The following is a 144179-nucleotide window of genomic DNA, read 5'->3' as shown; positions in this document are numbered from 1 at the left end:
CTTTGTAGATCCTGGCCAGCAGTTGGAACTAATATATGTGGTGTGTTGATGTTGTTTGTTCAGACATTAGCAGTACAAGCAAACTCAGCAGGTGGCCTCTCATCTGCGTTGGTTCTTCAAGTCTGTTTGATGTGTAAAAGCCTGTATCCTGTACCGCAGCTTCCTCATTGTATGACATCTTCTCAGAAATGTAACCAAACATTGTGACAAACAACACAGATGCAGCACTTTACTCTATGTAAATGTTATCAGGGCATCACTATATCTGTGTTTAGATGTTTACCATAGACTGTATATAAAAGATGGACAGAGCCTCTGTGACGTCACCTGTAGGTTTCTGAAGAACTGAACTGAAACTCATTGGGCGTTCCCACCGCCGCCATCTTGGCAGCATCATGCTTGTCGTCATTCATGGAAAATCCAAAAATGGGCAAAGAGGTGAAGCTGAGAGGGGGGACTGTGAAGGTGACACCCATCAAATTCCGAGCTGCCTGTAGCTAAGAGCTAAGGCGTGCTGTTAGCACTAAAAACCACGTTTGTACTATACTCTCCCTTGTTGATACGCATATTGGATGCATGTCAGTCAAAAGGACACGCCCCTAATTATGCCGAATTTCAAGATTAAGGCTATGTCCACATGGCACCAAAGCCAGTTCAGGTGTGAAAACGGTGGCAAAAACTACTAGAAAGGCTTCAACATCCCCACCACACCGCTGTAGTACATACTACAGGCTGTGGGGGGTGCTAAAGAGTAACACTCCGAAGCTGGAACAAAACAGCGCATACACAGATAAAGGCTCATTGCATGTTGCAGGAAGTTCACATCGGAAGCAGAGAAGAAAAGATAGCTGAGGATTCACTGCGAAGCAAAAGAGAAACATTCCTTTGGACTAATAAAGAAGTTGAGCTCCTTCGTCTTCAAAAAATGCTTGACTATAAAGCATAAAAAAATTGAGGAAGGATGGATTGGGTATCGGCGTGTTTGTCACATTGACGTCATATCCTCGAGTTGTGTGGCTTCGATGTCTGCACAGTACCGCAGACTGTAGAGGACTCACACCTATCCACTTTGGTACCTGGCTTCAGAAATGGGCGGTTTCATGGAGATTAATCCCTGGCGTCGTGGGGATGAAAAGGTGGTTTGCTAAACTACTTTTGCAGTTTTGCTGCAATCCAGCGTCGTGGGGACGGCCCCTAAATAGCATCTACATGGGTGAGTCAGAAAAAATTCACCCCCCTCACAAGTTGTCATGAAGGTAAGCTTGACCTATTAATCCTAAAATGTTTTTTGTACCATTCTTTAAACATGTTTATTTCTGCTGTGAAGTTGGTCTTTTTAACATGGGAGTCTATGGGGATTTGCTCTGTTTTGGAGACAGCCCCTAGTGGATGAGGGGTGAACTGCAATTTTTTGCACTTCCACACAGGCTTTACATTTTACCGGCAGAGGTTGCCGCATCCAAAGAAGTCAGTGTAGATTGTACAAGCATCTGTTTAGGATGCCTCCAGGACATCTCACAGGTGAGATGTCTTGGTTCTGTCCAACCACCAGAGGCACACCTGAGAGATCAACAATATGGTAGGGAAGCGGAAGAGGGAGGAAGCTCTGCTCAGGACCAGATTTAGGCAAGCGGACAATGGATAGATGCATGATTGGGCGATTTTCACTGTGTATAAATTCATTATTATTATATAAATAACAGCTAAATGAAGGCAGAAAAGAGGAAAGAAAGGTTTCAAAAGCAGTAAAGAGAAAACCAACACAACACCATTTTAGTTATTAAAGACTTTAAATGTCATTTCTTTTCTCTTTTTTTTACAGGACGATGTTGAACAGATGTTGGGACAAACTGTACATACACATCTTCACACACCCCACTGATCAGAAAACATGACACATTTTTCAGCCACAGGGAATAAAAGCTAGACAGAAAGAGGGAGAGGAGAGAGAGGAGCAAACATCCTTTAACAGTTGACATTAGCTATACAGACGCCGGAGAGCAAAGTGCTGGCAATTAAACCAATCAATCTTTCTGTTGCTCTGGAGCCAACATCTGGTCCAGTGGTCCTTGTAGACCACTATCTAAGGTGGGATGTGAAAGGGGGGTTATGGTGGACAGACACTTTGAGCTGTCCTTCACTGATCTCCTTCCCTCACACACTCACAAATATTGGACTGAGTAGAAAACAATGCTCAGGTACACACAGGTCCACACGGGCCTGATGTCAGCCAGTTCTGCTGTGTTGTTTCTTTTGTTATAAATAACAACAGGCCACCTGCACTCCTTCAGCATGATACCACAGCTCAGGCATACATGTCTGTGTGTGAGTGCACGTGTGCGTGCAGGATAGGGTCTTAATGATCCCCCAGGCTAGCCAGGCTGAGCTCCGGCTCAAAGCAGAGCGGAGCACCTTATCCCGGGCTAATGGGACAACGGAGGATTGCCCCTGTATCTGCAAGTGTGTGTGTTTCTGTGTGGGTGTGTGTTGTGTGTGCGCATATGAGCATGTGTGCTGTACATGTAAGAATGCGCATGTCTGTGCACGTCTGTGTGTTTGTGTTAATGGGACGGCAGAGGATTGGTTGGAGGACTGACTGGTGGCAGAGACGGATGGCCTGGGACAGAGACTGTGCTGACAACCAGTGAATACGGGGCAACGTTGCAGAAAGGTCAACGCCGTTCACGCACACACATAATAATGTCAGGAGAGGAAAAATAGGGGAGGTATGTGTGCCTCTTCCTCGTGTATGTGACTTTCAAAGTTTTGCTGGTGCGTGTTTAAGGAAAGAGTTTGAGCAAAAAAGAAAAGTCCCATCTGCATGCAGACCTTTATAATCTATCACACAAACTGATTAACACACTTTAGATATTTCACAATTCATTTTAAAACAAAAATATCAAATGCAGTTACACATAAATAAGGAAAGAGATGAGTTAGGAGTTGAAAAAATTATAAATCTATACATTTTAAATGTGTAGAGAAATGAATCCTAGTCAAGAAGGGTTCAAGTTCAACATGTTTTTTTTTTTAAAACAGAGTTGCAACAATTCCATAATAACAGCAGGTAGCGATGGACAATACCAGGATTTTTCCTGTTGACATGATATTAGCTTATGGTACCTTCTCAACTATATCGATACAAACAATTTTTGCATTATAAAGAAAACCACAAGACTGAACAGTGTGCATTAATATTATATAGAAAGGGAAATACGAAATATGACTTTAATACTTGACATAAAATAAAATAAAATAAAAATATGATTAAAAGTAAATATTTTAAAATAATAAAATTACAGTTCAGATTAAAATTATTTCAATTTCCTAAACTAAGTATAATAAAATATAATATATTATAATATAGTAAAAATAATTAAACATAATGTGGAAGAACCTGCATTACACTAGTAAAAGATTAAAACACAACATCCTCATCAGTAACATTAGCAGCAGCATCATGACATCGTGAGATCTGATAGGCAGCTATAATCATGTGACATGAAAAGAAAACACATGTCTGCTTTTAGTTCATGACTTTGTTAACTAAAATTCTCAGAAATGGAAACAAATATCATGTTTTGTATCAGCAGTGGGATTAGGATATTTAAAAAGAGCAGTAAATGCGATATTTTAAATGACAGATGTCAAAGTATCAACTACAAAGTATTGATACGCCCATCCCTGACAGCGGGGAAATTTGCCTTAAAAAAGTAGTTCCAAGAAAAAGAAAAAAAAATCTTATTTCTTTGAGCTCAGTAATTCATATATCCATCTTACATCCACCAAATACTCAAAAAAAAAACAAAAAAAAAAAAAAACAAAAGCAGTGTTGGACAATAATTAAATGTTATAATTGTGATTAATCACATTATAATTGTTATAATTGTGATTATAATCACAATTATAATAACATTATTATGTGCAACATTAAATAATAATTTCAAAAGTAGTGTATTGCATACATTTATTTTGAAAGTGCTGCCATATAAACATTTATGTCGCTACATGACGTTCAGTAACTTTTGGTTTACAAACACTTTAAACAAGTCGTTTTTCCCTTTACCCAGCAGCAGTTAAAATATGTCTGGTAAACTTAAAAATTAATGTAATAATATAAAATATTTAGGACAGAAAAAGATGGAAATTTCATGAATTTTTACTGAAAAGGTAACAAGTCAGCAGGATGAATTTTCTCTGAACCCAGAGAGAGGTATATCTGTTAGTGAATTTCAACTATTAGGTGTGTTTCCTGCCTGGAATAGACAAAAAAAAGGATTAAAATCTCAGCCCTTTTAGATTGGAATGTCTGTTCTTTCAGGTCTTTTTTAAAGCTGAAAACCTTCGGATAAACTGAAATTCTGTTGAAATAAAACTGGAGAGGAGATGCAGGAACTGGAGGGGAATACACTTTACACAGCGCTTTGTGTGAGTGGCCATAATTATTAATGTGTTTATGCGATAATACACATTAACTTGTCCAGCCCTAATAAAATAAGGAAATAAACACCTTTCTGCAACATAATGCTCCCACCACCACGTTTAGTTTCCTGTATTGTTTTTCTCCACACATGCACATATACTTTATAATTAATATCTCATTAGATTAGAGGAATATTGTTGTCATGGTTACACCATTGTTTAGGTAATTTCACAGCCGTCTGTCATTTTAAACTTGGAAACAGTGATAGTTAAGTCTTGCTTCCTGTTACACTAGGGATCTGTGGATCTGGCTCGCAGTTCTCTCCTGGCTAAGCTCTGCTCTGATTTCTCTACTTTTTCATTTGATTATTTTATTTCATTTTAACATCTTATTTTACCTTTAAATAGCTGCTTTAGATCCCGTGCTATGCTTCTTGATGAAGCAACAGAAATGAAGCAACACCTGCAAGCTAGTTCTGGAAGGCATCTTGAGCTACTTTGCTGCTTCCCATGTGATCTGCCTCATATCTATGTGCCACAGTTGTAGTTGCTGCTGCTGCCTCTTAACACAATATGCTGCATTTTGCTTTTTTTCCACCTCCACCCCAAAATGTTAAATTAGGAAAACATATGAGTGAGCAGGGATGTGATCATATTCCTTTTTTAAACATTCACAAGCTTTTCTTTCTGGCTAGATACTGTTACATTATTCAGTATGATTTACAAACAAAATTTCCCAGTTTCTACCACGCTGAACATGGTGTCATTGATTGCACATTAGACCAAATGGGAGGATTGTTGAGGGAGGGCTGCTCCTCATGGTGTGTACGCTAGAGTGTGTGCATGTATTTGCAGTTGGTGCATCCCTGTGGTCTGAAGCATATGTCTGGCCGAGCTAAAGTCACGGGGTTAAATAGGACTCAGACCAGGGAATATACTCCTGCAGACCTGGCTCCAATACAGCGGCAACACATGCATGAGTGCACGGATACATCACATACTGCTTAGGCCATAAATTAATCATTTTTCTCACATTCTGGAGACAACAATCCACCACATAGTGGAAAGGCATGTGTCACATAAAGAAAGTAATTTTTTGATTAACTTTTAACTCTTAATCAGCTTAATTTTGAAAACAAACCCTGTATATGTTGGTTAGTAATGTATAATGGAAATAATGTCTCTTATGTTTAGAAAAAGATCTTTATATATTTTTTGTGAAATAATATCAAGCAGCATTATTTTACATTCCTATCTTATTTAACAAGCTATGAGGAAATAATATTAAATATTAGAATATACCTTGACCTGAAAACATGAACCACTTTGGAAAGGAATAAATAAATAAATACATTTAATATGTTGATTACACATAACTTGATAGCAGTAAAGCGAAATATTAACTAAAAACAGGAGTTTGCATTAAACACTAGATGATAAAATAACACACCACTCATTTTTTTAAGCACTTTAAAGCAACTACAGCTGAAATAAAGTGTAGCACAAAACCCGATACTAAAAACTATAAGAAATAAAAAGTAGTAAATGGATAAAAACATCATACATATGTGTAAACATGATATAAGAACAACTAAAATCCAACACAATAAGCCCAGTTAAAACAAATAAGATTAAATGAAAATGTTAAGTCTCGCTGGATGTTGAAAGCCAAAGGATAAAAATGTACAAATAATAGTGTTTAGTGCAGTACTCATATCTCAGTTTTATTTAGAGCAGGGGTGTCAAACATGCGGCCTGGGGCCAAAACAGGACGACCAGAGGGTCCAATCTGGCCCCCGGGAGGAATTTGTGAAATGTGAAAATTGCATAGAAGATATTAAGAGCAGTTTTGTCAAATAATAAATAACTGCAATTCTTAATTTGTCCAGGTGAGGTTGTATTTTTTTATTGTTTGAATACATAAACAAGGCAGGGGGCTAATCTGAGTCAGTTCATGTGGTCACCATAGACCACGTTGATCTTGTGCAGTTCCTCTAATAATAATGTAAAACTGAGAGTTTTTATTTTACTGGTGAAAAGACCTGAACTAAAGAGTTTGTCATCCCTGATTTAGATCCTAAGCAGCCACACCGGTAGATGAGAGACAGAGTTTACACACATACGCAAATTAACATTTGTGTGATTACCTGTCCAGCTTTACGATGAGTCATAGCAAGGAAAGAAAAGTCCAGTGTGTGCAGGTGTGAGTTAGGATATACCCCTGCCTTAACATCTGGTCCAGCTGGGTCACTGTCCACACTCCTGCTCCAGCCCCCAGGCACTGACATCCAGACCCTTGATCTCCATTTCTTTTGGCCATACAAACACATTTTCTGCAACCTGCAATAGATGATGATTGTAATCTAAAATAAATGAAAGGGAAAACACAGGGAAGGGGGAGGGTGTAGAGAAGAGGAACCAGAAAGGATGGAGACAGAGAGCATTATCACCTTGGCCGAGCATCTGAAGTTAGAAAAAAACAACAGTGTAAGAGAGAAAAGAAGGTCCACGGGCAAATTCATCTTCCCCTGCTACAATCAATCTCTGGCCAAAAGAAATACACAATAACTAGGCAGGAAGAGGCCAAGATTAATGGGCCACCGACATCTCCACTGACCAGCATCCACCTCCACCCGATACCACCTCACTCTCTTCCTCTCTCTGCCTCTCCCTCTCTTTCACATGCCCTCCTTCTATCTTTCGCCTGTGTCTCTCACCCCATCCCTCTTTTTCCCTTACACGTTTCCCTCCTGTCTCCCAGAACTACCCCCACCTTTTGCACACCTCCTCCCCCCACACACACCTTGTTTCTGCCACATGCAGTGATCTATGGTTTCTGCTGACTGTTTTACAAGTGCATTAGCAAGCTTTAATGAGAGCAACCCGTCACTGAACAAATGCATGCAAGGGCAAACTGGGCTGAGGCATGCCCACCAGCTCTCAGCTGTTCAAAACACAGCAAACAGGACAACAGATTTGTTTCAATATTCAGGATAATCTGTTAGATACAATTTCATTTAATTTTTTTTTATTTTATACATGTTATGGATCAATTAAACATTAATATTAAAAAATGTCAAAACAAAAAGGTTACAGGAAGAAATTATCAAGTGATTAACTGTTTCAGTCTTCTGGGGACATAAAGACAAATTTAGCGTAAGGGTTTAGATTGTCTTAATTTATTTTGTTTACAAAGTTAAAGGCAATATCTACCAGAAGTCTGGGCTTTTAACATTTTTATATCATTGATATGATTATGATTATAAACTGAAGCAAGCTATGGGAGCCTACCAGCTTATAATGACAGCATTCATGACTAAACTAGAGGTGTTCTTGTTCAATAGGGAAATTATTGCAGCACAGAGATCTGACATGAAAAATGTGGATCTCCTATGTTATGCAGGAATCAAGAAGAAAAACGCCTTAATGTTGTGCTCTGGCTTGTTTATGCTTTTAACTTTTACATGAGACACAACACACCAAGGGAATCATTTCTGTGATATTAAGCACTGTAGTAATACATTTCTAGTTTATGCTAGCAGCCACAACAGTCAAGTCAACAGTAGGTGGCACAATTTAAGACAAAACAAAAAAAGAAGAAAAGCTAATCCAAAGGAAAGTGGTCCAACTTAGCACATAGTCCAGTTAACTTTGTACTTAGAGCTCCAGACTAAGTTTGATGCAGCTAACATTAAAAAAAAAAAAAACTGAGAGTGCATTCACATTTACTCATTTACTCCGAAAGTCTGAACAATAGCTTACAAACGTTGGTCTCAGTTCATTTCAAGTGAACCAAATAGACAAAGTGGATTACAAAACAAAGAGCATTGTGGGTTCTACGCCAGGCATCGTGGATAAATAAAAACATACGCACATGTAGAACAATCTGGCCGGAAGAAAGGGCTTATTGTCAGATAAGAACTTGGTCAAAGTTCTGATAGAAATGATCAACCCAAGACCACTAGGATCTGGTGCAACTCCATGTTTTGCTCTGATGTGGTGGAAACATTAACCACTAGATGAGAGTGTTTTCTTCTTTGGTAGTCAATCATCTCAATCATCTTCCTTTATTTTGGTTAGGTATACACAGTCAAATGTTACCACATCAATTTCATACCATTCAAAAACCAAAAAAGGACTTGACTGAAGCTCATAGCTTATGTCTGCCTATCCTAGTATCTTCCCCCGATGAATTAAATGTTAATCAGCATGGCCCTGCAACATACAACTTATAAACTCAAACTATTTCTTTAAATAAACACAGTTTATAGTCATCCACAACTCATTTTTGTCACACAATCATCATGTAATCATTGATTATTTTAATTTTTAAGCTCTTTCTAAACAAAATCAGAGAGCTAGTCAATTTCAGCTCAGGACTAAGTCCGTTCCATAACTTGACCCCCAAAAATGAGACACATCTTTTTTTCACATTTGTCCTTACATTACAAATCTTAAACATATGTAGTTCTCTCAAATTAATATTTCCTTCTCTCAACGTAAAAAAAGATTTAATGCTTCTTGGGACTCTAATATTTAGTACTCGAAAGACAATTTCCATCATTTTTGAAAATTCAAGTTGTCTCATCTTCTCCTTCAATAATTCTTGATGCAGCGCCGCCTCTGGTGAGGACATGAATATGTTTTCTAAAGGTCCAGTTCGCTGGAGAAAGTGCAGTGTGAAAGCAAAATCTGGCTGAATGCTGCACCCCCAATCATAAAGCTGTGCGGCTTTAGGCAAATTTCCCTGTTAAATCCATTCTTAATCATGAAATTTTGTGAAAGAGAGCCCCTTTTTGGCTAAATTATACACCATGTTGAATTTTATTATTATTTCTAATACCTCAGAGCTTATCTGACTACTGCTGGAGTGCTGCAGGAAGGGGGGCACTTTGGTCCCATACTTATCATTGCATGCAGTGTGTTTTTGAGATGTTTTGCTTCTTGAAAGTGTCAATGCAGAATGCTGTAGATAGCTGATGAAGGCACTGTTGCCGGTCATACATACAGTAGCTTATATGCAGTCCATCACGTTATCTGTTTTTTTTTTTTTTTTTACCTGTGCCAAGGAAACTGGCAACAAGGAAACAAGGAAATGTTCAAAATTCTGCCACTCATCTCCAACATGGGTTGACTTGGGTACATTATTATTGTGGACTGGCTCATTGTTATTACTAAAAGAAGTTCTGTCACTTTCACAGTCACTAGATGAGCAATTCTTCAGAAGGGAAATATTTCTTGCCAGAATCAGAGTTGCTCAATAGCTGAGAAAGAACTTCATTAACAGTGAAAAAGCGTTTTGACATGTTGCGTGCTTGCTCTGTAATCCGCTCTGTTACTATGAACTCTTCCTCATTAGATCAGTATGAGGCCATTCAAACTTGATTTTCTCAAAAACTTTGAGAAGGCAAAACCCCCAAATTGTGTTTAGATTGAAGATACACCTGCCTGTCATCTAGCAGTAGAAAACTGTAATCACATTTCTCTTTCTGGAGACATAGGATGTTTCATTTAGTTAGGTGCTTGCTTGCTGCTAATTTAGCGAGTTTGGTGCTTGGAGGATTCATGTTCACCATTGTAACTTCTTTTTGTGACATGATGCCACAGATCCAGGTCACGATGATTTATGTCAACCCAAAAAAGGTTGGTAAACCTCTTTCTGAAAAAAAAAAAAATGTAATAGGAACACTTAATTTTACAAGTTGTAGCCCCACATATCTTCAACAGGAATGAAAGTATAGTGAGGAAGATAACAATGATAATAAATGAATCTATTTGAAATCTAACCATTCCTTATCAGTATCATGGGAAAGCGCTACATTAGACATCCAATGAGGGGGGCTGTGGGCTTAGAAAATGGGCTGCAATGGGTGTCATTATATAAATATATATATCCATGAAATATCAGCGTAAACATATGTGCCTCATTGTTTTGCAGTGTATGTAGCCAGCTCTCATATAAGTAACTGGTCATGCCCAGGTGATAGCAGCAAACACAGCCCCAGTTGCCCTGGGGAGAAATAAGTGTGCACATGGTGAGTGTGTTCATGGCTACATTTGTTATCTCTGTTTTTGGATTTTATATGTGTGTGTGTGTGCACATGTGTGTGTTAGCATGAGCTGTAGCAATTTGTTTGTGTGTTTTTACACAGGCCCAAGAGAACAGAGGCAAAGCTAGGACTGAGAGAGTGAGTCCCCGGCCCACAAAGGTAAAAATTCATTTCTTGAGGGCTATATATCAACGGGCATTTGTTTAATGAGCGGCAGAGTGGAAAGATGTATAGAACATGTCAGGCGTCCACTTGCAATGCGTTGTGGATAGCAGATAACATCACATAGTGTGACCGCTCACTCTGTCTCCCTGTTCGCCTCTTTTATCTCCAGCCTCCCTCTCCCCATTATAAATGAGAGACAGAAGGAAACAAGAGGTAAAAATAATGGAAAAGAAAGGGGAAACAACAAGAAAACACACACAAAGACAAAATCTCTTGGCAGCAGTGCTTAAATGTCAACACGTATTTGCAAAAACACACACAGACGTACATACAGTTCACTCTGATATTGTTGAGGAAATTACGCTGAAAAGAAAGTTAAGTTTTGAAGGGAACTCTTTTTTCCATCTGTCTTAGCTGGATATCAGCACCTGATCTGCATTAATTTGTTTTCTTTATCAGTCACATCTCAACATGAGTCTTACACACAGAAGCTCAGGCTTACAGTCGTACACACACATCCCTGCCTAACTAACCTGTGTTTCCCCTCCTGCAGAACCCCTGCCTTTGTTAAGATATGTAAATGGGATGCATAGGGAGGACGTGTGGGTAATTAATTGTAACTGGGGGGATAATGTTGCGCTGTCAGAGATGTCTCTGGTTTGTGTATATTTTTAAGAGTAATGTGGTTAAACTGGGAGTGTCTGTTACCACTCAGTCTTAATTGTGCTGGTGCTGGGAATACTAAGGCTTAGCTTGCCTGCTTCCCTGCCTTCTTATTTTCTCGCTCTGTGTGTATATGCATGTGTGTGTGTGTGTGTGTGTGTGTGTGTGTGTTTCCTTTTTTAGTTTGTTTGGTTTTTTTTTTGTGTGTGTGTGTGTTTGTTTAAAGGGTTTTTTGTCACAGTTGGGATCAAACCTGACTGGACACCAGCTCATGAGGACTATGGGGACAAGAGTTTGATGCCACGGACAGAGTTCTTAACAGAAATAAAAGGTTAGTTGCAATTAAATAAGTTTAAGTGAAACCTAATTAAAACATAAATAACAAAAAAATAACAAAATGAAGTACCTGACTTTATATAATTCAATTTAGTTTAACTTTATTTATTTAGAATCAATTCAAGACCATGGGATTTGAAGGTAACCGATAGAGATCCAGTTAAAATCAGTTCAATCTAATTCATTGTCATATTTGTTATAACTCCATATAAAGCCACTTAAAACAAATAAATAGATAAGCTGCCTCACTAAAGGAATTATGGGACTGCAACAAATCTTATCTTGAACTCAGTCCTCCACCTTGAGAGTGCACATGGCAGGCTACAGTGGAGAAGAAAACGCCATCTTAACTGGAAGGAAAACCTCCAGCAGAACCAGGAAGGATAGTCATCTGCTTTGATCAGTTTGGAGTGGACAGCACATAAAGAAGGGTCAACATGCACCCTTACTTTAAGCCAGGGATCGCCACCTCGGGACCTCTAGGGTCAGTGTCCTGTTTCCCTGCTGCAGCACACCTGACTCAAATTAATAGGTCATTAAGAAGCTTGTGCAGAACTTGACAACAAGCCTTGGAGAACCATTTGATTTCATTCAGGTGTGTTACAGCAGGAAAATCACTAAAATCTGCAGGACACTGGCCCAAGTGGTCCAATCCCTGTTCTAAGCCATTGATACCTGCCAGTACATTAATTCACATTGGCACTGTTTGTTCCACTTTAAATTAACCCTGATCCCACTTTCATGGAGAGTGTGTTTCATTTGGTAATGTTAACACAAATTTATACTCTGGTGTGGACAAAAGAAGCAAACTCTAGTCCATTTGAAAACAGAGGGTCTCAGTCTTGGGTTCACCAGGAAAGTTAATCCTTACGTTCTTTTCTTACAGTGTGAAAGCTAATGGACCATCCAGTGAACCAAAGAGAGGAAGTGATTAAATTAAGTTATTGATGCTCCGTTGATTACTTGAGGTGAACAAGCCGGCTGAAGGGTAAGGATTTTTGTTTTCGGGTTTGGCCAATCAGCAAGCTGGATTTTGAGAGATTCAAAGATTAAAATATTTTTCTTGTCAATTCAAGATATGTCAAAAACACACGGGAATTAAGATGCGTGGGAGGGTGGATTATATTTTACCGAAATGCTCTAGTGCAGGGGTGGCCAACGTTGGTCCTCAAGAGCCACAATCCTGCAGGTTTTCCATGCATCTAGTGTATAAGAGCGTTTCAGTATTGTATATAAGAGGCAGTTTCAGTGTAGTATGTGAGAGCATTTCAGTATAGTATATGAGAGGAAATTTCAGTGTAATATATAAGAGGCAGTTTCAGTATAGCGTATGAGAGGTTTTACTATAATTCCACCATAGTGTATGAATGATTTCAGTATAATATATGAGAGGTTTCAGTATAATGTGTGAATGACTTAAATTTCACATGTGTCTGTGAGAGTGTAATTCTGAATAATGTCTCAAACGGCCCCTCATAAGACCAACGCCTCGGCCGCACGCACAGGGCAGGCAGATGTAAACAAACCCCAGCAGAGCCAGTTTGTTGAGAGAGGCAATGTTATTTCACTACTACCAAGTTTCAGTCAGGCACAAGAAGTCTATCTTTTGATCCACAAGAACATATCGGATTAGATGCCCTTTGCTGCTGAGAGAGCGGATGTTAAGGAGGCCGAAGCTGACAATGGTGGAATTACTCTTGGCCACAAAGTTAGACTACCTAGGCAAGCTGGCCAGGAGGCTGTGATTAACACCCCGGCCAGCATGGTGGCGTGTAGTGGACCAAGTCGATTTTATGGAGTAAGAGTCATTGTATTGGAACTTGCGCGATCCACGGATGTATCTCCAACGGGTTTGAAAAGCAATGGTGGTGGCTGTGGAGTGCAGATGTGGCGCAGAAGTTTTAAAAGTTCAGCAGGAGAATACAAGAGGAGTGCATCTGCTTGCAGGTGGACAAGGGACACAAGGAGCCAGCTGACTTCAAACTATCATATTGTCCACATCGCATCTTAGGTAGGAAAAACAAGCGAGCCAAGAGGTCCTAGGTAAGAATCTGTCCAAAATTAGCCACAGGTAGAACTGCCTACAGAAGGCCAGCATCAGTGTCACATGTAGACCAATAGTTTCATAGTCACAGGTCAATAACTCCATCCAATGCTGTACAAACAATGTTTTGTTTTATTAAATTTACCGGTGAGCAGGGGGGACAGATATGCCAGCGTTCACTCAGGGACAACTGCTTGGCTCTTGCTTGACAACATGTTGACCGGTCCTGTTGCCTTGCATGGGTTGACCTTAGAAATGGTCTTCTATACGCTGACTGGGGACAGACACAGAACCTGCTTGTCTGGGGGACATGATGTCCTCTGTGCTGCTGTATTGTTTAGTATCTCACAGCGCCCAAAGAAATCATTTAGTTTGTTTAACAGTGAGATTTCTCTGCCGAGGGTTTGTGGAGCAGTCTTGTAGTCAGTGAGGGTTCGGATGCCCCTCCACAGACTCTGTGTGTCTCTGGTGCTGCTGAGACGACATAATATTTTCTTGCTGTATTGTTGTTTTGCTTCCCTGATTCCACGGGACAGGTCGGCCCTGGTTGTTGCTATACCTGCAGTGTCACCACTCCTAAAGGATACGTCCCAAGCCCACAAGAGCTTGCAGACTTCACCTGTCAGCTATAGTTTCTGGTTGGCTCGAATAGTGAAGGTTTTGGTGTGACATCATCATTGCACTTAGTGATGTATGCAGTGACCGTCTCCGTATTTTCCTGAATGTCTATGTGACACACGTACCCAGGGCTGGCCCTAGGCCAGCAGGTGCCCTAGGCAAAACGGGAGTTTTGCGCCCCACCCTACATGGCAAAATGCTTCCTGAAACTGAAGCTACATCACTCAGTCTCTCACATTTTGTAACTAATGTACAAATTCTTGTCTCTTTATTAACAAACAAAACAAAGTCACACCGAAACACTCTAAACTAAACTGCTACAAAAATGATGAATAGCACAAAATAAATAACATTAAATTAAAAATAAATAATATTTAGTGCAGAAGTCCAGGGCAAGAAAAGGCACAAGTGCAAATCCTAAAACAATGTAAAACAGTGCAAACTATAAAAACTGCTACAATAATGATAAACAAAACAAAATAATGCCACTGTTTAAAACAAAAAATCAAGCAATCAAATTAAATTTTTGTTGCGTCCGTATGCGATGCCATCATGACCATATAAGTTTTTCTTCCACCTGTTTTTTTTTTTTTTTCTTGGTCAGTGGTCATTTGGGGAAAAACCACCCCAAACAAGCAGCTACTGTAGCTGTGTGATGTTGTCCTGGCATTTTGGTCCACTTGAGTAAATTGCAGTGTGAACGAAAGGATGGTGGCACATTTTTGCAGCATTCCCCACTCTAGCAAACTATCTAGCAGCTTAAACCTAGAGCAGCATAACCAAAAAGATGGTTAAAGGTCACCAAACCATCCCTTACTGTAAGATTTATCAAAAAGGAAACTTTTTAGTCTAATATTAAAGGTAGTGAGAATGTTTGCTTCCTGAATCCAAACTGGGAGCGGGTCCCACAAAGAAGGACCTTTGAAAAAGAATTTTTCCATTTAGATGGCAAACACAATATCTATTGGTCAAGCATTTTAAAAGTATGCCATTCCTCCTTGGCATTGTGTTACCACACATCTGATTGCTACCGACCAGCAATAAAGAAAAACGTCTGTTGTAGAGGTCCTCAGACTTGCTTTATAACAGCTAAGTGATTAACAGCACTTAGCTGTTATATACCTTCATTTCTATTGAATAGAAGTCACCAGGTAAATAATGTAAATAATGTTAGGTATTAAAAGTCAAACCAAACCAAAACCCTAACAAAACAAAACAAAACAAAACAAAACAAAAGGTGTAAGCCTTACTTCAATAAATAGGTCACAAATGTCACTAAATCTTCAAAAAAAGACTACTGAAAGAGCAGCTCTGATAAGACATATGCCTTAGTTATTTGAACCATCAATTGCTACTGCATTATGTAACGGACGGATGGACTGACGGACAGACAGAGACAGACAGATAGATAAGTTATTCATCCCTATATGCTGATAGAAACTAGGATGATGCTTCTGCTCTGTGGCAAAACAATGAAAATATCCTTTTTAAAGCAAAGCTGTGTAACAGCGACTACTTTAAAAATCGGACACAGCTTAATCATCTATAATCTTTTAAATCTTAAATCTGATCCATCCTTCAGTTCAGTGTATGAAGTCATGTAGCCCATATGAAGATGGGTCATCTCACACACTTGTCTGTCAAAAACAGCCAAATTAAATGACCCCTCACAACTCATTCCTGTCATCACTGTTGCACTTTTTTGCCTTCTCATTTTCCTGTTTTGATGTGTCCAGTCTGAACCTTTTACTCTATGTCAGCGTATTAAGGCTTGTCATGTCAAGTTCATGTCAGACTCTTGTGCCCACAGCTTCCTTGATGTTCTTCTCTATCAACCCTCTCCTCCCTCTGCTGCCAGTTTGACTTATTTAACATCCCCTGGAGATGATGGCATTGAAGGGTGATGGAACAAAAGGTGACAGAGAAGTGTGTGTAGGTGTGTGTGTGTGTGTGTGTTCAGTGCAAACTTACTAAGTAGTGGCCAGTAAGCCAGTGTGTGTGGTGGCCTTAGCGCAGCAGGAGCTGACTTGTCTTCTTTCATCTGCAAGCGTCCTTCACCTCGGGGGACAGCTGGGAAAAAGATGAAAGAGACAGGCTGGAAAGAGGCTGAAAAGATGGGTGTTTGGTGGGGGCAGGAGATTTTATAGAGTAAAGTAAGTGAAATGACAGGAGAGCTCAGATCGGTAGATTGGGGTGTGCATTTAGTTCAGTTATGTAATTATACGGTTGCTCTTGTGAGATGTCAGTGAATATTTAGCATATTTTATAATAACTCTTGTTGCAAAAAAGTTGATCTGGATTAATGGATGTCTAAAAGATTATTACTTTTAACTTAAAAGGCAATTAAACAAAACAATCAATGGCTAATAATGAAAACAACTCTAATTCTGTTCAGTCTCCTGAGAAGACCGAAGTTTCTTCACCATGACCTGCACCATGCTTTGTTGCTAATTCTTTTTCTGGGTTTTCCCCTTCTGTTTCAACTGAACACCTGTTTCCTGTGCTCTGATTGGTTGTACTGTCTCTGCCTATCAATAATTCACAAAACCAACCTTCCTCCACATATCCAAGTTCCATTTACTCATAGCGATTTATGACTGCCAATCCAGCTGCAGTCACTGTGGCTGGTTTAGTAAATACATCCTATCCCTCTGAATCAATGAACACATTCACTTGCACACCAAAAATCTGATTATTATTTGATTTGGAGTTATCAGATAATAAATGTGGTCATGTAAACAGCAAAACCCAATATCCTCTATTAAATTAATCTCATTATCATATAATGAGAAATCTGTGTTTGCTGTCGGGCAAAAACCTCCTATGTCCAAAATTTGTGATTTTCTTTTTTTCACAAGTCAGTACTATTGTTCACCCTTTATGTCTGACTGTAGTTTTACAAATATTTAACCAAAGATGCATGATGTAAAACACAATACCAAGTTTGATGACATTGTGTCCATTATTACAAAAACCATACAGTTTTGTTCATTTTTTGAAAAATAACAGTTTTGGACATAGGAGGTTTGTGCCCGACAGCAGCAAAGTGTAGATTTCTCCACAATGCTCCGATGTCTTTGTGTATGTAAACCCATATATCCAACTTGTTTTGTGTTTTCACATTTGTGCATGTGCAAAAGAATCCTTTAACGGAGGGGGTTAAAAAAGACAGAAGTGAAGCAGTTACAACACAAGCAGAATAAAAGAAAAAACAAACCGTGATGGCGTGCAGCAGTGAGAAGCAAATGGAGAGTCATTTCTGGAATGAGGAGAAGACAACTTGCATGCTCCAAAAAATGAAAAAACACTGAAAAATTATCATTTTTTATATGGTCAATGAACTCTTTGACCTTTGTCTACACTCAGTGAGAATGGCGTAGATTTGTGCTTCTGCAACGAGAATTCTAATACAGTTCAAGAAACAGACAGTTCAGCCTCAGCGTTGTCATGTGGTATGCAAAAATAGCACTGGTAAATTTTGTTTCCCCTTTGGGATTTAGATTCATCATTCATTCTTTAGGCCACTTTTTCCAATTCAGCATTTTTATTGTGGATAGAAAACCAGGCCCTGCAGCAAAAAGTTGGGGAACTTTTGATGTAAAATATTCACCTGTAAACTATTTAGCAGCTTATGACCTCTGACATTAGCAGCTAACACTAACGGCTGGGATATACTTGCTGTAAACGCAAGCATACACGTCAGTGTTTCATGTAAATACCTGCTGCAAATGACAAAAGCATACGTGGCAAAAATGCTCAATACTGGAGGTCACCGCTAGAGTCAGTATACAGCACTTAGACTTTGAAAAAGTGAAAAGGTAAATATACCTGTAATACACTGTAATTCTGCAGCAGGAACCCCCAAAACGCTTCCAATTTGTTGTCTGTTAAAGCATGAGTGTTTATCACTGTGCAGCGGGTAGGAAAAATCATACAGATGGCAGTAGTTGCGGAAAAGGTCCTAGAGACAGTCTTTAATGCGACATGCAAGTCAATATACATGTCAAGTCAATATTACAACTTGCGCACATGACACATTACCTTGCGTCAACGGCAGCAGCCTATGTGCCAAATGAATGCTAGGAACGCATGGCAGCCATGATATGTATGCGTAGGCATCGCTAACAGCAAGTATATGCCCACCCTAAGATCTCGGGGGCCACCATGTTCAACACAGACCCAATATTTTAAAAATATCAGCAAGTGGCATCGCCACATTTTATTTATTTGATTACTTCTAGATATCTGACTACTGTTTCTGGGTGGTGTGTGCATGATTCTAATATTGAACACACAATAGAGCCTGCTCATTGGTGTTGTTATGATGACAGACATTCTCAGTTAGAGGGAACAGACCCAAAGGCTCAGTGTTCAGTTCATTTATGTATCAGTGCAGAGAAACTGGGGGCATTACAGAAGGTTGTTTGAGAAATTCAGAGAATAATTTTAAGGAACAGACTAATATCTGTTTCACACATCAGTCTGGAGGTTCTGAGGGTGATTCCTTTTTAAGTTTTAATAAAACTTAAACTGTGTTTGTGTCAAAATTGTTACAGATATCAGAATGTACTATTAGACGGTAGAAGTTTGCTCTTTTGTGACCTGTCAAACCTTTGACTGAAGTTTCAATATCAAAGTGTGTCAGGTATTTGGATCCAAATTGGGCCAGGTTTGTTCTTACTTCAGTAGAATCCCATTAATTTTCAATAGGACAAAAATCACACTTTTTCTTTTTTTTTTCATAAAATCCATATGACTTTGTACACCAGGTCTCAACCCACTTCTCACAATCAAGATGCACATTTTCACTAAATTTGTAGGGGTTTTCATAAAGTTGTGTGACAAGTTACATGCTGAAAATTGAAATGAAGCAGGAGATCTGTGGACTTAACACAAACTAATAGTAATATGTGTGCCTTATGTTTATAGCATTGGCATCCATAATAAAAGCAGCAACAACAAAAGCAGGAAGATGAAATGCAACAATCTTTAATTATACCATGGGCTGACAGAGGAAGTAAACAGATGTGCAAATGGAAATTCCAAAAAATAGCTTCAAAAAATTTAATATGAAACATCAGAGATTACCATCAAACAAAGCTCAATTGTAAGAATAGCTAAAATACTGCATAAAACACTCAGAACAAGCCAAGCTTGAATAAGTAACTGCCCATATGAAGACAATGGCATAGAAATCTACAGAGCTTTTAAATTTCTGATTAAACATGTAGTGCTACTTTTTATGTCGATCCTGATCTAACTCTGGATGCAGGATTGCCAAGTTCATCTTCTGATTGTGCTTTTTTGTTATGTACAACCAATGTTTTTTTATGCTAAGTGAAATAACATTTGTTCATGACAAGTTGTGCTTTTATTAAGCAAGAATAATCCCTGCATGCACTATAGAGACCCCTCAGTGAGATTGTTTTCTTGGATTCATGCCGACAACTCAACAGTCCCCAGGTCACCCCCTCCATATATCTCTCTGTGTATTTACAACACTTTCTGCATCATTCTCTTTGTCCCTGCCCAGGTGGCTGTTTTCTGCTAGATGAACAATCTTTATAGATGTGCAGCCGCCATAACAGGCCTGATTTCCAGCACAAGTCGTGTAAGTCTCTGGGAATTGTCAGGCTTCCTGCTCAACAAATCACCCCTAACATATGATGTTTGGGGTGCAATTTTTATCCCTGTTTGACTGGCCAACTACCAAGAGGTAATGGGATGTTGGGGGTGGAAAAAGAAAACTGTTGGTGGGAAATGCGTTCGCACTGCTTGTGCGTGTGTTTTAGTGAAGCCTGATTGATAAATAAGCCTCCACTCTCCATTTATTTCCTGTTTATTGGGAACTGCTTAACTTTAAGAAAAATTATTCTCAAGGAGCAAAATAAAAGAGAGCATGAGAGAAGCGATATGGTGGCAGATTACAATGAGGCAAGCCATATGTCTAAACTGTGGATAGTGTCCGTGATGGAGGGGCTGTGAATTCTCTGTGAACATTAAGTTGTCTAAATGAAAATCAATAATGTGCGAGGTCCAGTGTCTACTTGAGGAGTGCACAAAGACAACAATCTGTAGAATAAACTGGTGGGCAGGAAGTGGCATCTGCAGTTCATAACTAGAATGTAAATCAGTGTCCAGGTTTAATCATCTGATGCTGTATGTACTGTAAACACCACTTTTCTATGTGTAGCTACACATCCTGAAATGTGGGTTTGCACATTTCTGTCTTTCATTAGAAGCCCACATACAGGCCACCAGGGAAATATTTTGCTTGTTATGGTTTAGCTTTTTCACACCTGTAAGCATCAGCACAATTACCTAATTCCATTGGAAACAGTGGCTGGTTTAACAAGTGTCACCATGCTACTCAAATTCACCATTTTCAGATTCAGCTAAACCATTTTCAGGTTCAACTATGGGCTCCTGTTAGCTGAATAAACCTGTATGAAATCTATAGATTCAGTCACAATCATACATAACCAAATAATGTTTGGTTTTTTTTGTTTGTTTGTTTGCTTTTTTTTTTTTTTTAGCAGAAAAGGAGCTTATAAATTGTCTCCAAAATGCAGATCAGATAATTGGATCATCAAAGACCCTTGTCTTACACCTTTCCAACGTCACATACATGTGTCTTTCAGGTTTATTTGGCATCTTTGTCTAAATCACATCAGGATTTGTTCTTCGATTCGTTGCTTGCAGTGTTCAGTAACAATATTACTTTTTTGGGTAATGAAGTAAAATAATGCATTACGCTTAAAATATCGGTAACAAAATTGCTTTACTGGACTACAGTAACGTGTTTTTCTGCGTTACTCGAGCCGTGTTTGCCTATGTGTAAAGTTCTGATCTGTTGTAAGTGGTACACGCATGCTGGTGCCTGTGTGTGTGCTTGCCTGGGCATACTGCCAAAGAGATCGATTTACGTGACGTAGCTGATTGTGCACCAACTAAGGAAAATGAAAAACGGAACTGGAGACGGAGACAGGAGCTTTTGGTCAGTGGCGATATTTGAATTATTTTCAGTTCAGTCCAGTTTCAGTCCAAACTTGTGGTGAAAGATCCTGCTCACCGGTCAATGGAAGGAGTCCTTCAGCAGCCGACCCGCCTAAACAAGCTAAGCTTTTTTCAACGAGTGTGTCTCAAACTGCGCACTTACGTGGGTGCACTGGAAGATAGTGCGTAGTGCGCACTAAGCACTACCTTCTGTAGTGCACACTATCGAGAGTAAGTGCTAACCCAGATGGAGCACTAATGTTTTGCACTTACCGGTAGTGATGTACAAGCATTTGACAGCGATTCTTGTGCCTGCTTTAGTTTACAGAATGAATTTCCAACTCTTGATTTTAGTTTCTTTTGTTTACTCCTTACATAACCCCACCTGTTAACTACGCCAACGCAGGATCCTCCTGAACATGAGTTAGAACGCATGTATATTTATTTATTTTAAGGTATATGACCCTCCTACATGCTGCCTGATAGCAGTGCCGCTTAATCTACTTTTTTTAGGACAATCCGTCCAAGTTCTTCCAAAATCCAAATCCAAAATCACGTTAACATACCTGTTTGCATGTCACCATACTTGTATGCTATTAAATGCCTTTATAAGGCCTCATTTGTGAAACAAAGTACTGTTGCCTCCACTGTATTAATCTACCTCAGTTGATAATAGAAACATCATCACACACGTTCATGTGTCTTTGCATGTCTCCCCATACCTGTTAGTTTAAAGTGCAATTTAAAACACTAGTAAAACTGCTTTTGAATATGCAAATATATCTTAACTGAATTAAAGTACTTTACATCATATACATCTGTTTTCATTGGTGTTGATACAGTTCACATCTGGCAACAGGAAACCGATTATAATAAAAATCATCATTTGAATATGAAATACAGTTTTCATGAAGTCAATAATCCTTCAGATCAGTGTTTCTCAGTCCTGGTTTTTAGGACCTGTTCTTCACAGTAATTTATATCACACAGGTGTGTTGAAGCAAGGAAAGTGGGTCCCAAGGACCAGGACTGAGAAACGCATATAGTGCTTACTCGAAAAAAGATATTAGGCTACTAAAAATATTCACTCTGCATCGCTATAGATGTGCCTACATATCCAGCATGTGCAGATGGCCTCTAAAGAAAGACATAGCTGGCAAGAGAAAACCGGCAGGGTGGGAGCCCACTAGGTTGAAAGTATTACGGAGGAAGACGTTTTAATGTTAGCCCCCCATTCTCATTCCCTGCTTTCCCTGCCTTAGTATCATTCCTGCTGCTGACGCGAGAGAGAGTGAAAAGGAAAAAGGAAATTTCTCCATTGCAGAGGCAGTCAGGCAGAGGACAGGGGAGAGGGGGAATAAATCAGCACCAGTCTGGTCTCTGGTGACCACCTGCAGCAAGGGAATACAGCAAAAAGACAGGGGGAGAGAGAAGGGAAGTGAGGTGGAGAGTCTCGGCAAGGACTTGGACTACAGAGGAATAATGTCCTTTTACTGTATTTCCCTCTTCACCCAGCCCCAGCTTGCCATATAAATCTTCCTTCACTCATTTTATGTCACAGAATTCCACCCTTTCAATGAACCGGGTGATATCCTTACTCACATACACACACCTTTGCCTCCTCTGATGATTTAGAACTGCCCCGGCTCCATCTTCCAGCAAAACTGTGTCTGACTTAGCGAATGGTTAAAGTGAACATTATCAGGCAACAGAGAAGAGCCTGAGGCGAAGATCAGGGAAGGACAAAGGCAAAGTGGAAGACAAGCAACAAATTAGACCTAACTAACTAACTAACTAACTATCCAGGACAGAGTGTATGACCCAATCCTACAGAATCATGTCAGACACAAAACAGATGTGACTGCTAAGCACAGTGAGGTATGAGGTAGTGATGGTAAACTCAATTATTTTTACTGAATTCAGTTTAAATGCATCACTCACCAAAGTGAATCAGGTTTTTGAGTCATCTGAGTTGCTGAGTCAGTTACCCAGAGATTGTATAGAAATCTAACTGTGCACACCAGCTTCACATGCTCCCATTTCCGACTCATTCGTACGGCTAAAATGACTGATTGAAACAGGTTTATTATCCTTTCTCTGACAAACACATAAAATTAAAAATGAATGCAACTGAGAAAAATTATAATGTTTAAACAGTGAAACATTAGAAAAATAACTAGAAGCACTCAGATTGCAAATTTCCACCATAAGCTTTTTTTTTATTTTTATTTTTTATTTTTTTTATTTATTTATTTATTTATTTATTTTTTTGCCAATGATTGTGGGCATTATTTTTTTAGCTCTAATGGCAAAAGTAATGAATAGTTTTTAAAATCCTGGATCTAGGCAATAATCCAGATCACCCCGAAATTCTAATCACTTTTTCCATTGTGGAGATTTCCTGAAACTTTTAACAAAATTCGTCCAATAACTGTTTGTTACATTGCTAACAGAGAAACAGACACACAAACACACACACACCGCCAAATACATGACCTCCACCTTGGCGGTGGTAAAACAATGTACAATAAACAGAAGTAACCCTTTCTTCTTCAAAATGAAGCCTCCTGACAAATAGAATATTAATGGAAATAGCTTAAACAATAGTGCAAAGTTCAAGTGAATTAATATACTTAATTTAATAAAAGAGGGAACTTAATAATGAGTTTCTATTGTGTTTCTATCGCCTTCATTTCAGTATTAATTGAAGCAGCAAAAAGTAGCGGGTCAGAAACTAAAGTTAATCTTCAGAATAAACAGTGGCAGACCTGATTAACTATATGTTTTCTTTAGTTAGCTTATTACCTTTTCAAGACAAACATTAGGTGTATACTGAATTTCTTCCTGTTGCGTCACTCGGAATATCAGAGCAGAGCGGAGCAGCAGAGCTTCAGCTCAGGTGAGGAAGCAGCTCTTCCAGCGGTAAGAGAGCTGGAGCTGACAGCCAGGAGGCAGGAGGTGAGTCACTAAGTGATTCGTACGCATTGTGAGTCAAGCTAGGCAATACTATGTGAGCTACCACTGAGTGATTTATATGTGCGGTGAGTGCTAGGCTTCCGTGAGCAGCTTAGAAATTCACTCATGCTAGCTACTATGATTCACAGCTCACAAAAAGGAAGGGGGTGAGTGAGTGAGTCGTACATGCTGAATCAAGCTATGCTACATACTATGAGCTACCACTGAGTGATTTGTATGTACTGTAAGTGTACTTACGATTTGTACTACTGTGAGCTACCGTAATTCAACAGCCAATCCGAAGAGTCACCAGGGACTTCAAAAAGGGGGAAGCATCTGCAATGCCAGGCTGGGTTTTGGAGAGTAGACGCTGGACTTTGTGTGATAAAAGACCCGTGTGGTTTTGTGAGATGAATTCCTGTCTTTTTGATTGTGTGCACGGTTGTGCCTTTTGAGTTGGTATTGAGTAGAGACGCTCTCACCTTTTTGTGAGTAGCTTTTGAGTTGTAGTTTTGTATAAAAGACGCTCTCACCTTTTGTGAGTAGCTTTTGAGTTGTAGTTTTGTATAAAAGACGCTCTCACCTTTTGTGAGTAGCTTTTTGAGTTGTAGTTTTGTATAAAAGACGCTCTCACCTTTTTGTGAGTAGCTTTTGAGTTGTAGTTTTGTATAAAAGACGCTCTCACCTTTTTGTGAGTAGCTTTTGAGTTGTAGTTTTGTATAAAAGACGCTCTCACCTTTTGTGAGTAGCTTTTTGAGTTGTAGCTTTGAACTTTAAGTTTGTTTGGGATATTTTGGTTAAGTTTCCTTTCTGTAAGTATTAGTAGTAATTGTTAACTGTTAAAACTGTAAGTTAAGGACACCTTTTGTTTATTAGAACCTTTATTTGTAGCCGGAATATAACCTAGATTCGGACATCCTCTGTTGCATATTAGTTGTTGTATTGATTAGAACCTGGGTTTGTTAATAAAATTATTGTTATATATTTACGTTCTGTCCGGCCTTGTTTTTGTTAGCGACCCCAACACCCTAGATTTTTTAAAGAGGGTCGTAACAGTGGAGAACTCAATCACCACGGTTACATTATTTCTTTTGTTTGTTTGTTTGTTTGTTTGTTTTTTGTAATTAATTTTTCAGAATTAAATAATTCGTATATTCTCCTTCGCATTTACACGGACATAGTAATACCAAGGGCTGCTTGGTGGTGTTGTAGTTACCACCGCAGCCTCACAGCAAGAAGGCTGCCCTGGTGAACTGTCCAGGTGTACCTGCCTCTCACCTGTTAATGCTGGGATAGGCTCCAGCTTACCTGCGACCCTGATTGGACTAAGCGGTACAGAGAATGAATGAATGAATGAATAGTAATTCCAAATTGAGGTTTACATGGAAAACACGTTTCTTTGCCTTTATTAAATTCTGCTTAAGATCTGGGGGTTGGGAAGGGTTCTGATTGGACAGGGAGTAGACGTGACGTATTTACGTCATCCAGACTTAACAAACTCCAGTTACTGCTTCTTTTCTTTTCGTCTACAACATGAACGACCACATAATAAGAACCAAGGATTATAGCCTTAAAGCAGCAATTCAACACTAGCATGCTGCTTCACTATGGTCAGCTGAGGAGGAGAAGGGAGCTAGAGTATCACGTGTATCACCGTCACAGGACAAGGGAGCGAGCATTCACCGAACAACTGGAATAAATAAAAAGCAGAATGAAGGTATCAACATGTTTGAGGAATTAGTCAATTATCTAGTCCCTTATGTTGGATTTAAGTTTAATTCAGAATGGTCAATTTAATTTGGAATTAGATGTCTACAAGATCTTTTAAAAAAGGATTTTTTTTTTTTTTTCTGAATTAAAGGGGAATTAAATCTCTCATGTAAGCGTGGCCAGTGCGGTTCGATGATTTCTAGCATGCAGAGTCATTTTGTAAGTTTAATGAAGTGTACAAATGTGGTTCTTTGCCCAATAAAGGGTTACCACAACATGCCACAGTTACCCAATCACACAAATTCATAAAGCACTTCTAGATATATATTGAACTTCTATATATATTTTCCCCTGATGAACACACTCTGTTGTTTCCTCACTGTGAGAGACCGTAAACACTGGCTGATCAGATCAGTCTAAACACGTGAGGTTAGCAAATACTAACAAATAAGCTAAACAACAAGGATCAACAAACGGACTAAGTAAACAAATTGCTCAGATCAAATGAACATATCTTAATATTCAAAGAAACCCCTCCCGAGAGAGCTGTCGTTGAACGGGCCCATGGCATTTCCAGTCCATGTGGCTTTGCCCAAACCTTCTGCTCCTCACTTAGCTTCTGCCCCTCCCAGCTTCCACACAGTTCCCCCCAGCACTGGTAAAATAAATAAATACAAGTTTAACAAATAAGGAAAAAATTTAACATGGTCGAAAATACAGTAGTTCCTAAGTGTGGGCGATAACAACAACAAAAAAAAACTAAGTTTGCAGTTTATAGACGAGTCTGTAAATAAAATAGTATTAAATGAAGAAACTGAGATGTGTTAGTGTATGAGTTACCACCTTTAGCTGTGTGGTTGTAGGTGGCTCACACTCACTGTGTTGTGTAGATCCGTGATCCCTAAACCTGGTCCTGAAAGCCCTATCCTACAGGTATTAGATGTTGCCATGCTGCAACACATTTGATTCAAATGAAATGGATCTCTGACAAGCTCTGCAGAAATCTGCTATCGAACCATCGGTTTCTGTCAGTTGTGTTGAATCATCAAAAGTCTGCAGGACAGTGGGCCTTGAGGACTGGAGTTGGGGATCCCTGGTGAAGGGGATGTGAAGAATTGTCCATCATATTCAGCAGCTTGTTCAGCATTCTTCTCTGGACAATCTCAAGAGCCCTAGATCGGAACTTTTTTTTTTAAAGTCTGGTTCTGCTGCTCCAACATATGCTGATTGACCTCTCCACCACCGTCTGATAGGAGATATGAAACATCCTGATGAGGACATTTAATTATTTCAGAGCCCTCATGAGGCAGAATCTGTGTTTTCTCTCCTTGTAGACGCCCTCAGTCTTGCATTTTCAATACCCGAACTTCCATGTATCTGTAATCCTCGACCATATATCTCTGGCTACACACTCTGAAAATACATGATTTTAACTTGTTAAAACACAAAAGTTCTTGTTCATTTGAAGGATAGCTTTGTTTATCCTGGTTGGGTATGGGAGCAGCTCTGCAGCTGACAGGAAGGCTCTGCAGAGGATTATAAAAACTGCATAAGCACTAACTTCCACCTATCAGCCCTGAATAACATCTTTTTGTAGAAGTCCCACAACATTCTCGAAGACCCTTGCCCCAGACATAACCACACTGAAAACTGAACCCAAAATCCACTGTTACTGCGTTGGTAATGTGTAATATCTGTCATGTGCAATAGCAGTTTTATCTGATAAATTAAACTTTTTCTTGCTGTTGACCTCTGCATACATTGGCACTATCATAAAAGCATATGAATGTATGCTGGTGTTTTACACACACACACACACACACACACATATATATATACATATATATATATATATATATAGTATCTCACAGAAGTGAATACACCCTTCACATTTTTGCTAATATTTCATTATACCTTTTCATGGGACAACACTATAGAAATTAAACTTTGACATACAGAAAATCAAAGCTTAGTTATTATAGTTTGGCGTCCTGTATATCAAAATTTAATTTCTATAGTGTTGTCCCATGAAAAGATACTGTAAAATGAAATATGCGAGGGGTGTACTCACTTCTGTATCGTGAATTCATATTTACTAGGCTCTGTATCTGTCTGTATCCTTACAATGTACTGTACTTTGTTTGTACATTCTTGTATGATGACAATAAAGTATCCTATCGTTATTCTTTTTTTTTTTTTTACTGTGACATATACATCTGTTTATCTTGTTATTTAAAGTGTTTTGTGAAGTATAATCTGCTATGATATAAATGTGAGAAGATCATATCCATTTTTTTATTTTGATGATGTCATTTAATCTCTTTGCTTCCTGCTTTCCTGAAGTCTTTCTTCCTGGATTGTCTCCTGGTTGCCATCTATCATCCAAAGGTCAATAAGACTTTGAGCCATCTTTGCATGTACACCTGCTCCTCAACATTATTGAGAAAATATTAATATCACAGAATTTTTTTGTTCATGTTGCACTGGGTGCAGCTGGACCGTTTTTACAATGTTTTCCAGTCCTGACCCCCCACCCTTACTCATGTTTCCCTGATTCAAATCAATGGGTCAGCATGGCATGAAGCCCTGGGAAAGCCTGATAATAACCCACTCATTTCAATTAGGGGGACTGGAGCAGGAAAACATTTAAAACTTAAAGGGCAAGATTGAACGAATTATACTGCAGTGACTCCTGATTACCATGAGGTATTGCAGCATAAAGTTTACTGGTGATTATTGCTAGTTATCTTAACAGGACATTTTATTTTCTTCATTTTGACGTGTTAAGTGCACATGAGTAGTTATTGTAATCAGTCTGTGTGCTTTATGTTTGGCAACTGCTATTCAGAGGAATATATTGAGAAGCAAATAACCACTATAAAACAACTCAAAGCTCAGAAACTAAAAGCTCAGAAACTGCAGCTGGAGCCATTACTGTTAGAAGCATTTCAAATATTTGTACATATATTCATAAAACCCATAAATTGTGCTTAGTTGCACCTGAATTTGTGTCAGTATGTTCATGTGCTGATGTGTTTGGATACACATTGCTTTCTGTGACAGTAAACAGTTCAATTAGGCTCTAGTAGAAATTAATAAGACAATCACAAAAAAACAAACAAACAAATAAACACAAACAAACTGAAAACAATTCTTATGAAAATTAAATATGGGTATGGCCTATGGTTATATCAATGTTTAACGAGACAGAAGACAACTTTCTTAAACATCTATAAATAATGATAGTGAGTGTAATTTGGATTATGATAGAGATGGAGGTCTCCTTTAGTATGTGATGTTGTCCTCCCCTCTCACACATACACACTGTGTAGTTTACTTCCACAGTTTTACTCATGCACCTCCACACTGGGAACTGTGTTTCATCTTAAGTGAGTTTATTCAAGGCAAGTCTGTGTTTTCCCTTAAATAAAAGAAGGAAACAAAGGCAAACAGTGAGGGAGAGAATGCCAGCCAATTGCTGGCCCAAAGGACACATTTAGTAATCCTCCCAATGATGTCCGGGGCCCAGTGATGGTTACCAGACCTGCAAATACCCCTACACACACACACACAATCCATTTTTATTGTATTTGGGTCTACAGCCTTGTGTTTCCTTCGCTCTCTTCGCGCCACACACACACTGCACTCGAAAACAAAAATCCATATTATCGACCGACCAGTGTCACCACAATTATTCTTTTGAAACAGCCATTGAAAACAAATTACATCTGCACTGCGTTTTCATCCGATTGCTCTGGGTGAGCAATGCTCAACTGCCGGGTTGGCCCTGCCTCGGCCAACCCACAGACCCCTCCCGATAGGTTTGCTGTCTATAGCACAGTGTCACTAACGACTGCTTTCTGAGCATGTGCGCATGTCTGGGAATGTGTAAAATAATACCATAAAGATCTGGTGGACAAAAAGAAGAAAAGTAGTGGAAAAAGATTCTGAAAAAGTAAAAATTTCCCTGAAGATTTTTTAATCTATTGTAAAAAAGGAAATGTAATTCCTTTATATGCCCTCTGTCATGTTATCACATGCTTGTAGTCTAATATTAGTGATTTAATTTAAGGAATAATTGTTGATTTTGTTTATCTTTGGCTGTTTTAAATCAATATACAGTATAATACAGCAGTGCTGTTTAGAAGCTAGCTAAAGCCAAAACTATACACGTCAATGATAATTATTCATAAATATGATTAAAAGATAAACATTGTGTGAAATAAAGTTGAGCAGATTTTAAAAAGTTAAAAATATTCTCCAAGTGTACAAATAACTGAAAATTCTAAGTACAGCACTTCTTGTCCTTTTGTAGTGTAAACATTACTTTAAAAAACATCTGGAACCACAAAACTTTTATTTTAACCCATTTTCAAAGACATTTTTATGGCAAAATTTTCCTCCTTTGCTTGGCTTTCATTATAGATTAAATCTTGGATTTTATTTCTAAGCCTACATGGATCTGAGCTGAGTTATGTGGTTGTTTGTACTGTTCAGTACTCATACGGGCTACTGGCAATACTATGGTTAATGATTGTTCAGTAAAAGCCACATGAAGGGGCAGACTGATTGCCACGCAGTCATTCCACCACTATTACATCTAACCATGTTACTCCATCTAACAGTATTAGTCCACTGCTCTGCAGCACACAGGCACCTTCCAATAGCATCAGTCCAGTGGTGCCATGTGACAATGGGAGAAAACAACAACTAATATCCAGCCGGCACAGTTGGTAATTAATCCTGCTTCGGCTCCCCTCTGCCGAAGTGTACAGAAAGGGCTAGAAGGCAGGATCCCTTTGTTAAGCTTTGACCACACAAGTCACCTCACCAGCCCTCCCGAAGCGGGGAAACGCCAACTTTGGAGTATTAAGAAAACCAATAGCCTTGTTGACATGAACACGGAGGCCTAACCCCCGCAGCCTCCTCATATGAAGCATTGATTTTTCTGTCCGGCCACAGTACTAAACCCATTCATTCTCTATGGCCAAGCCCAAGACTTGCACGGACATGAGCGTCCTGCACACACACACACACACGAGCCTGGTTAAATTCTCCTCCCATCCTTTCAGTCTTTCTTTAGGGGTTGAAAGTTGAGAAATAAAGTCACCCCTCTTCACTCTCCTTCTTTAACCATCACTCCAGGAGTAAAACAACAAACACACACATACGCACGCGCACACACACAGGCAGTCGACTGGCTGTATGCGTGGATTTGAGGGCATCGAACTATTGGGAGATGAGGATTAACACACACTTTACTGGTGAGAGGGTTCAAGACCCACATTTTTCTTGTTTGTTTTTTTTTAAATGTCACATTGCCTGCACAAACGTTACTGCTCTGGTCACCTACACTGTGCACAGCGTGGCAGCCTCCTCCTCTCCTATTGTGAATCACATCGGCTGTTGGTGATCAGCTGATCGGCTTTTCTGTCGCTAGCATCGTCTCTCTTGTTGCGTTTGTTTATCGTTCAACTTAGAAAGAGGAAACTAGCGGTTCGCTGTTCACACTGGCACATATTTATCCAAAAGTATTGTTCTTGGAAATGCTAGCTAAAGTAGGCAACATTTATCAGTCTCATGTCAATCAGATCCATGTCATTGTCATGGAAACAAGGGGACGTCTTCACTAAATCATTGGTGCTGTGCAGATGTTGGAGACACAGGCGTCATCATTTAGGAGCCATTAATGTAGTGAGAGAAATTACAAACAGGTTCTGAAATACAAATCAGAGGAGCTCTCTTCTCTAATGAAGTAGTTGACAGGTGGTGGAAAGGATTTATACTTCAGCTATGCAGGGGCGGGTCTAGAAAAGTTTAGATGGGGGCCAGGCAGGGGCACTGCCCAGGAAAAGGAGGGCACAAATGAGGTCTAGATTTTCTGTAATATTGAACCGATTTTTACAACTAAGGTGATCATCTAATGTAGAAAAGATAAACAACCCAAGTAAGCATTGCTTTGCTCTTTTTGTTGATACAATACAGTAAAAACGGGCAGATTTCAAGCATAGTTGCGAATGGCAATTAATCATGATTAATTCATTTGTTTGCTTTGATGAATCTAATCAAAAAATCTAATCACTATATATATATATATATATATATATATACACACATTCACACACACACACACACACACTGTAGGGATGTGCATGATTAATCAACTAATATCTTAGTCGAAACACTGCTCACACTCGACGGGTTTGTTTAAAAGCCAAATGTTTTGTTTGGAAGAGAGTGACGTCTCATTGTGCTAACATGGTGCAAAGACGCACAGAACATAGCTGGTTTGACACACTTACAGGTCTGAGTCAGAGCGGGGGAACATCAGAGCAGAAAAAGTCGCTGTGAGAAACTTCCTGTTTAGCGGTAAATGTTTTGGCACAAGCTTTAACATGAAACACCACACAGTTCTTCTGGTTCCAGCAGCATCCCATGTCTATTTCACCACTGCTGGGTTTAGTGATGGGAGCTAAGCCTGAAGATAGCTGCTGCTTCACCCAGGACTAATCACCTCTCCTCCGCCTCCTGAGCTCGGTTTGGAGGTGGAAGCAGAAAAGTTTAACAGCTGTTTCTGTTGTTTTCAACAATAGTGGAGGCAACAGACCAGACCAGCACAGTTACTAAACCATCAAATAAATGTTGATTCAGGAGCAAAAAGACCAGATGGAAAGACAAGGAAAATAACTTTTGTTGTTTCCTGAATGTTCCTGTGGGCACAGTTTTTGTTCACCTAGCATAGCAGCCACCATTCAAAGGCAGCCAGACCGTGTTGAATCCTGACGTCTGATCCTGATCCACTTTCTCATCTAACTGCTGAACAATAACGGACACTAGAGCCCACTTAATGTTAAAAAAATAAATAAGTAAAAAATACAAGTCTTCGAGGCCAATGAAAACAACTGAAAGCCATCGGGAAGAGCCTAACCTTCATCCACTGCTGCTCAGCAGGCTGGAAGCGAGGCTTTAATATGATGGGCAAATAAAATCACTAGTGAGACTTGGACAGTGGATACTGATTGGCCAGTAACTTTAGAAATCTACAAAAAAAGTTGATTTAGAGCTATTTTATATACACACACAGATGTGTGTGTGTCTGTGTGTGTGTGTGTGTGTGAGAGAGAGAGAGAGAGAGTTTACCTGGTGAAGACGTCAAAGAGGAACAGACATGATTTCACGCAGCAGAGAAATTTCAGAGAATGCAGGTCACACACTGATTTCGTGGGACTCTCATGGAAGCAAACAAATATAATGTTACATGTAAGAAGAGGAATGGATCCTGAAATAGAGCAGGAGGATGAACAACCATCATTTGCTCTGTTAGCATTGGCACAAAAAACCGTTCCTGTGCAACTGGCTCAACTTCCCTGAGGACATGCTGCGAAACTTTCAGAAACATAAACATGGGGTGAGCTAACGAAGAGAGAAGATGGAGGGGAAGGAAAAGAGACGCTCATCTTCTAAGCAGTGGTGTAACCAATGTCATTAAACATTTATAGAAGTTTCCCTTCAGTGTGATGAGCAGTTGGTTGTAACACAGATATGTTGCAGAAGAAATCCGGGTAAAGGGAAAAAAAGTTATTTGTTATTTTGTTTGCCTTCTCCAAGCTATTTAAGTTAACAGACACACATTCTCTGAAGTGTTTGGTCTTACTCCATCTCTGATTTCAGCAGCTAAATAGGAACAAGAGAAATTTCCCTAATTGACTGACTATGGACTGGTAACTGCTATCACTTAGAAATGCTGCAGTGTCCCATTTAGATGGAAAAAAAGAACAAGAAAAACAATGTCAAACTACTTTTAGTCATTAAAAGTTAAAAAGTAGTTTTAAAAATGCCAAAGTAATATTTTGTATACACAAAGCTATTAGAAAAATTATTTTACTTTTACTTTGACGTTTTGTTCATGTTAAAAACATTAATCAGTGTTTGCAAAAGCCCCAGTGACTACAGTAGCAATAAAATTAGTATTCACAAAACAATGCATTCATTTTACAACTCATCTTCATGTTACAAAGCACTAACGTAGACACATAAATACTAGAAAGCCTCTTACTTTACAGCAGAGATGGTGGAACTTGCTGCAAAGACCAGAAAGTTAACAAAATATGTTTGTTGAAGATGAGGTATTTCTGTAAGACGATTACTAAGAATCATGGAAAAGACTGCCTTTTCATTAAATGTCTTTCTTTCAGAATGAATCTGTTTTGTTGGACTAACTTAAAGAACAAAAAATTTTATTATACCTGTATTCCTCTAAAATTAGTTTTGACCAAATGTAGTACGTAAGTTGGAAAAACCTACTGAATTATGTTGGACCAACACAATTTAAACTGGGCCAGCTAAAATGAATTAAATTAGAACAAGTGGCAGTAAAAAAAGATGAATCATCATTCATTTGCTAAGTTAGTTTGACTCAAGTACATTAAGTTGGAAAAGCCGAATTGTGTGATGGTAAAATTAGATAAATAATTAATGTGGAAATCCTACTCATGATGTTCATTTAAAGACTTATTTTTTTGTGTAATCATCTCGCCTCCCACATTCATTTCAACCTAAGTTACATTTTTATTTATGTTGCATCCCTTGTACCTCAGAAGAAGGAAATTCAAACTCTTCTATGTTCTTGTTTATTTGCTGTGAACAGAAACAATATACTATACTATCTACTGTAGTTCCCTGTTTATAACTTTGCTCTGTTGATAATGTGTTCAATTATTTTCATCCCTTCTTTATAATCTGTCATCTTACTGGCATTCTTTAATTTGTTCAGAGTCAGTAGTTGGAAATATTGGATGATATAATACTGATTGTAACATCAGTAGGCAAAACTAGAAGCCACCATTACAAACTAAACCTTTAAACTTTTGTGAACATCAATGAAATGTAGGTTATACGAGCAACACTTATTAACATTGGTCTTTAAAAACTTGAACAAGTAGGACTGGTACCTCCATGAAGGTATGAAAAGTAGACATAATGCCTTCTACTGATCTGCACATTTATAGTCATGCACAGGATGATTCCATACATATGGTGTTAAATGTGCTCCTTAAAGATACCCAAACAAATGAATGTTTTTGCAAAGAAAAAAAAACCAAAAACAAACAAACAAACAAAAAAAAAAAACAAATATATTGTTTCTTTATTCATATTAGTAATAGCTCCAGCCCTCTAGGTGCAGCTTACTCCTAAAAGGAGGCGGTACCAAAAAAAAAAAAGAAAAACTGGCACCTGCAGCACATCCTGCAAAACTGTTAAAAGTGTAGATGGTAACAAAAATATTCTTGCCTTCATTTAACTCATAGTTATTTACTTTTGTCATGTTGTCTGGGTGTTCTCTTTCACTTCAGGCTGCTCTACCCTGTTAACTTGAATTTATTACAAACATTTAGCCAACGCAAATTCATGCTTAGATTTTGTATGTTTGTGACAATGAGGCTACAATTGTTGCTTTATTATTAATTTTGTAAAATATTATTATTAATTTAAGTTTAAATGTATCAGTCAAAATGACCCCTGGTGGCCATTACAGTGGTTATGGAATAGTAGCTGTTCTGCTGTTGAGAGTAATAAAAGAGTAAATGCATACACACACACGTCATAGATAAATTTGAAATCTAAAGTTAAATCTTCACAATACATTTCGTTCTCGCAGCCGGACCATTAAATCTTACCTTGTAGCATCTCTAAGGTACTCACAAAGTGCCTTTTGGGATCTGTTTATTGTCATTGGTTGGGTAAAGCATGTTACATACTCCACAAGAAGCGAGGACTTTGTGTTTTTATGTGTAATGAACAATTGACCTGGTAATTTTATACTTAATGAGAAACTTTGTTCGTGGTAGGGCAGGATTGTGCACACAGTGGTGTCCATGTCTTTGTGTACTATATATTTATTTTTGTACTTACTCACCACCTCAATCAGTTGTTAAATAAAACTCGGTTTAAAATTATCTTGCATCAGTGGAAATGCGGAAGTGAAGACTTTATCACGCTGTTCCACATAAACCACGCCCACCTCAAATGTCCAACCACCACGCAATACTTCTCGGAGCCGCACGACAAGAAAGTTCTGCTCGGCTGATGCTTCGAGAACAAGCAGCAAGTTGTCCCCAACCACGTCCACGAGAACAAAATCACCTCATTTTGTTCTCGTGGCCTCAAGCACAAGAAAAAAGTTCTATGTACCAGGCTTAAAATGTACGGCATCACTTCCTGTGTACTTTGCTTGCTTAATGCTGAATCACTTGCTTCTCTTGCTTAAATGAATGTCATTAAATTTCTTCCACGCCGTTAACAGCAAAACACCTTCTTGTTCTGTTTTACTAACTAGGACTCAGTGGGTATCTCAGTAGGTAAAGTATTGGAAGTTTTTTTGTTTTTATTAGTTTCATTGCAAACATCGGATGTTGGTCCCTGTTTTTCAGAACCCATCATCACATACTACCCTGAATCCACCGTGGCCCAGAAACGACAAACCCAATGATTTACATTTTAATATTCAAGATACAACCTGGGTAGTTTCCTGTATTAACTCAGAAAGGTAGCAGTATACGCTCTTATAGCCTGCATCTTCACAGCCAGATAACACCGAACAGTACACACAAGTACTCAAAATGCTAGTGGTGCAAACAGCAAGTCTGTGCCATGGATTTCCATCAAAGAATTGCTTTGGGGATGCATAGCTTGTGGAAGCATATGCTGCTAATTCATTTTATTTTTCTTGCTTCACTTTACAACATGCTGAACTGGCCAGTGCAAATTGGAGATAGGGGGAGTCAAGGAAAAGGCGGATGTAGTAGCTGCCCTGGGATATTTATCCCTGGAAAATTTTCACTGGCGATATTGTGTGATCTCTCCTTAACTCTGATAGAGAAAAAAGAAAGAACGGCAAGGGAAAACAGAAGTTGTAATCACAGTATGCTTGAGGGAAATGCATGCAGCTTTATAGAAAAAAAAAGAAAGAAAAAGGCCATTTCATCCAGACTTGTCATTGTATAAAACTAAAGAGAAAATAGCATTGCACTTTAAGTAATCAGACCATGTACTACTGAGACCACAGGAACAACGTGTTAATGCAGCTTAATCTCTAATGCTGAGGGGATACAAACTGCACACAGTTTGACTCAATGTTTCTTTGCAGGTCTGTGTACAGCAGGTATTACATTATGGAAACAGGGATTTGGAATTAGACTCATTCCATGAACATGAAATGAACCATGATGTACAACAAAGCAATACAAAGCTGTGTCAGGGGTTCATGAATGTAATAAAAGGCATGTACAACAAAAACGATCAGTTCCTGTGGATAGATGCTTTCTGTCACCATCCACACCCTGGACTTTAAAAAACAAACAAAGAAAAACACTTTTGTTTTACATTTAAGAGGCAACTTAGTTTGGAGAATTTAAATAAAATAACTGATAAGCTGAACAATGGAGCACAGCTCCTGCCAAAACACGGATGCTTAAAGTGGAAATTACCTTTCAGTGTTACCTTAGGATTAGGAAGCATTTTGGTCACTGACTAGTTATGGTTAGCCATAAAAAAATTTAATTAAAGTTAAAAAACATCATGGCTTGCATTAAAATTCACCAGCTGGATTTCATTCAACTAATCAAGCCAATGAGCAGTGATCTCTTAAAAAAAAAAAAAAAAAAAAAAAAAAAAAATAAGTAAGACTTGTTTCCATTAACAGGTTTAATTTAGGCTACGTTGAGGGCTCTAGATGAACACCAGCCAACCCACAAAACGTGGGTTGAAATTCATTTTCCATTTTGGTTTGTTTTGGTATAAATCAGTAGTTCCTATAATTCATGCTGTCAGATCCTAATTGTTTTTCTTTCTTTAAGTATTTTTTACTTGAGTGACCTTTATTTAATGGTAGCTGGACAGGAGTGGGGGTCAGAGAAAGTGGGGAATGACCTGCAGCAAAGGGCACTAGGCCTGGACCAGCTGCACCATGGAGCTGTAACCACCGCACATAGGGTGGCCACTCATCCACTTGAGCTAAATTATCTCCAGAATCTAATATTTTGAAACATACAACACTGTGATCTCTCTTCATTACCCACCACTGAATTTTTTTTTCTTGATTCATCATTTATCCATTGGTACTTTCATGACTTTGTCCATGTTTTGCTAGCAGTGCAAAAACTATAAGTTTTATTTAGCCTTGCTGCATCCCCCATGTCATAACTTTGGGCCCCAGTTTGGAAACCACTGGTATAAATGGAAAGTTACTATCCAGTTCAGGAAGTGATGAATGAAGTAAATAATTTTATTTTTCTTTGCACTGCTATCAGTGAATTTCCCATGAACACAATTCCATGATAGATCCATTGGTTGGCTGCTGACTTTAACATGTGTGGATTTATTTCCGAGCTGCTTCCTGAACAAAGTGCAGCTGTATCAGGAGAAAAATTTATACAAAGTGAGTGAATTGGCTGGAGGGTGTAAAGAATGATGCGGGTATAAGAAAATAAAGAAGATAAAGGACAATGTTGATGATGAAAGAGGAGGCGAAAGCCGCTGAGATCTAGCATGCAGAAAAGTTCAGTGTTCAGACAGTTTGTACACCAAGCTAACCCCTCAGTTTCATTAAAGGTGGAAGCATCGCAAAAGCAAAGCAGAGTGGCTGTGATGAGCTTTCTGCCTGGCAACGTGTCCCACCAGGAGCGTTTCAGAGCAGATCTGCCATGGCTGGATTCTCCAGTTCACTCCGTCAGGAGAGAATTGCAACATCGTATGACAGTTGGAGCACTTCTGGGCATGTAAAGAGAACAATAAACAAACGAAAGGTTATTTAGCCAGTCCGACTTGTGTCTCATGTACTTTAGTCTTTATAATAGAAATGTGCGGTGTCGTACAAAATGGTGTGACTTTCCACCTCCAAGATAAATGTCTCATCAACCCTGGTGTTAAGTATCAAGTAAGACCTTCTCTTAGCTTATGGCTTGGTGCGCGGTGTTGATGTGTCAGAGTAGAATGCCATCCAGAGTCTGCATATTGTGTTTATTTTTAAAATACTTATTAAAAAATGAAATACTTCTAAAACACTGACTTCCTGCCTGAACGATACACTCTGCTATAGATTGACGAGGTTTCCAGGCAGCAAGCATCAAAAATAAAACAGCTGCATATTTTTTCATTTATTTATTTATTTATTTTTGGAAGCAGTGGATCACAACACTTCATGGCGGGTGGGTGGAAACACTTTGACTGACTCACTTTGACACAACACTTTCTTCCACGATTGGAAGTTTTGCTGTTATTTCTAACATTTCCATTTCATTATTTATTTTTCGTGTATTCAAATACACTTAAAACGTGTTGCAATAAAAATTTTTAATAACCTTTATTTATTCAGGTAGCTCCTTTGTGACACCCAGTCTCATTTACAAGAGAGACCTTTTTGGCCAAACAAAACAACATTTACAGACAGCTCTAACATTACAGAGTATAAATTTGAGATCATTTAAAAGACAAAAGCAGGCTACATCTAAAAAAGAAATAAAAATTAAAACACAATAAAAAAACAAGACCAATTCAAAGAGGCTTTCTCCAGTCTCCTGAGATTCGAACTACCACCTAGAACACATGAAACATTTTGGACATTGACCAAATGTTTGACTGAGAAACATTAAACTAAAATCATTAGCATGAAAAAAATATTTAAATTTTATGTTCACCATCATGAATTAAAGGTTTTGTGACTATTGCACATTTTTCTGTGAGACCAGACTGGCTATGAATGTCATCTGTAATATTTTTAGTTTGTGTTTGACAAATAGTCACGAAATAATCACCTATAATTAATTTAAAATGTATTTAAGCTCATTGTTTTGGCTCACTCAACTTTTTCGTAGACTAATAGTTTAAATAGCTTACTAATAATCACCTGTGTCAACACACCCCCCAAAAAAGGGTTAATAAAATTTAAATAAAGTATATATATATATATATATAAACATAGATGGAGGTTGAGGACAACTGTGCTGTTGCAGTTGTTGGTATCAGATTTGGTAAACATGTCAGTGTCTCTGGATGTGTTTGTGTGTAACAGAGCACACAGTCCACTGACTTGTAGACAGGGTGTAGGAGGTGACTGATGACCACCATCACATCACTATCAGTTCTTCATAACACTCAATAAACACACACGTACAGCCACACACAGAAAAATGTGTAAATATAAGACAGAGCTGCTACGGCTAGAGAAGCACATCCACCTCGTAAAATCTGCTGGATTCAGAATTCACACAAACTCTAGTTAGTCTGTTTATCAGGTTCTGTATTCATTTACATTTCAAGTAAACATAATTTCACCTCTCCTCTCCACTGCTCTTATTCTGATCAGGCGCCGTTAAAACTTCTATCAAATTAAACCTCAATGAGGAAAAAACAAATCATTCAATGAAAAGAATTTATTTCCATTTTATTTGCTCTGTCCTCTGTGGCATTAAAGCTGCTCACTCTTGAGTGTCAACAAACAGTTTTTTTTTCTACAAACAGCCCTCTGAACGAATTGCAATTTTCTTTTCTTTCTTTCTCTGTCTTTCTTTTTTCTTTTCTTCTTTTTTTTCTGAAGGGCCACTGAACCCGTTACTTGGCTGTGTATGCACCAGCAAACATGCTGATACGATCTTAAAGGTCATGTTCTTTTCACGTTGACAGAGGCCTTCCAAAACTTTGATGAGGGGGTCCCTCTAAAGGATAGCACTGTTACACCGCAGCAGCAGGAGCTGTAGCAGCTCGAGCCATAGCCCAGCTGATTAATGCTCCACATCAAAAAAACCTTCTTTCTATTCAGGCTGCGTTTCCGGGAGTAGTCATGCCGAACCAGGATGGCCCATCAGCCCCAATCCTCAATGTTTTCTAATCTCATTCAGTGAGATGTAAAAGGATAAATGATTATCTCTGATGAGCAGCACTTTGGTTTAGTTCTGCTGCTGCTGTGCCTTCCAATCATGTAAAAGGAGTTTTAAGCTCAGGTAGATGTCCTTGTTATGCCAACTTCATCATATATACAGGCTACTGAGAACAAGCAACAATTCCTTACTTCTTAAATATTCAGATAGATGCACAAGGTATGTATCACTTGGGATTGCAGGTAATTTGTGCAAGTGTGTGTGAACCTTTTTTATATGTCTGCCTGTGTGTTTGTGTCAATGTTGGACTTCTCTTGCTCGACAGCTTCTCTCTTCGCTGCCTTGTTTTTAAAAGGCAACCATAATGGCCAGTAAGGACAGCCTTAAGAGCTACTGGCAGTTTGAAGCTTGACGCAACCAAAGGTCATTGATTTCCCCCCCTTCTCAACGCCTGCTCTTTCCCTCTTTTTTTAAACAATTCATCGAATTTTGGCATTTTGTGAACACACACAGGACAGCTCACCGACAAGCCGACCTTGACAGCGAATTGGATAAATAAACCTTCAATTTAGCTGCTCTCCTCCACTCCTTCCTCAGCGCAGCTCGCCGGCTCAGGCAGCGAGTCCCACCGGGAGCCTTCACCTATCCATATCGCTCAGCCCACGCTCCACTCGGCTCTCCCTCCCTCTTTGCCGGCCTGTCTTGCGGAGCTGCCCTCAGCACTGTGACAAACACGGCCTTAAAGATAAGCTAACAGCCCCCTTGCGCTCCAGTCAAAGTCAATCCTCTTACTGTGTCTGAAATTTAATGCCAATTCCATCTCTCAACCCCGTCCATCCTCTTTCCACCGTCGACACCGTACCCTCCGCCTCTGTCTCTGCCTGCCTCCATCAAACTCTTTTGCGAGACACAAACACATAGGGTAATGCGGACATGAGCTGACATGCATGCAAACACACACTTCTCCATACCTATCAGATGGGCTTCACCATCCCGGGGGAGAAGAAGGGAGTGGGAGCAATACTCCATAACGGGTAATGACATGGCATTTAATGATACTGTCCAAAATGATCCGGGCCTCTGCCGACAGCTATGGCTGCTGTGCATGGAGGCCGCGCAGCCGTGGAGAGCCAGATAAGCTTGGCTGGGCCTACTTTACGTGTGTGCGCACGTATGCCTGTGTGTTCGGGTGTGATTGCGATTTCCTAACACAGCAGAGGCAATACTGTATCTTTCACTCGTCCTGTCGCCTGATACAATGTGACATATGGCATCATTCCTCCCATCACCTCACCTTTCCACCTCCTCTCGCTTCTTTTCTCCTTTCATTTGTTCTCCTCCCCTCCTTCCAGCCCCATTCTTCTCTCATCTTATTTCATTTTCCTCCCTCAAAAAAAACTACAGGCGCACATTTTTGTGTGCCCTGATGTGGCGGTAAGGATGAAGACGATATCCATGAGGTTAATAAGAACCAACTTGAACAACAAAAAAAAAAAACACTTTCTTCTTTGTTGGTCTTTGTACATGCAGTAAGTAGGTGTTTTGTCTCACCCCCTTCCTTCAGGGATATCCACACAGCTCAGGCTGTTATGACTGAATTTACTGTGTTTCTATTAAGATTAAAATTCACCTCAGTAATCTCTACAATACAGCATGATGCTAACATTCTCCTATTGGAGTCTAAGGACCTGAGTCCTTCTGAAATTTTAATTTGAACCCTGAAGCCTTCAGGCTGACTTCAAACCTCTGCGCTTCCTCCAGAAGAGGAAGGAAAATGGAGACAAGTCAAGCACATAGAGGGGTGCAATAAACAACCAGAGTGAAACTGACGCTGGATGGGGAACCTATACCCGACCGCCACACACCCCGACTGGTGGAGTACATTGTTAGGATTTTGCTTTGGTGGTTTAATCTGTAAGGAAGAGCCACGATTAAACACTGCACTGTTTTAGGCTAAGATCTGCTGTGTCAGATGAGAGAAATAATGAGATGCCCAGGTGGAAGTTGACCCCTGCACTCAATCCAGCACTAAAGGCCCCAAGAGCAGCAGAGGGTGACTGGCTGAAGACAAGAGGCCAACAACCAGGCTGAGCATCATTATACTGTACGCAAACTAGCTTGTCAAATATCATGGGTTATTTCTATTTTTTTTTATTAAGCATTCATATACATGCAGTACAGTACTAGAGATGTCATGACAAAATATAAAATACCTACGTTGGTCCATGAAAAAATATGAAGCAGTATCACAGAAAAGCTTAAAAATGACTTGTATCTTTATTTTGCTTCTGCAGTTTCCTACCGCACTACGATTCCTGTCGTGCTACTAATAATAATTCTCCATGTTTCATGTTCAGGTAGGCTGAAGATGGTGAATGGGAATGAGAAAATGACTGTGATTTAAGAGTTTGCTAGTTTGAGTCCCATATATCCCATAGACTTTTCCACTTCAATACCCCCACTAATGATTAGGGTAAGGAGTTGAAAACATGGTTAAGTTCAAGTGTTAAAAAAGACATGAGCAGGGTTAGAAAAAATGTCATTAATTTCATAGATTTTAAACTCACCTGCTGCTTCTTCTCGTGATGTGGTGCTACCTGAAACAAAACAATTAGCTAAACATAACGCTGTCATCTCCCAATTTTGAGGCCCATGTTGTCAGTGTGGAAATATGATTTTTGGAAAATGTGACTTGGACATTATTTGTCTGTAAGAACATGTTTTGTCAGAAATGACTAATTTCCTCTTTTATAAGTACTTTTGAGTTTTGTAATAACCTTGTGTGGAGATTTTATTTTACCATGCTAGCTCGTTATCTACATGAGCCTTGTGGGTAAAAACTGGTGTGTAGCTCATATCATATAATGGTTTTCCTTAGAAATTACATATGTTATGCATATGCTAATGCATATTTTTATATCTGTGTTGTGTTGAAGTTCTACAATTGAAAACCAGTTCTCAGTAAAGTTGACAAGAAAGACTAAGCACTGTGGATTCTTTGAAATACTTAAAGTTGTTAGCTAGCTGTCTAGCTCTGCTCAGGAATGCATTGTGAGGCGGCATGGCTCAGCAAGGTAGAGCGGTCAGCTTGTAGCCTGAGGGTTGCTGGTTCGATCCTCAGCCAAGTCGAGGACATGTCGACGTGTCCTTGGGCAAGACACTGAACCCCATCTGCTCCTGATGGGTCGTGTGAATGTGTGTGAATGGGTGAATTTGATGTATGATGTAAAGTGCTTTGGGTATCATTCCAGGTACAGTACAGCGCTATGTAAATACGGACCAGTTACCATTGTGAGGGCAGCAAACTAGGTACTCTGGCTTCCTCCCCTAGTCCAAAAAAAAAAAAAAAAGCCTCTCAAGTTAATTTATGTTGATAGATTCTTCCTGGGAGTGAATGTGAATGTGTTGTTTGTCCCTCTGTGTTGGTCTTGTGATGGACTGGTGACCTGTCCAGGGTGTACACCGCCTTTCTCCCAGTCTTGCAGGGATAAGTTCCAGCAACACCCCGTGACACTGCATTAGTCTGGATGGATGGATGGATGGATGGATGCGTATGATTTGCAACATCTAAAGGCAGTGTTAGATTCCAAACAGCTGTATGAAGACTTAATGGTCTAGAACAGGGCTCACCAATTCTGGACCTCTTGGGCTGGTGACTTGCAGCTTTTAGATATTTCCCTGCTGCAACACACTTCATTCAAATTAATGGCTCATTAAGAGGCTGGTGCAGTATTTGACGACAAGCTATTGGAGAACCAATTAATTTGAATCAGGTGTGTTGCAGCAGGGAAACATTTTAAACCTACAGGATGCTGCCCAGGAAGTCAAGAGTTGTTGATCCTTGGTCTGTAAATATATGAAAACCCCCATTAAAATGACTGGTTTCTCCATTTTGACTTAATGTAGGAACCTGGCAACGCAAGTTGTTGGACTCCACCATGGAAGAGGGCCTGAGTTTCTGCCTATAGAGCTCCTAAAATGACCTAGAAGCTACAATTTTAACTCCTCTCTGATTCCTTAACATCAGTTTATTAAAACATATAATAAACATAGATTGCCACATGCATCAGTTATTTACTTTCAAGAAAATGTAAGCTTTCCAATGTTTTAATAGTTATAGAAACACATCTATTTCTTATTAGATTTAGCATTTTCCTTTCATGCTGCTGCTGCTTTTCAGTGTGTGGATAGAATTTATGCATGCGTGTCACCCACTTGACTGTCGTTGACAGCCATAATGACACCTTGGGGTGCTGAAAGTAAAACACAACCTCCAGCTTAAGTCAGTCTGGCTGTGATAATGAGTGGCTTGCTCTGAGTGTGCTGACAGACGGAGGAGAAATCCATGTAGGTAATTCCATCTTGTAATTAGACTGAACCTACAATGCCAAGCAGTAAGTGTTCAGGTAGAACCAACACCTACATTTCCAAATTTTTAGTGCATTTATTCTCCTGCAGGTTAAGTGGAGTAACACAGTGAAGAAAGATTGACTGTTTATGTTAGTCTGTAAGAGGCTTGCATGGATTAGAGTGTCGTCTCAAAGAACTGGCTGATTAGAAGGTCCTATGTAAATACAGGCATTAAGAAAATTTATGTTTGCTTGTCTGTGTGATGTTAAACATATGTGTGTGTGTGTGTGGGTTGGTGTGCATACATGGTTGCATGTCAGGTGTGTGTGTCTCCAGTGTATGAAGCCCGGAGGGCAGCTCCAGGGCTTGCCTCCAGCATCTGTTCTTACACAGACAAGAGCAAGACACACTAAGACTGTATCCTGCAGCCATGCCATCTCTCTCTCTCTCTCTCTCTCTCTCTTTCTGTCTCTCTCTTTCACACACACACACACATGAGAGAAAGTGGGGGCCCACTAACCTTTTCAAAATCATGCATGACGTTGCAAACAATTACAGAGAATACAGAGACAAGCGAGCATAGAATGCCAGGATCCTGCAACAGTCATCTCATTTGCCACTCATCTTACAAGGCCACTGCTTTTTCAAAGACTGTAGAGCAAATTCCTGAGGAAAAGCCATGGAATATGAATAGATATATGTTCTGGGAGTTTATTTTCCACCTAAATTCAAGAAATCAAGACTAATTTAAAATCCAAGTGCAGTCATTTTCAGTTATTTCTGAAAATAAAGAAAATCCAGTTATACCAGGCTTTCTTTCCCTAGATTAGGTTTGGTTTGGTCATCTGCTAATTTATTCTAGTCTATTTTTATTACCTGTAGTAGCTTCACCAGTTATAGTTTAATCAAGTTTTGCTGTTTGATAAAATAGATCAATTTAAGGTGAATTTCTTTTTACTCCTGAAGATGATAGATAATGTTGTGAGGTAGCATTAACTAGCTTTTGAATATTATTAAATTTAGCCACTTAATGACACAACAAAAATAAAGAATGAGAACTGTGAATGCGTCTAAGTTATTTCTCTCCCTACCACATGTAGACTTTGTCCACTGTGTAAGCAGTTAAGTACATAACGTTCAGTGTGTAAACTTTATAAAGTTTAAGAAAAACACCAAAATGTTCCCAGATATAAGCATTGTCATTGTTAAGTCATTCTGGATAACTCTTTTTCGCTCCTCTGCAACTGGTTTCCTCTTCCCTCCCCTTCCCCATTCTTCACCTTCTCACCCCCCATCCTTTCCTCTTAACTCAGATGTTTATATCTGATGGACAAATACATGTGGCAGGATTGTATTAGAAATGCAACCAGTGGGCCTGAGCATCACAAATCAGTGTGTCATTCTCCTCTCTCTCCCTCTCTCTCTCTCTCTCTCTCAGTCCCTGCCTTTCCTTTTCACACTGCCATCACTTACGAGGCTCAGCAGATATATTACAACCAGAATTACTAGGTGGCTGACACAAATGAGTGGGCCCTGGGAACCTGCAGTGAGCTAATTACAGCCCTGCCCCTTAAAGCCCCTTAAAGCTGAGGCAGCTACTACACAATTGCAGGCCGGCCCTCTCTGCAGCACCTACAATTTACTGTCTGTGTGCATGTGCTTACTGAACCGTAGAATGTTTCTTATTATAAGAAGTCAGTGTTGGTTGGACTATCAGCCTCTGTGTATGCAAAATGTGTATATGTGCATGGATGTAGGAGCAACTGACTTAAAGACCTCTAACCCTGCACCTGAAACAACTACAGAAAACAGGACAAAGAACATGCAAACACCACACAGAAAGCCCTCAGCTCACCTTCTAGCTGTGAGGTGACTGTGTGTGCAGAAGAAACATATCATTGATATTATATTCAACTAATTTTTTAACAGCAGAATGTTCTGATTCAGAAAACAGGCCTGAAAATGTAATTCAATGTGTTTGCTCCTAAGCGGTTAAAGTAAAAAATACAACCACTCAATATGTAAGAAAGATAGATGTGGCTTCATGAGCCCCTAAAAAGGAAAAAAAGAACTCCAGATTAATACTTTGTTCCACCTCTTTTAAGCTTTATTGATAGCTTGATATATTGGAGGCATGGACTTCATTTATGAAAAACAATATTCTTCATTGATTAGATTCCAGATGTCTCTTAGAGGATTTGAGAGATCAGCCTTGCAAGATGGAGCCTCATCAAAGACATTTTCTCTGCCATAAATATTCAGTTGGGATGGGATCTGGACTGTTTCCTGGCCATGGCCCTGCACCGATAGGTCTTTTTCTAAAAAAAAAACACACATTTTAAGCTTTGTTGTTCTTTGGGAATATGCATCCTCATCATCATCAGACCTACTTTCAAACAATAAGTCCAAAATTTCATTGTTTATCTCCGAGTATACTGTAAATGTAATGATGCCTTCTTCTCCCCCGATCCTTTACTTGACCAGCAGCTCTATCATCACAAAAGACTGGAAATTTTCTTGTTTTCTTTTGGTAGTCATCTGCAGTTTCATTAGACCCGTTTATTTTTATCATATATTTTTTTTTATTTTATCTTCTTTGTGTCAGTCTCTTTTTCCAATGGAAATCTGGCCAAGGTAGCAGGTAAACTATCAACTAGAAACAGTCAGAGATCACAGACCTACACAAGCCATTGTAGTTTTTATTTATTTATTTAGACAATGAATGTGGACATTATTTTTTAGTTCAAAAGCTCTAATCACAAAATCATCCCTTGCTCCCCATAGTGAAGAATCTTATACAAAATTCTTGCATCCAGGTAGGAATCCGGATCACCCCATGTATGAAACACATGAAGCACATTCTAACAATAAAAACTAGGGCTGTCAAACGATTGAAATTTTAATCAGATTAATCACAGTTTACAAATTAATTAATGATGATTAATCACAGATCGCGACTGGAATCTGCCCGGTTTTACTGTATTGTCTAAACAGAAAGAGCCAATGCTTATTTGGGTTTCAGATGATCACTTCAGTTGTGATAATCACTTAAGTATATTACATAAAATTAAGACCTTAAAAAATCATTTGTACCAACCTTTTCCTGGCCAGTACCCTTACCTGGCCCCCTATCAAAACTTTTCTAGACCCGCCCCTGTATGGTTGAAGTATAAACCCTGTCTACCACCAGCCAACTACTTTGGCCACATTTACGTAAGAGTTTTAATTCCCCTTTAATTCAGAATAAAATTAAATCCTCTTTAAAATGACCTTGTAAACACCTAATTTGTGTTTGACAATGGTCCAATCAGAACCCTTCCCCACCCCCAGATCTAAAACGAAACTGAAAAGGCGATTAAACGTGTTTTCCATGTAAACCTCAATTCAGAATGTAAATGCAAAGGCGAATACTTTAATTCAGAACAATTCATTTTGAATTAAAAACATCATATAACCACATTCATGGACCCTAAATGACTGTGTCGCCAACATCTGCACCACAGCAGTGATTTAAAGAGGACGTCTTCTTGCTCCCTTTTGCTGTTGTAAACTTGTCTTGCTTAAAGTGCAACATCATGAGCACCCGAAACATATCCTTTATATTTACATATATGCGGATGGCTATTGTTTGCATTGGCTATGACAGAACTGTCAGCACAACTGGACAGGTAAGAAGAGTTAAGCTAGATAATTTGACATTTTCTGATGAGAACAGTACTTGATTCAAGTGCCCTGAAAAGCGCTATATAAATCAAATCCATTACTATTTTGTAATTTCAGCTCAAACTGCTTTCAAACCAGAATCCCCAAACTTTTAAAAGAACAAGAAATTCAGCTTTAGGTGCATAAGCTTGAATAACGTGATATGAAGTGATGAAAAGTCCCCATTACACAAACCACACATCACACACACACAAATTTTAAAAAGGACTGAAAGACTCAAATGAAGTTGACACTGGAGGTTTGTCCAACTAAACAAAATAAAGTCACACTATATCAAAATGACTCTTTTGATTGTATGTAAATCTGGTGATAATGATCATAATGTAACCCAGATACTATATGCAAATTTGTCCCTTCTTCCTGTCTTGCTCCTTTGCCAGTTCCTCCCCAACAGCACTTGCTAGTTCAGCTCAGGGTTAGTTTCTCTGCCCCTTCCCTTAATTAGCATTAAAGATGCCCAAGGCCTTCATAACACACAGAGAACAACACACACACAGTGACTGTACACTGCTTTACAGTTGCAGAGGAGAGTGGCTGACGTGTGGGAAAATTAGCTTTGGGTGCAGCGAACGAAAAAAAGCTTCTGAAGAAGCCCGTTGCAGGATGAAAACTGCAATGATAGCGAATATTCTGCTCTTAATTACTGCTTGTTTACTCAACCCTTCCCCAGCTTTTAACCGCCCCTACAAGCAATCACCCTCCACCCATCTTTATCCCCATTTTTCTCACTCCTCATCTTTCTTTACCTGCTACAGCCTACCTGCCAGCAACATCTCTAACATGGCTTAAATTAACTAAAAACACATTTACTGGATCGTTGCATGCAAGTGCACCCATGGCTGAATGCAGCTGACTTTTTGGTCTGTGAGGACTATTGGCAGTGTAAGAGGTGATTTGGGGCACATTTACACCAGGACTGTCCATTTGATTCATCCGGTGAAACACGTCACACAGTTACAACTGTTTGCTAGGCACCATAGTCCCTGAAACAACTGCTGGCCAAGAAGAAAAAAGGCAGCACAAAAAAGAAAACCCGCTACATCAACTAGCCAGGAAAGAAAAGTGAAATCCTTCCCCTTCAGTGGGCTCCTCCACTGCAATGAAAACCAAGAGTTAAATCACAAGTCTCTACACCGTCTCACCTGGCATTACCACACCCACCACTACCTGTTACCTTACTAACACGTTGTATAATCCAACCCTGTCCCTCCAAAACCAGCTGAACAAAAGAAACCTCTGTGAGTTAAGAAATGGACACTTTCATTTTAATTTCCTTTTTCACTGAATATTTCACGGTGTTTAAAATATGTTTGTGTTTCTGTTTAGCCCATGTCTGCCTACCTGGGGGCAATAGGGATATTTATTCATTTCCATATTTATTCGTTTCCATTTGTTAATATAGATAATTAATATGATCATTTGCTTTTAAGTACTTTATTTTTAATGCATCCTATTGTTTAAAAAAATCTTCTACAATGCCACTCATTCCTCTCATCAAATAAAATGTTGGATCCCAGTCAGGAATCCTGTGTTTGAATGTGCACACCACATAAGAGTCCCTGAGCCAGCACTGCTCAGAAGCTGAGTAGTTTCTTCACCAAGTATCTGGATTTAGGTCTTTGCTTTACTTTGGTGTTAAAATCTAATCTGGTTTTCAGAAGAATTGGTCCAATATGGGCAGCAGGAGAGGCAGCGAGATATCCAACATGTTGCTCAAAATCACTTCCTCTCATTGGTTCACTGGATGGTCCGTTTGCTTTCACACTGTAGGCGAACCACACCAGGGTGCATTTGGAAGTAAACTGAGGCACTAGATTTTCAAGCAGACCGGAATTCACTTCTTTGGTTCACACCAGAGTGTGAATGTGCATTCCTTATAATTCATAGAAGTGTTCATTTAAAGTAGCACTGTGTAATTTTTCAACCTTAAAACTCTGCACTGACTCGTTTGATGGCACACTGTGGTTTATTATGTACATTCCTGAAGCCTTCGCTGCCCTGCAGCTTCCCGAAGCCGAGATATCGCACTTCACTACCTCCCAGAACACCATGGAACGTTTTGTTTTATGCACAACATTACACCCCAGCAATCAGATAAAAGCACACCGGCTGTTTCAACATGCACCATGGCTGATTCTGCAAAGAAAGGCAAGAGGACATTATTTGAGTATGAGAGGAAACGAAAGAGAGAAAAGAACAGAAGAGGGAAGACACAAGTCAATACCAGACTGACTTTTACAAGCAGCAGATCTCAGAGTGGAGGTAGGATGTAAGAGGAATTAACTGTCGTGAGGGGTGAGGGGTGAGAAAGTCTGCAGAAGTTCTGTAGGGCTTCTTTAAAGCTGACCAAACAGCGGTAGTGTGTAAGGGTGCATTCACACTACCGCTGACCAAACAGCGGTAGTGTGAATGCACCCTTACACAACCGTTTTCACAACTTGTGTTTTTATGTTTGTCTTTTACTTGCTACCATGTACTTATCAGGTCAGGGTCACAGCTAATAGAAATGACTAAGTGTCTTTTACTTCAGGAAACTGATCCTGGAAGTCATGAATTTAATGGAATACACAACTTAACTTATAGTAATATAGTGTCTTCATGGCAGGGTATTGTTTATATCGGTAGATGGGGTCATTTACTCAGTCATATAATTGTCAATTTTTAGCAGCTTTCCTTCCTGTGTTCACTCGGCCTGGACTTTACTTTTCATTTCTCATATTTTTGTTCAATATTTCTTCTTCTGTAGAACATATGGGACTTAGGACTTAGGAGTCAAGCTTGCAATGATGAACATTTCCTATGTGAGCACATTGAGGCTCAGGAAGCCTTTGTTGACTTCCAGAGTAGAGAACCACCACGGATCATGGTTGGCGTTATAAGGCTGCAGGAAAAAGAATTGAAAGCACTTTCATCGTAGTACAGGTAGCTAGGTGTAAAGAAAGAACGTTTAACAATTAAGCTTTTCAAGTATCCCAAAAATCCTACAAATGCTGAAATTGAATGCTGGCAAGAAACCAGTTCTACATGTGCAAACAATTTTGAGTAAACTGTATATATCTGTCCCGATTCATACCATAACTGCATTCACAAGAATAATCTAATTTATTTTATCAGACAAAACAAATATCTGCTCATGTAGTACATTCTGTCTCTTACAGCTCAGTTTCTCTTGACTTTTGGATGGTGAATGTGTGAGTGGAAGGGTGGGTGTAGGGGTAGAAATATTTCCTGTCCCCTGGTGTGCACGACGCTGTATTAAAGCCATATTTCGCATCACACTTGGCAGATATATGGGGTGTCTTAAACAATATGAACTATGTGTTAAGAAATAAATTGCTTACACCAGTAGAATTCTTATAGGAACACTTCAATCCAGACCCCCAAGACCATCCAGATCATTATTTCTTGCACATTTTCCCCAGTGCAAGCAGACATGGTTACTGATTGTAATAAAACACACTGTGTGAGGTTGGAGGCTTATGGGAAGGCTACCATGACAGTGACAGAACTGTATGTCATTCATCTTTTTCATTTACACTTGAGAATTTCAGCGTTCTCAGCAGCAGCTGCAGTCAAACAGTTGGTTTCAAGTCAACATTGTTTTATTCTGGATATGGATCGTTTTATAAGCTGTAGCCATATTTAACCTTTCAATCTGATACTGTGGCATATGTGAACACATGAGAGATGGGAAGCCTCGATTCAAAAGGCTGTTTGAGTACCTCCTTTCCAGAACTGCTGAGAGGGGAAGCTCCGAGGTCCATCATGGGGTTTTGGTAGGCCTCTGTAAGACAGCAACATTTTCTCACCGATGCTTAAATTTAATCAGTGTGCTGCAGATAGCCGAATCTTCTAGACACACGCCCACTGTACACCACATTTCAGACATCTTTCTGACATGCATGTTCAAGGTCTTATTTGGCTTTAAGGATACTTAAACACAGCAGAAACATTCACTTAAACATAAATTACACAGTGACTTCTTTTTTTGTGATTTTTTTCATACAGATCTAAAATTCTGGACGTTTTCGACCCAGTCTAGCTTTGTTTGTATAGTGCCAATTCACTTCAAATAAACCAATTCTTTGGTTGCATTGTCACTTTTCACTTGTCAAGTTGTGCGTGCATGTGGGTAGGGTGGTGCCAGTTCAGATAGCCGCGGTAACCAAGGAAACAGGACTGTTGATACTACTTGATGAAAAAACGTGGAAGTTTCCTGTTCCACATCCATGGGTTATTGCTTTAACATGAACATCTGTTTGAGAACAGAAGGGCTTCATAAGAGGAGCAGGACAAGCCCAAATAAGCAGCTACACTAGATGACAATATTTGCAAGCGACTTCGTAGAAAAACAAGCCCAAAGTCGCTTATAACAGGCGGACTTGGCAACATTGCTGCCTGCCTCGTTTGTATCTCTTCCTTTGTTTTATCAGGCTGGCTTTCTTTCTCCTTCTACTGTCTTGTTTCCTGCCTCTTAAACTCCCGTCTGTCTGCGCTGTAGCGCCGCTAAGTTTACCACTTCACAGACATAATTGGTTGAGTGTATCAGGTGGGATGGCTTAACTCACTTGCAATCGTTCTGCATGTTTCCAGACCACTACCATGAACCAAAAGTTGCACAAGTGAAATAAAAAGCACCCTTCAGATTTTAAATTCTCAGTCTAGGTCCATGAAGGACAGGCTCGAGTCCGGATCACATTCCGCTTGTTAGTGACCTCTGCTTTATATGATCCACATTAGTCCAATTTATAATACATAAATACCAAGCTAAGGAAACCAACATACTGCATCAACATTCTTTATCTTTTGAATCTCCATCCTGAGCCTGCACTAGGCGACTGTGAACAGGGAAGACCCCCTTTGAACAGGAAGACAAGACAAGGCAAGGCAAATTTATTTTTATAGCAAATTTTATGTACAAATAAAAGTGCTTTGAAGAAAAAACCATCAGTAGAAACAAAATCAGGAAGGATGGCCATGTTCCTCTACTGGTTCAGGGTGGAGACGATGGTTACCAGAGGATACCACTATGGGGACACTTTAGAGATTACTGGCTAGAGTTGCTGAATTTGTAGGTTGTAAAGAAAACTATAAACATGATGACAACAGAGGAGGTTAGTGTTTCCCTAATTCTGAGATAATGGCAGAAAAAAACTACAGCAGCAGTATCATAGATGGTATCTAAGGCACCTAAACCAAGAACACAGTGTCTTGACCATGTCACAAAGTTACAACAGCTGCTCGATAGCAACAAGGAGAAGGAGAAAATCTGGCTGAATTATTGGCCAGCTCTGAAAACAGCTCATTCATCGTAGTGCCCCCACCAGTCAAAAATGTTGTAACAATAAATTTATGCAGTCTGGTTTCTGTTTTTCTTTGGTGATCAAACATACAATTTTCATTAGAATCTGTCCAGTATAAGTACAAGGAGAAGCAGCGAGTTATCCAACATGTTGCGCTACGATGCGTCTTGTGTCCATTCCTGGTTTTGCTTCACTGGATGGTCCATTTGCTTTCACACTATCAAGGATGTCACCAGACAAGAGTTCAAACAGACAGAGACCTCAGTTTTTGAGCAAACCAAAGTTCACTTCTTTGGTTCACCCACCAAAGTTCGAATGTGCATTCTCACTGCTCTGAACAGTCCAGATTATCTGTGGAAGCAGACCAGGATGTGTTTAAAGCTAACCAAACAGTTCCAGTGTGAATGCACTCTAAAGCATAGATAAATGGTCGGGAAGTGACGTCATGCTCTGATTTATGTGGGAAACCTGCCAGTCTAAACAGCCACACTGATGTAAAACTTTAGAGGTGCAAATAATTTGGCTCCATAACAAGATTAACACTACAACACATAACACTCTAATTACCCCTCAGTTTAGCCCTATCATATTTTTTCTTGGAAGAAAAACTGTCCTCACTGTTCTCATTTCTCCTCTGCTTTCTGATTCTCTACTTCTGAGATTGTAAATAACAATGGTGACTCCCTCTCCACAGACCTGTGGCTCAATTTCTTTTAAACCCTGCCAAACATTTGAAGAGGCATTCTTTTCTTTCAGCTAATAAATCGCCTGCCTATTCACTTCATCAAAAACAGCACATGCTCACACACATGTGGCGTACCTTGACATAAACACACTGAATACAACACACACACACCTCTGCAGGCTGCAAAAACCTTGACAGATTCCCTCTGACAGACAGGCAGGGAGATCAGAGCGAGTTGAGTGATGGAGAGGTAGGTAGAAGGAAGAAGGATGGAGGAGTGAGAATTAACCGTCAAATCAATGACAGAATACAGGTGTTTGGGTTTGCCAGACAACTGTTAGGCTACCTCCTCTCCCTCCGGCATCCGATGGTATCAGACTATTCCGCTGTTATTGGCCGCCAGTCTCAAGAAGTCTGGCAGGAAGCTTCAACTGGGAATTGAGAAATGGTAAACTGAAGAGATGGAGGAGGAGGAAAAAGGAGGCCAGGGGGAGAAAGGTATGTTTGACAAAGAGTAAGAGAGCGAGTGCTCCTCTTCAGGAACATCCCTCCCTGTGTTGCTAACATTTGGCTGAACTTTCAGATGGGATCCTCCCTCTTGACTTATTTTCTGTAAGGTCAGACAGAGAGGGAGGGGAAGACTGGAACAAGAAAGTACAGTACAGGCAGTGGACAAGAGTATAGGACAAGAGAGAAAATGGTGTTTAGTCTGGAGTCTGATACAGGATTACAAAGACATCAGGTGTGGTGGCAGGAATGAAAATTCTCCCTGTCAAATCAGGGAAAAATGCACTGACAGAAAAGTGAAAAATAAAGGCTCAAGTGGAAAGGGGTGTTAGGTATGCAGACTGACATCCATTTAAACCAGTGACAAGTGAAGAGAACAACACTGGTAATCCAGGAACAATGCAATGTTTTGCTTGGGAAGCTTGGATCCTCTTATTCATGTGGATGTTACTTTGACACAAACAGAACCACCCTCCTCAGCCCAACCTCACAAGGAAACATGTAAGAGGAACATTTGTCTGAAATGTGTCAAGGGCAGCACTACTTTGACATGATATGAACCTGTAAGCAGATATTTAGTCATGTTTGAAGCTGCACTACTGAACTTTGGCACATTTTCTCAGGGAATAGCACCCTAACAAGGTCTTGCTATCTACCGAAATCCCAGCGACCTGATCCAAAGGCTCAAAAGTTGGGTAATGTGTTGAGGTCAGGTACAGAGTCCCCATCCTGTGACTTCCTGTCCCAGCCTTAAAGCAAAACTACTGGACTTTGGCAGATTTTGTTAGTGAGGTGCTTCCCAACAAAGTCTAATACAGCATCCATCTTGTGTCCTGTCTCTGAGTTCTCTCCAGTCAGAAAAAGTCAGTCCAATATTTAATCTTGTCTTATCTCCTCCTCTCTTCCTCCAATATGTTCCTCCTCTTCTGCCTTTCTTTGATGAATTAGCCAATGTGCACGTTCAAAACTGCCAGTATGTTGGTAAACAGATGTTGACCCATGAAATGGTGCCATGAAGCAAAATGCTGCTGTAAAATAACAGCTTCCCAGAAGAAAAAGTGTGGTTTCCCAGTCTCGACTCCCTCCCAATGACAACTCCAGAAATGTGCATAATAAATATCACTGTGCAGGGCGCGAAATACCAGGTGCACGTTTGACAATTTATCAGCTTGTACTGGAAAAACTGTACTTTATGTAATAAATACTTTTATTCATGATTTAAATGCATGCAATGAATGCAAAAAATTATAACATGATATGCTTATTTTTGTTTGTTTGTTTTTTTTTAACTATTTTAAAAATAAGTTGTGAATGCATCTAATCCTTGAGGGCAACTGTCCTGCAGATTTTAGGTGTTTCCCCCTTACACTCGTCTGGCTCAAATTATTGAGTTAATAACAGATTTGTGTAGAATTTGAAAATGATCTGTTGAAGAGATCCAGGGAAACATAAAACCTGCAGGGCAGTGCTGCTTAACCCTGCCTTAAAAAGTCTCAAATCACAGTAGATACCTTGGCCTTTCTGGTTTCCCGGTAACAATGTTTAGCTGCAACACGGTCTCAGTCCAGAATGTGTTGGTCCACAGCAGATGTAGGAGCAAAATTGTCAAAAATATTAAAATTACTTCTGTTTAAAATGTTGCAGCCATATGTGTTTGGTATGAAAATCTTTGAAAAGGAGCTTAAAACATTCATAACATGCTTATGTTGTAGGAGGTGGAGGTATGGTAGACCATCATACCAAAGAAACCATTTAAGATCGATTTGACTCAATATTGTCAAATGCCTTTAACTATTCTACTTTGTTTTCTGTTGAATCCAGTTATGCTTGAACATAAATGGTTAGCAATAAGTCATGATTAGATGTTAAAATACGTCATTTTGTTGCAGAGGTTACCGTGGTGACACATCCTGAAGCAGTTAGGCCAAGAGCTGGGAAAAGCCCTGCACGTCAAAAGGCAGGAATTGGATGTCTTATCAACTGTAGACCAACTAATATCTCTAATATATCCAATTCTTGGTCAGAAACTGTAAAATACAAAACAGTCAGGACTATGATATAGTAGAAGGCATTACCATGCCTGCAGGCATGACCATTTAAGGTTGTTTTTAGACATAGTTGTAGCAGATAATGTGTCATATAACCCTGTTTATTTACAGCATGCTGAGGCCTTTAGACACATTGGTCTACATGTTATTAAAGCAGCTACATGTTGAAGAAATTGAGAACGATATTTGTCTGAGTGTAAGGTATATTGGAATTATGAATCATAGAAGAAAAGTCAGAAAGGTCTCTTTTTTTTTAATAGCAAATGAAGTCATCACCTTATGCTGTTTGCTTTAACATAGATAAGAGAAAATGTTTAACTACACACAGATAGGCACAAAACACCATCCTGCTGAGCAAGAACATCAGTATTTTGCTTCAAGAAATCAATTTAGATAAAACATTGACCCCAGTGAAGATTAGAGACATAAACAGGAGAGAAGCAGGATGCGTATAATCCCTTTTCATTTCATTTCTTTGCCTCCGTATTCCCTTTCTCTCTGCTAAATGCTAATTCTTTACTGCAGCACACCAAAGCTCACAATGGATAATCTGTATGGTAATATAACTGCTTGAGCCCAACTTAACACATAAATGTGTCAGAAACTCGGTCAGAATACAAAGAAAGAGAAAGACGAGAACATGAAAATGAATCCCCCTTTTCTCAAATATGATATTCAGAGGTATTAATTTCTAATTCCACATTTTCACATGTTCAGATGTTCAGGAAAGAGGACTAATAGATGAGATTATATTTGCTAATAATTCATGTGGAGTGGACTCCCTTTGAGCACTGGAGGGACTTGGCTTTAATTCATCAGAAAGAATCAGATAGCATCTCTGTGATATCCATGTTTTAAAACATCTGCCTCTTGCTCAAAGTTTCATCAAGGAACATGTAAATGATACGCTACAAAATCCTTCAGATCACTGCAAATTAATTAGCAGCAACAAAATACCAGGGTCCATACTATGGTACTAGTAGTGTGTTCATTTTTCAAATGTCAAAGCAGACAGTTGTTGGTAAATTATGTGATAAATATATCCTATATTTACCACTCCCATGTCACATTTAGCAAGAATAATAGAGGCTGCAGAAGTACACACAGTTTTAGTCCCTATATGTTTGTTAAAATCAAAACTTTGTTCAAAGAAGATGTTCAGCATCAACATACTTTGTAAAAGTAAAAGTTAACTCTTTGAAGGAAAATTGCACCAGCTCTGTGAATGCAAATCTAACTGAATCTTACATCATCATACGATCTGGAAAATATTAAACCTTAACCCTTAAAATTCTGCTCTCCAGCACCTCGGAGTGCTATCACATAAATTGTCAATCATTTTAAGGAAAGGTAGTGTGTAACTCTGTGGGGTAAATTGCGATGAATAACGTACCTTTTAGGTGACCTAGGGAGGTTTTCCAGGTATTTATATCCCATCCAGGAGGTTTAAAATCCAGCTGCAACATGTAGTGTTTATTCTATATGATAAACATGAGAACACCATTATTTATCACATTTTCATCATAAAAAAGATCACAATCACTACTTTGTTGCTAAGAGACCTCTATTTAGACCCAGATGTTATGATGAAGTCACTTCCTGTTAAACTTTTGACCAATCCGATAGCTTAAGTTGACAGTAATGTCCAATCAGGAGCAGCCAAAGATCAACAAGTGAGCAGAAAATTATATATGAACAAAAGTAATGGTCCTCTATGGCTGGATTAAAGCCAAAATGTTTTTGATGACAAAAACTGTGCTGAGTTGGAGTTGGTTTTGTGAGGATAGCAGGTAAATAGTAACATAAATAACTGTAAATGAGGAAAAAGTATCAATATGTAAATAGTTTATGTTGTGTGTTTGTTTCAATGCCAATATTTTTTTCTCCTGAAAGCCAAGACTTGAGAGAATGGCAGGCAGATGAGAAAAGGCTTGGTTACTGTCGATCTGTGTGTTATTATACTTAGATATTGTTAGTAATAAATTCTGGTTTGTTGTTCTGGTTGACCTTTATGCTGCTATAACTATTGAAACATTCATTTTACATAATTTTAGCCTCATACTCTGACAACTGAGGCTGTCCTGAAAAAATTATGCCAGCATAGACTGGGATTAAATAGGTTCAGCTTCTATACATTAATTTTTACATTGAAAAATTAAAACCAGAGCAACCAAAAATAGCAAACTAATGACTCGGAGTTATAAGGGTGAATGAGTAGGTTCAAATAAGGAACAATATACTGAAAATATTCTATACCTACAACACAGCCACAAATCTTTCCTCTAGATGTTTTTTTTATACATACATTACTGGATGAGGGTGAAGTCGTCGTACGTACTCGTTGACTATGTAATTAACCCTCATGCTCTGTAAGGAACTTTGTGTAGATGTATTTATTGAGGTCATTTTGGCTGTGATTGTTTCCTAACCATAAAATTTGGGAAATAAGTGGTTTTTCAATTAAATTTGAATTTCCTGTGTTACTAACTAATTGTGTCTCCTTAAATCTGTCACGAGCAAAAGATCATAATTTCTAACATTTACGTGTGGGTTAAACTTAGTTGCTAAAATTGTTGGGAAGTTGTACAGTGATGCAAAATTTAAAAGTTATTGATTATCCCAGTTAAATACATTAAAATAGGGTTGAAATTACTTTTAGACTTGGATCATATATCTGCATACAAACTACAACATCTGTAATCATTAGACAAACTGCAAAAATACCAGAGGGACACATCCTTCTGGTCTGAACACCAATCAGAAGCTTTCTGGTTTAACTGGAAGTGTGCAAAACTAATGAAAAGTCAATTTTTTCTGTAAATGTACTCTGTTTTATATCAACTTTGATATTAATATTATTGTCACTAAACCAGACTGATAATTTGAAGAAAGATTTGCTATAGTTGTGTTGGAATGAATTTGCATCTCACAAACTGCAAACACGTTTTAATTTTCACAGCTTTTCATGACTTTTTCCATAAAATTGCATCACAGTTTAACTCACTGTCTTGAAAGCCTTTTGAAAAGTAAAAATATTACATAAGACACAATGAGGCCTCGGCAAACGCCTAACGTACCTTTTGAAGACTTCCTTCTCTTTGCTTCATGCACTTCCACATGCAGCTTTGAGACTTAAGCCTTTTGCAAAAACACAATTCTGAAATATATCTGTCAGAAGATGAGTACGGATAAGAAAAAAGTCAATAAACTAAATTAAGTATCTTTGCTATGAGAGGCAGGACAAAATTGTCTGACAACTGAATTTCCATTAGTTAATGTTAGAGCTGGAATTGGTCAGATTAACACACTTGACCTAGCTACAGCATAATACTGCAAGACTTTGTTCCTTCTTTCTTTCTTTAGTCTTTAGTTTTTTCTGAATACCAATCTCTCATTATTTTAATATCCCACCTACTGTCAATATCAATTCACCGAAAGATCCCCCTTTTTATCTCCAAACAAATCTCCTGAACATAAAAAACAATCAAACCCTGCTGGTTTCACATTATTTGATTGACCTGACCCTGAACCTGTCTGCACCGCGCACTGTGGAAGAGAGGGGGAGGGGCGAGTTATTGTGCACATCTCAGAGAGCAGGTCATATTGACAGACGTCAACAAGTCATATTTGTCATATTGATATTATCATCATGAAAAAGGCCATCTGAGCCCTCAGGTGCAGCTCTGAGAAAGCAGAGAACAGAAGAGGAGGAGGAAAAAATAGGTCCCTGTGTAAAGGTATGTCATCTTTTCTAACCTTAAAATGATTCTTTTTACTTGTTTCAGCGAGAGGCTAGCTAATTTAAGATGTTTGTATAACTGATGTTAGCACAAAGGACTGCTCTTTCACTTCTGTTCATTCTATAAAACAACACAATTGAATAGAACACTTTTGTCACTTTCTAGTTGGTTTTCTGCTAAATTATTACTTGTTTGTGATTACAGAAGAAATCAAAACTACTTGGTTAGAGTCTATAAATATGGCTGTTCCTGGAATGCTTTTCTAACATGGCTGTTTTGATGCCACACCAAGAAAGAACATGTTCCGACTGGGACTGGGTTACATTTTCATCACTTTAACGCATCAGTTAATTAAAGCATACAATGATAATGTTGTTTTTTTCAAACCCAGTTGTCTCTTCTTTTAATAGACAAACCACAGATCAGAGGAAGGCGGTACAGGCAAACAACAACATCTTTGGAACCTCTTCCACCAAATCTCCATCATCCACATGAAGAAAGAAACATCCTCACCAACAACCTGATCCTGCTCTTTATCCGTTCCAGCAGGAGAGACGTGACGGCCGGAAATTCAGATTTTGTTCTCTCTGTGTTTAGAAGGAAGGCAGCTTCACACAGCTTTGAAATTCACCCTGCTGACTTGTTACTGTTTAACTAATAAATCCTATTTTTTTTTTTTTTTTTTTTGGGGGGGGGGGGGGTCCCTTTTTCGCATATATATCTAGGGATGCACGATAACTATCGGCCCGATAATTATCGGGCCGATATTAGGAAATTGTGACGTCATTCCGATAAGTCCGATATCATGATGACTTGCTCCGATAATTAATTTAAAATTGTCAACACGGCAGTCCTCCGCAGACACAGACACTATAAACTGAATGGTCTACAGTGGTCTACCTTTGTAGCATGTTTTGCTTCCGGGACGCGCGTGCGTGCGCGATGCATGCGCGCGTGTACCGCCGCGTGACGCTGGATGCATTGGCGGCCGCGGGACGCGCGCGCGTGCATCACGCATGCACGCGCCTGTCGCTAGCAAAACATGCTAAAGGTTTGAGCTCTAAAAATAAACTAAATGATGTCGTCGCGAGTAAATGATGGACGCTACCCACGCAGGACACTTGGATTACTTCGGACGAGCAGTATGGAGGAATATTGACAAGTTTTTGTGGACTTTTATGGACCTTTTTTCACCGGACGCCATTCAACACCATTGTAGCCGAACTGAGACAAAACGAAAACCTCCTCATATCTCCGGCTACATGATGAATATCAAGAAAGTGTTCCAGAGTGTTAATCAGCATGAGGGTGAGTACAGAATGAAGGCACATCACTCTGAGGGCGGAGTATTCCTTTAAAGAAACCAAAAGTTTGAGTGTTAAGTTTAAGTAATGTCAGGTCAGAGATATGTTTAAGTATTAAAAAATCCTTTAAACTTAGTTTTTTTTGCCACTATGGATTCCATAACATGGAATGCATTTTTTGCGTAGACAAGTCTAACTTGTTTCAGTGCAATATTGTTCTTGGTTATGAGTGCACTTTTTCAGTTTATTGCATAAAATCTAACTTGTGTCAGTGCAATATTCTTAAGTGTACACTTATTCTGATTGTGCTTACGAACAGTAGAAATGTTTGAATGCAACTTGCATTAATTTTCTGATCTTGTTTTTTTGTTTACTTCTGAAAAACAGGCTTTTTCAGTTTGTATCCCAATGCATGTATTTGCATCAGTTTAAGGTGGTTCAAGGAGCCTTTATTTTTGTAAAAGTAAGTGCAATGCACCTTCTTTGAATTGATGTGCATTTAAGGTATAAAATTGTTTTGTTTGATATCTTTTAGAGCGTTTGAGAGGCTTGCCAATAGCTTTTCACTGAAAAAAATAAATGTCTCTATCAATAGTGAAAAGTGTTTTTTTTTTTTTTTAATAGTATTGATGTAATGATTGATCATCGATGCGTTATCGGTTTTCAGTTATCGGTATCGGCCTTTAGGAGCTGAAAGTTATCGGTTATCGGTATCGGTCTCAAAAAAAAGTTATCGTGCATCCCTATATATATCTCTAATTTAAGATGTACAAGAAACATTTTAACTGCAGTGGTATGAAGACAAATACTGCTGGTAAAAAGCAGCTTTTTTTGTTTAAAGTGTTAAAATACATCAAAAGTCACTGAATCTTTTTTTTTTTTTATGTATAACAATACTTTTAAAATAAAAGTCCACATACACTGCTTTTGAATCCATTGTGGAATTTTACAAATAAAATTGATTAAAGCAATTATAAATTTTAATTGATGGCTAGGACTAGTTACAACAAAACACATTTGCTTCCATAACAAAATTTACTCAGAGGCTAGAAATTAAAACTACTAGATCACACATTAAAAAAAAAACAAACAAGGTTAAGACTTAAATACATTCTTTATGCGATGCCACCAAAATCAACTTCGCTGCACTGATTCAATGCTTCACATGCAGTTGCTCTCACAACCACTAGAGGGTGCATATTTTTAATGTATTTATACGTTGTTATTACCTGTATAAATAACCAATATAACGTAATTATATTGGTTATTTCTCTCATTATGCAGGAAACCCCCATGAAATCTTTAGTGGAAAAAAAACACACAGTCTCCATAGTTTGGCTGTTTGCTTGCTGCTTATGTTGGGAAGCCATCTCAGCTCAAAACAGGTTTTTAATCCACCAACATGCTGAACCACAAGGCTCTATTCAGTTCCAGAAATCGCTCTGAGGTACTGGACATTTTACAGATCTCACTTTTTATCATTTCTGTAGTTACTTAGTTGTAAAAAAGATAAATATGCACAAAAATACTGTCTTGGTGACAACATATGCTCACAGTGAGTGTGTGTTTTGCTGCTTCGGGTGTGCAGCTCTTGCAGAGATTCCTCCTCAATAAAGAGGGCTGTTCAACAATAATAGCATGTTTGTAATCTTATGTAAGAGCATCACAGGCTAATGCAATGAGTTTGGTTAAAATGGAAAGCAAAGTGTAATGAAAGTCAGGTCAAATATACAGTTAAGAGGCAGCCTTCAGCATGACTTTAGCACAGAGAAACATGACAATATGGATTGTTATTGCTACCACAAAGTCCATCGGGGCCGTAATAAAGTCAGGACAATAATATGGCTACATGGGAAATGCAACGCAATTTCATGCTGCATCTTCACCTTCCCCACTTTATGGTAACATAACATCAAGAACGCTATCATTAAAGACAAAATGGTGGAAAAAACAGAAAATTTAAGATTTACTACAACCTGTAGTGGAACAATGAAACCTTTGGTTCCAGATGTTTGGAGAAACTATGAAAAATGAGAAGTAGATTTTAAGCAGAACCCTTCGAAAATCTACTGAGATGGGGGAAAGGAAAGAAAAAAGACAAAAGAAGAAACAGGATCAACTTTTATCCTGAATTGGCAGAAATTAATTATGTACTTTGATCTTCTGGCCAATCACAATTAAAGGAAAATAATGAGGGGGGATTTAATTCAGAGATCTTGTTTTGATTGTAGTCTATATTTTTAGAAGTGCTGTGTAAATATCCCCTCCAGGCTTTGAGGTTTATATAGCTCTAATAATAACAGAGAGATTAAGAGATGAAGAAAAGGGGGAGTGTGAAGAGGTAACAAAGCAGGGGGTGCACCACCTCCTCCCCACCACCTACAAAACCAGCTTAGTTAATTAACCCGTGCCACATCAGCATTTTCTAATGAATGCTTCTGGATATGCCTCATCACGGGGTGATCTTGTCTGTTTGTGCAGGAGGACAGAAATTTGCATCCTCGCCTGAAATGTGAAAACGTGTTTATGATCATCCAGGCCTACAGATTCACACGTGGCTCTCACTAATATATGGTGAACATGTGTGAAAGTGCTCATAGAGGCATGGTACAGTGTCTCTCTGCTCCTGCATACGGGCGGTAGATGTGTCTCACTTCTTAAGCGGCCCGCTAATCACACAAATTATTGCGTCCAATTAGCACCGTGGTAGCAATTAATTCCCCCACTATCACATCATTTAGCGTGCTTTCTCAACATGGCACCTGTTTTCCTCAATCTTGCCACTTGTTTGTTTATTCCATAGACATTATTTGCATTTGCAGGTTTAATGAACAGCGGAAGCCAGACACCACTTGTGTATGGCTGCGGTGAAGGCACCAAGGGTCATGGACAATGGGACTACAAAGCAAAGCTGGGGAGCACTCCCTCAGAGAGTGTTCCTTACAATAACACTGACGGCGCCCTCCCTTCCTCCTCCACCTCTCTAATATGGATTAATAAAGTGATAACACTCTTTGTTAATTAATATGAGCATGCAGTACTAATTACTTTGCTGTACGACAAGCAAGCTGTTGAACCCGTAAAAGGAACGATGTCAGATCAGGCTGGCAATGCTGCGACGCATGGGGCTGTGTTCTGACTAGTAATGGAGTAAAAGGGGCCAGAGAGAGGAAGAGACTGTGGTTTGTGAATAATCACGATGCAATCAAGTGGCCTGGATATTCATTAAGAGCTGTTGAATATGCACATCAGGGCAGGCAACACCAGTCAGTGGAAACCCACAAAGGCATCGTGTTCATGGGTGTATGGCTTCACAGCTGGTCAGGCAGGATCGTGGCTGACCAGAATCATTGGTCATGATCATGGTAAATTAGCAAAGGAATACGGAATATGCAAAAATATGGGCTAAAATGCATTCTTACTGAATATTTTAAGAGCACATGTCATATATCAGATGGGCAAATTTACAAAAGACACATCAGCTCATGGACACCAGAAAAGAGTCGACTGTGCAAAGGACTTAAAGGTGATTGGTTGGACACCTCCTGTTGGAGGGGCTGATGCAAGCCCTCATAATGAAAACTAAATAAATAAATAACAAATAAAACAATGAATAAACTGAAGAAACAAAAGTAATAATTTGTCCTTAACGTAAAAAACTAAGAAACCCCGCTGGTTTCACATTATTTGATTGACCTGACCCTGAACCTGTCTGCACCGTGCGAGAGGGGGAGGGGGTGAGTTACTGTGCACATCTCAGATAGCGGGTCATATTGACAGACGTCAACAACAAGTCATATTTGTCATATTGATATTATCATCATGAAAAAGGCCATCTGAGCCCTCCGGTGCAGCTCTCAGAAAGCAGAGAACAAAAGAGGAGGAGGACAAAAATAGGTCCCTGTGTAAAGGTATGTCATCTTTTCTAACCTTAAAATGATGGTGAACCTTCCACTTGTGTCAGCTAACACTGTACTAACTGGTTCTAACACTGATTAGAAGGAAACTTTGCTTCATTTCAGCTGAAATAAAGCCAAGTTTCCTTCTAGTCAGTGTTAGTAATTGCAGTAAATGTAGGCCATATTTAAATTAAGTTTAGATGAATCTGTTTCTACACAACAGGCTGAATGCAGTGCTGTAACAGTGCGGATGTACTGTATGATTACACGTCAGGTGAGACCTCGCTTGAAGCAAGTGAGGTAACTGCATGTTACAGCAATAGCCATGTTTTTAATGTCAACATGTCCAAACCAGCTACACATGCTGCTTATCCTGGCCTGTTTAACTCTTACAGATCTGTTGTCCATCATTGTGTGTACATGGAGAGGTGATGGGGGTCGAACCATGATATCACTTAGGGGACCAAAATGGCAAAGAAACAATATTTTTGCCTGAATCAGAAACTCTAACTTTTAGTTTTGAGGTTTTATTTTAGACTTCTGTTCATGTTTTCTTGCTTTTCTCTATTGACTTGGGATCTATATTTGCAGTTCATGACCACAGCCATTTTTACAATAAGATGTTTAGGATTTTATCTTGCCATTATATTTAAAATCCCTGTATTTAAAAACCTCAGTGAGGTTGCTTTGTCATCTGAGAAAAAGCACATGCCTTCAGAGAAGGGGTTTAGTAGTCCTCCTCTCTTGGCAACGCAGTCCTAATGCAGCCTTTAGAGGTAAATGTCAGTGAATGTGAGCAAAAACATGTAACTTTTCCTTGTATTACATGAGCACAGCTAGATTGTTGCTTTCATAACCAACCTCTGTTTCCTAGTGCACTCTTCCCCCTACTGGTGTAAATCCATAATCATGGGAGCTAACCATATGTTGTGTACTCATTAACATTCTGATATCTGTTATCTATAATTCATGGAAACATGTTTTGAAATTAATATTCAAAATAGGATGCTGCATTTTGATTCTAGGGGATGTGCAAGAAGATATTTTAGTTTGTGTGTACTGTTAGAGCAGCATTACTCTTTAAATACATGTTCCAAACTTGTTAATGTCCTCACAGCTGTCACGCTGTGTAACCTGCGTTTGATCTAAAAAAACGGTGGGGAATAAAAAATAGGGGTCCTATCAAAGATTTTTGAAAAAAAAAAAAAAAGAAAATGATAAAATCACAACCCTAACCTTTAGGATATCAGCCAGGAATTTTCTGGCAAATTAATTTCACAGAAGTGTCGGGCAGTACGCGGCAGCTTCCTCGCCGGCACCACATTTCTGTGTCTGATGCTACGAGCACTTCTCAAAGCAAGGGGCAATTTTTATCCACCTCAGAGAGGAGGCAAGAGTGTGTGTTTGTGTCATGCTTCAATGCTTAAAAAAAGAAATTATAAAGAACAAATCTGCACCTGAAGAAATTATTAAATGATTAGGAGTCAGATGTAAAGAGAGAAACAAACACTGAAAAAAAAGTGAACCTCTATGCATTTATTTTTTATCTAAGCGTGTCCGATCAGGAGAGCCACGGAGGAGAAGTTATATCTCTGAGTGGTGGAGGGGGTGAAGTGCTGCAGCGCTTTGTGGGAGCAGAGGCGGGAACGCTGCTGTAAAGTGGGTTTGATGAGAATTAACGGCACTAGAAGACGGTGATTTTTTGACAGTGGCTATTAAGAATTAATCAGGCCGGTGTTCAATAATTTAATGTGCTTCTCAAAGTCTCCCATTAATTTTTGAACCTCTCCGTCCCCGTCCATTATTTGGATGAATTCTTATGAAATTTCTAAATAATGTGCTTAAATGACATTAATATATTCACAGGCTAAATACCTTGATGTCAAGCTGCTTGGTGAAAGTTAAATTTTACTCTGTCAGCACGATGGCTAAAATATCAATTTCACAGTTAACAAAAATTTTACTCCTAAATTTTTACCTATTTTAGATAGTTTTATTTTACAAGCTAAACCATTAGATTACATCACTGATACGAGTGAGGTGAATTTGTTTCAATTTTTTTGTACAGTGTTGTTGGAAAATTTGAAATACATTAAAAGCAATAAATATACAGAACAACATCTTCTAAAAATGATGTGTGTGTTAAAAGTAGGTGTGAGCCCTGCCAAAAAAAAAAAAAAAACATGGCTGAGCAGTAATATAGAATAATACAGAGATTTGCAGCGCTGCCTGTAAGAGGAACATATTGACAAACACATCTCAAGTTGCTGCTTTTAATAAACCCAGCAGCTCTGTCTGGAAAAAGGCTGCGTTCTCTATGTAATTATTCTATAACCACTGCTGGATTCCTTTGATTTATGTAGTAAATGTGTTTTTAATAAAAGACCGAGAAGAGACGAGGAGAAATGAAAGCAACGAAAAGAGGAGAGCTGAGATGGGAGAGGAGGAGACAAGATGTTGACTCTTAGTAGTAGTCAAAGATAAATCAGCTCTTTCTTTCTTTTTTCCACAACACAGCGCGATAAAAAGAAAACAGAAAAAAAAACATCACTGTCGAACATTAGAAGTAGGCTGCGCCGTCACGGCCGTCTTTTATCAGAGACAAAACTAATACCCTTGATTCAAAGTAACAGCAGAATGGTCATTAGGGTATTATGTGTAGCCTAAAGCAACGGTGTCTGCTTCCCTATGCTAATGGGACCGTGCCCTGGAAAAATTAGCATGGAGCCTTTCTGGGGCACAGAGGAGATCACCTTGCTCTCCACTGTTGTTCTCATTACATATAAAGAGAAGCACTCATCACCACTTTAAAACCAGTGAGAACTGCATTTATGAAGAGATGTCTGTGTTGACACCAAGCTAAAACTTATGGGAACACTGTAGCTGAGATAAAGAGGAGAAATGACCATGGATGCATCTGCTGTGTGTGAGCAACCCAAACATGGCGCCACACTTCCCCAGTGAGGCTTAAAGGTGCTTTCATTTTGCAGCAGAAAACAACTCAACTGTTCCAGCTGATGCACTCACGCTTCCACGTTTGGGAGGGAAAATATTTGCACAGAATAAATTAGTTTTGCACAAACCATAACTCGTTACTTTAGGAGTACATTTTTTTAACATACATATAGCACAATAAGCTCTTGCTTTTGTTCTTTTCACTCAAAAAAAACATTAAATTCAGGAGGATTTCTCATAATGTTCAGCTGTATTTTTAAAGGGTGGTGCTATTTTTCTTACTTTAGAAAGAGAGCACAATACTTTTCCACTAGTACAAAAAGATAGAAATGAGATTATAAAAAAGAAAAAATGCTGGCCTCTACGGTGCACTTCATCTCATGCTGCAATTTAAAAAACACACAGAGTGCTTCACAACACAAATCAGACTAAAATAGCAGGAAGTTGTAATAATGAAAAGTAATTACACACAAACCTCTGTTTCTTTAAGATGACACATGACTATCAGCTGCAGAGGGCTCATCATCCTGACCCTGAATTTATTATTGCAACATTCGTCATAATGTTGTATTCCTCTTACAGCAGACAGGAGCTGCAGTGCAGCAAAATCACGGAAAATTTTATTTCTTTATTTCACTGCTGAGGAAAACAAATGAATTCTCTCGACAGGCGATTGGTTTAACAACTTCTAAAATTGTTCAACATAAGAATGCTTTTTTCATACAGTTTCAGCTGATAGAAACGAGAAATAAAACTTCCGGTAATTACGATGTGGTATGATTAAAAATGACACTAAACTGGTGTGTGTGTGTGTTTAGTTTCCAGCAGCATGTTCAACCGCCGCTCCATCTGTAGTTTCTGTGTGGAAGAATGTTGTGTAGGGGCTGCTTAGAAGTGTGTGTTTGTGTGTATTTATGTGTGTGTGCAGGAAGCTTTGTGAATATGAGCTGCAGAGTGAATATAGATCAGTCTCCCAGAGGCTAAGTGAGATTGCCGCTGTAATGTCCCCTTATTACACACAGATCAGCCCCTGACCAACCAAACAGTCCTGTCACTGGTCATCACACACCTGGAAACGTGTGTGTGTGTGTACATTAGAAAGAAGTTTGAGGTAAGAAGGTGTAAATGAATGCACTTGTAGTTTACATGCTTAAATCAAAGTGTAGAGATCTAAATGTCAGGTGGCAGCCCTGGTGGAGCGCTCCATATTAATCAGTGCTTTGCCAGAAAAAGGTGTTTGTGTTTACGTTTGGATCTGAGGCAGTGCAGGTATCTGAGCCAAAGCGTGTTTATCCATGTATTCTTTGTATACATGTATATGTACATGCAGATGCATGCAGGTGTGTCTGTAAAATGTGTAGTATGTTGAATAAACAGAATTAGTAGTACTGTATGTGTCGCTGTTCATAATTACCAGCAGGGTGATAACTGTACCCGCTCCGATAGCACATTTAATAAATTACTAATGCTGGGACACAATTAAAGGTTTTAAACTTTAATAAATCACAATGTTAGGTGCAAAATTCAATAATGAATTAAAATGTTGTGTATTCAGTAAATTGAAAATATTGCTATATGAATAAAAGTTCAGTTACTTTTGGTTTACAAACACTTTGAACAAATAAGCTGCTTTTAAACGAGAGTATTTTTTTTTATATACAGAAGCAGATAAAATACTTCTTGTAAATCTCAACTTAAACATGAATGTAATAAAATTAAATAAATCTGACAAAGTAACATAAATATTTCAGGATTCATTAGTTAAAGGTAACAAGTCAGCAGAATTAATTTCATAGGTGTGTGAAGCTGCCTTCTTTCTAAACACAGAGGGAACAATACCCGATAAAAGGTGTGTTTCCCTGCTGGAACAGGGGAAAAAAAGCCTCATTGGAATCTCAGCACTACTAGATTGGGAGAGAAAGCCTGTTTTTAATGAATTTTTAAAACTTAAAATCTTAGAATAAAAAGAAATTATGTAAAATAACAAATTCTTGTCCTTTAAACCATCTGTAGTAATTCCATAAAACAAGTGCAGTACGTGGAGGACGATTTTCGCTGAGCACTTCTTTACCTGTCTGGCTGGAGAGTAGCTTCAGCAGAACTAAGAAGGGACAAACCTCCACACAAAACTCCACTAATCAGACACCGTCATGTGGCCATGATGCCACATGACGATCATAAACCATGGCAGTATAGACAAATCTGAAGGATGTTTTGTGTGTTGCAGTCCTAATTACAACGTTAGACAGCGGTCTACAGTTGTTGGTATGGGTATATTATCTGGAGATCTCAGTTCTTCTGTTTTTCATATTAGTCAGACGTCAGTGCTTTAATGTAAACTATGATTGATCAGTCAGAAACTGCTTTAGGTAACTCGTGATCCACAATGGAGCATTTACCACAAATCTGGTAATAATAAGTGATCAAAAGTAGGTAAAGAAATAATTTCAAACTTCTGCATGGCTGTTAATTTTCTATTTAGTCAGATAGTTTAGTTAGAACTAGTTTAGGCTGCTGGACACTGTGTACGTGATCTGTTTGTGTTACTCACTAAATTATTTTTATGTTTTGGTCGTTTTCCTGAAAAGAGCAAAAAACATTACATTTCACATTATCTCCCATATTAGACACTAACCCTCAGCAACATTGCAGCACCTTGTCTCTTAGTCCGTTAGCATTTCTTAGCATAACAAACGTTACTTGTTGCTCCACATTAAGCTGGATGGCAACATGGATACACAGGATTTAGTGTCAGATTGACGACAATCGGACAATTCCAGATTTGCCATGTTTTTTGGTGCGTGGAATAAAATTCAGTGTTTCCTCTGTCCTGCCAGCATGTCATTTCTTCTCTGCTCTCTGATTGGATAGTGTTTCTCCCCGATGCAAACATGCCACCATCAGCGGACAAACGGTGTCATCCACCGCCCCCCTCAGTCTCACACTGATAGACACAGACAGCTGCAATCTTCATAAGTAAAGCTCTGTGATCTTTGCATTCACTTTTTTTTTTACCATAATTAAAGTTTTCCACTGCTGTTCAAACAGTCAAGAAATGTGCAAATGCTTCCAGATTTCCTTGACATTGTTAAGGATTCTCATCCCTTCTGCTCCAACATGCACTGAAAGTGTCATGATCTGAGTTTTTGCTTTTATTCTTTTATGGTCTGGTCATGTTTTAGTTCTGTTTTGCTTTCTGCTTCCTGTTATTGATGCACCTGGTTTGATTTGCTTAACTCACTTCACCTGTTTCTTGTTAGTTCTCCCGTGTGTGTGTATGTGTGTGTGTGTGTGTATACCCCTCGGTTTAATTTGTTTTGCTCATGTACTCTTTAGCCCTTGTAGTCTTTATGTCAAATTTTGTCCGCATAGTCTAGTTTAGTTTTTTTGTTATTAAAACCCATCTTCCTGCCTCGTGAGCCTGTGTTTGGGTCCTTACTGCCACTTCAGCCTGTGACAGAAATGCCACCTCAGCAATGGCAGTAGGTCTACTTCGGGTGTTTGCCCAGATTTGTGGAATGAAAAACACATGAAAAATATTAGAGGCAAACATTTTTAATGCTAAAACTCATTTATAGAAACATGTCTCACTTTTTCGCTACTCTACCCACCCCTGCTGTAAATTACATAAACAATAGACTGATTGGATTTTGTAGCCACGGATCATGTGATCCTAAGTTTTGAAAAGCGTTGCACTTTTGCAGATTGTGTGCTCCAAGCTGAAGTTCTTTGTCCAACAAAGGTCCACCAGCTGTCACTGCACTGATGAAGTTGATATTTTAGCTTGTGTGTGTGTGCGTTGGGTTGGTTTTAAGTTGTCTTCTTAAGCTGACCTGCAGACATTAGCTGCTTTCTGCTGAACTCACAAAGAGCTCTTGGACATTCTGCAGTGATAATAGCAGGAACTGGACATTTTCTTTTTTACTGTCTCACACACACACACACACACACACACACAGTGTGTGTTTGCATGGTCACACAACCACGCAAACAAGAGCAGAAGCTGTGGATCAGTCTGGGGACTAGCCACTGCCGGCAGTGTCTAATTGATCTCAGAGGAGAAAGCGATGCGTTGAGGAAAACTAGTGCAGATCTACCTCCTCTATTTTTTTCTCCTCCTTCCATATTACTCAGCACTCCTTATTTTTCCGTTTCTCTTTCTTCCCCAGTGTTTCACTTTCTCCTACTCTATTCATCACTTTATGAGCAACAACTCCATCATTCAGTCTGATTGCAGTTAAACAGGAAGAGTTGGAGATGGAGAGAGTTGCTGAGAGAGAGCGAGAGAAAGAAGAGGCCCTTTATTAAACCTGCTGCTAATTGAGATAGGACGAAAATAATGGGGAGTGACACTTTAATGAAGACATGCTATGTGTTACCACTTCTTCCTTCCTTCCCCTCTGCTACAAAGAGGAGGAGGATGTGCAAGGAGGAGAATAAAGAGGAGGGAAGGATGAGAAGAGTATGAAGAAAGATTGAAACGGGGTAAAATTCTACTTTTTTATTGCAGGAAAAAAAAAGGATTGATGCTAGCGCTCATCTCATGCTGTAATGTGTTTTCGGCAGCATGTCAAAAGTAGGAGTTAAACACAGTTATGGGCAGGAATATTGTTCTATCAGGTTAAAATGCAATTATATTTCATCAGGGTGACTCTTCACACACATGCAATTGACTTGTCTTTGTGCTTTGTTTTGGTTCAACATCTCTGCTTCCCAGAAAAAGAACAAAAACTAAAACTGTCAAGCGAAGGGAAGCCAAAATGGAGGACACAATTAGAGAAGATGTACTCCCGAGTGGCATTCTCTCTATTTGGTTACCATGCTCACAATTTGACATGAGATGACAATCATTTGATTAGGATTGAGGGAGGAGGGGGTGATCAGCATTATGAAGAAAAACAGTGACGTGTCAGAGTAATACTTCAAGAAGAACAATAAAAGTGGCTTTTTGAGGAGTCTTTATAGGTTTCTTATGTTGGATTACAGCACGATCTCTGATGAAATTAAATGCCGTGTTCATCCTTATACGTTTTTAATGCAGTTAGTGAGCTGCAATTTTCTTTCAAGTTGACCTGATGGAATATTGTTCCAATGTTTGAGTGGTAGAAGCTTCTTGTATTCGGTCAATTAAGCTGTAACTATCGATGAAAAAGATGTGGGATTGATGTGTTTCTCTTTATGTTTCCAGATGAAAACTCAAACCTTAATTTTACAGGTTTGAGATCCAGAATTAGAAATAGGCATTAGGTTTTAGTAATTAAGGTTAGTGTATGGGGCTGAGGAATGCACCTTAAACTCAGGCTATTGATATTCAACAAAAATCAAGTTTGGACAAATTAGAAATAAATGATTCTTCAAATGGGCCCTGTGATGGCCTGGCAACCTGTCCAGGGTGCACCCTGCCTGTCACCCCATAGCAGCTGGGATAGGCTGAAGCCTTCTTTTGCAACCCTGCAATGGAATAAACGGTACAGAAAGTGGATGGACAGATGGACAGATGGACGGATGGATGCTTTGGTGTCTTGATTGTCCTCATAGGATGGCAATGCTCTGTTGTTTCCTCCGTGTTATAGAAGTGTAGCAAACAGAACATTAGCTTTTTTTCTATTGTTAGTGTTTTATTTAGCTAGGTCATATGCAATCTAGGATCATTTTGGCTCTTATGGCTCAGTTATAGCACTGGCAAGTAGTGTATGAGCCAGATGTCCAAATGTGAGGAGCGCGGCTAGACATGGATTACAGTGATTTTATTTGTGGGGCACATGTGTTGGTCATTTTGTTGAGTTTTAACTGTCACACTCACGTAGTCTACAGTGTAAAACAAAGCCAAATATGGGACAAACAAAACTGCAGATATGGGCCATATTTGGCCCAGACATTTTTGCCATCTGGGAAAGGTCCTAGAAACGTGGCCCAATCCAGACCAGACCTCATACTTACTGCTATTTATAGCAACAAACTGCAGTAGCAAAAAAGGAAGACATATCACTATCAACATGGCTGTTAGAAAATCAATATACTAGGTAGGGGTGAACCAAACATCAGTCTGCATTGATTCAATAATCACTGAGCCAATACCATCAATTCAAAGTGTGAATATTGATCAAACATGCATATAGTAACTGTTTTAACAACATGTGGAATTGTTTCCCTTTGCTAACAACTAAGAATTTTTTATTTAAATGTTTTTAAAGGCAAATATACTGAATGTGGCACTTTATACTCTATTTAAAAGTAATTGTTTTCCATTAAACTCAGGGATTAAACTGTTAGTTGATATTTTTGCTATTTTTTGTGTATTCAATGTTTATGACATGGGCAAACAGGGTTCATTAAATTGACGTATCATCGTCTTGTGATCAAACTTGTGATTTCAACCCCAAGTATTGGCAAGACACCACAACAGTGTAAACAATGAGTAAACATAAGTACTGTGCAAACATAACAATAAAACATCTAACATTACACATATTTTCTTTTATTAAAGTACATCCACAACAGAAACATATTACTGGTCTCAAACCGTGTGAGGGCCCAGGTATGCTCAATGTTTAAAATGCACACAGACAGATGCTCCTGTCTGTCCTCTGTGTTCTTGTCCTGCCTATGTCAGTACGTTTTCAGAGAACTTGTGGATGTGAACTGAAATGCAGCAAATAGAGCAGTACCAGCGGAAATCATGGGGGGCAGTGTTCCACAGTTTAGCTGACATGCAACCAGTGATTGGAACGTAGAAGGAGAAGAAGACCTGGGCAAAGGGACAGAGAACTTTTAAGCCCCGTTTCTACTGAGCAGTTCGGTGCTGGCCAGTATGGTTCAGAAGTTTTAGAACGGTCCAGCCAATTCAGGTGAGAGTTCCTTCTGCGAGTCAGGGTTCGCCTATCATGGCATCATACTAGTGCGACAACAACAAACGTGATGCTACATACAGCAATGGAGGCCAATTAGCAGCTCATTTCTGCTCTGCTTGGCTTTGTTCTTTGTATGGGCGATACATGCTGCATTGTACAACCAGAACTTACTGTTGTTTGAAGGCATCCTTTTCCTATTATCTTTCCAACATCCAACTGAACCATGAACTGAACGGAAATGTTGTGTTTGTTTTGTGCTTGCTCTATAAATGGTGCAGTACAGTATGGTTCGGTTGTATGGGCCCCTTTTATAATGGAAACACACAAAATAGTGTTCTGGACCACACCGGCCCGAACCGAACCTCTCAGTGAAAACGAGGCTCTGAAGAACATCTAGGAGATTTGACGTGAATTGGGTTTGAACTGTGTTGGAAATCTGCACTGCCCTCCAGTGCAAAAGTTAGTTAACAACCACGCCAACGTAAAGCATGCGTGGGAGTATGTTGGCTGTGACATTTGACAACGTTTGAAACTGACAACTCTAGAAGAATAAATGAGACGGCAAGTGTAAGCCACTCTTCTTCTTTGAAAAAGAAGAAAGAAAATATGCATAATGCAAAACAGCCCTTTTCTTCCAGTCTTTAGTGTTTCTGATTGACTCGTTTTGTCCTGCTTTAATCTTTCCCTTAAATTAATTTTTTAATTCATTTTAGTATTTGAAGCTGACTACATCTGACCTGCTGTCACAGTGGGACCCACAATGTATTTTATGACCTCACACTTCCATCTGCCACCATGTTTAAAGCACCTCTTCCTGCTAGACCTTCCACATCCACATCCCAAAGCAGCCTTCTAGCCTGAAGCACCTACAATCTGTGGCTTTTGATTTTGAATGGGTTACTGACTCGGAAAGTTTACCCCTGTTCGAACAGATGTGAACTTCAGAGAATGTGACGACCCTAGTGCCCTGCTAAGATTGAGAAGAGTGACTCAAGGGTGGCTGCCTACAATCACCCCAATCTTCAAGCCACCAACCCTAACATGCATACACATGCACAAGTTTTGCCTGCCTCCTGTACTGAAAATGCATCTGAAATCAGAAAAAGGTATAAATATTTATGAAATGTATTATTCTTTGGCTCTACTGGTGATTTGGCCCTGTCTCTCTCAGTTTTCCATCCTTTTCATAAAAGCTGTGCAAAACAGAGGCAGAGACAAACGGCAGCAGGCAGTTTAAACCAGCCAGATAAATGCACATAGATACCCCTGCATGGTTAAAAAACATTTTAACAGTGATGATCTACAGACAGATGTGGCAATTAAGTTACATTTAGATAAAGCATCCTCAATTTCTCCCGGTATAAAGTCTAAAAAATATCTAAAGGATTACGCAACATGTCAGATATTAAGCTTTGAATAACATTATTTTAAAAGAGTCACATTGGAGAAACTTCCCTCTAATGTCTAGTAAAGCCATTAAAACCATTTTGTTTCAAATCATCTTTTCAAGATTGCAGAAATAGTTGCAGAATTTCTTAAGTTTCCTCTTAAATAACTTTAATGTGGATATTTTTATGAATATATAAGAAATCTTAATTATTAAACACCATTAATAAAAATAATCTATTCAGTGTAATTAAATTGGCTTGATAAGCTTTTGATATTAAGAATTTTTTATCAGCTTTAATAGATTTCTTGAAGAGGGAGATTTGCTTTTGTACTTTTTAGAGCATTTTCAATAACAACATCATAGCATAACTGGATTTATTTTGTGGGTCCAGAGATTAAATGTATGGAACCACCACAGCTGACATGCACCACTTTAAAAATGTGCACATCAGATATGGAAAGATAAAGAAATGGAAACTACAAGAACAGTGATTGTTTTCAGTTGGTTGCTTTCATTGTTTCTTTTGGTAGAAATTGATGGAGAAACTTGGTGCAGATCAAAGTGACTTCGAACTGATGCATGCTTAGTTTGACACTGTAGAGAGTTTATACATTAAGAGAGATTAAGAGAGATTTTCTTTAATAAAATCTGAGGTTAGGGCATCTGCTTCCCAGCAGGATGTGGACGCCAAAACTAGTTGTTTATCTGCATTTAAGGTGCTGTATGTTTGGAATTCTCCTTTAATAATACTTTAAAATGTTGAAATGGTTCACTATGTAGTTAGCATTCAAATCAGTAAAATTAGCATGCTAGCCAGGTAGTGCTGGAAAGAAAGGGAATTGTGTTGAGATTGAAACTATTTAACACAGATTCAGTTAATCCACGTGAATTCAGTACTTCCAGTCACGGCAACTTTGACACAACTTTGACATTTCTCAGCACTCCTCTGCATTACCTGATATACAATACGGAGTTGTTGTTGCACCTAGTCTGTATTCCCACCCAAGAGGATGTTACACAGCCCAGCTGTCTAATCTATGTTCAGGAGAATATGAAATATGATATTCTAAAATGTCTGGTCTGCATTTTCCAGTCCATTATCAGAGTTATACGTATAAGTACGTGCGTAGTGACATAACTTCTTGTCATTTTTAAAACATCCAGTCACTGTTGAACATGGTGGCACCCAGTTACCAGCAATAGAGTGCTTTGTGCACATCTAATGTGCTAACATGGGTGCAAATAAGCTGCAAAATAGTTTACAGGTGACCTCTTTACTTGGTTTATACTCCTACTTTTGCTGCTGCACACCATTGTGTTTTCTTTTGCATCCCACTTTTTTGTAAATATCAGGTCAAGATTTTTAATTCTTGAGCTGTTATTTAACTCATTCTTCACTGTGCCTTGGCTTTTTGTCAAGGTGTAATTCTTTGAGGTCAGGTAAAGAGATGGGGCTGAACACAGACTTTCAGGGAGATAAAAGTCCTACAAATACCAGTTTTATCAAGACTAAAATGTAGTCACACTCAACAGATTTTGGTCCCATGTGTGGTCAAAATGCTTGCACCGTAGAGCCCTGCTGTTGCCATCTAGAAGCTTTCATGTCCAGGTTTTTGTGTATGAATGTTTGCAGGTCTTCTCTACCACTGCAACTTGTTCTTGTTAAGTCGTGAGCAAGTGCAGTGAACAGGAATAATCTCTATTCCCAAGTGGAATTGTATTAAGAAACCTACCAACTGTCTTGTTTCTTTTAACTGTGATGTTAAAAATGCTAGGCATAAAATAAGAAGTATTTAGTGTATTCATAGAAATAATAACTCTAAATTATATGTGACCTATGCCCCTTCAGTTAAACAATAACAATAATCAAGAGCCATACTTTGGAAGAGCTGATTGTCCTCTTGAATAATCAGTCATTCCAAGCTGATAAAGACTGTCAGGTGGTTTACTATGCTTGAAAAGCCGGTAAAATCTACACACACTCAAAACAAATAATCTCACAGCCATGTGGGTAAGATCACTGCTGTAAACGACAGAGAAAACAAAGTTATTACGTCCCTCTCCCTCTCAGTCTCCATGCCTCTCTCCTCTAATTCCTATGTCCTCCAGTATGATGGTAAAAAATGAGGCTCCTTACGCTGCGAGCTGCAGCTTTTTGATTGAAGTGAGTGATTTTTCCCGGCCGCACACCTGCGTAAAACAGATGATAATGCTGTTGGAGTCATTTACTGTGACTTTACTAAGATGAATATGAGCAGCACTTTCTCATCATGCAAATGTGGCTGCACAGAAAAACCCTCTCTTCCTCCCTCTCTTCTCTGGGGAGAACTATTTTTGCTGCATTACAAAGAAAGATTGCCTGCAACTGAGCGATTCAACTCCTTATCTGTAAATGTAAACTCGCCCTTTTCTATCAACATGATTGTTATCGTTATTTGTTTTTGGCTGCAACACTATATCTAATATCACATGGAGTATTGCAGGGCCTTACTGTGAGCTGTGCTGCAGCCGTGGTTTGACTGATAGGAACACATCATCATTATTGGACAGTTTCCACTGTCACATAGCCTCTAGCATTAATGTTGCTGTCTTTCTTTCTGTCCATCTGTCCTGTCAGTCTTTTCCTGCTCTCCCACTCTCTAATAGCCCTTCATTTTCTCTGTCCATTGCCCCTGCAGGCCACATGTAATACTCCGAGTGACCCGACTGGCTGAGAATACACCAAATTTGTCAAACACAGACACACACCAATACAGAAAATATGGTGGGCAGCCACATAGGCTTTCTGCTACCGCTAAATGTCACCTGTCATCAGAGGCTGGTAGAGAAGGGCGAATGAAAAAGGGCTCAGTGAACAATAAAATAGCAAATTGGATGCTCTGCCTCAGATACACGGTATAAAAATATTATCAGCAATGGTCCAGCTAATAGCCAGATTAAGAGCAGCATTGGCAAACCGTATTCTAAAGTTTGGTGTAAGACCTGGTAAGTCATGAATAACAACTCTGTTAAAATCTCCAATTTTATGTTGGTCACTGGTGAAATGTGTTTTTTAAATACCTTTAATAAGTGTTCGGCGAATGTTAGTTTTCATACTATGATGTTTCAAAATGACAAGAAATTTCAAAATATTGTGTAAAATCTACATTCTGTGCCATTTAACTATTTAACTTTCTCATGATAAAATAGTTCTACTTAAGGATGCATTAATATACAACAAATACTTTCTACTTTTTACACTTTTAAACCAGAGGATTTTAATATAAATATATATCTATTGATAAACAAGAAAAATCTTACCTTTTCACTTAAAAATAATTTTCCCACCCATTATATATTTAACTTAATTTAATCCCAATAAACAACCTATTGATCGTGTGTCAGTGATTCACAATTACATTATGGTTTTAAGCCTTTTCCCCCATAATTTAAACATGAAAACACAATGAGCTGAAATTTTTACAAACGTTTAATATTTAATCCAGGTTAAATCAAACAACCGTTCACATCTACATCACATGCACATCTAATAAGCTCTCATGCCAGGACCAAGATGGCAGACGCGTTGACATGTTGCAGCAGTAAGCTGAGGTGCACAAGAGTGTCAGCATATACAGTAAATAGGGTTCACATACTTATGTATAACATTCGTTACCGGGTACATTAGAGAACTCAGTTGCCAAATTTGTAGGATATAAACAAAACTATAAACATGGTGAAAATAGAGGGGCTTAGTATTTGGTGAATTTTGATATCTAGGCCTGAAAAAATAACAGCAATATAGAAGCATGTTGGGTCTTGTCTTTTAAACTTAGTGTCATTTTCACAGCTGTTGAATCTTCTATCTGTCTTCTGGTCAAACTGGTCTAAACACTGCCCCTACTGGTTATTAGTTGCTGAGGATGCACACAAACGATGCTTCAAACAAATGCAATATATGTGACCAAGTAAAACAAGACCTCAGGTGAGTTATGATTCTCCAGGAAAGTCAGAGACTCTAAAAACAACATCAGTTTTGCAGGCTACCTATGTGAAATTTCCCACTATCTTCATCAGAACTTAAGATGAGACTGAAGCGTCTTTAAGAAACTAAATCAAGTCCAGTTGAGTTGACGAATCTTACGTTGGATACCTTAGATACCAGTTTCCCCAACTTTATCTCCACCCAACATCAACTACAACCACACTGAATTTGTTGTACCATAGAAGTAGACAGATTCAGTTCTTGCTTTTACTTTCTGCTTTGCTGTTAACAGATTATGTTATGAATAAAACAAAAAATAATAACCAAGTGTTTCTCTGTTTAGCTCCACCAGCTCTTATTAAAACAAAAAAAAAACAAATGAAAAGATAAAATAAATTATAAATCGGACATGGAGAGGCAGAGCGTTCCAGAGTCTGGGGCCGACTACAGAGAAGGCCCTGTCCCTTCAAGTTTTAAGTCTTGTCTTAGGCACCACGAGCTGGGACTGGCCCTCGGACCTCAGATTGTGCGCTGTAGTGCAAATTTGGATGCAGTCGGTAACGTATTGGCAGGCCAGTTCATTCAAAGCTTTAAATACAAACAACATGATCTTAAAAGCAATTCTATAACTTACAGGCAGCCAGTGCAAAGAAGCTAAAATAGGGGTGATGTGTTTGCGTTTCCTGGCCCCAGTTAAAAGTCATGCCGCAGAGTTCTGGACTCATTGCAAACGGGAAAGTGCGTCATTGCAGATGCCTGAGTAAAGAGCGCTGCAGTAGTCCAGACGAGAAGAAATAAAAGCATGCACAAATAAAAGATAAAAAAAATAATTAAGTCTGATAAAAGACAAAGTTTTAAAAAGGCATTGACCTGTTTTTCAAGTATAAAATCGCCGCCCATGGTGACGCCAAGGGGGTAGTGGTTGTTTTTGGCAACTGACATGTAAATTTGTCATCAGCATAGAAATGATAAGACATACGTTGTGGTTTACAAGGAGAGTTTTAGCTGCCTATGTAGAGTAGTTTTGACCACACACTTCATTAAGAAAATGGTGTCAACTTGTGAAAAAATATGTTTTAAAGGTGACTATTACTTATCCTGACTAAGAAGAAGATAAATGTATGAATACAAAGTTATGTAAAAGTGTTGACTCCTTCATTTATTTACATATCAATTGCATATGGTCATTTTCACAAGCACATGTGGGTCATATGTGACTCGAGAAAGGCCAACACTGTAGTTGTCCGTAGCTCTAATTGCTGATAAAAAAACAAAAACCCAAAAAACTCACTGATAATAAAATTCCGCAGGAGGAATGAAATCCATGTTAAACACGAGAACCATTAGGGTTGAGAAGCGCTGTTATTTAGCTTTATTTCCTCCCTTCATCTGTAAAGTTCAGAGATCAGATATCACGCATGTTTCAGTATCAGCGAGTACTTTAAGCAAAGTGTGATTACGATTCAACAAGACAAACCGCAGCAGGGATACGGCTGCTCCATCACTGCTGCTATCTTGTTTCATCATTGTCATAAGCGCATTTCTCATGTGCCATTCGAAAACATATTACCCTTGCATGATATCATGGGCTTGATAGGAAGAAGCTCGACTTCCCTGTTTTGATATTTATGAATAGTTGCATCGGGGGATTGGAGATTGTTCTCTGCTTGCTTCCAGGCGTCTCTGTGTGTGTGTGAGTGTGTATTTGAATGAGTGTGTGGGCACATGCACATGTTGAGGGATGGAACACTGAGTGTCATAAGTAACTGACCTGAGACACCCCCATGTTTAATCTAAGAGCAAAACAGGACTCATCTGCAGGCTGAATATTGAGTATGGGAACATCCTCACTCCTCCCTGCTCTCTTTCTATCTCTTTATCTCACACACACACAGCCATACGCCTATGCTATGTGTCAGGAGTATGAAAGTAATGTTTGCCTCTGGAGGAGCCTTTACAAAATGAACAAGAAGCTAGATCTTCTAATAAATTTTCCTGTGGGATATGAGCTTTGTGTTTCCCAGCCAGCCTTCCACCTCTGAAACTACTTTATGCTCTCAGCTTTGACTCATACATTGTTCCCACAGTTTAAACTCTTGCAGTAGCCTTAAGTTATGCTGTAGGTGTACATTCACTCAGAGTATTAGAGTCATTACTGCTTCTACTAACTAACTTCTACTAACTAACAATAATACACTGGCATGGCAGTTATGTGAATTAAAGCAGTGATCCCCAACCCTTTTCCTCAAGGCCCACTATCCTGCAGGTATTAGATGTTTCCCAGCAGCAACACACCCGATTCAAATGATTTGGATCTCTGAAAAGCTCTGCACAAGTCTGCTGTTGAGCCATGTGTAAACTTAACTAATTAAAAAACTGTGCTGGTTAATTGTAACCCTGTTACATCATTTATAAGATTTCTCTAACTTCAGTTCATGATAATGCTAGGATGAATACTTTTTTCTTCTTTAACATTAAACTGAGAGCTGAGTACATGAGGATGTTGGTGAAATCATCTGGATCCAGTTTCTTATCAGTCCCCAGAATGAAAACCAGACACGGAGAAGCTGCATTCAGCTTCTATGCTCCACATGTCTGGAACAAACTCCCAGAAAGCCTCTAATCAGCTGAAACACTCAGTTTATTTAAATCAAGGTTAAGGACCCACCGGGTCTCTGCTGCATTTCACTAGTTTTTATTTAGAAGTCCAGATCTGCATTTGGTTCTTTTACGCTGAAATCTTAACTGTATTTCTTTATCTGAGCTTTTTCTTGCTGTTTTTATGTAATCAATTTTATCTTTTTTAATCTTTGTTTTTTCATGCACTTGTATTTTTTTTCTTCCCTTGCACCTTGCTGTAATGTTTTTGTGTTTTATGTAAAGCACTTTGAAATGTCTTGTGCATGAAATGCGCTATACAAATAAATTTGCCTTGCTTTGAAATTACGTCTAATAAGGAAACATAGTGTAATCTGTAGAAGGTGAATTAATTAACTTCCTTTAGATTATTGGAGTAACCAGTTCTAACAGTTTAGAACTTTCTCTGCATACATACAGTTTGTTCATTTCAGTGGCGACTAAATCAGCATCCGTCTTGCATGCTGTCTCTTTTCTGAGTACTCTCAAGTCAGTAAAAGTCAGTCTGATGTTGACTCTTGTGCGTAAAGTAGAACTCAGCTGTAAATTTATAAAAATAAAAAATAACTGGTATTATCTAAAATAATCACAATCAGACATAATTGTGAAAGCATACAGACTGTCCAGAAGAGAAAAGCCAAAACTGAAGAATAGAAACAGAAAGATACGTGCAGTAATAACATAAAGCATGCAGGGAAACAGATTAACACATATTAAAGTTATAAGGCCAACAGGTCAAGTGACTTATCTCTTCTTTTTAGTGCACATTTTCTCAGTGGCATCTTGTGTGAACGCAACCTAGGTCCAGAAGAAAATTGCGACCCCTAGTCGTACCAAATCTAGTGGACTACTGTGGTGTGAATTAACTAAAGTGCAGAGAAGACATGGAGAAATCTGTGTTGACGGTTGCACTGACACGGTAACAGCTGTTGGTGGAGGCAGTGTGATGATGTGGGTTGGCATCTCCCTCACTGGAAAAACAAGGAAATCCCAAAGCAGAGAGATGATGAGATTCTGCAAGCAGTGAAGATTCTGTATCACTAGAGTCTGGGACTGAGTTTTTCAGAAACCACCTCCAGAAGATGGATAACCTGCCTGCAGTCCTGGCGTCAACCCCAGTGAACACTTGTCAATCAACTTGGGTGGAGATTTCAGGCTGTTGTGGCGGTGTATGGTAAAAACTATCAAAATGGGTCGTTTATAACTACAATATTCCTGTGAAAGAGGCAGGCAGCTCTTCATTTAACTAAGAACAGAAATGTACTCCTCTTTTATAGGGGTCCATGCAGGCTACTATGATTCTGATTATGATTTGTGACATGCTTGAAAACCAGTGTTTTATCTTCTTACTGTTATGATGCAGACAAATGTTAGTTGAAACAAGAACACAGCTGAAGGGGATACATAAGGAGACTGATTTATGGAAAGAAAAAAAAGGCTTCTTATGACTTCTTATCTCTCCTTTGCTCTTTATTTCTCTGCGACTCTCTCTGCCATCTCCAGTCTGTCGTTCCGCCTGTGATCATGAGGAAGTTTTAATTAAGGACTAGAGGATTATTCCAGTGGCCTGCAGTCTTTCACATTCTCTCATCATCATTCCAGCTCCTTTTCTCTCGTTCCCTCCTTGCTCTATGGCTCTTCAGGTTAAGGATATCTGTATCTGAGAGTGTGTATGTGTGTGTGATCAAAGCCTTCCACCTACAGAGCGAGTGATCTTTCTTTCTCTCTATCTCTCTGTCAGTAGCAGATGTCTGAAATCTCCAACATGCCAAGGAGTTGTGTGAATTAGTATCAATATTAAGTACCAGTAGGAAGCAGTGTGTGGTTTGTTAAAATGTTCCATTCCTCCACTAAAACTGATTGAAGAGACTTTGCTCAAAGTAGTTTTACAGGTGCAGATACACATTCATGGGTTAAAATCTTAACTCCTATTTTGGAAAAGTGGCACCTTTGTTTGACAGTGTTGTAGTGAATAGGTTCTATGTTGGGGACGTATGTTGCTCCATCCATCCATTTTCTGTTCCACTCAGCGTTTCTCCTACATTGACTCATGGCACACCATGGCTATACTGTTAGTGCCACTACTTCAAAAAGCAGAGAATTAAATAATTTCAAATGGACAACATCAAAATTTCTTAATTGAACCTGCATTGTCGCCTCCAGAAGTGAAGTAGCAATAGGCTACTCTGCTGTCTGACATCATCTGCATGTGAACGCAGCATGCGGAGTGGGGCGAGAGAGGCGGGGCCTAATTCAATTTTCTTAGTTAAGCTCGCAGGTGAGGTAAACTTTGAGAGCATCCAACAAGCTTATTACATGTGGAGTCCGGAGAGAGGAAAGTTAGCTGCTGATAAGTTGCTTCAGACTTTACAAGTTGAATAGACAATTGACAGAACAGCAAACGCGATGCTGTGTAACGTTAAGTAATTGGTCCTAACACTACCATAGGCTATTGATGTTAACACTGGTTAGTTAAAACAATGTAGGCTATCATGTACGCATTGTAATGTATTAACCACTGGTTGCAATTTCAGATGAGCCTGCTAAAATATTTCTCAAAAAAGTAAGATGCAGCCGAGGAAGAAAGGTCTGGTCAGGTATGGTAAGGCTGCTCATTCCTGCATTTTTTAAAGCATTTGACAGTGTTGTTACTGCAGTTTGTTGCACTTATCCTTTAACAAACTCCTCATGCTCTTTCAATTGATGGCAAACCAAATGCTTTATAAACTCACTGGTGGTAAATTTAGCAGCATTTGTTACGCCTCTGTAAACTTCAGTTCTGCATATTAGGAATGTCGCTGGTTGGCTAGCGGGATTTTCTAATGAGTAATGATGCCAAATTGCTAGCATAATGCTAATGCTAAATGTTAGAACAACAGTGAGTCACGTGCAGCGGCTCATCGGCCTACTAACTAAAAAAAAACATTGTCAAGCAAGATTGCGTAACTTCCTGTGTCTGTGCGTGGTGGTGGTGTTTGGCAGGAAATAGTATTTATGATTCTGTTTCTGTGGTATCAAAGATGTTTAGACAGATATACTTACCAAGCCTGATCCCTCTACTTTTACAAGGATCGGCGAGTATTTTTGATGCTAGTATCAGATATCGGCCTAACTCTACTTGTTATGACTACAATGTTATACTGTAAATGTATGTTTTAACAGTAAATGCATAAAAAAAGGCTTTTATCAAAACTCTAAATCAAAGTTTTCAAACCAATATAAAATTAATTTACAACTGCTAAATTAGGCTAAAATAGAAGCTCTGAGTAAAAGTTAATGAGCAGTTTAGGAGCAGCTGGAAAAGTACAGTCCCTTGTGGTGCTCCTAACCACCTTCTTAGAAAGTCAACCCTTCAGTCTTACAAACTATGGTCTATTTGATAGTTTGTCAATAATCCATCCAATAGTATATAATCCAATACTATCCAATTATAATAATCCAATAGTCCATCAGGGATCATGTGATAATATTATGGTTAAACTGTGGGAAGATTTAGGCACAGAGGCAAATTAGTTGCAAGGGCAGTGTTGTAGTTGGCTGTAATATGTACGTCATGTACAGATGTCCTTGTCTGCATGAGCATAAACAACATTAAAACAAAGCTCTATACCCTTAATATTTTTTAAGCTTAACATGTACCATAATTAGAAATGATTTAGTGTAAACAGTGTTGCACTAATGGCCTAATTGTCTAAGACAAACACACACTGGGATACCAAGGTCAGAAACTTTGGATCTGGCAATAAATTTTGGAGTCTGATTTTTGCCTTCTAGTCATCCCACAGTGATGAATAATCTGAATTTTATGTGTCATATAGCAGACTGAAGTGTTTTAACTTCCCAGGGAGCAACAGGCTTGTTGCATTAATATTTTTACACATTTATTTCTCCATCATGTTTTCGTACTCAAACATAATGAGCACTGACGTATAAGAAAGCTGTGAATGCAAGTTAAACAGCTTTGCTGGAGGTTTTGTTTAATTGTGTTGAAGGTGTATAAAAGCTGCATATAGAGACTGTCAACTGTGTGACAGTGATTCAAGCAACCCACACAGCAGGGAGTGGACACATTCACACACACTCCTATTAAAATACCCCCGAGATTATCGTTTTACACGTTACAATGACGTGAATGACATTGCAGAGCATTAGCTCAGACTTATCTGCATTTGTGAGAACTTTGTGTTGGATAACAATGACTGTGTGACCAAAATGCTGCATTGTGGTAAATAAAAAATATATTTTAGATGACAATAACAACCAAGGGTTTAAAGCGAAGAACCCTGAGCCTGAACTGTTTCTGTTCTTCTTTTGGGGAGGGTGGACACCCCAGGTCTGAAGTGGTCTATAAACAAATGCTACATAAATAAATTAAATAAGCCTTATATGCATTTTCATAAATTGGACAAAGATTTCACAAATCAGAAACTGTGAGTCTTTATGCTAGATTTGAACGTCTTAAGTCTTGCAGTTTTTCAGCAGGACCTGGTCTAATTTGGTCAAGGTCCCCAAAAAGCTGTGGAATTGCCCTTTGTGTTTATCACAAATCAGAAGCTAACTTCAGCAACATCAGCAACATCAGCGTCAGTAATCAAAAACTAAACATTTATCTTATTTGAACAATGGCATGTTATTTCTGACTGTACATAGTCACGTGTTCACAATTCTCCTCCGCCCTAATGCGCAAACACGTGTACAGGTACACGTGCACGCTCCCACCAGCGGGCAGAGATTGCGTCGCAAACTATGTAGCATAAATAACCAATAAAACCAGGCTTCACTAACTCTCCCACCATCCCACTGGTAAAACTAACATACCATAGTCAATGTTTACAGCTACTCGTCAACATGTCATGTGTATGGTTTAGCATCAGTCTGGGCTGCAGCTGGGTCTCTCAACCAAGCCATTCCTAGCCCCGCTCAATTTAGAACAAACAATAAAACATTTCATTCTTGCTGGGCTTAGGTACAAAGTGTGTGGTGGTGGGAGGTTCAAAGCTAATGGAGTACATATAAAAAATATGTAAAGCTGAAGAGGACCACCAAAAAGAGAAAACACATTTTAAAAAATAAATGAGATAAAGTGCAGCAACTGCTAGCTACAGCTAGCACATCGTGAGTCCACCACGACTATGTCTGGACCAATGTACAGTTACATTACAGAACCTATAACAGTAGTTCAGTGACAGTCCCTGCAATGCACATGCATAAAAATATGTGTTGGTGAACTCTGAACTTTAGCCAGGAGAGGGTGGAATGGACAAATGGACAAATAATAATATCTCAATTGTATTTTTGCTTTAAAAAAAAAAAAAAACATCCCAGCTAATCACACACCTCTAAAAACACAGGCTGACTGCTTGTTTGTCCCGATAAACAAAGGATGCAGAGAAGACGTAGGCAACGGTCACACTGGAGTCGACAATAGCCAAAATCTGACGTTTTTTTCCAACATATGTGATCCATATCAGATTTTTTACAACAGCTTGAAAAGCAGAACTCTTTTTTGGGTTTTTCTTTTGCTTGTTCGTTTTTTCAAATCAGACCTAAGCCACTTTCATATGCAGTCCTAAATTGATCCAATGGCTTTCAGAGTGACCGCGTCACATTTTATCCAACTTTTCCAGCATTTCCAGCTTCCAACACAATTCTGTATGTACGCAGTATCTTCAGTATGACGTCACCTGTTCTTCTGCGCATGCTAGTCACTTCAGGGCCATAGACTGTTCACTCTGGAGTATAATGGAAGTCACATTTAAATTATACTATGAACAGCTATGCAAAAAAGAAATCCGATCTCATCCAATAATTCAGAACTGAGCATAAAGACCTGCAATGTGAACGAAGCCGAAGAGAAAATGAGGAACCGTTTGGTGGTGGTAGATGTTCTCTTGTTTTTTATTGCTTGTCTTTTAATCTGTCATCATTATCTTATGTTTAAAGGTGATCACTGAGAACTTAAGTGTGGATCATTATTGCTTTAAATCAGTTCAAATTTACATGTATTTACAAAAAAAAGAAAAATGTCCTCTGTTTTATTCTCTACCTACACTTATTTTTTTATGCATCATTTGTTTCCACGTGCATGTCACTTTGTGTCAATAGCTGACACAGACAGTGACAGACAAGCGTCTGACCACGTCTGTTTCAGTGTGTTTCACATTATTTTTATGTCTCCACCACACATTGTTCCACAACACACTCATTCACTACTGCCAGGAGGTGTTTGTTTCTCTTTTAAATGGGCGACGTGCCATATGTGTGGTCATTAGTCTAAAGACCGTCCTTCAGCCGCACCAGAGGACAACATGTCAATGAGTAGATTAACTAGCCACTGGTGTTCCCTAGCTTTACTAAAGGACCTTGAATTATAGCAACTTTCACTTTCTTTCACTCCCATCTATTTTATGGAAATTATCACACAAATCACAAATGCTGTGAAGGATGTGTGGCTTAGGGGGAAAATACCAACAGCAGAGCATTTGTTCTGAAAAAAAGTTGCCGTAATGTTATTGCCAGGAAGAGAGGAAATAATTGGAAATTGCATTCGAGGTACACAGAATCAATTCATACAGCATGTTTGCCTTAACTCACATCATTCTTCAGTACAGAGTGGGGTGCTGCTCTTTGCTCCACTTAAGGTTTTTAACCCCTATTAGACTGAGCCCTGGCTGACACGGAGTCCCACTGCAGTGACAGTAAATTGCCAATTTGGAACCTTATATCTGCCCCAGTCTCTTTGTCCATGATAGGAAGTCATTGTTGTTCCTCATCTCTCTCATAACACACAAATCCACTCTCACTGATGCATACAGATACAAAAAAATGCACACAATCATACACATGTTATGTGGTCATAAACAATAAAGATGTAAACATAAGCAAATTGTACATTCATGTGTATTCATACATTTATACCTGCCATTGTGTTGCAGACCTACAGAGGTATAAGCTGGCTACTGGTAGTTTTCCAGTTCACTTTAGCAGATTCAGAAAATGCTTAAACAAAATGCACTCTGGTTTGAAAGGAGGGAAAGGATGCTTATTATTATTGTGGTTATTATTCCATACTGCAGAATTGCTTTCAAAAAGACCTTTTGTACAAATAGGGCAATTTCTGAGTGAATTATTATAATGACATGGACCAGTGTCTGAAACAACAGACATACAGGGAAAATATCTGCTCCTCTTTCCACCACCATATCAAAATTTTAAAAATTTATACAAAAAAAGAGTTAAAATATTGAATAGGTTTGTTGATCATGTCCTAAATTGGCTAGCGGCCAGTCAACTCTTTACTTAGTTATTATGTCCACTCGTTTAGGATAAAGTAAAATATTCCAACACAGCTTGACTGGTATCAAACAGAGTTACGCCCTAGATGTTGACTCTTCCTGTTTGCTAATATTTATATTAGCAAACATCATACACTACCAGTAAAGGACACACACACTTTCCTATTGGATTTAATGTAAAAGTGTGTCCAGACTTTTTACTGGTAGTGTATGCTGTTGCTAAAATGGTTGTTCCTCTGTGCACATTGGTTGATTTATTTATTTATAAAGCTATTCTTGGCCTGGTTCCGTTATATCTCTCTACATACATGTCTAGAAACCAGACTTAATGTGGCCTTCTTAGGGATTCTGGTCTACAGATGGTGGTCCTGGGAGTGAGAACAGAAAAGCTTTTAAACATGCCGCTTCTTGCATTTGTAAAGAAGAAAACTGTTCTGAGGGAGTTTAAGTTGATTTTAAGGGTTTGAGAGGAATACTCCATTGGTCAATGCGACTGCTTTTAAACTTCTTTGCATTTATCATCACATTTGTATTTCATTTACCTAATGTTGGCTACCTTCATTTTACTTGTGTTTGATAGTTTTCTGTTTGTTATGTGATAAATTATAAACTTGTGCTTGTGCTCCCTCTTTGGCCAGGTTACTCAAGGAAAAAAATGATTTCTCATCACAATGTTTATATTTAGTGTTTACTTTTAGGCCCCTGCTCTAAAATGACATACCCATAATGGTATGAGTATATTTTTGCAAACACAAGCTCTATCTAAATACTTTTGGAGTCATAGTAAAAAAAAAACTCCTGTGAGATTTGTTAATATGTGTACATCTTAGTATAAGTGTTACTGGTGAATAAATGAATAAAGATGGCACATAGCACAAATGAAAAAGATTTCAGGCTTGCCTAAAAAATTACTTTAAGAATGGAAATGAATATCAGAAGGATGCAGCTTCTATCAGATCATAGTACAATATGTGAACATTATCTCTGCAAAGGCCAACTCTGATGAAGTGAAGCAGAAGAAAATTAGGGCTGTTTTAGTACAGACAGTTCAGGCAAGTTCTCTAAAATTTTGGCCCAGTTTGGCACCATCTCTTTTTTAAAAATGTTTTAACATTTTAAATTTTGGGGACCTCAGGGTTCAGATGGTTAAATTATTGTCCTTGTTTTTCAGACAAAAATTACCACTTCAAGACAAAGGTCACCTGTATCTCCTGGTTCACCAGTCTGTTGCCCAGTCAGCATCTGTCATCAGTGACACGGAGCTGATATTTATAGTAGCTACTCACAGTTAATCACTGTGCTTAAACCAAGTGGTGTAGCTCTAAATTTGTGTTTCAAAGCCATGCACATTGTAATCCTTGCATCTGGCCGTGTTACTTACATAGAGTTTAAAAGATTCCCATCTCTTCCCTTCCAGAGGAGAAAGTGTGGGGAGGAGAATATTTTTCTCCAAATCACTGTGTCCGATCTCCTTCAGTTTGCACCTTTTTAAATCATAGAAATCATAGCCTGAAATTGTGACTCTGATCACCTGGTCACAAGACTAAGTTGTCATTATTTCAGGGTGGCTGTTTATGATGATGGCCACTGTGGACTTGAATCTGTTGAAGAAATAGTTCCACTAAACATGGACTGAAAACAGTTGTTTATACAAATACACATCTCTTTAGATCCCCTTCTCACAGTTTCAGTGGAGACAGGTTGTCACACAACCTGGCAAGTCTATGATGGCTGAAAGCTGACATCCCAGAGGCAGGAATTGTGAGGAAGGATGAGGTAGAAAGATGTTCCTGTAGGCTGGTAAAAAAAAAACAAAAAACAAACAAACACTGGATTAAACAGCTAATCCTGTTCCTCACTCGTCTGGTAGGGTAGTCCACAAGCTAAGTAAAAGGGAAGAGTCTTGTTCAGTGTTACATCGCTGAAGTCTCCATTAACACTAGAACCGCCAATATTCCAATACTCCTAGAACCGCAGAGAAGGGTAATTCTTTCCCACCCCCTGCTGTAACAGCCAAATATGCCAAAGATGCATTTAAGTTGTTTGTTTCCATTTATTATTTTAATAATTATAATGGAGACTTAAAAATAATCGCTAAACAGTCAAACCAGAATATAATAAATAACAAAATAACAGATTTCAATATTTTAGTTCACATTAGAGGAAGATAATATAAATGAACGTTGCTCTCCCACTCATTAATTGTTTTCATTCACACGTATGCACACACATGAACACATGAGAATAACTTTTAATAGTCTAAATAACAAATAACAATTATTAACATTACTATGAGAATATAATATAAATTTGTATAATTTGATAACATAAACATAGACTATATACATATTCAAGCCTGATACAAATTAGCCTTACTCACAATCAGCGCACACACTGCACACTTTCACTGTGCATTTTCCACACACTGCACGTTGACACTTTGTACATTTTTTGGTTGCTTTGTTTTGTTTGCAGTTGCGTTTTACACCGCAAACGCACCTCATCTTTTCCTTGATGTGGGCTACTGGTGTCTTTGCAGGCTTTGAAATATGTTCGCTGCGAAACAGCTTGCAGAGCTCCAGGATGAAGTCCCGACGGGGAATGTTTGCGCGCGTGGAGCTCCAGTAGAGGACCCATGCATTCAGGGTGGCTATATCCAGTATATTGTAAAATACTGCAACTGGCCATCTCCTGGTTCCGGCTCGGGTGGAGTATTGCCTCAGCATCTGGTCCAGCACGTCAACTCCTACTTTGGTCTTGTTATAATAGTGGTCCGTCTCTGGCGTCCTCTTTGAATTGTTGTGGATGTCCACGGATGTGTGCATGGTGTTGAGGATTCACACATTCTTCCTCTCCTTTGCCTGGTAGATAGTGAGCATTGCACCATTACTCTGCATCAGTTTGGTGTCATGGAGTCCTGCTTTCAGGTGCGCAGAGGGAGGCGTGTTTCTTGCTAGGAGTTTGTTTGCGAGCGGGAGAGAAGTAAAAAAGTTGTCAGTGGTGACATTTCTACCTTTCCCCACGAACGGCTCGATCAGTTTCAGCACCACGCTCTCTGCTACACTCTGTGTTGCTGGGCGACTCGGATCCTTCCCTTAGCTAAGGAAACCTGTTCAGCATGTATTTGGTCTCCACATCAGCAGCGAGCCAGAATTTTATGGCAAATTTGTCTGGCTTGTTTGGCATGTACTGGGTAAAGGGACAGCGGGACTTTGAAGGTAACAGCTGTTCATCCACTGTTATTTCTGGGCCTGGTTTATAGGCCGCCTGGCTGTTCTGGACCAGCTTGTCCCACACCTCACTCACCAGAGCAAATCTGTCTTGCGACAGTCGGATCTGTCTGGTATCTATGTGGTCGAACCGTAGGTAGCGCATTATTTCCCTGAACCGGTTCTGTGACATGGTAGTGGTGAAGAAATTGAGCCCCCATTTATTTGACCACAAATCCTCCACATTCACGCGCATTCCACAGTGTACTCCTCTGGCTAAGAGGAGCCCAATGAAGGCCTTCAGTTCAGTCAGGTTCACTTCCCATGTTGCTTCTCACCTCCGCCACCGAACAGTCACAGGTGTGCTGAAGCATTCCACAATCCATCAGGCACATGAACGCACTCAGAGGGTCGTCAATGGTGCGGCGCACAAATGCAGTGGGGCCGCTGCTCTCTTTCAGGACGTTTTGGGACTGGGCTCTCCTGGCTCAAAGTCCTGGCTGTATGGGTCTCCAAAGAGTTCCATCTTTGGTGGTCTCATGGAGATCAGACGCAGGCTGGGGTGGTTCTAATCAATAAAATTATGTAGAGTTAGCTCAATGGCTAATGGGCGTGGCGCGAAAACGTCTGACAGCTGAACACAGTGTGTTAAATTAGACGGTAGAAATTACCGCCTTGGCAGTTCTAGGTATATATGCTCATATTTCTTTTTCTGTTGATCACGCATTCACCAAAATTCACTATATGCTCACTGGACCCATTTCAGGAAAAGTTATGAATTGAGGGAAGTAGGGATTTTAAATCCGATCAAAAGCCCAATCAGAATATAAATGTCTCATGTAAACATGTCAGCTGATCCGAACGGCCTTTATCGGAAAGAATTTTCAATCCGATCAAGAGGGGTGGTTTAAACCTTTTCACGATTGGATCAGCAGGAAAAAATAACCATGTACATACTGAACGTTTCTGTGGTGTATGTTGTTTCTGTACATGTTTGACCACGTGGGGGTCATGTGATGCAATGTGTTTCATGACAGACTTGACAAAAGGCGGCAGCATAACAGAATGGGACTGTGGCGGATACAACGTTTTTGTTAGAAACTGAAAGAGTTAAGGATTATTGAGCATTCTGATAATCAAAAGGTTCGAAATAAAAGAAGAAAACTTCTTCCTCCAATCTAGAAGGCATTGTATATGTCCAAAGCGTTACAGTTGAATTAAATCTGTCCATTATATAAATACAACTGATCAGATTGTTTTAATTTGGATAGAGTAAATATTGGTCCATGTAAATACAGCTACTATCCGGTTTATACCCCACCTAACAGGTAAGGGTATGGCTGGCTATGCAAACACAAGAGAGTTCAGGGTTTGCTGAACATGACTGGACCAGAGCTGGATCCCTTGCTGAAAACAGGGCTTTAGAGAAGTTGGCATGTTCACAATGATCAAAGATAGAACACAAAAACATGTTCTCTAGAGATATCAGGTTTAAAAGGCAATAATAACATAGGGAAAGAACTAAGTAAAAATCTCCCGAGCATGTCCACAGATAGCACAAATGATAAAAAAAAATCTACCAGCAATGACCCAAAAAGCATGACAAAAAGAGACCACATAAAAGGATCAGTAAGATCTACTGAGCCCAGTTTATAGAAGAGCATTGAGATGGTAAAAAGATCAGTATGAAGTCACTTTAAGGTCCTGTACAAACACTAGTATTTTGTGGTTGAACTTATCATCCCCATGCAAATGCATTTTCTTTAGGCTGTACAGTTAACTTAGCAAAGACAGCACTAACCTTGCTAACAGGACTTTTTACAAGTTTGCAAGCCAACTATATCAAGGAACAACAACGTAAGGATGCACTGCTAATCTCACCGGTTTTGGATCAGACATGGCCGAGCTTGGGTTGGTCGGGCAACTTTGAGAATGTGGCAGTTTCTGAAGAACAAGAGAACTATCAAATGTTCAGAACACCACTATTGCATATGACTTAAATCACCCGTACCTCCAGTAACAAAGCTCACTTACAAATAAAATCCATTTAAACAAGGGGCCTCTGCTCACATTTGCGTCAGCTAATTATAAGAAACAGTGAAATCATATTCTGTATCTATTCACTCACCAATTTGTCAAATATAAAACTACCTTAATAGGAGCAGCCACATACACCCGGATTATATGGTTTATCAAAAAAAAACAGACTTATACTCTGACCCTTACAGACGCTCTGTCACATACGACCAGCACAGAGACACCGAGGCTGTGATATCCAGAAGGCACAGGGCCTTACCTGAGCCTGGCCAGCCCTGTCACTGTGTATGGACCAACCCATTCATCATGTAATCTGGTGGGGAGAATGGACGGGGCACTATCAGCAATCTGCTATTGATCCATGCCTGGGGCCCCTGCTATTGTTCATCTGTAGCCCTCAACTGGCACCCAGCATTAATGAAAGAAACTAAACAATGCATAGCAATCAGACGTCCCCCTCCCCTCCCAACAAATCACCCCGTCTTCCCTTTCTCTGTGCTACAGGAAACAGAGGAGAAGCTGGTTGGAGGGTTGAAGAAGAGAAACAGAAGGTAAAAAAGAAAGTTTTTCACAGTTTGGGAGAAAACTTTTGTTATTATGTTTCTCTTTGAGAAGGTGTGAGTGCAGGGAGAAAAACACATTTATCATGTCAGAGATGGCTCATATCATCCCTGACCCTGAGCCGCAGACAAAGCAGCTGATATCGAAGGCGCCTATTGAATAATGCTCAACGACATCCTCTGCCTAGGAAATAAAGACGTATGGTAAATCTTTACAACAGAGGGCTCCTTAGATCACCACAGCTGGATTTCTGCACTTACATATTGGCAAAATACTAATGAAGTTGCAGCATTTGATATTTCTGTGTGACGCTGGCAGTTTATAACCCTGAGCGCTTTGATGGAGACTTTACAAGGGTCAGGGATGTATTCCATGGAGTTTGTTCATCCAAACTCCTCATCCAGCTGACAGGAGCTTGTTCATTGATTTCAGATTGTGTTTCTCAAGTTTAATCAGCAAGGCAGGCATGTCAGAATTACAGTTATTTATAAAAAAAAAAAAAAAGAAAGAAAGATAAAAACGTAGAAAGCCCACCAGATAGTTGACGTCCGTTGTTGAAAATGTGAGGAAGTGAAAGTTAATAAAGCAGCAGGAGTACCACATATCTACCGACAGACAGCAGGAACTAATCAGAAGGTTTTAGAAGTCACTAAAAAGTCTTCATTACCATCCTTGAATGGTTACAGATCATTATGTATTCACCTTGTCAATTTCTTCCTATCAAACCAAAACTTAACTCTTTTTTTTAACTTAAATTAAAAAAAAAAAGATAGTAGAAAAATGTGTAAAATGTCTGTCTCTACTGTCACATACACTATTTTTATGGTTTACTTTGTGAAACTTTATGTGCAAATATTATATAAACTGTCAGCTGTATATGATATGTCTATTCATATCAAATCACAAAAACAATTAAAATATCAAAATATAATTTTATCACTAAACATGATGATCTCTTAAATGATCTTTTCTTTGAACAAAAAAGACTAAACCACATTCGGTAGCGTTACAATGTTCACATCATGGGAAACAGAGAATAAATTTATATTTATCAACATTAAAGCTGAATTTTTTAGAAACTTTACTTATTTTTCCAATTCTCAAACTAAATATTTTTACAGCTTAGTTCTAAAGTAGTCCAGTCAAACTTCATCACAGTCACACGCCCCAGCTTTGGAGCTCAACATTTTCCTGATTAAATTCAAATAAGAAATTTTGTTTGTTAAAAAGAAAGTAAATGAAAATGATTTCAGGTGTTTTATCCGAAGAACCTTATAAACTATTATTGCATGACGTTTGATTGAGAGTTTAAACGAATGGACGCTATAGAAAAGTGGTATTAAACATACGGTCCAGGGGCTGCCAGAAGGTTCACTCTGGCCCGTGGGATCAATTTAGTAAAAGTGAAAATGACATAAAAGATTGCTTTAAAAAAAAAAAAAATTAAAGTAACTTAAATTTCTAATTTGTCCATGTGAGGTTGTATCTTTTAAACACGTCCAAAGCAGGGGGATAACTTCTTCTATCTTTTATATAGCATTATATAGCATTATAAGTCAGGTGGACAGGATTACTACACACATGTGGACATGTACACATATGTACACTTACAATAACTTCTATATTTTAAAAAGGTTACTCTAATCATCATGTGAAATAGTATATTTTCAGTTCCAGATACCTGGGATTAAATGTTTAGTGATTTTGTAGATCTGTTGTGATTCGTAAATTTTAATGAACGTGAAAATGACAAAACAGGGCAAATATTAATAAAACTGCACTTACGTGTCCTTATAATATGTTTTATAAAAGGATAATTCATTTAAAAATAAACATCTTGATAATATACTTGTACTTTGCACTAAAAAATTAGGATTTTTTTAGGTTGTTATGCTGTTGTTTAACTGGTCTAAACCACTTGAGATCAGGTTGCTGTGTACGTGGCCCCTGAACTAAAAGGAACTTGACACCCATGATGATCACTGAATCCATATATTGTCACACTTGAAGTAAATGATTGCAGTGTAGCGATAACCAAACGTCACTGACCCAATGATCAATGAGCCAGAAGTATTCATTTGTATTGAAAAATAAAAAATAAAAAAAGAATAGCTGAGTAACAAATAGTGGTAAAAAAATTAAAAAAAGGTTAAATTGGATAAAAAAAAAAACGATTAAGAAAACAAGTAAAATGGCAAATAGAAGTTCAACAGAATGTATAAAAGTACCATATATGTAATAAATAATATTCTAGCTGCTTTTTGATGTTTGAAGTGATTGTGTTAAATCAGCATATAATAACTGATATAACATTGCATCATGTTCAGACTTATACAAAGCCTAGCAATTTCTTTTTTAATTACCTTTAAAGCTTATTTCAGTAGGTTTTACACACAAAAATAATGGTGACAAGCACTTTAAAATGAGACACTGCCATGTTGGTCTTTAAAGCCTTACACAAACTGTTATCCATGACAAGGAGCTCCAGGCAACACTGTGACAGTTCGACACATAAAAGACAAAAAACCTTGCACAGTAGTTGCTTCTTAAACACAGTGTTATAGATCAAACACACTGGGAACAGACTGGCATGGAGGAATGCTTCAAAGGGAGTCATTAGAAGGGATGAAAAGTTTCAATTGATATAAAATTATTAATGAAACCATATAAAGTTGTTACCAGTGAGTCGCCTGTTGAGTTACGCTGCAGTAGGAAATGTGAGGAATAATTAATAAGACGGGTCGAATAAGACAAGGTTTCAGTTGGACTGGAAGAGTCTGGGGTTGGTTTTAAGAGCATAATTATGAAATGGTGCAACATCAGTACAATTAGACCAGAAGTGATACTGAGACTCACTGACTTCAGATGGATTTACATAGAGTCCTTACAATAAAAGACTTCTGCTATAGTAAAAGATGACTGCGCAGTTACCGTAATCTGCATTATATTAATAGTTTAAGGAAGGTCAACGTCCAAATATCCAATGGTGGTGTGGACAAATTACTTTTACTGACTATCATAACAGTTAATGTGACATTTTATCTATTGAACAATCACAGTGAAAAATACACTAAAATTATTTTTTATCTCTTGATGGTCATCAACAAACACCTGTCATAATCCCAGTGGACCGACATACCCATACATACACATACACTGACACAATGTGAGGCAGATTTGTCCTTTCCAATCAATAAAAACTTGTTGCACCTGCAACATATAAAATTGGGCCGGACCTGGTCCAATCAGGGCACAGTATGGAAGAATCTGGTCCATTTTCTAGAGTTTCTGTTTCCAGGCAAAACAGATGATGTTGATTTATCTGCACATGTCAGGTTGCAGTAGGAGGTTTGCCAGCTACAAACTATATGGCCCACAAGACCTATATCCTCAGAAAAAATCCTCAAAAAAACCCATCATCTAACACTAAAATCTACTCAAATACTCACAAGAAATGACTTATCCTCATCCACAGAGGCCCCAGCACATACAGAGACATTGTACTGTGGGCTGTTTGAAAGCATTTAGATCTTAGTTTGAGAACAGTGCTGTGAAAATGTATCAGAGTTGAACTGAGAAATGGTTTTATTTTAACTTTCATATATGCTTCATTAATTTTGAGGAGCTCAACATATAAGGGAAATATAATAAATGGTTATGAAATCAACCATCTTAAAACACTGATGTGTTAGAAACCTTCATTTTCTCCTGCTGAGCCCACCTGCAACAACTGAAATGATCATACGGGTAATTTGTTCATGCCCTTAAAAACCATCTATAAAGGCATCCATTCCAGTAAGCAGCGGCAGGAAAATATGAGTGATACGAGCCTTTCAGAGCAACAGTTCTTCTTCAAATGCAAGCATAGTCAGCTTGTCTGCATAAACCAATGCCCCATGGAAGTATATGTGGCTGGAAAATGGTCTGTAAACAAAAACAAAGTCAGATGAAACACGGTCTTAAAAATGTTATTTTCAAATTCATGCTTAGTGTGACAAAGAAAAGCTGCACAGTCTCCGTTTGCACTAATCAAATTTCTTAATATGTAATGGTTTCCACTACATGTAAATGATTGTGGAGCAATGTCATGGCAAAATAATAAAAAAAAGGCCACCATGCCTTCAGAATTATGATTTTGTTTTCCAGGTGTTACAAATATAAATTATATTGTATTAATGGATCCATATGAACATATAGTGTTAGTTTATGATTTGTGGGCGATCAACTTAGAATGTTGGGGCAATTAATAACAGGTGCAAACAGCAATGTCAAATTTATGCCTTTATTTCAACTTTATGCATTGTAGTGTTGCCATAGAAGGAAGCAGAGCAGGAAGGTTTCAAACACAAAATGAATTTTGACCTGATGGAGATACAGATATTAGTGGAAGACAAACATAAAAAGTATTGCTGAGCTCCAGCAAAGAAATCTAAATGTCTTCAGAATGACTTCAACAGGAAAGAGTATTTGCTAAACAATAAATGCAGTTGGCAAAACCACAAGAACTTCAGATGAGGTTAAGAGGAGGCGACAAGATGTTAAACAAAGTTCCAAAACAAATTGCTCGGCAAAAAAGACAGGTGGGGGCCGGCACAGGAGATGCTTCCGAAAAGTATTTAGCAACTGTTGCAGCTCACTTACTGAGAGGAGCAGATGACTGGAATACTGGGTATGATGCACTGGAGCTGATTGCAGAGCAAGGTATGTGACAACAGAATAGTTTTTATTGACAAATTAAATCTTTCAGCCCAAGACATATTGATCAGATAAACGTGCCTCCTATGGCACCTTTCATCATGCACGAGATGCGCACTGTTGAGGTGATGATGAGGACGCATTGCAGCGCACACTCAGCAGCTGGTCAGTGCTGTATTGGGACTGATGATGGTCATTAATGGCCGTAAGAGAGGGATGGAGCATGGGGTACAGGCGGTGGTGAGGGCTCTCACTGCCAGCAGACCCAGAGCGCAACAGCTACAGTTCATCCTGCATAACATAGCATTCAACACAGCAACACAGCCATATGGTTCAATAATATTTGTCTTTGGCATTCCAAAAATATTTACACAATCAGAAAAGATGTGATCTCTCTGTTGTCTTCCGTGGTGTCTAGCCTCCTCCATGCAACAATAACTGCAGCCATTTGTGTGTAAAGTTGTACCAGCTTGCTCCAGACTTTCCAATGTGCTAAATATAGATGCAAAAACAACCAGTGCAAACAGTTTCATGTTTGGTGAATCACATGCATGTGCTACATTGATCTATTTGCATCTGCTCCTCCCAATATTTTGTGCTTTCTGGCACAGACGCCAGAAGAGGTCAGTTGGGGGGAGAGGGGGGCAATGGGGATACAGGGTTTGGAGGTGTGGAATGGGTTGAGCGGTTGGTGAATGGGTTGGGCTGGGGCTGGGGTGTGAATTTTAGAGGGACTGGTGTGGTGGGGGGATTTGGGAGCATTGTGATCTCTGAGGGTGCCTGGCTGGGGGCGCTGGCCCACTGTGGGAGCCTATCTGGACTGGCCTTGCTCTCATTGGGCGGGGAGGGGGGGCTGTGCTTGGCGGAGCTGCTGGGGCCTTCCTCTTCCTTCTTCGGACTGGACGCATTGCCGTTCCTATGGTGGGTTGTCTTGGTTCTGTTCTCTGTGGTGGAGGCTGGTTGGCCGGGGCTTGGGGCCCTCTTGGTCTGCCTCTGATCCTTGGAGGTTGCATTTGCATGATCACTTAGCACAATTCACCCCTAATGCTTAGTACACACACCTAAATACACACCCACACCACTGCACACACACACATACACACAAGCAGATACACATCCACACACATATACACACATAGTTATTCTTCTTAGGACTGTTATTGTTCTTAGGACTTACTGTTTCTTTTCAGGTGTAACAGCTGTTTAGTTTCTCTTTTTAGGTTTGATTGTAATTGCTGTGATTTGTTTTCTACCTTTTGTTTTGTTCTTCTTTTTCTATTTCTTCTGTTCCTATTTCTTCTCTGTCCACCTTTCTCCTTCTGCTGTTTTTCCAGTCCAGCAGTTACAAGTAAAAACATATTTAAAAATAATAGTAAAGAATAACATTTAAGATTCAAGGGGAGCCCTATACCCAAAATGCTCCTCTTGGCAGAGTAAATTTGTTTAGCACAATACGGCAGCCAGACCATCATTCTGTCATCATGATGCTGGACAGGACTGGTTAAAAAACAAAAGAGTGGCAGCAATGAGGTGACAGAGTGGAGTAAAGCTTGTCACATACTCCACAAGAAGTGAAAACTTTGGTTTTGTTCTTGAGGCCGCAAGAACAAGAAAAAACTTTGTTTTGGTCCAATCAGTTAATGCTCTTTCATCCGGGACAAGGGGTTAAATTACTGCCAGGGAAGGGGGGTTCTGGGGGGTAACAACTGACCCAATTATTTCATATATAACATTAAACCTTTTCCGTGGCAGGGCGGGGTTGTGCAACCGGTGGTGTCTATGGCTTTTAATGCCAAATGTGACGTATACATTTTCATAATTCGTACTACTTTCGTACCGCACCTCGATCAGCTGTTCATTAAAACTACCTGTTAAAACTTCCATCAGTTACAGTTACGATTTGAAAACAGAACAATGTCATGTAGTTTTCTGTAATAACTCATTCTTGAATGCATTTTCAGATGAGTAAGCCAACAGTAAATATTTTCAAGGGAAGAGGAAGGAACCTGAAGAAGGAAGTCAGGTTATGTAAGAAAACAAAGAGGTTCAATCTCCCTGTGACTTTATGTCCTCAAGTTATTTTGAGTGATATTGATGAGCACCTTGGCCAGTGTAATATTTACATGTTCCCAACGTTAACTGTGTAATATTAGTGATGTAAAAGAATATAACACTTGTTGCCTGTTTGCTAACCAGTCAGAAGTACTGGAGGAGAGGCCGAGCAGGAGAGTGTGGCAAGAGAGAGCAGCAGGGAAGCTGTGGCCGACTTTCCGTACAATCCCAGCCTGGCTGAAAACTGTGCCAATAGACAAGGCTACATTATGGTTTCCTTAATAAATGATTGATTTATAATAGTTTTAAGTTGTTATCATTTTACAGGAAATCTTATATATACACTCTTTGGCCACTCTTTTGACCCATTGGCTTGATCTTTTGGTGCATAGTAATTTGATTTTCCTCACCTTACACCAATTTGCTCTCTGTCCGTGCTTTCGAACATTTCGCTGGGATCAAACTCAAATTAGAAAATGCCACACCAAAAAATTGATGATTCAACAAATCATGTCAAGCTCAAACCACTGATTAAAACTCAGAGAAGAGGCAAACTCACGTTTCATGAATCAATGTTTTATGCAAAAAAAATAAATAAAATAGTTTTAACATTAAATGTAATATGAGTGTGTCATAGAGTCATATTAACTTTTTTATGTCCTCAGTATTTTTGGAGTTATTACAGTCTTTCTGTTCATTCCTTCGGTTTTATGGCCAGCAATTCTGCCGTTTTATTTTAGTCTCATCCCAGTCATCTACCCTCAAAGCACAGCAGGCACTGGATCCTTTCAACTAAAAACCCACAACCAGGACACACACAACTAGCTTGTGGACAAAGTGGAGCATTTTGTTGGTAAGAAGCCAGATATTTTCCCTCAGGAGTTGAGAAAGAAGAGAACAGTGCTCACTAGAAAGTGAGTAGTGAACATGAATTTACACAGAAACACAATTTAACACCTAATCTAACAGGATAGAACTTGACCTGTAATTGCAACGAAAAGTGCAACGAAATTACAAATAACAATTAATAATGTTTAAAGACTAAATGTTGACCAACTCCTAATAATGAAACCATTCAATGTAAATCTCATTTACGCAGTTTAATCTTAGGCAACAGGTCATGTAAGGAAAATGAGCTGATATCAAATACACTGTTTATTGCTTTTTCAATTTCACTTTTTCTTCCCTGCTTTGAATGAATGAATGCCGTCTCTCTGTGCAGCCTGTCTGGCTGACTGTGCACAGTCCTCTCTGTGGAAACAGTGTCTCTGTCCCTCGCTCTCTGTCATAAAGCGGTTTGATTGCCCATAGCGTAACCATCTGCCAGCTAGCATAAGGCAAAACACTAAGCACTCTAGTGGGATGAATGACTGATAGGAGCATGAGTTCTATGAGTGTTTATGTATATGTGCAAAACCACATCATCCCAACACAGACACACAAGTCTATCGTCCTTGTTGACCCTGGTGTAAACAACTCACTCTTGTGTTTGTTGCTTTGACAGCATCCTGACAGATAAGCAGATTGAGAAGCAGAAAGGACAACAACAGGTTTACAAAAAAGTCTGAATGAAAGGGTGGGTTACATGATTTAAAACCACACCATAGCCATAATTTATCTTTTGTCTCAGATTGTCAGGACTGAGAAGACTGTCTGATGTAAAATGAGTGACTACTTGCAATAAACTCCTTATGTGCACAATTTGTGTCCTGTTTAATTATAATTTTTAATCAGTTAAGCTTCACTAGTTTTAATCTAGCTGAGAGTAGACAAATAAAACCAAAACTATTTCTGTTTTTGAGAGATTCATTTGGGTATGAAAAGTGACAATCAACTAAAAAACTGATATACCACAATCCCACCACATTCTTTGGGGTAGTCTTGATCTATTAGCGATCTCTTCAGATTTACAGGATACGGTTGTATCACAGGCCCCGCTTAGGGTAATAAAATTCAGCCTCCATCTTTATCTCCACCAAACTTCACATTCAAACAAAGGGCAGTCATTGTATAATAAACTCACCGTATCCCAAGTTGTACCATGTGTGATGTATTAAATCAAATCAAATTTTATTTATAAAGCACTTTTTATGCAACACGAAGTGCAACTGTCTCCTGTCCACTGCCCTGCAATGGAGCCCTCATTCATGCCCAGTATAACCAGTGATGACATCTGAAGTGTTCATAATCTCGTTTCCAACATGTGTGTTAAATTCATATAAATGGAAGGGTGTTTTTGACCAGGGCTGGTTATCGTCACTAATTTACTGAATTGATTCGATTCGATTCATAACAACTTATTTCGATCTGATTTTGATTAAATCCGATTCGATTCAATATCAATTCATTTAACACCACCTATTTTTCTTGAATGTTAAAGACATTCTCAGATAACTATTTTATAAAATACTGAGTGTATTTATTTAACAATCAAAATCAGTTATCTGGGAGTAATCAGATTACTGTAAAAATCTGATCTGACACATCTATATGCATTTTTTAAATACTATAACAATATAGTGTTTCCCCAGATTCCCAGCCAGAAATGCTGTGATGAAGAAGAAGAAAAAAAACCCACAGGACAGAAAAAAGTGAAACTTTTTAAATGTCCTGATAAAACCGTTTCATTCAGAGGAGTCGCTCTAAATATTCTTAAAGTTCAGATCTCAGATAACATGTTGATGTCATTAAAACTTCCAAAGAATACTGGATACATTTAAACATGTAATATGACTTTTCCTTCAATGACGTAGATTTGGGTTGTTCAGCTGTGCGCATTGCCATGACAACCGTGACGGTATTGGCGTAACACCGGAGCAGCAGAAATACTCTGAAACCTTTTACTCACAATGGTCGTGTGCTTATCCTGGACAAGTTTCAGGCTAACATGACTAAATCTCTAGGAAGAGTTTGTTCAAGTGTAAAGCACAAAAAAGGCAAAAATTACAGCAAAAATCTCATTTCAATTTTAAATAGCCAACTTCCTGTTTAATTAAACTTATTGGTCTGAGCGGTCTGTAGGTCTTGACAAGTTATAGGAGTGTCTACCAAATTTCATACATGTCTGTGAATGTAGTGGGCAGGTTCAAAGATTGAAATTTTCTAGGGGAGCCATTTTCGAACCTACAAATAATACTTGCAAAGAGTTTATTTCAGGGTGGGACTCTCATCAATCATGTTAAGTTTGGTGATGGTCAAAGATTATATGTGTCAGTTATAGGGACTTCCTGTTTCATGGCGTGGCACCTAAAGATGCCAGGAATATGTTTGGCAAAGTCTTAATGGTTGACGATCAGGACGTCATAGTGTGAAAAACATTACTTCCTGTTATATGTGGGTGGAGCTATGGCATTGATGAAATACTGACATGTTAAGGATGGGATCATACATATTCCATTTGATGCAGATGGCTTGTTTTATGATTTGTATGAATTTTGGCAAAACGTCAAACTTTGAAGGACCATTCGCATTGAATGAAACCTTATAATACAAAGTTTTTATAAGTTTTAATCACAAAGTGTAGTGTCCAATTTTGATGGTAATATGATTAAATCTGTCTGGAGAGTTTGTTAAAATCACTAAAGTAACTTTTTACACACATGAACTTGTGCATACAGCGGCAGAAAGACGGTAATTTATCAGAATGAGGGGTGGAACTTTAGCGCATTAATTATGATTAATTAATTACAAAAATAAAAAAAAATGAATGCGTTAACAAATAATGCATTAAATTGCAGTTTGAATTCTGAGCAATACGGAACATTTGTCAGTGCACGCTTTCCGGTACATTGGTGCATAGGTCAGAGCTCAGCTAACAACTTAGCGACTTTGATGCTATATTTAGCGAGTTTTCAGACTCCTCTAGTGATTCTGTTAAAATTAAAAGGAATGTAACATGCTGTAGGCTCTTAATTAGAGAACAGTTAACGTACTTGAAAGGGAGTTAAACTTTAGGTCTGTTCAGTCATGGCAAGGGGTATTTTTTATTTCTTTTTCCAAGAGTTTGATATTCCAGCAAATGTCAGATCATTTCAGATTCTACATGTATCAGTAGGCACATTAAATAAAAAGTTCATAATAGTTACTAGAAAAAAACTCAGCTAGTACGGCTTGTTTGGAAAGAAGATGAACCAAAAAAGTAAAACTACGGGACTCCTGGAACAATTTTTAGGACAAATGCGACCAAATCAAAGTTGTTCAGCCATAATCCATGGCAACACATTAACCAAACATCAAACACATGAATATGAGCACAAACACCTGACTGCAACTGTCTGGTTGTGGAGGGATGATAATCTGGGCTGGTTCTGCAGTCAGTGTTTAGCCTGACTGTACACTATAGAGAACTGGAAAGGTAGACGATCAAACCAGTGGGTAAATTATGTAGATATGCACTCAGGGGGTAAATCAAACCGACACAGAGTTAGTGGGTAAGTCAGACCGACGATCGGGGGTAAGTCAGATGGACATGTTTCCTCCCCTTAGGGCTCAAGGAGGAAAAGGCTGAGGGAGAGGCAGCAGCCAGGAGATAAGGCTCTCACGTAGGGCTGCTGTCGTGTAGCTCTCCTTCTAATACAGCCAGGCCCTGGTTCTTAGCTCAGCCCTGATCTGCACAACCTCTCCTGAGACTCAACTGTCACAGCCAAACCCTGCCACAACTCTGAGCAGCTGCACACACACATACAGAGAGGTGCTTAATCGTTAGCATGCAAGTGTGTCACAGAACAAGTTCTGAGCCATGTGTGTCATTTTCTATGAGAAGCTAAGGCAGGCTGAGGCTAAAGCAAGACAAGTTCAAGGGGGAGAGAGGATCAAGGCACAGCAAGCATTACTCAGATCTATGTGCTTACAGTATATACAGCTGTGTCGACTCCCTGCAGGTCTGCTTTTCTTTTTCTTTTCAATGTGTGTGTATATTTTCCCATTAAAAACCTGAATCCATTCACCATTTCTGATGCAAGAGTTTGTACTTGAAAATCACAATAGTAAATGGATTTTATGTATATTAGAAGTCCTCTCTAGCAACTTGAACATTAACCATTACTGTTCACAAGCTGCCAAAAATAAGGATTGATCCTTTGATCCAGATCAGGCAAATATCCTTCAGAGTAATCTGTTACTGTAAGCTGTCTGAAACAAGCCCAAACCATGATGCTGTATGACAGTTTACACTTGGTTTTAGGGTCTGACAAGTCTTACCTTTCCCCCAAACTGTGGCCATGCTGTACATAGGAAAACAAGTCACACAACTCTAAAAGAAATTTTGCCCACACCCTGAAAAACATCACATATGAACATCTGTGAAACAAGAATAATTTAATTTCTAAACTTTGTTTATGCTTGTGAAAATATCACTTAAGATGAACATTTTTCCAAAGTTTACTGTACATCACCAGTACACGATTTAGTTCGATATCTGATCACACGTCTACAGCAGATTTTACATTTACTTGTTTACACACTGAAAATATAATAATTTAGGTTGCATTTCTTGCTTTAAAAAAACACCTGACATGTGATGAGCAGCAGCTCTTCCTTCAAAATGTGGCAGGTTATATAGCACATGTTTTTTCTCCTACTATTAGATACACTCAGATTCCTGCCTTTGACATACAGTAGGTGCTTTTGACACTTAGCAATTACATACTGAAGTTTTTATAACTGCTATAGGCAGTTTCATCTTTTTTTGTGTTTGCATTGCAGGAACTGAAGCCAAAAAATATTGTTTTAGTTCACATTTCAGAGAAGGAGCTTTCACAGGATGGGGTAAACGATTTGTAATGTAACTGTGACTGGTCCAGTATGGGAATGGGTATTTCATGCAAAAACTCAATTCAAAACCACATAGTTTATTCACCAATTCTTTTCAGGTGTTTGGTGCTGGCTAACACCAGCTTGTTAGCATTTTCACGCACACATACATTTTCATTTTGTTGCCAATGTTCTGTAGCTGTGGAAAGCACATACATGAGGTTTCAGCATTATGTCGCTTTGTCATGGTTCTGGTCTGCAGAACAAAGTGTATTTTACAGTTATGTACTTAATAACGTGTTACTTACATGTGACTCTGTTGTAAGAGCTGTTCATGAATCTGTGGTCGGAGATAGCTTTTCATCTCTCTCTTCACGTTCAACCGAAGTGATGGGAAGCATTTTTTAGCTAGCATCTTACAGATGAAGACTGCTATTTACTCTTCACATCTAACAAACTTACTCCATCTGGTAACAAAGCTGCCACTGACTGTTGAATTGTGGACAGACCTTCTGTTCAACGCCTGCCCTTAAATTATGGAAGCATGGAGCTGTCACCCAAATAAAAAAAAATCGGACCTTATGACGTTATAACGTGATACTTTATTGTAATAACGTGAAACGTATCACGTTATTACAATAAAGTATCACGTTATAACGTGATACGTTTCACGTTTTTACAATAAACTTATCACGTTATAACGTGATACGTTTCACGTTATTACAATAAAGTATCACGTTATAACGTGATACGTTTTATGTTATTACAATAAACTTATCACGTTATAACGTGATACGTTTCACGTTATTACAATAAACTTATCACGTTATAATGTGATACGTTTTACGTTATTACAATAAAGTATCACGTTATAACATGATACGTTTTATGTTATTACAATAAACTTATCACGTTATAACGTGATACGTTTCACGTTTTTACAATAAACTTATCACGTTATAAGTTTCACGTTTTTACAATAAACTTATCACGTTATAATGTGATACGTTTCACGTTATTACAATAAAGTATCACGTGATACGTTTCACGTTTTTACAATAAACTTATCACGTTATAACGTGATATGTTTCACGTTATTACAATAAGGTATCACGTTATAAAGTGATACGTTTTACGTTTTTACAATAAACATATCACGTTATAACGTGATAAGGTCCGATTTTTTTTTTATTTGGGTGACAGCTCCACGCTTCCGTATTAAATGACTGTGTGGTAGCTTTATTATTATAACATTCTTCCTACTTCTGTCCCCTGCTGATGCTTTGCTGCTTCGCTCTCCCCTCTGCTTTAATTTTTCTGCTTATATTCTTATTTTTCTACTCAAGAAATTTATGGACAGAGGCTTCTGGATATTCATTAATCACTTGGACTATATTTTGTGATTGATTTGGTTGGATACTACTACTTTTTAAGACTTACAATTTTGTCAGTGTCACGTCAGTGTGGCCTACAAATAGCAAAAGTCCTATTTACAGTTTCTCAGCAGATAAAGCTAACTAGCCGCAAGATGCCTACCCTCAAAACAGATGACTATTACAAACTTTCACAGAAAATCACCTTCCTGGAAACAAAGATTTAATGTCTCAAGGTGAATGTGGAAGTAAATGGATTGTGTGGAAACTAAACAACTTTGCCTTTAATAAAAATCAGCAGACAAGATCTTGCTAACACATAGCTAATTAGCACAAACATTGCTGTAAAGAAACAGGGGGTCAGTGTACAAGGTAATTATTCTTTCACTGATAGTCCTCCCTGGAATGCTATTGGTGCAAAGACAAAGAGTAAATCATCTCACAGGGAAATGGGAGAATGAGTAACTGGCAGGGCCCAGTTTGCTGAGATTAGCGACGCAAAACGGCTACCCTGCTCTGCCAACCAGACCAAGTACCTCCTCAACCGTTCTCCTAAGCAAGACACAGTCATGGCCAGTTGTCAAAAGGAAAACTAACAAGTCTTTTCCTCAACATCCAGAAATGCAACTACAGAACGGGTTTGCTCCACTGCTGCAGGATTCTGGATTTATATCTTATCACCGGAATGAAATCTCCCTACACAAGAGGGTAGGCCCAAAGAACAAAGTACAAGGCGACAAGAAAAGCAAAGCCGTTTGCTTTTCTTGTCGCCTTGTAAGGCTCTGATTGTTGGTGACGTTGGTATTAAAGACATGAGAAAAATGTGTGGAAAATGAACCAAAGTACTGTGCAAATTGTGGCAGCGCACCCAACAGTGGAAAACCTCATACTGCATGTGGGGTCGAACAATGTTGTGAAACAACAATCTGAGGTACTGAAACGGAACTTTACTGAACTGCTGGATATGATCAGCTGGCTGGGTACCCAGATATTCATCGGTGGCCCTCTCCCTTCAGAGGAGTGGAGAGATTCAACAGACTGTTTAGTCTGAATACATGGCTGTCAGCTGCATGTACCACACATCCAGTTAAGTTCATAGACTATTTCAACTTCTTCTGGGACTAGAGGCACTTGTTTTAAGACAGAAGGATTCTGCCTGAACAGATCAGGTGTAAGGCTGTTCGCCTCCAACCTGTTTTATTTTCTGAACAGACACTCTGTTCCCTTGGACAAGGACAACAGACAAGAGACCAAAAAAAACAACGTCATAAGACAGAGCCTAGAGGAAATCTTTTGAAAAAAACACCTCAGGTCCCTCCTTAAAAAACCCCCAAAGCTTCCAGCGAGGACCCATCCCCTTCCTCTCATTCAGGACATTCCCCATCTCTCCCCACCCTTCCTGGACTTCACCTCCCAGATGAAGGAGCTGGTCACTATTGCGACCAAACTGACCCCATACCCTAGTCCAGTGTTTTTCAATCCAGGTCCTCAAGACCCACTGCCCTGCATGGCTTAGGTGTGTTCCTACGTCAACACACCTGATTCAGATTATTAAACTTCCTCATCAAGTTCTTTGCAGCCTGTTAACGAGCCATTCATTTAATTCAGGTGTGTTAAAGTTACCTCTAAGACATGCAGGGCAGTGGGTCCTGAGATCCAGGATTGAAACATTGCCCTGATCCCAATGTTTTCACCCCGAAACATCCCACTTCATCCTCCCCCACCAATGCCCCAGTGAGCTCTGACACAGTCGTCACAGCCCTAGCGCCCACCTCCCCTCCTTCCACAATGCCAAGCTCGTCATCTGTCTCCACAGCCTGATAACAGCACAGCATCTGATTGCTATGTGCTGGGTCCAGGCTCCAACTATGTAGGTACTCATGGGTCTCTCCAGGATAAGCCAGGTCCCAAAATTCAAGTTTTTTTCTTTATCCCTGTTTTAACAGGCAACAACAAAGACTGATAAATGTTCTGAAAAGCAAGATTTACCCAATACATTCTATAAATTTATCATATCTTGTATTCATTCCTCATCAACTTCAGCCTGCCCATAACAAAACTGGACAGATAATGTTTTTAAGCACACTGAAGCTAGCTTTAATAAAGGTCAGATCTTTGGTTGGAAAAACATTTTCATGATTTTATTATAAAGTGCAAACTTAATTTCTTGTTTTTCATAGAAACCTAGTTTGACAGAGAAAATGATTGGGTTGTTCTTATAGAAGTGACCCCTCTAAACTTCAGCCTTGTAAGTGAAGCTGGATCACATAAGAAAGGTGGAGGAGTGGTTGTTTTGTTTAATGACTCCCTGCAATGCAGCAGATATCTTATAAAAACTCTAGATGAATGCCCCCTCTCGTGCATTCTTCTTTAATATTTACAGCCAGGGCTTGAATTAAATTGGGGCTTTGTGGGGAACCTGCGTTATTTTCGCACATGCACTGCGACTTCACACGTCACATGCACACATAATTTATATTAGTGCATGTAGCGCGGTCAAAAATATGGTTACTATTTAAAAAACTACTGAATGCAGCTTGTTTAATGAGAAACAGCTACTGAGGGTTCTTTAACCACAAAAAGAAGCACATCAGGTGGTTGTGTGGATGCTCACAGCACACAACAGACAAACAATGCTGCTGTGCATGTGCTGAAGGAAACAGAAAGGATCATCGGCATCGTTTTTTAGAGCTTCCTCTAAAGTATGACTGATGACTTAGGAGACTGGACTACTACAATGTTGTCCTCACAGGTCTCCCTAAAAGTCCATCAGACAGCTGCAGTTAGTCCAGAAAGCTACCGCTCGAGTCCTCACTAAGACCAAGAAAGTACATCATATAACTCCACTCCTCAGTTCTTTACACTGGCTTCCTGTCTGTCAAAGAACTGACTTCAAAATCCAATTCCCATGTGTTCATTTTCTTAAGCTTTCATGAGTTTTTGAAAGTTCGGAAATGATTACCAATCCATAGTTCTCTCAACTTAAATGTATGCTGACAACACAAATGTAAGTGATTGGTTGAACATGCAAACCCAATGTCAGAACTCACTTTACAAAGACCTTGAAAACATCAAAGGGCCTGTACAAGGAAGTGTGATTAACATGCCTTGGATATATCTCTGTAACCTGAGTTGACTTAACCAGACAAGTACAATAAAGCTGGTAATCAACTTGATAATTCAACCCAGGGTTTTCCATCTTGATAAGTTAGCGCTCACATAAAAGGGGTGGAGTTTGCAGTGTCTGACCAATCACAGACATGGAGAAACCCCGGAGAGCAGCATACTTCACCAAAAAGGAGCACATTTATTCTTCAGAAATATGAAGAATTCAAACACAGCATCCAGACCAAAAGCAATGGTATTGCCACAGCTACAGCCAGGAAGGAATGCTGGCAGAAAAACGCAGACTCTGTTAATGCCTAAATTCGTGAGACAATATTAGTTAATCAGACTACACTCCGAATACTCAAGTTCACTTTTTTACAGCACAGACATTTCGGGCAGAGCTTCATCAGTTCCTTCTTTTCCTGTTTATTTATAACCTCCACAAAGGCAGAGGTTGTGTTTTCAGTAATGTAGGTTTGTCTGTCTGTTTGTCTGTTAGAAGCTAACTCAAAAAGTTATGAACAGATTTTTGTTAAATTTTCGAGAAATGTCGGAAATGGAATAAAGGAACAAATGATTACATGTTGAGAGTGATCCAGATCACACCCTGGAGCCATGATTTGTTTGAAAGGATTCTTTACGATGGGGAGTAATCATTTTGCCTTTAGAGCATTTAACTCAAAAATAATGCCCACAATTACTGGCAAAAAATAAATAAAAAAAATCATTTAAATGTGTTCTCGTTTTCTCGTTAATCGCGGGAGTTACATTCTAAAAATAACCCACAATAGGTGAAATCCACAAAGTAGTCAGCTTTATTTTTTACAATTGTTATAGATGTTTTAAGGCTGTAAAATCCCTCACTACACACTTTATACACTTTTCTCAGACAGGCATTACCATTTTCACACTTTTCTCTCTTGTTTAAACACCCTCAAAGTTCAAACCTTCCTAGAAAAAATAAGTCCAGTATTATAGAATGAAACCAAAGACACCAGAGACATGGCGTAGGAGATTGATTGGCAGTGGTCTACAGCCAATCAGGAGGCAGAACACAATGCGCTGTAAAAAAAAAAAAAAAAAAAAAAACATGCAAAATTGCACTAAAAAAATCTGCAAACCTGTGAGGCCGCAAAAGGTGAACCACGTTATAGCAAGGGACCACTGTTATTATCCATCCATTTTCTGCCACTTATCCAAATCTGGTCAAGGGGGCAGCCACCTAAGCAGGGAAACCCAGACTTCCCTCTCTCCGGCCACATTCATCAGCTCATCCTGGGGGATCCCGAGGCATTCCCAGGCCAGCTGAGAGATGTAGTTCGTCCAGCGTGTCCTGGGTCTTCCCCGGGGCCTCTTTCCGGTGGAACATGCCCGGAACAACTCACCAGGGAGCAGTCCAGGAGGCATCCTAACCAGATGACTGAGCCACCTCATCTGGCATCTCTTGATGCGGAGGAGCAGCGGCTCTACTCTGAGCCCCTCCCAGATCACCGAGCTTCTCACCCTATCTCTAAGGGAGAGCCCGGCCATCCTGCAGAGAAAACTAATTTTGGCTGCTTGTATTTGCGATCTTGTTCTTTCGGTCACTACCCACAGCTCGTGACCATAGGTGAGGGTAGGAACGTAGATCGACTGGTAAATCGAGAACTTTGTCTTTTGGCTCAGCTCCTTCTTCACCATGACAGACCGATGCAGAGTCCGCATCACTGCAGACGCTGCACCAATCTGCCTGTTGATCTCCTGCTCCATCCTTCCCTCACTCGTGAACTCCTCCACTTGGGGCAGGACCTCATTGCCGACCCAGAGAAGGCACTCCACCCTTTTTCGGCTATAGGACCATGGTCTCAGATTTGGAGGTGCTGATTCTCATCCCAGTCGCTTCACACTGAGCTGCGAATTGTTCCAGTGAGAGCTGAAGATCACGGCCCAATTAAGCCAACAGAACCACATCATCCGCAAAGAGCAGAGACCCAATCCTGAGACCACCAAACCGGATCCCTCCAGAGACTTAAGGAACTCCGGGCGGTTGTAACTGTAATTGTGTTTTCCATAAATTCATGGCTAGAATATATGGCATTATTCCAACTAAAACTTTTAAGAATATATGTTAACATGTTAGTCTGACTAAAATCAAACAAACACTTAAAAAATTCAGACAAATAAAAAGTTAAAAAGCTGAATAATCTCTGCACATATAAACTGAAGTTAAATGGGCCTAGGCAAGTCAGGTATACTTTGGTAAATATGATGAGTAGCTTCACTGAGAAGAGGACTGGTGACTATAAAGTGACCGACATGCATTCGTACAAAGCCTCCTATTCTAGTTATATACAATAACCAACATTAACCAGGAAACAGGGTACTGCATGTTCAGCCATACTGTCTGCAGAACTGGTCAAAAAATGTTACTAAATGTTTTGGTGTGTATTTAGACTTGTAACACTTTTAACAAGGGTTGTAATTTGTTTGAGTTAGCACCTTTATTTGGAGGCACTGTTTCCAGGAGAAACTATTCTTTGCCCTTTCTGATATGTTGAAAAGGTCAACAGTTTCAATAAAAATTCCTTGACTCCAAATACTTGACTGCAGCTTTATCTGTATTGCTTCCATCATCGTGGTTGTTAATATTTCCCACATTAATAATCATATGTGACCATATTTATTTCACATTGCTCCCTCTGGTATAGTGATATTACATTTGGCCAAGTCATCTATCATCTTCTTTGTTGCCCTCAAAACATAGCATGTGTACACAGTGGTCAGTTCCCACTGCTGCTGCACAATTTTTAATTATACACGTATCATAGAATCATCTTTCTTCTGGACTTACACACATGCTTTCAGTTTGTCAGATCCTAAGCACAAAAAGTTTACCAACATTTCGATATCTTTTTGCTGCAATATAAACAATAAGTTTACCAGTTAGAAGAGTTTTTTTCTTTATTATTGCCAAAACCAAAGGGCATAAATCGTATATTTATTGAACCTCCTCTTTCAACCTCAACTGCTGCCTCAGTGTAAAAGATTCTGCTTTGCAATGCGAGCAGGATGAAAGTCATCGGAATGAAGCGCAAAGCAAAGCTAGTTTCAACTTTCATTTTGAATTGAAACGTAAGTAATAACATGTGAATGGGAAAGAAAAAAAAAGTACTGGAAATACTGTTTTATTTTGGTTTTATCTTAAAATGAGCCATTCATAGCTGTAGACTGTGGGTTGTTTCCTCATGATGTTTTGCTTTGCCTGTATGGTAGCCCAGAACGGACATCCCAAACACAAATCCTACAGAGGACTTGTTGTAATTATAATAGAAATCATAGTTTCTACTTCAAACTTGGGATATTTATCTAGTTTGGAATTTAATCATTTGCACTTAGAAACGTGTTCCGACCATTCATATGCTCAGAATCATGTGGTAGAACAGGGAAAGTGCAATACCTTTGCATGTCTTAGCAATTTCAGCATCCACATTCATTCTTTATTTTATCAAAATAGTAATTACTCAGTTTGTATTCTTTTATTAATACACAGATGTGTAGCCTAACTGGTCTCAAAACTTAGAAAAGACATCTGTGACAGACAGATGAGAACTTTTCTTAGCCGATCTTGTGTTATCAAAAGATATTTCAACCTCTGAGAGTTGATCTAATCAAAGAGATCACAGATGGACTTCTGATCAGAACCCAGTTCCCAAAAGAAATCCTGTTAGATTTCTGCCATGATTCGGGACCTGTGTTAATGAGTTTTGCTAACGTTACAAAGATATTTCCGTTGAATTTCCAAGAGGTTGTCTCAGAGGTAAAAGACAAGTTGGAGCATCACTTAACTTGATTACACCATCTGTGTTGGATGCTGTCCTTTTTCCAGGCCTTAAATACATTTATTTCTCTTGAAAAAATCAACATCAAGCTGATATTATGAGGGTAAAGAGCTGTGTTACCGTGATGCTAGGAATGTGTGTCACCTTCGTTTTTACACAACATTTAAAACCAGCTGATGTGTTCACACGTGCTTTTGCTCCAAATGCAATTACAGGATTTCCACTGTGGGATACTAGATTTGCTTGCTTGTTTCTCTGTTCAAAAGCACTTTAACTAAGGAGAGCACCTTGACTTTTTCCATTCAGCCATTAGTCTTTGGATTAAACTTTAACTATACTCACCTACAACACAAAAGTTAGACAAGAAAGGGGGAAAAACTGTGAATTAAGCAGATTCATGGACTTTGCCGTCAGGATTGCAGCAGATGGCATCACAGAGCCATTTTCTCACCCATCAGCCAATGGTGCTTAGAGAAAGCAGGAGTTGATTTAAATCCTACATCACCTTCTATTGTCTAGTCCATCACTAACACTTAAGACTGTATCCCCCTTTCTCCGTTTCCTGTCCCCACCTGCCATTCCCCACCTCCTGTCTGCTATCTCCACTACCATGTCTTCTTAGGCAGCAATGATGAGCCTGTTTCCACTGCTCCACACTGATGCAACCAGGAACATTGACATGCACAAAGATGTGAACACAGTGAAATGCAGAATACACAATACAGGACAAATACAGTGGAAAACACAAAATAATCCAGACAAAAACACATCTCATAAAATTCCAAAAACAATAAGGGAAACTTTTAAAACATAAATGGTCCGAAATAAGCAGATAGCACATTCCCAGTGGTGGCATGTACTGTGTTGGGATAATGGGCTGACTCCACAGAAACAATTACCTTGTTTTCTGTAGTACTACCTGGACGGGCTTAAGCTCTAAAAGTAGATCAGGAAATGTATATGGAGTGGCCAGGACAGTGGACAACCATTGCCTATTTATAGGCTATGTTAATTTCTAGTTAGACTAGACTTTGTTTTAATGGCATTGAAGGCCTGAACATACACCACAATTACAGAGAAATTTGTTCTCTCTCGGGGCTGGGACAGAAGAACAATGTTATTTTTTCCTTGCATTCCTGGCTTGGCGGTTCGTGCAGCTTGCTCTTGACACATCATCTAGGTAAAACTTTTTTTCCCTCTTGTGGTGTCCAACAACTATTGTGTGTTAGGTCATAAATTTTAAGTGTGAGTAGTTAATGCTCTTTGAGGTATAGACAGGGTCAAGACAGGGAGGAAGTGCAAGAAATTGTGCAACACGTGACATATATGAGGACACCTTGAGATACCCCGGGATGGGCTGAAAGAACTGACTGGGAAAAAGTAGGATCCATACTGTCCTATACAGACAGAATGACTTATTTTTAAAGACTTAGGAATTTATTTGACTTTTTGGATGGATGGATGGATGGATGGATGGATGGATGGATGGATGGATGGATGGATGGATGGATGGATGGATATGGATGGATGAATGGATGGACTAATATGCAGTAGATGCTGTAAGGGTCTGTTGTGGGTTTTGTTGTGTTTGGGTTTATATATATTTTTCTCTCTTGATCTAAAATTACCATTATGTGTTCACTTATCCCAAGTTATATGTATCTTGGTTTCATTGAAATCATTGTTGTTGTTTTATTTCTGTTCTTTACCTTGTTTTCATGTTGTGTTACCTCAGCAGTCCTGTACAGTTCTTCATGTATAACTGACATCACTCTAATTCCAGTCTAAAACTATGTAGAGCAAAACTGTTATTTACAGCCATCTGGAAGCCAACCATTTCCAAAGTCAGTGGACAGAAGCATTTAACCTGCATCAGGAGCACAAAATACAGACCCCAGAGCACACAGAGCAGCAGTGTAAATCATTAAATCAGATGGGTTTACATCTGGAGGAAGACTAAACCAAACCAGACGCATCTGTGTCCAGCTATTAAATTCACATGCAGCTTGATCTGTAACAATCATTATTCTGGCTGAATCGATCCAAACAATCTTTGTCTATGTTAATAAAATTTCTTCACACACAGCTTCAATATTTAGCCTATTAGCTGATAATTAGAGCTAATCAGTTTTCCCAGCAGAAGGTGACATAATTTCATAGATATATTTCTAACCCTCAGGGCAGCAGTTAGCTTCTTATCACATCGAGGATGAAAACAACACACAATCACACCAATGAGAGCATTACTTAAGCTCCTTTTGGACATGTGAAGATTTCCATTAATCTAACAGAAAGTGAGTCTTTTTAGGTCTAACCTAGCATCGCTTATGTATGAATTGTAACAGAACAAGTGTCCCGATTTTTCCCCTTCCCAACCAAGGAAGAACAGCAGTTCTGGTCCAGTCCACAAGTAACCCTCCACGTATTTATACTCCTGGGTTATTCCACCCTCTGCCCCTTAAAGGGAAAGGAATAACTAGATTACCAACAGGTTTGCTTCACTGATGTAGATCTGCAGATGGGTTTAATACAGTTGAATACTGCTGTTTGCGGCTGTTATCAGTTGCATCAACGTTCTTAGTTGATCACCCGCAAATCATAAACAAACTACATGTCCAATCTATTTGCGTGTGCATGCAATTTTGCACTCTTTATCAGGAATCATGGTGAATCAGGTCCTTTGTGCGTAGCATCCCGTTTTCTTTCTAACTGCCAAGATGACCAGGATCTTATCAGGACATCATTTGCTGAAAAGTAGAAAGTTTTCAGTTATTACCATTGTTAGAAATGTTGCCCGCCCTCTCGACCCATCTGAAGGGTTGGATGATAACGATGACTTGTATGATTTAACCCTTCTGGCACCACAGTTTTCAAAGAAATGTTGAATCTTGATATCAAGCATTGAAAATGTTGTAGCTTGGAAGTGGTGAGAGGTTAAAGGTGTACTATAAATGAGAAAAATGTTAAAAATGCACAAGAGTTTATGATAAAAGTAAATTTACTCATCTAATTTGCATATGGAAGCATTAGCGGTTAGCAGCCATATTAGATCATGTAACTTTCACTATGAACTGTGATTCTTTTTTTTATATGTATTTATGTTCTTTTACCTCTCCCAAGGAGAAGGTTATATTTTCGATGGCATATGTTTAGCAACATAACTCAAAAAGTAATAGACAGATTTTGCTAAAAAATTTCTGGAAATGGAATAAAGAAACAACTGACAGAGGTTATCTGGATCACTGCCTGGATCCAGGAATTGTTTTTAACAGTAAAACCGCAAACGTTTCAATACTCCCTAGAACCACTAGAGGAGGTTATTCTGACACCGTGCTAATGCAGCATTAAAATCATAAAGGTGGCCATTACAGACGTGAAAGTATTTTCCTTTCAATCTTTTTTATCATTTAGCAGTAGACAGCTGCTATAAATAATTAATTGATTAGCATGTGGGATTACTTTGGGCTTGTATTTCAAATAGAAAATGTCAAATACTTACTAGCTTACAACATTCAGTTATCAGCTAACATTAAACAAAATTAAATAGTTTTTTTTAAGTATTTATAATATTTTATCAATTATTTGAGAGGGACCAATTAGAACAAAAACATCATATAATGCCAAAGTAAGAAACAGAGCGCTGGATGTCAGCTGATATTGATTTATCGTATCACACAGCTCAGTAATGAATGCTCGCAGGTCATTCTGGCTTCGATGCAGCTCCGGTAGAGGACCCACGCCTTCAGGGCAGCCATGTCTAAAACGTTATAAAACACCACAACAGGCCGTCTTCCAGCTGCAGCTCCAGATGACTACTGCCTCTGCATCTTGTTAAGGATGTTACTCCTAGCTTGGTCCTATTGTTGTAAGAGGTCATTTCTCCCCTGTCTGAGTTTTCCTCATTCATTTGTTGGAGCATAGCCAAAGCTTATTCTACTTCTGTTCATTTCTTTTATTATTATGTTACATCAACATCAGTCAAACGGGGGTGATCCGGATCACCAGGAATTTTTTTAAAGGATTCTTTGCTATTGGAAGATAGGGATCATTTTGCAATTAAAGCTTCTAACTCATTAGACAATGCCCAGAATCAATAGTAATAAATAAATAAATAAAAATAAAAAATTCATAGACAGCATCAAGGTAGATTGATTCAACATTGTTTGACCTGGATCATGTTGATAATCTAGATCAGGTGAACCAGAAGGTTCAAAACATAGGGGGTACTGGGTGGACCGTTGGGCCTTTTGGGTTTTTTTCTCAGTGGCCCTATGGCTTGGTGGAGGTCTGCACTCTCTGATTGCTTCTAGTTTGTAGGATTATTTTAAAAATAAATGAACCAGGAAACCAAAATCAGTCTAACAGTAGTAAAATGTAGTAGAAATCATCATTCAAAAAATACAAACAGGAAATCGGTAGGTTTAGCATTATTTGTCAAATCCATGTATTCATCTTGCTCAGTTGTCCCCTTGCAGATGTGTATTTTTGATGGAGCAAACAAAGTGGTATCAGTGAGCTGCAGGAGATATCTGGAGACAGCATAAGCCAGTTTCAATCAAATTAAAGACGCACAGTAACTTTCTGATCAGTGTCACAAGGCTGAAAAACTTCTGGGAGGCTGCATGACATTGCAGCCAAGTTTGCTTTATGCACCGTGACACATGCTAACAAGAGAATATAAACACGCCAGTTGTTCTGAACGTGCACAGTGGACTACTCAGCAAAGCAATGCGAAAAGACATTATTGGAGGAAGAGAGAAAAAAGAGAAATGGGCCGAGCCAGAGATAAGAGTCAAGATAGGACTGTCTTGTACTGGCTGGAGAAATCTCACAGTACAGGTAGGATTCAAGATTGATGCTGAATTAGCTGTGGATAGGAGGCGTGTTACAGAGAAAATCTGTAGTGTGTCTTTGATAATAAATTAATTTGGTCACTCATGGTGAACCAAAACACATTTACATTAAGAGATGTGGTGAAACAACACTGATTTCGAGTCAAAGAACATTTTATGATGTGGCATTTTCTTATATATGAGTAAAAGAAGTAAAAGAAAAAAAAAGATTAATTTTGTCCATATCTGAAAGCATATTATTGGGCATTTTCTTTACTTTCTTGACTGCAAGAAGTTTCCTCACAAGCCAACCACAAGGGGCACAGTAACATGCCTCCCATGCTCTTCTCCAGTCTCACGAGGTTTTTCTTTCCTCTTCCACCTTATTCTGAGCAGCTCTGGAGCTGTGGTCTTTCTCAATGCCAGGTCATTATGTTCACATCCTTTTATCATTTGCATATAGACAGTCTCCACAAATTCCTGTAGTCACAACAGCACGCTTTCCTCAATTTGCTACTACATTGAAATACGCGCACACACACAAAAACACAAGCACAAACAAACCCAGACACCATCACACAGTACAAGGCAGAGACTGTAATTTGTTTGTGACCTCCAAAACTTCTTCTGTTTTCCCTTCTTCTGTCTCATAAATGAGTCAGATCACCCACAGAACCAGCAAAAGAAGCAAACACACATCTGTAATATACACACACACTGCTCAGTTCACACAATCCCCTGGACAAGGTGAATGGGAATTACCCAGAAGACCTTGCCAGAAACCTTCAGGCTGACACCGATGCCCTATGCAACTCAGATAAGTGTGTGTTTTTGTGGATCTGCTAGCGTGTAAATGGTGTGAAAGCAAAGAGAATGTATGTGATGAACACATGTGTCCTTTGAAATGCAATAGTGCATTTCAAAATCTGCTACACAAAGCACATTTTAAAACTGTGGCACGTCCATTTAAGCAAACATTCAACTGAGTGCCTACAGGTCAGGAGAGCTTTTTAAAAAACATCACCTCTCGCACTCGCTCCCTCTAGACAGTGGTGGGGGGCATCTGAAGGTTGACTCATGTCTTCCCTTGCCCCCTCTGTCCTCCCCTTTGTCCACCTCTGGAACAGCAGGGGAGGGTCACCATCTTCTTCGGTTTCATCCAGAGATATTAGCTGTTAGAAAATGATGAATGTGACATTGGGAAAGAGTCTGTTTAGACTTTTACAATCAAAGGAAATGCTTTCACACCATTTCCCCCCCCAAACCTTCCTCTAAACTTGTTACAGGCTTGATGACCTTCCAGCAGGAAAAAAACAAATTACAACACACAATGCTGTCTTTAAGTCTGATCTGCAAACAGAGGTTGTCTCAAGGACAAGCTTACCTCAGGCTGTTGTATACACACACACACACACACTGATCCTCACAGACACTGTTAAAATATTCTCTAAACCATAGGTTCTTCTCTCAGAACTGGATTTCCATACAAACCCTGACAAGTCGGTACTCTGTTTAAAATATAAATTAAAACAGAATTCAGTGATTTACAAATCTAATAAACCCACATTTTATTGAAAATACAACATTATCTTAAGACAGTTTACTATTTAAAAAAAATCTAATTGGCAGTCTCAGAGTTGTGTGGTACAATCAGAGGTATGGACTACGTTTAGATTGCATTCAAACTGGCACAGTTTGACCCGCTTTACACAAACCCTGTCATGCTTCCACAGATAGTACCATTAGTTTGGAGCAGTGTGAACACTCATTTGCACTGTGGTGTAAATCAATAAAGCAAACTTCACTTGAAAACCAGGGTCTCGGTTCACTTACATTGCAGTTCGTTTGCATTGTGAAAGCAAAGGGACCATCCAGTGAAGACAGGAAGTGAGGTAGAGCATCACAGCTCAACATTTTGGATAGCCTGCTGTCTGCTGCTGCTCATACTAGACAGCTTCTTGTGAAAACCATATTAGGTTTTAGCCTATAAATATAAACAGAAACCTCAAAACTGCAGCGTATTGGTGTCTTTCCACTGTTAACTACTGGTAAACAAGTTGGCTGAAGTGGAAGGTAGCGATGGGCATAATTAATCGATGATTAATTGATCATTAAGAACTTCATCAATGACATTTTTTTTTTTTTAACCTGTCCTGTCCAGCATCATAGCTAGCAGAATGATAGTCTGGTTGCTGTATTTGTCATGATTATGCTCTGGCTGTGTGTGTGTTGAGTGTTCCAGGTGTTCCAGGTGGATTCTGGAGCAACAATTGGATCCACCTGCTGTTCATCAAGCTGCTATTTAAGAACCAGCAGGAGCTCCAGTCTTCGCAGGACTTCTAGCCTCAACCAAGCCTTGCCAACCTACCTGCTCAACCTACCTGCCGCCAAACACAACCTACACAGACAAAGATAATTTCCAGACGCACCACTCCGCCGTCAGCCACCTTGGGATCCAAGTAAGTTTCCGATCCTGTCTGCAAAATTAAGAATTTCCATCTGGCCTCCTAATCTTCTGTCCTCTCCCAGAAGATGTTATCAACACCCAGACCAACTCTCCCACAGATGAACCCAAGCATAAAATAAAAGGTTTGTTCATTCTCACCTCTCTCCTCTTTCTTCTGCATTTGGGTCCACATCTTGGCTACGGTCTTTGACCGTGACAGTATTGTGCCGAACACGTTTGCTTTGCCAAGGCGAGGCTGATTAGTATAAGGCTCCTCTTGATAGCCATTTGTTTATTTATTTACTTTGAATCATGGAATCTTTGTAATCTTGCTGGACCTGAAGAAGCAAAAAAAGTAATGATAAACGATATGACAGTTCAAAAATACAAATATTACTGCAGCTCATTATGAGTAGTTTTTCTTTTGTTTTGATCTTTCTTCTCTTTTATTGATGTACTTTTGTTAATACACCTTATGACCAGCATCTCAGTCAGTTATCCTTCCTCATCCAATGATGAGGATTATAATGAAAATGCATCAAGTCAATCACAATTGGAAAGGTTTGTAATCTCTGAACAAACACTATAAGATACTTTAGGTGACATAGACCCTGATAATAATTATTTTAACCATGTCAGCAATGAATGTTTTTATTATCAGAAACAGCGACTGGATGGAATTTTGAATTAAGATCAAACCCTGTCAATAATTCATATTAACAGCAGGAGTCTTTATGCTAACTTTGAAAATATTAACTTCTTAAATAAGTTTAAGACACCATTCAACATTATAGCCATATCAGAGACACGGATAAATGATGAAAAAGAGGCAAATTTCAATTGATGTGGATATGAGTTTTACACACAATATAGAAAATGCAAAATTGGTGGTGGAGTAGCATTGTATGTTGACAGTAAACTGAAAAGTAACCTGGTAGCCAACATGACATCAGCTGTAGATGAGTTGATGGAATGTTTGACAATTGAAATTTTAATGGAAAACAGGAGAAATATCATAGTGAGTTGTATAGAGCTCCAGGATCAGACTTAGAAACATTTAGAAACTGTATGGATAAGATGTACACAAGAACTGATCAAAAGGATGTATTTGTGTAGACTTTAACATAGACCTCACAAAATAAAAGCTACATAAACAGATGATGAATTCCTAAATACAATGTTTAGTTTAACCCCGTTCCCCAAAATACAAGACCCACGAGATTAACAACAGATTGTGCAACATTGATAAACGTAATCAAACACAGTATGGTGAGTGGTATACTGATGAGTGACGTCAGTGGCCACTTACCTGTGTTTGGTTTTTTCAACATCAATTATCGAATTAATGAGGATAAGAATAGAAAAAAAGCATTTAAAATAACCATCAAAAAGCAATTAAGTACTGAAGATGCTATCAGTGCACTAAAAGATGACTTGATGCTACAAGATTGGGATGATGTTTATAGGGAAACAGAAGTAGACATGGCATACAACAAATTTATTTATGTATTTAAATCATATGATAGAAATTGCCCACTTATCATTACTAAAAGTTATAGATATAAAAATTCCCCATGCCTAACCGAGGGGCTACAAAATGCTTGTAACAAGAAAAACTATCTTTATAAGAACTTTATCTGATTAAGAACTGAAGAATCTGAAAGGAGATATAAAATATCTAAAAACAAGTTAACTGACATAATAAGAACCAGTAAAAGAAATTATAACAGAAAAAACTGAATGAGACTAAGTGACATAAAAGGCATTTGGGAAATATTGAATAAACCAAGAGGAAGTGGGACAAAGAAAATGACATATCCAGTATTTTATTGATAACTGTGGTGATAATTATGTCATGATGGTAAATAGAATGAATAACTTTTTTATTAATGTTGGACCAGAGTTGGCAGCAAACTGTGAATGGATCATTGATAAGGAATAATCCTCATCCAATCTTCCTCTCAGCGGTGGACTAGTTGGAGGTGAAATCTGTTGTCATGACCTGTAAAAACAAACTGTCTACTGATTGTGATGGTATTGATATGGTATTGATAAAGAGAGTTATTGATTGCATTTTAAAGCCACTAACTTACATTTGTAATTTATCATTCCAAACTGGCTCATCCCACAGAAAATGAAAATAGCTAAAGTAATACCAATATTTAAGAAAGGGAACAAACGTCAATACACAAACTGCCGGCCAATGTCACTTTTCCCACAGTTCTCAAAAACGCTAGAAAAGCTTCTTAATAAAAGACTAGAAAACTTCCTGAGTGAATATGAATTACTAGGCCAGATTCAATATGGATTTAAAGTAACAAGTTCAACATAATTCGCATTAATGGAAGCAACAGAAGAAAAAAATAATGCATTGGATCCAGGAAAACATGCAATTGCTATATTCATGGATTTTAGAAAAGCATTTGACAGCATAAATCATTCTATACTTAATCAACTGAAAGTGTAGATTAGATTAGATTAGACTTTATTATCTCACAGTGGAGAAATTCACTTGTTACAGCAGCTCTTGTTATAGAATAAAGTGCAGAAAGACAGAATAAGGTGAACATGCATCACAGCAAGAAGGTGCAATATAAATTATTTACGAGAAAAAGTCTAAGAAAAGCAAAAATATGTACCATTATAAATATAAAAGATATATAAAATATAACAACAACTTCACAGACTATATACATATTTACATGGTGATGGTGGGATATGAAGAATATTGACATTGATAATGGGGGGTATTGCACAGTAAAATATAAATAAATACTACACAGTATTATGACTATACAGATAAGTTGTACAGTCTGACAGCAGTGGGAATGAAGGACCTGCGGTAGCTCTCCTTCCTACACTGAGGGTGTCTCCGTCTGCTGCTGAAGGAGCTGCTCAGCCCCTCCACAGTCTGGTGCAGCGGGTGAGAGGTGTTGTCCATGATGGATGTGAGCTTGGCCAACATCCTCCTCTCACCCACCTCCTCCACAGAGTCCAGCGGGCAGCCCAGGACAGAGCTGGCCCTCCTGACCAGCTTGTTCAGTCTCTTCCTGTCCCGGTCAGTGCTGCTCGCTCCCCAGCAGACAACGGCGTAGAGGACAGCAGAGGCTACCACAGAGTCATAAAATGTCCTTAGCAGAGGCCTGCATACTCCAAAGGTCCTCAGTCTCCTCAGGAGGTGGAGGCGACTCTGGCCCTTCTTGTACAGGGCGTCTGTGTGGTGTGACCAGTCCAGTTTACTGTTGAGGTGAACACCCAGGTACTTGAAACTGTCCACCAGGTCAATATCCTTCCCCTGGATGTTCACCGGTGTGTGGGGTAGTGTCCTTCTCCGGAAGTCAGTCACCATCTCCATGGTCTTACTGGTGTTTAAGCACAGGTGGTTGGGCTCACACCAGTCCACAAAGTCCATGATGACTGACCGGTACTCCAGCTCGTTCCCCTCAGACACACAGCCCACAATGGCTGAGTCGTCAGAGAACTTCTGGAGATGACAGCTGCTGGTGTTGTAGGTGAAGTCCGAGGTGTAGAGGGTGAAGAGGAACGGTGAGAGCACTGTTCCCTGAGGGGGCCCCGTGCTGCAGACTACCACCTCAGACACACAGTTCTGCAGACGCACGTACTGTGGCCGGTTGGTGAGGTAGTCGATGGTCCACGCAGCTAACTTTCCATCCACTCCAGCTCCTTCCAGCTTCCCCCGCAGCAGCGCCGGCTGGATGGTGTTGAACGCACTGGAGAAGTCAAAAAGCATGACTCTCACGACGCTCCCAGAGGTCTCCAGGTGAGCCAGCGCCCTGTGCAGTAGGTAGATGACAGCATCATCCACCCCGATGTTTGGCCTGTAGGCAAACTGCAGCGGGTCCATCGTGGTGCACACCACGGAGCGGAGGTGACCGAGGATGAGCCTCTCCATGGTCTTCATCAGGTGGGAGGTCAAGGCGACGGGTCTGTAATGGTTCGGTTCCTTCGCGTGTGATATCTTAGGAACCGGAACCACACAGGAGGTCTTCCACAGGACAGGGACCTTCTCCAGGCTGAGGCTCAGGTTAAAGATGTACTTGAGCACCTCACAGAGCTGGTCTGCACAGGTCCTGAGCAGCCTGGGGCTGATGCCATCTGGTCCTGCAGCTTTCCTGTTCTTCAGCCGCCTCAGTTCTCTCCTCACCTGGGCCGATGTAAGGGAGAGGGGGGAGGTGGAGGGCAGTGGGGGGCTGGTGGTGGTGTATGGAGTTAGGACAGTGGCACTGAGCTGAATTAGGAGTTATTTGTGTGAAAGACAACAATTTGTGAAGATGGGAGATCATGTGTCTGGCTGTGTGGAGATTGCCTGTGGTGTCCCCCAGGGGTCAGTATTGGGCCCCAAATTGTTTAACATATACATACATTTTATATTTCAAGTCTCTAGATTGCTAAAATTAATATTAGCAGATGATACAAATATATCTTTATCTGTAAAGGATTATAAAGAGCTAGTTAATGAATTAGAAAAATGTAAAAAATGGATTGATAAAAAACTATCACTAAATATAGGAAAAAACTAAGGTAATGGTCTTTGGAAATTATAAAAAGAAAGATGATATACACATATGCATACATACTGAAATTATTGAATATGTAAAAGAAATAAAGTTCCTGGGAGTGATACTATATTTAAGATTAGTTGGAAGCCTCACATCAGACAGAAAATAAAATTGCAAAAAATATCTTAATCATAAATAAAATTAAGCAGGTCCTGGATTACAAATCACTTTATATTCTTTATTGGTCGCCAATATTACCTTACTTAGAGTACTGTCTAGAGGTCTAGGGCAACAATTATAAAAATACAGTTTACTTGTTGTAAATATTACAAAAAAAAGGGCAGTCCGTTTTATGAAGTCAGTTATCTGGATCATACAAACTGTTTTTACAATCCAAGTTACTAGCACCTGGTTAATTATCACACAGGACAGATTATGTTTAAAGCCAGCCGGAACTTATTACCATACCATATACAGAACCTTTTCAGCCAGAGAGATGGGAGATATAATTTAGAGTAGGGTACGAGAGTAGGGTACATTACCAGAAAAAAATGTGTATAAAAAAATCAATCTCCAAGTTTTATGAATAGATGTTGGATTTATTTACTTTGAATTTATTCAAATCAATAAATCAGTTCTTTTAAATCCAGCCCAATTAATTTTACTGTGTCATGTAACGTTAGAAAGCCTTAATGTGGACAAGAGAATTTAAAAGCTTTTCATTTTAAAGCTGTGTTTTTGTGAAAACACTACGACCAATGAGCACTGCCAGAAAACAAGAGCAGCCTTCATCAAACTCGCTTACCTCGGGAGGCTGTCCATAATGGTTAGCAACTTCAACCTTCTTCTTTCTACAATATGCAAATGAGAGACAGGGAGAAAAAAGTATCACCTATAAATTTCTTCTATTCTAAAATACAAAAAGCAAAGATAAGAATTTGTTTGGTTGACAGATTTTCATCAGAGACACTTTGCTAATTCAGCGGGCCAAGATAAACACCAAAGCAGTGGGAATAGAAATCCCGCCAATGAGTTTTGTCATAAATATCACAGGAAATGACAGTTCTGGGGCTTGTACCTCTGTTGTCTGGAAAAAAAGACAAGTTTTGTCAGAGCTGATTATGCTTTTTTTATTCTTCAAATCATTCCTAAAATCTTGTGTATGAAAGCTATTGATGCAGGATTGCATATGCACACACGTATGTAGGCACACACTTGGAGGGTGGTGAGAAGCTGTTTGAAGATAAATAAAATCAAAAGGTAAACTACACATAGTGTGTTAACCTGTTTACTGTGTTTCTCCCACTGTTTCCCACAAGCCTGTTATTTGTTCTTTTATGTTCCCTGCTCTTACTTAATCTGGATAACTACAGGAAAAGACTAAGCAGACAAGTTGCGTGGAGATACTTACACATGTTTCTGGGTGTGTGTTGAAGTGAGAAAGAAAGGGAGAGAGACTAGGTATGTCGACCTTCATTATTCAGCTATATTTCCTCATTCCATTATATAATGGCCTAAATAAAAGAAACCTACATATCACAGATGGATTTTTTTTTCTTTTCTCTTTAGTAAGGAAAGTCTTCACGTTCATGTCGAGAGGCCAAAAGTCCCCCAGCCGCCATGCATTAATGTAATTTTTATTTTTATTTTTTTAAACAAGTGACTACCTGACTTTGGCTAAGCCTTTTCACACTAGTAAGCATGCATGGATTAGGGAACAGGGATGGTGATGGTGTAATTCAAGAGATATCCATTGCAGACACCCGAGTTCAGTTCAAGATTTTTTTTTGGGGGGGGGGGGACTTGCTCTGATAGCACAATGACAGTCATTCTATATATTTGTGGAGCCATCATTGCCTTTCAGGATCCCAAGGCTAAAAGCACATTCACACTCAGACTATCCTGGTCTGTGGGACTCGGGACAATTGTGCAGGCAATTTCCAAAAAATTTGGTTTGGTTTGCTTTTATATCGCACTTTACTCAAGCAGACCATACCCTCTGACCAATGTCACACAGTGACATCTGCTCACAGAAGAAGAAAATCTAGATCATCAACCACACCAGAGAAATGAGCGTTCAGTGTTCCAAACAAATCAAACTGCGTGGAATCGGATCAGAGTTAGTTTGAAACAAAGCTTCAGGGTGACTGTGTCTGAATATACTGCACTCTAACACTTCTAGCCCAGAGCATCACATGACAGCTGTGTTTTGCATTACAGCACTGCGTCACACACCAGTAACTGGATATCAACACATTAGCCACGCAAGGCGGATGCTGAATTAGATGTGTTGGGTGGGTGGCACCATGAGAAAATGAGTGTTTAAATCTGTTTTTTTCTAACAACCAACAACCTTTTTTTTATCTTAAAAAGAAAAAGTTGATGCTCAAAGGCGTGGTATGTAACTACACTATACTGCCAAAAGTATTTGGACCTCTGCCTATATATGAATTTTAATGACATCCCATCCTTAATCCATAGGATTTAAAATGAGATTGGCCCACTCTTTGCAGCTACAACAGTTTAAACTCCTCTGGAAAAGGCTTTCCATAAGGTTTAGGAGTGTGTTTATGGGGTTTTTGATCATTCTTCCAGAGTAATATTTGTGAGATCAGGTACTAATGCTGGAGCAGAAAGCCTAATTAATTCCAAAGGTGTTCTGTTGGTTTGAGGTCAGGACTCTGCAGGCCAGTCAACTTCCTTCACACCAAACTCGCTCATACATGTCTTCATAGACCTGAATTCAGTGCTATGGAGATGTGTCCTAATACTTTTGGTATGAGTACAAGTATGAGTATGATGAAGTCAGACTGCACTTTCTTGGTTATTATAAAATTAATATAAAGTTGTAAAATATTTAGTTTGGCACAAAATAGGAGGAAGGTTTCTAACTATTTCCTGCTTTAATGTTTACAAATAGAAATTATTCCTTCAGTTTTCTTTTACCTGAAATTAACATTTTAAAGCTCAACATACAAAATGTTTATATTTGTTAAAAGAACACTTATTTTCAAATCATTCAAATCACCCCTATGATGAGGAGAAAGCAAGGACCAAGGTTTCCCTTGCCCGGACGTCGGTCACCGGGGCCCCACTCTAGAGCCAGGCCTGGAGGTGGGGCACGGAGGCGAGCGCTTGGTGGCTGGGCCTTTGCCCGTCTGGGTTTCCCTGCTTAGGCAGCTGCCCCCGCGACCCGACTCCGGATAAGCGGAAGAAAATGGATGGATGGATGGATGGATGGATGGATGGATGGATGGATGGATGGATGGATGGATGGATGGAAGGAAAAGAACATTAATGTTCTAGAATGCGCCGCTAGGTGGCAGCAGCAATTGTAGTAGCTCTGTTTTTAACTTATGATTTTTTTGCAATATAGCCGTCTTTTTTAAGATATCAGCTGTCAATCTGTGTCTGTTCGGGTAGATTTTTTCGCGCTGGTCAGAGGCTGTGCTATACGGGAGATTTTTCTGAATATTTTTTCTTTTTGCAAGACTTGTTATTGTGAGTCTCCATGGCAACGAGACTTGTTTACCATCGGGATCAACTGATAAAACTCTCCAAACTCAAGATTATCAGTGAAACAACACTTCAAATCCCAACGGAGTTGAAAAGAAAGAGAAGAGGATGCAGGGCAGGAGCGAGGCAGAGAGAAAAACGGTGGCGATTCAAACCGTTTCTTCCAACGGTTGTTATGGGAAACGTGAGATCGCTAGTTAACAAAATTGATGAACTTCAGGTGCTAACCAGGTCTCTTAAAGAATACAGAGAGTGCAGTATTATGTGCTTCACTGAGACATGGCTGCATGAACACATCCCAGACTGTAATGCGTCTGTACACGGCTTCAGGACGGTCCGTGCAGACCGCAATAAACAACTCAGCGGGAAGTTGAAGGGAGGTGGAATTGCGGTGCTGGTAAACCAGCGCTGGTGTCATCCTGAACATGTCACTGTTAAAGAGAAAATCTGCAATAGAGACATTGAACTGCTAGCTGTGAGTCTCCGCCCGTATTATTTACCCAGAGAGTTCACATGCGTTATTCTGGTAGCGGTATATATATTACCTGGTACCGCTCCAGACGCAGCCTGTGATGTCATTAACTCTGTAGTGGCCAGGCTTCAAACACAACATCCAAACGCATTTGTGGCGATCTCTGGAGATTTTAACAACATCTCCCTCTCTGCAACTCTACCAACTTTCCAACAGTTTGTCAGCTGCTCCACCAGAGAAAACAAAACGTTGGACTTATTTTATGCAAATATTAAAAATGCATACAGCTCCTTTGCCCTGCCACCTTTAGGAAGATCAGACCATAACCTAGTTCTTCTCTCCTCCTCCTACAAGCCCATCGTTCAGCAACAACCAGTCATTAGAAAGGCTATTAGAACCTGGTCTAATGAAGCTGAAGATGCTCTGAGAGGATGCTTCGAGGCTACAGACTGGAACGTCCTATGTGAACCTCATGGAGATGACATCAATGCCTTGACTGAGTGTGTGACAGATTATATTAACTTCTGTGTGGACAGCACCGTTCCAACAAGAACCGTGAGGTGCTTCCCCAATAACAAACCCTGGATCACCAGTGACCTGAAAAAGCTGCTGAACATCAAAAAGAAAGCTTTTAGGGATGGTGACAGGGAGTTATTGAAGTCCACACAAAAACAACTTAAAACACAAATGAAGAAGTGCAAGGAGGACTACAGGAAGAAGTTGGAAAGTAAGCTTCAGAAAAACAATGTGAGGGATGTGTGGTCAGGAATGAAGAAGATCACTGGCTTCGGGATAAAGGAGGATCAGACTGATGGAGGTCTGGACAGAGCGAATGAACTGAACATGTTCTTCAATAGGTTTAGCTCACCTCCTGCTTCAACCCCAACTAGCCACACACCCTCCATGAGCCCACAGCTTTCCTGTCACACCTCCACTCTGTCACCCTGCAGCTCAGTCAAGGACCTGGACACAACCTCATCTCCCTCCACATCAGGACTTCCTGAAACCTCCTCTGCCTCCACCTCCACTCTGTCTGTCTCCTGTAACCAAGTCATGCAACAACTGGTGAAACTGAACCAGAACAAGGCTGCAGGTCCAGATGGTGTCAGTCCCAGAGTTCTCAAGACCTGCTCAAAACAGCTATGTCCGATTCTCCAGCACCTGTTCAACACCAGCCTGAGCCAGAAAAGAATCCCGGTGCTGTGGAAAACATCCTGCCTTGTTCCAGTGCCTAAAAAACCACAACCAGCTGAACCAAAAGACTACAGACCAGTCGCCCTGACATCTCACGTCATGAAAGTCCTGGAGAGACTCTTACTGGCTCACCTCAGCAAGCAGGTGAACACCTTTCAGGACCCATTACAGTTTGCATACCGTAATGGGCTTGGGGTTGAAGATGCAATCATATACCTGCTTCAGAGAGCCCACTCTCATCTGGACCAGTCAGGCAGCACTTTGAGGGTCATGTTCTTTGATTTCTCAAGTGCTTTTAATACGATTCAGTCTGCTCTGCTGTGTGAGAAGCTGCAGAAATTCCAGGTGGATCCCTCCACAACCACCTGGATTTACGACTACCTCACAAACAGACCACAGTTTGTGAGACTGAAAGGTTGTGTGTCTGAAATGGTGGTCAGCTGCACTGGAACACCACAATGGACTGTACTTTCACCATTTCTATTCACGCTGTACACCTCAGACTTCCAGTACAACTCTGAGTTCTGTCATCTGCAGAAATACTCTGATGACTCAGCAGTTGTTGGGTGTATCAGTGATGGACAAGAAGCAGAGTACAGAGAACTGGTCGGTCAGTTTGTGAAATGGTGCGGTGACAATCATCTCATCTTGAATACCAAGAAAACAAAGGAGATGATTGTTGACTTCAGGAGGAACAAGAAGACACATAGAAGTGTTTCCATCATGGGAGAGGAGGTGGAGGTGGTGGAGGAATACAAGTACCTTGGAGTTCAGCTGGACAACAGACTTGAGTGGAAAAGCAACACTGAGTACATTTACAAGAAAGGTCAGAGCAGACTCTACTTCTTAAGGAAGCTGAGATCTTTTAACGTCTGCACCAAAATGTTGCAAATGTTCTACAGGTCTGTTGTTGAAAGTGCAATCAGCTTTGCAGCAGTCTGCTGGGGCAGCGGCATCAGAACCAGAGACTTGAAAAGAATTAACAAACTGATCAAGAAAGCCGGTTCTGTGCTTGGAGTAACTCTGGAGCCGCTGGAGTTGATCATCAAAAAAAGAATTCTGTACAAGCTGACGAAGATAATGGAAGATCCTTCACACCCTCTACACAACGCCGTGACGAAACAACAGAGTGTGTTCAGTGGGAGGCTTGTTCAAGTCCGATGCAAGACAGAGAGATACAGAAGATCCTTCCTTCCAGCAGCTATCAGGCTGAAGAACAAAGCCCTTAATTAATTAATGTGATTGTTTTACTTTACTAAAAAAAAAAAAAAAAAAAAAAAAAAAAAAAGTTACTACTACTACAATATTGAATTTCCCTTTGGGATTAATAAAGTATTTTTCATTCATTTCATTTCATTCATTAAATGTATCAATATATGATATAATTCCATATCAATGGCTTTTTCCTGAATCAAAACTATCCATCCTTCTTTGTCATTTTGTTTTTAGTTGTAAACATATAAATGGTAAATAAACCAAACTTATAAAGTGCTAATCTAGTTTTTGGGACCACTCAAAGTTCTCTCAAACTGCAGGCCACATTCACCTGTTCATGTCCTCCTAACCAGCAGTTCTCAGGTGTTCTGTTTAACTATCACACACATTAATACACTGATAAACATAATTTAAAGGCGAAGTGGGGTGGGCCTGAACGATAATGCAAAACATTTTAATTGAGATTTTTCTGACCAATATTGCAATTTGGTTTGCGATTTAATCTTTTGAATTCCAGCTTCCATTCAGTGTTCAAGCAGAGCTGTATCAAAAACATGATGGAGGATTACAACATGAGATGACACATAAATATGAACTGCTCTATGTTCTAACGCAAGGATGCAAAGTTGAGATGTAAACAGCTTCACTTAGCAACTACAACCCGCAACCTGCGGCCAAAACACTGAAGTCTGAAGCTTACATTTCCTCTAGAACAGGTTTATACTTTGTCCTTGTAGTAAAGAGTAAACAGATGTTATTTACCTTATTTACACCACGTCATTTTCTCTGCATGATTTCTGTACTACAACAACGTTTCACCTCAATGAAACACAGGTGTGCACACTCCAGCCTACAGCTAGAGAACGCATGTCGGACAAGATGTTACTTCAGCCAGCCAATAATTAGACAAAAGTATGCATTTTTTTTTACTTTCCCTAGGAGCAGAAGATATAAACACTCGTCTTATGCTGAGAAATTCCTGTCCATCATGGAAGTGCAGCTGAACGAGTTGAATCTACCGTTGTCGTAACTGTTTCTGAATCACATGTCTTTAAATGGATCTGTTATTCTTGGTAGGTGTAATCAATGTCAACACGTTATCTGAGATCTGAACTTTAAGAATATTTCAAGCGACTCCTCTCAGTATAACTGTCTTTATTCACTTCATCAGGACATTACAGAAGTTTGACCGTTTACTGTCCTTCATGTTTTGTGTCTCAGCATTTCAGTCATTTATGGAAAATTAGTCCATGATAAGGTCTGAAAATGAGACATGACTTCACAGCTGAATGTAGCTGTCACATGAAATGTTGCACAAGAGAGAAGACAGGAATTTTGACTGAAGAGAGTGAAAGCTAAACAACAGTGGACACTGCAGCTTTGTCAACCTGAACCAGATGTGCTGTGAGACATGAAAACTAATCACTCTCCTTTGTGATTTATGAGTTATATGACTTAGTGCTGTGTTATGTTTACATTTTGAACAGAGGTGCCCAACTCCTGTCCTCGAGAGCTACCATCCTGCAATTTTTAGATGCATCCTTTCTCCAACACACTAGAATCAAATCAGTTGGCTTATTACCAGGCTCCAGCATGGCTGAATGAGCCAATTCAGCTATTTGATTCAGGTATGTTGAAGAAGGGACGCATCTTCAAGCTACAGGATGGTAGCTCTCGAGGACTGGACTTGACCTGATTTAGTTGTGTGCGTTTGTGGAGGTGGGGGAGTGCCACCTCGGACGCCCATAGTAACCAAGGAAACAGGTCTGTGGACACTAGTTCCTGAAAAAAAGGACTGTTGTGTTCACTTTTCCCGTTCCGCATCCAGGAGAAACAGGAGAGCTTCAAAAAGGCAGCAGAGGAAGCCCAAGCAAGCAACTACACTTAAGAAATCAAGCCAAATACCCGCAGCCCACGACTGATGATGTTTACAAGCGACTTCACAGAAAAATAAGCTCAACAAGCGGACTTTGCAACACTTCCCATGTCATGCTGCGTCACCACTGTAAACATGAAGAAGCTCACAGCTGCTGGCCGAAATGTTTTAATTTAGTAACGGACAAACGCACCGTAAAGTAACGATAACTGAGTTCCTTTATTTAAAGAGTATTAGTTACAGACAAAAGTAACGTGTTCCTAATAACGCAATACTACCCAAGACTGATACTTAACAGTATCAGTCAGTACTTAACAGATAAAGAAAAACTTTTCTTCCTGATTTAACCCTGAAGTCTCACCTGAAAGATGTTCAGTATAGCAAGAAGAAAGAGGAACAAGACAGGGATGCTGCATATCACAGCTCCTTTTTACCGTTTTTTATCGAGCCTTGGGGCAATAGATTAGGCAAAGACGGGTCATTGCAGTTTAACAAAAATTGGCTCTATTGCAGATGAACTGCTTTTGACTATTACCCAGCCCACAGAGACTTTTCCTAAGGGTCTAAAGCTGATAGAAGACTATGGTTCACTCTCAGGCTATAAAATTAACATAAATAAACCCAGATTCTGGCACTGAATTGCAACTCTCCAAATGAAGTTTGAAAAGCATACATAGAAGTGGGATGCAGACAGTATTAAATACCTAGGAGTAATCCTACACCATGACCCTGCAAAGACATTTGAAGTAAATTATGCCCCCCTAAACCTGAAAATAAAATCTGAACTATTAAGAGAGAGCAGTTTTCCCTACTTAGACCTGCATTCCAGAATCGACTACATCACAACCAATATCTTACCTAGACTGCTTTATTTATTTCAGTGTTTGCCTATTACCATCCCTCCCAACGCAATTTTAGGAGGGGACAGGTTACTGTCAAGGTATATATGCAACAGTGAAAGAGGCAGAGTGAAAACAAAACCTTACAGTTGAGCAAAAACAAGGGCGGATAGGGTTTTCACTTCCTGCAGGGATACTACATTGCTGCTCAATTTAGGCCGCTAGTTTGTCTGCAGGATGGAAGGACACTGAAAAAGTGAAGGGCATAAAGGGTATGCTAATTTCAGTTTTGTTAGCAGATCCGGGTTCACAGAAAAACTGAACATCTTAGATGAGCCTATAATGCATGTCATGCTTTCTACGTGTAATAAAACCACTAAAATCTGTGGACTAGAGATGTCAACTAAAGTTCTACGCTGGTGCGCGTATGATTCAGAATTTATCCGAAATAAGGCTGACATAAGGTTTAATGATTGGATCTCTAATGGTTTAAATAGTTGTTGGGGTGAAGGGACATTTTTAAAACAGAAATTCGGTCTAGGAGCTCAGGATTTCTTCAGATATTTACAGGTCAGGAATTACTTTCAGAACATAGATTTCTTAGAAACATTTAAATCATTGATCAAACTGGATACATGTAAAAACCTCATATCAAGGTTATACAAGAGCACCCTTCGAAGCAGGAAGGAGAACACAAGCTATGTGAAAGAGAGGTGGGAAAGAGAGGCAGGACTAAGAATCACAAAGAAGAGTTGGGTTAAAATTTGTCAAATGCAGTGGGCCTCAACCGTATCCACAAGTTGGCAGAAATTTGGCTGGAAGAATATTTTCAGATCATTTTGGTGTTTTTTAACAGCACCAAAGTGTGGAGCTCCTGGTGCTCATCATTTTCATGTTTTTTGGGGCTGTCAGGTTCTCCATCTTTTTTGGAGTAAAATATATGAACATATACGGAATTTATTCTTAATTGAAATTCCTTTTACATTTAAAGCATTGTACCTGGGCAATATAGAGTTGGAGAACTGGAACAGTAAAGAGAGGACACTACTGTAGATTCCTCTAGTGGAAAGTATGAAGGCTGTCACCAGGAGATGGCTTAAAACTGAAGCACCAACAATGGAGGATTGGATCAACATTATCCACAGAATTTTTGTTACGGAGAGAATTATCTTCACCAAAACTGAAACTGGACAACTTTCATACAATATGGACAAAATGGTCAGAGAATTTGAAACCTGATTAGGTCAGACTCTTAAACTGCTCCATGTGAACACAGGAAATGGTAGGAAATGGAATGAATGAATGGAAATGGTAAGCTACCCCGTTTAGTTTGTTTGAGTGTGCATGTTTTACTTGTGTTTTATTTGCACTTTTTGTGTGTTTTCAATAAAGAGATTTAAAAAAAAAAAAAAAAAAAAAAAAAACTGTAGAATATATCAGATAAACAGTTCCTTACCCCGTGAAGTCAGTTGAGGGAACTTTGTGTTACTGGCATGTAATTCTACCCTAAATGTGCTTCGACCACATTATGTGGTGTGAAGAAGTCATGCTTCTTAAACATAATTCTGTGTGACCAGCCTGAGTGATGGACATTAACCTAGTGGGGCTGTAAATAAAATGAAAATATTTTTTTCTGCCTTATTTCCTTTGCAACAAATTGGTAAAGCTGAGGCTGAGAATTTTTAGAACTGGCTGAGTTTCATCGGTGTTAGCTGACACTTAAAAGCACTTCCAATCTTAGTACCTAGTTTTCTGTTTGTTTTCATACTTTCACTTTCCAGATATATTCATAGTTGATGGCTTTTGTTATTTTTTTGTTGTTTGTTTTAAAACATAAAGAGGCACATTTGAGTATCCCAGTAATATTAAGCTTCACAAACTCTCACTCCCTCTTCTGCTGAAGAAGAAGAGGGAGTGGGAGTCTGTTTTCCACCCTTACCATCACCTCTATCCAGAGCAAAGACAAAGCATGTAATAATTACATGGCTCAGACACAATGCACAGTAGGCTGTGGTGGAGGGAGAGCTGAGCGGTAGCTATCACAGCGGCAGATAAATTCAACGCACAATTATTCATCCGGGGACTACGGCAGGTAGATTAATGAGTTTGATAACCCGAAGCTTTGCACTGAGCTCCAGCTTGCTGTCGTCATCATCCTTGCATCGTTTTCTATTTCTCTTACTCTCTGTCTCTTTCTCTTGCTCACTGATAGGAAAAGAACCAAATAGAGAAGGTGGTGTGTGTGTGTGTGTGTGTGTGTGTGTGTGTGTGTGTGTGTGTGTGTGTGTGTGTGTGCGTGCGTGTGTGTGTGTTGGGGGGGGTCATCTGTGGTGCATATGTTCACCAAGGACAGGTCGATGAAAAAAAAATGATGGAAGTCTTGAGATTTAGAGCATTTGGTTGTTTCGCACATCTGCAACAGGTTAGTCACATTGTCACGTACCATTTATCTGGTCAGACGTTTTTACAATGTGAACTGTTAATACTTCTATTGCAGCAGCACTTTCCATTTTCAATGCACAGAATAAAAAAAAGACGGAACAAAATATTTAAATAACAGAAATTACATTAATTAATCTACACACATTGAAAAGAACAAGTTCTGTAAATGTCTGCAGTTTTTAGGAAAAATGTGGATTTCTGGGAATGGTTGTTTTATGTGTGACAACAATAGACATAAAAATAAGAGATCACTGCTTTTAATTCTTAAATTAGCATCTCTGACTGTTAATATCAGTTTATTAAATTAAGTTATTTTTAAAAAATTTAAATCATATTAAAGCACAACTTATTCTGCTTCATGAGGACAACAAAACTACAGTCTGGCAGAGGGCAAAAAAAATTTGAACTGAAAGGGAAGACCACAAACTCATCACTCAATAACCATAGGCTGAGTGCACAGCTGGAAATCATGATCCAACAGGCAGAACTGGAGTCATGCAAACATCACCTTAATTGGTAAGAAGCAAAGACATCAGGCTGAGGTTTGAAAAAGACCACAGACCACCAGGTTGTCTCTCTGGGTCTAATTTTCAGCTTTGTCCAACACCTAGTGGTTTTATGGTTGCATGGAGACCTGGAGAGGACTACAAGCCACAGTATCTCACACTTACTGTTAAATTTAGAGCATCAGTGATGATGGGGGGGTGGTTCTTCAGCAAGACTGAAATCAGGCAGGTGTGTCAACACCACCGGGGGATGGAGGATGGCCACACCGAGAGCCTGTCATGACCAGTTCAATCTCTAGATCTCCAGAAAAAGTGGTGGGAAGTTACACAACAGCAATTTGAGCAGCTTGAGCATTGGTCTCTTACCGTTTCCAGGGCTGTAAATGATGAATGGCAAAAATCATCAATTATATAATTTTTTTGTTTTACTCTGACATAGCTGACATAAAGGTAAAAATATTCTTTCAGGTGTTATTTAGTTTATCTTCTATCCATGTTATCTTCTAGTTTAACATTTACAAAAGATGAGAGATCCATAGCCACAGACTGAGAAATCTGGTGCAGGTGCAACTAAGTTTACTTAGTTGTAAATACCAGATACCAATTAGTCAGCGCAATAATTTACAGCAATAAGTCTATTTGACCGGAACATCTTTCATAGGTGTCCATTATGACTTTTTAATGGACACCCTCCAGCCAATCAGAATCGAGTATTCACCCAGACCATGGTATAAAACCACATTCAAATCATCAAAGGGACATTGTGTAAGAATTGCGGAATGGCTCAGTGGGTAGTGTAGCTGTCTTGTAACCAAAGGGTTGCCGGTTTGATCCTCCGCCTGTCGAGCTCATGTCATCAGTGTGTGAAAGTGTGTGTGGATGGGTGAATGTGATGTATGATGTAAAGTGCTTTGGGTGTCATTCCAGGTACAGTAAAGTGCTATATAAATACGGACCATTTACCATCTAAGGTTGGATCGTGTATAACGTATGGTGCATTCTAGCGCCTCACTTTCTCAAATACATATTGCAACAATGGTAGCCGCCATGTCTCAAAAAGCCTCGTTAACACCTATGAAAGCATGTCATCCGATAGTTCATAAAGTGTTGACTCAGGTAAAGATGTTTGTGATTTCATAAATATTGCAGACTGCATCCCAACAAACTATCAGATCTGGTTCCTCTGTGTTTAGAAGGAAGAATAGTTCTCACAGGGGGAACCAATCTTGACAGGAAAACTGGTCTCAACAAAGCACCAGCTTTTTGTCACAGTAATAGTCAGCTTATAAAGCCTTCCCACCAGCTTTTAGTCCGGCTTTGACCACAGTGTGACCTCCACCGCTTCAGGTAGCCTGAAAGCTGGTTTTTACCGTGACTATGAAAGAGACTGAAACCACGTAAACATACACGTCTGTACAAAGAAGACTGGTGTATTTTAGCAGAAACTGCTAATATGCTGCCCATGGTAACGAGCAACACTGTTTAACAAAACCGAATGAAAAAGTTATCTTTAGGCTCATTTAAGCAGTACCGTTGACTCACTTGCTGAGGAGAAAGCTGCAACTTCAGCATCCCTTTAAAAATCTTTCTCCTTCTTGAGCTCCTTCCACCTGGGGAAGACTAGCCCGATGTTGATCCTCCTTTTTGTATTGTCACACTACCTTTAAAGTCCCCTTTTTCGCTTTCTTGGTGATGGTGAAAACGGCTCCCATGCTGCTGCTACATATGCATGGTCCTGCATTTTTGTCAATAACAATTTAGCAGATTTTCCAACTTGCCGGGATAATAAGCCACTCTCGTTTATCTTCTCCTCCTTCGTCTGAATCACTGTGCGCTGGTTCACAGGGAAATCGCATAGTTGGTGCTATTTGTCCCTTGCTGGCAGTTGTAGTTTCAAGATGGCAGATTGTCATGGCACTTCGTTACCGGCTTAGCTATTAATAATTAATTCTTTACTTACGAGAATGTCTCAGCTCATTAGCGGATGTCATAATACACCAATGATAACACATCCTGTATATACATGCAGACAGCAATTTTAGCCAGTAAACATTGTTACACAATGTCCCTTTAAGTCTATTTTTTTTTAAAAAGCCACAAGGATCCAAATGAAAAGGAAGAGATGGTTGAATTAGATTAGGACCAGCAGGCATTCGGTCAGTGACATTTTAGTAGAATAAGCAAACCATGATGGTTTAAGTTAAAATTAGGCCTGTCAAATGATTAACAATTTT

Source organism: Melanotaenia boesemani, chromosome 1 (genome assembly GCF_017639745.1).
Source record: "Melanotaenia boesemani isolate fMelBoe1 chromosome 1, fMelBoe1.pri, whole genome shotgun sequence".
In the NCBI taxonomy this organism is placed as follows: domain Eukaryota; kingdom Metazoa; phylum Chordata; class Actinopteri; order Atheriniformes; family Melanotaeniidae; genus Melanotaenia; species Melanotaenia boesemani.
The sequence above is the reverse complement of the archived record's forward strand: the minus strand, read 5'-3'. Positions refer to the sequence as shown.